The sequence below is a fragment of the Molothrus aeneus genome, chromosome 18 (assembly GCF_037042795.1).
Source record: "Molothrus aeneus isolate 106 chromosome 18, BPBGC_Maene_1.0, whole genome shotgun sequence".
NCBI lineage: Eukaryota > Metazoa > Chordata > Aves > Passeriformes > Icteridae > Molothrus > Molothrus aeneus.
In genome coordinates, this window is record NC_089663.1 from 10134985 (window position 1) to 10271922 (window position 136938).

At 51.5% G+C, this 136938-nt stretch overlaps 8 protein-coding genes across 10 annotated transcripts; 5 read left to right on the plus strand and 3 right to left on the minus strand.

Annotated features, from left to right (window-relative positions):
* Positions 1 to 1206: 1206 nt before the first annotated feature.
* Positions 1207 to 9885, minus strand: DAO (D-amino acid oxidase). 3 transcript variants are annotated; one of them, XM_066562079.1, is made up of 11 exons: positions 9775 to 9885; positions 8033 to 8266; positions 7789 to 7903; positions 7342 to 7418; positions 6868 to 6933; positions 6474 to 6528; positions 5943 to 6047; positions 5405 to 5487; positions 3838 to 3955; positions 3215 to 3313; positions 1207 to 2895 (listed from the first exon to the last, which is right to left on the minus strand). In XM_066562079.1, the coding sequence occupies exons 2-11, from the start codon at positions 8224 to 8226 to the stop codon at positions 2761 to 2763; spliced, it is 1047 nt and encodes a 348-aa protein (XP_066418176.1). In that variant the 5' UTR covers positions 8227 to 8266; positions 9775 to 9885; the 3' UTR covers positions 1207 to 2760. The 3 variants fall into 3 exon arrangements, 2 of the variants coding, with proteins under 2 accessions (XP_066418176.1, XP_066418177.1); XR_010784694.1 differs by having other exon boundaries at positions 2785 to 2895; positions 3215 to 3390; XM_066562080.1 differs by lacking the exons at positions 1207 to 2895; positions 3215 to 3313 and having other exon boundaries at positions 3846 to 4313.
* Positions 9886 to 10800: 915 nt separating this feature from the next.
* On the plus strand, positions 10801 to 44894 carry SSH1 (slingshot protein phosphatase 1). Its single transcript, XM_066562304.1, has 15 exons — positions 10801 to 10882; positions 15287 to 15327; positions 28119 to 28222; positions 29933 to 29997; positions 30707 to 30828; positions 32507 to 32575; positions 32957 to 33022; positions 34194 to 34388; positions 34690 to 34783; positions 35823 to 35951; positions 36547 to 36593; positions 37786 to 37932; positions 38548 to 38748; positions 39439 to 40033; positions 40465 to 44894. Exons 1-15 carry the CDS (start codon positions 10817 to 10819, stop codon positions 41734 to 41736), a joined length of 3213 nt encoding a protein of 1070 aa, XP_066418401.1. The 5' UTR covers positions 10801 to 10816; the 3' UTR covers positions 41737 to 44894.
* An 11695-nt stretch (positions 44895 to 56589) lies between these two features.
* Positions 56590 to 96551, plus strand: CORO1C (coronin 1C). The gene is made up of 11 exons (XM_066561907.1): positions 56590 to 56691; positions 73271 to 73470; positions 83298 to 83420; positions 88836 to 88965; positions 89708 to 89889; positions 90397 to 90516; positions 91342 to 91446; positions 92308 to 92453; positions 92935 to 92992; positions 93076 to 93321; positions 94022 to 96551. Exons 2-11 carry the CDS (start codon positions 73276 to 73278, stop codon positions 94139 to 94141), a joined length of 1425 nt encoding a protein of 474 aa, XP_066418004.1. The 5' UTR covers positions 56590 to 56691; positions 73271 to 73275; the 3' UTR covers positions 94142 to 96551.
* Positions 96552 to 97656: 1105 nt separating this feature from the next.
* On the plus strand, positions 97657 to 100039 carry SELPLG (selectin P ligand). The gene is made up of 2 exons (XM_066562365.1): positions 97657 to 97918; positions 98662 to 100039. The coding sequence occupies exon 2, from the start codon at positions 98667 to 98669 to the stop codon at positions 99867 to 99869; it is 1203 nt and encodes a 400-aa protein (XP_066418462.1). The 5' UTR covers positions 97657 to 97918; positions 98662 to 98666; the 3' UTR covers positions 99870 to 100039.
* Positions 100040 to 103929: 3890 nt separating this feature from the next.
* On the plus strand, positions 103930 to 106269 carry TMEM119 (transmembrane protein 119). Its single transcript, XM_066562045.1, is given in 3 exon segments — positions 103930 to 104116; positions 104119 to 104227; positions 105173 to 106269. Coding segments are annotated over 3 exon segments (1083 nt in total). The 3' UTR covers positions 105960 to 106269.
* A 1469-nt stretch (positions 106270 to 107738) lies between these two features.
* ISCU (iron-sulfur cluster assembly enzyme) lies at positions 107739 to 109889 on the minus strand. The gene is made up of 5 exons (XM_066562046.1): positions 109761 to 109889; positions 109576 to 109689; positions 109252 to 109362; positions 108563 to 108641; positions 107739 to 108151 (listed from the first exon to the last, which is right to left on the minus strand). Exons 1-5 carry the CDS (start codon positions 109842 to 109844, stop codon positions 108045 to 108047), a joined length of 495 nt encoding a protein of 164 aa, XP_066418143.1. The 5' UTR covers positions 109845 to 109889; the 3' UTR covers positions 107739 to 108044.
* A 496-nt stretch (positions 109890 to 110385) lies between these two features.
* SART3 (spliceosome associated factor 3, U4/U6 recycling protein) lies at positions 110386 to 125578 on the plus strand. The gene is made up of 19 exons (XM_066562306.1): positions 110386 to 110579; positions 111050 to 111176; positions 111828 to 111932; positions 112891 to 113075; positions 114080 to 114185; positions 114891 to 115015; positions 115431 to 115586; positions 116366 to 116504; positions 116857 to 116964; positions 117360 to 117437; positions 117641 to 117699; positions 118141 to 118250; positions 118463 to 118575; positions 119070 to 119146; positions 119529 to 119694; positions 120806 to 121248; positions 121901 to 122053; positions 123126 to 123310; positions 124170 to 125578. The coding sequence occupies exons 1-19, from the start codon at positions 110412 to 110414 to the stop codon at positions 124348 to 124350; spliced, it is 2784 nt and encodes a 927-aa protein (XP_066418403.1). The 5' UTR covers positions 110386 to 110411; the 3' UTR covers positions 124351 to 125578.
* Positions 125579 to 125725: 147 nt separating this feature from the next.
* FICD (FIC domain protein adenylyltransferase) lies at positions 125726 to 131149 on the minus strand. The gene is made up of 4 exons (XM_066562088.1): positions 131116 to 131149; positions 130245 to 130574; positions 128551 to 128998; positions 125726 to 127719 (listed from the first exon to the last, which is right to left on the minus strand). The coding sequence occupies exons 2-4, from the start codon at positions 130522 to 130524 to the stop codon at positions 127107 to 127109; spliced, it is 1341 nt and encodes a 446-aa protein (XP_066418185.1). The 5' UTR covers positions 130525 to 130574; positions 131116 to 131149; the 3' UTR covers positions 125726 to 127106.
* Positions 131150 to 136938: the final 5789 nt, after the last annotated feature.

A 136938-nucleotide genomic window follows, 5' to 3' on the forward strand; every position in this document is an offset into this window, starting at 1 on the left:
ATGTGTCTGGACTTTGGGGCAGGGAGGGTTCCTTCTACTCATTTCCATTTCAATATAAACCCTTCATTTCCCTATCACTTTTCTAAACCATAATTAAGTGCCCAAGCCTATTTTCCTCCACCCTGTCACTGATATTCTTATTTTGATGCCCGATTATTTACAGGCAGGAGGTGGTTGAAGGATGAGTCAAAATGACTCAGGAGCTGCAAATCCTTCTCATGCTAATGCAGGGTGTTCTCATCCCAGGGTGCTTCCATCTTCCTTCTCCCAGCCTGGGATCCCAGCAGAGCCTCCTTCCTGGGAATGGAAATAATTGGGAACTGGAAGGGTTTGTGTGGCTGAAGCAATGCTGGGGGGAATATTCTTTCATTCTGTGGTTACTTTTTGGCATCCTCGGGCATTTCTAAAGCTCATACTCAGGATTATGGAATATCCTGAGCTGGAAGGGACTCCAGGGATCATCCAGTCCAACTCCCCAACAGTCCCACCCTGTGCATCCCTGGGAGTGGTGTCCAAACACTCTTTGAGCTCTGGCAGGAGTTTTCCCAAATGCCAGAGCTGCTGTTTGCTGACTCTCCTGATACTTGATGTGCTTCCAGCTTTGTTCTGGGTCACGGGAGATCCTTGTGGAGTTTCTAAAATGTGCTGACACTGGGCATGGGAGGTATTGTTTTGTGTGTGTCAGAGGACATGCAGGAATTGTCCAGGTCCCATTCCTTGACCTTCCCTGGCCTCAAAATGAATTTTAATCCCTCTGATTAAAATCGATTTTGATAATTGATTAAAATTGATAAAACTGATAAAAAGTGGGGATTTGCCCAGGGAAGCTGTGGCTGCCCCATCCCTGGACATGTCCAAGGCCAGGTTGGAGGAGGCTTGGAGAAACCTGGGATAGTAGAAGGTGTCCCTGCCCTGGACTGGATGATCTTCAAGGTCCCTTCCCATCCAAATCCACGATTCTGTGATTTCTGTGACTTCTTAATGCCCTGGGGACTGTCAGCAACCACAGATCTTCATAGGATGATATTCCAGGTTCCCTGGTCTGCTTGGAATTTGGACTGATGACTCCTACTCCTCCAGGATGAAATGTTTAGGAAAGATGTGTGTGGAGACATGGAATGATGATATCCTGGGACATTTCTGTGGAATCGGCATTTGAGGCCTTTCCTGTGCCATCACTAAGAGGAAGAACCATCATGCACAAGAGATTTGAACATTCCCTTTATTGGTCACACAGATTAAATTGAGGCCTTTAGAAGACAAACAGAGTTAACCTGCAAATAAAATTACAGATCAGCTCATTCCTATTTGCCAAGAGGCCACGTGAGATCACAGGGCTCCTGCAGGCTCTGAGATCAAAGAATCAGCTGCTTCTTGTCAGGTGTACAATGATTTCCTACACCCCTCTTTGTCCAGTGGAATTTTCCCAAAATCACCAAAGTGGGGCTGGATTTACAGCAGAGGATGTGCTCCTGAATGTCTCATACTTGGAATAAGTGAAAGCAAGGGGATCCAGATCCCCTGAATGGCTTTTCCTGAGGTGGGATCACAGACCCTTGAGTTCAGCATTAATCAGCAGGGAATTTTCTCCAGCCTTTGTTTTCCTTTTCCTGACTTTACCTAGTGACTGCAACATTTCCAGGGAAGCTGGAAATGCTTTGGACAGTGGCTCCCAATTTCCCCAGCCCAGCTGTGTTTGCTAAGCCCAGCAGGGAGATGCCCACGCTGCTGAGCTATTCCTGGCACACAGAGTCAGCAGGAGAGAGGAGCTGCACCACGGATGAGTAAGGAACACTTGGCTTATCCACACAGGAGAGTGAGCCAGGCACTGTGCTGGGCTCACAACAGCCTTTGGATTTGAGGCTTCCTCACCATCCTGTCTGGGATTGGTTTGTAAAGCAGGAAAGACACGTGGCATGGGAAGATCAGCCAGGCTGTATCTTCAGAACAGTGTGTTGGGTCCCCAACAGCATCCCTTAACACCCCAAAAAGTCCTGCTCCTCCTCTGAGAAGCACAACCTTCCCCAGGCCAGGCCCTCTCTCTCTGAGAGGGAGAAATGGGAAGCTGAGGGGCCCGTGGGAGTTTTAGGGACAAGAAGAGCTATTTTCTTATGCTCTCTGCTATATATAGAGTCTGGCAAGCCAACAGGGCTGGAACAAGTTGCTTTTGTTGCTAAAACATCGTTTGGAAAGGCCATTTTAGGCAAGTGCTGCTGTCTGGTTCCAGCTACACTAAGCAGGTGCTGTGGCCCGAGCTTTGTCCTGGCAGGAATGTGAGGAAAACTGGAGTAAGCCAGGCACGTGCTCCCAGAGCTGCTGTTACTTCCCTGGGAGCCTCAGAGCTTCTTCCTACTAAGGAGCTTTTACCTCCTGGGGGGGAGCCTGTAAATCTAATTACACACTGGGTGTTGGAGCGGCCAGCAGAGACCTCAGGTGTCCCCAGCTCCGTTTCAGATCCTGTCCCCTGGTGCAGATGAACTGCAGGACTGCCCAGGGTTCAGCTGGACCCAGCCTGCCCTTTGCAGCCTGATCCCAGACAGCCCTTGGTGCACTTTGCCACGGATGATTAGTCCATATTTGAAAGCCCTTCTTCCAGGCAGGTTGTGGAGGGAGTGGAGCCACCTGGAAAATGGCAGCGACCTGGAAATGAGACACTGAGAGCCAGAGCTGGGTCAAGCCCTGTGTGGATCCCTGTGCTGTTCCCATCCTTCTGCTGCGATCCCTAAGCCACTGTTGTCACCCATTCCAGGGGAGCAGTGCTCACAGGCGGGGCCCTGGGGGGGTGGCCAGCTGCTTCTTCTCCTGCAGGATGGTCCCCAAGAGCCGAGCTGCTGCCATGGCACAGCCCCAGTGGATGGTGAGCCCAAAGCCGCCGTGGCCGTAGTTGTGAATCACCTGGGGGAGAAGCACAGAATCCCAGCATGTGCTGGGGGAATCTCAAAGCCCTTCTTGTCCCATCCCCTGCTGTGGGCAGGGACATCTCCTACAAGCCCGGGTTACTCCAACAGATCCCTGAGCCCTTCCAGGGATGGGGAAGCAACATCAATCATTTGTTTCAGTATCTCTGACATTTATCCCTGGACTCAAAGATTCCCTCGCTGTTGGTGGGGAGATGGAGAGAGGGATGATCACAGGAACAGGGCTTGTTTATCACTGCCCCAGGCACAATTAACACGGTGATTAATTACACTCAACCGCGGGGCTGGGCGGGTACCTCTGCCTGGAGATTGCCGAGCCGGATGCTCTCCCTCTCCAGGCGGACCGAGGGCCGTGCTGGTCTCAGGCCGCTCCACTCCCCGACGATCTTTGCCTTCTGGAAGCAAAAGCACGTAGCACTGCACAGCATTCCTTGGAATCCCACCAGCCAAACCTCACGGCACCAGCTGAGCCCTGAAATGAGCAGGGACAGGGGGCAGCCCATCTGCAGCAGCAGCTCCAGGCAGAACGGTTTGGGATGGCAGCGCCAGCTTGAAGCTGAAGAAAATCCCTGTGCCAAAGCCCCACGCCACCTTTCCTGCTAATCCAGGGAATAACAGCAGCACTGGGAGTGGACACAACCCAGCCTCACCCCACACAACCCTTCTCTAAAGGTGTGGGGACAATGGGCTGGAACCTCCCAAAGCTCTGGTTCTATACATGAGTAATTATTATCCCTACAAACCTTGTCTCAGTACCAGCCCCAGCCCTGCCTGTCCCTCAGCCAGGTGGAAGAGCCCTGGGTGGACACACAGAAACCCTGACTCATGGAAATAGCTCCTGTGGTTTGTCCCAGCACTCATTCCTGCATCCTGAGCCCCCCAGCTCCCTGTGCCCCATGCTGGCAGTCAGGTCACCCACCTGGAGAGCTGGCAGCAGCTGGCAGCAGCTGTCCCAGATGGATTTGTGGTCCTTGGCACTGTTCTCCTCGCTCCAGTTTCCGTGCTGGTAAATCCCTCCCAGCACTGTGAACTCGCTCCTGTACCAGGAGCCAAAGGAGACACACAGTGGTGGCTTGTCCCTAGCTGTCCCCTGTGGGGCCACCACGTGGAGGGACGCTGTGTGAGTGTGGTGATGGATCCTGCTACACCCTGAGCCTGCAAAACATTCCCGTGGGAGAAACTCCCACATGGAGCAGGCAGAGAGAGGAGCCTGCACATCTGCTCGTGAGCAAGTCACTCATTAAATCCTGTCAGCCATTCTTTGTCTAGGCAAAGCACACAGATAATTCCATCCTTATCAAACAGGTCTGCCCCTGCCTGGCTCAGGAAGAGCTGGAAGGAGCAGGATGGCTCTGGAGGGAGCACAGAGATTGGTGCTGCTGCTGCCCCAAACTCCTGTGGAATAACAGAGGACAAGAGGCAGGTTAAGGCTGAGGGGGTCCTGGAGGGGTTTGTGCTGGCTGGACCCTTCCAAAACCCTGCTTGATCATTGGGAAGCACAAAAGCAAAAGGAGGGACCCTCCAGGGCTGAGCTGCCCAGCAGGAAAGGGGTGCCCTCCACATGAGAACTGGATCCAGCTCTTCCTTTGGGATCAGCCTGGTGGCCAGCCCTGACAGCTCCAGCTAAAACAAGCACAGGCAGAGGAATTCATCTGGGGCTGTGATCAGGAATCACTCAGAATCTGCTGCATGGGGGCTGTGAGCCTGCAAAGCTCCTGTTTGCATCCTGGCTTACTGCCTAAGCCTGATATGTTAGAGGACAATAGGAAGTGTCAGAGATGCAGCATTCAAATTCCATCTTAAAGACCCCTCTCCACTGCCAGAGCAGAGTTGCTGCAGGCCCTTGGGAGGAAGCAGAGCTGGGATGAACAGCAGATGGATTTATTTATCCCACAGTGTAGCTCCCTGGGCAGAGCCAGGAGCTGGATTCCGTCCTTGTGGTCCCTTTTAGCTCAGGATATTCCATGATAAACCCAATGAGATGCCCCCAGGCTCACCAGCAGCTCAGGGGACAGTGAGGGGAAGGCTGAGCTTTCCCAGGGAGATTTTGTTGAAGTAGAAGAATTCCTGCCTTATTTTTATGGGAGCATGGATCAGCAGTGCCTTTCCCCACCCTGAGCTGCAGCACCAGTTTGGTCCACTGGTTGATGATAAAGATGGCTACAGTGAAAACAAAACATCTCCCCCAAAATATCCACTCCACTGTCAGTGTTTGGCTGGTTTGGGGACTTGGCCAGGGTGGAGTTTGCCTTGGTGGGGTTTGGTCCTTGGAAAAGGACAGGACATGGAAGCACTGTGGTGCTGGGTGCTCTCTGCTGACTGGGAGCTCCCTGGCTTTGCTGCCCAAGTCCTCCTCCCACACAGCCAAGAACAGCACCAGGGATGAAGCCAGGCCTGGCAGACACAGCAGGAGCCATGTCCCAGACCAGGCTTTGGGGACAGTGACAGAGGAATGTCACTGGTGCCAGCCAGGCCTGGTCACCTACCCCGGGATGACGTAGGGCGAGTTGTAGATCCCGGATTTCAGGTCGTGAGTGATGATGAAATGCTTCACCCACGGGGCCAGGACCTGCGACATGAAGGGAGGAAGTCAGAGCTGGAGAGTGGGTGCCAGGCTCAGGGGACAGCAGGAGGGACATGAGGATACAGATATGGGACCCTCCCTTAGCTCGGTGTTCCCTGCGCTGGCTTCCCTGGGAAGATGGGAAAACAGGAGTGCAGGTGTTTCTCCAAATAATCACCATCTTCCCCCAAAGATTTTATCTTTTTATTATCAGCATTGTGCCTCTGAGCTCCCCCAGCCCTCACCCTATGGAGAAACAGAAACAGCTGGAGGCTGAGGGCATTCCCACAGCTGAACCAGGAATGGGATCTGGTTGGTTCCACATGAGCAGTGTTCACTGAGAATCAGGACCTGATCCCAGTGTGGGCCCAGCCACAAGCCCATGGTTTTCCCCAGAGGGCACAGCCACTCCTCATGGTACAGATGGGTTTTTGGGAAGCCCCAGGCCTGCCCCAGCTCACCCTGATGATCTGGCCCCGGCCAGGCTGCAGCTCTGGGTCGGGCTGCAGGTCCCCTGAGCGCATCCCACTGCAGTTCAGCACCACATCCACACCCTGGGAGAACAGCTGAGGAGAGAGGGAGCAGCACACAGGGATGTTGCCACAGAGGCACAACATTCCTGCTTCCAAATGAGCTCTTTCCAACAGTCAGGAAATGGACAAACCATAAGGGGCAGATCCAGGGCACAGCTTCTTCCCCAGCCAGCTCCTGCTGACATCCCATGTGTGCCACCAAACCATTCCAGGGAAAGCTGCCAGTCCAGGCTGGATAAATGCTCTACCCCATCCTCGGTCAGCCATCCCTCAATACCCAAAACCTTTTATCTTTCCTGGTATAATTTATTTCCTGGACTTTGGAATAGTCTTGCTGCTGTTCCCTGTCCCATCACTCATGCCAAGGAATATCCCAGAGCAGCCCCTGCCTGCTGGATGCTGCTTCTACACTCTGGGATGGGGCTGTGCCCTCTGCCCTGGCTCCACATCCCCACTCACCTCCTGGAAAGACTCAACCTTCTTATGGAAAAACTTCACTCCCCTCTGCATCAGCCTGGGAAGCACAAGTTCATTTGTTACTGGCAAATTAAAAGGAAATGTTCAATACCAGGACACCTAATGCTCAGCATTAGAAATTACAGGAATAAAATCAAACCCCAAATTCTTCCAAAGCCAAAAGCACTTGGATGCAGCTCCAAGTGCCCCCATTACTTTCATTTTTGCCATGCAAAAAATACACTCCTGGGCTCACTGTCAATGTGTAACCCCACTGGGGCAATGAGCAGGAATTCCAGAGCCTCTTCCCAGGGATGCATCTCTGCCCACCCTATCCTGATGTGCAGGATGAAAATCCACACCTGCAGCCAGAGGAAGCAGGAGCAGCTGCACTCACCTGTTGGTGAGCCAGGGCAGGTAACTCCTGCCCTCCAGCATCAGCGCCGTGTTGAACCAGCCATGGCTGAAACAGGAGGAGAGGAGGCTGTGAGGACCTGCAGGAGCCTCCTGCCCCAACATTCCTGACAGCCACTGTGGATCTGGGACCCCAATTCCCCTTGGGACCCTCCTCACATGAGTGCGTGATTTTTCCTCCCTTTTTACAGCATAAAACACCTTCTGGTTTTCCTCCCCTGTTTTGACATTGAGGTAAGGTGAGGTAAAAGAGGAGCTGGAATGGTTTCTGTGCTGTGTTGCTGCTTTTTTGGCCATTTGAGCTGTTTCTTACTCATTTGAAGGGAAGCATTTTTAAAGAAGTGAGCACATTTCTACGCCTGCAGCTCCTTGTCCCACTGCCTCATGCCAGAGCTGTATTCAGGAGGTATCCAGGACTGTCCCACCTGAGTGTCCAAAAAAACTCACTGAAAAATACCTGTAACCAGGGAAGAGTTCGAGTTCTTTTGGAGTCAAGTTCCTGAATCCCAGGACAATGTTCTTCCAGGATGGATCCTGAAGAGAAAGAGTTGAGATCATTAATGAGTCGGGAAATAATGTCCTGAGATCATTAATGAGCCAGGAAATAATGTCCTGAGATCATTAATGAGCCGGGATCACCGTGGGACAGGAGCTATGGGGAGTTGATGGGACACACCCCATGGGACACAGCCCATCCCAGAGGGACACAGCTGGATGTGCAGCTGCCAGCACAGCTGGACAGGCTCTGTCACTCCCCTTTTGGATCCTCACACCAGTATTGCCTCGGGAGCACAGAAAACACCATGTCCCAAGGCAAATTTGGAAATATTGGGAAACGCTGGCTGAAAGAAGCAGAGCCCCTGAAACCCTTCCCAGCCCCAGCTGGGACCTGCTCCTTCCTTACCGGCGGCGGCTCCCTGAACAGGTTGTAGCCAGAAATGAGGAAAAGTCCCATTTCCTTGGCTGCTGGGGAGTGCAGCTGCCCGAGGAGGTGATCGAACGTCTCTTTATTCCAGAGCCTGGGATGAGAATGGGACAGTGGTGGCTCTGCCAGCCCCATGGAGCTGGGCCAGGGCAGCCCATGGCACACAGGGAGAGGGACAGGCACCATCCTCATCCTCCTCCTCCTCCTCCTGCTGCTGCCTTACGTCTCCTGCAGGTTGCCGTGGTCACTCAGGTAGGGCTGCCACAGCCCGGCTGCCCCGTCGCTGGTGGTGTGGGGGGTGAAGTGGTCGGCGTAGACCTCCAGCTGCAGGGAAGGCAGCAGGCTCTGGAACTGCTCCTGGATGCACAGGGCGCTGGAGAGCCCGATCACCCCGGCCCCGATGACGGCCACACGCATGGCTCCGGCTCCGAGGGCACGGCTGGGGCTGCTGGACAAGCTGGGGACAGCATGAGGGAGCATCAGCTCCTGCAGGAGCTCAGCTGCTCTGGCAGTGGAGCTGAGCTCCTTACGGTTCATTCTTGTAAAGCCTCCCAGCCCTCCTCAAGAAGCTCTGATCCAGGAATCATGGATGGGGTGTTTGTGGTTCCTCCCAGTGGCTGGGGAATGTGTCTCCACCCCTGGCTGTGCCAGCAGAAAAGCTGCAGCTCAGCTGGCAGGGCGGCACTGCTGGCACAAGGAGCTCCAGGTGTGGCCCGCCCCAGGGATCCTCCTCTGTGTCCCACCAGCCACAGGCTGAGCAGCCAGGGAGATGCTGGAGCACCCACCACAGCTCCATCTCCCCAGGGACACTGTGAACCCTCCATTCCCAGTGACCCAACCCTGCTCTGCGCGGGCATGGATGAAAAGGATGGGAAGCAGCAGTTGTTTCCCAGGGAGCAATGCCAGCTGTGATGAGTGCAAGGTTGGACCCTCACACCACTGTCACCCACAGGGCTGCACAGGAGGGTGGCTGCGCCACCACCTCAAACCCTTCCAGGCACAGCTGGGAGGATGGCTGCGGGTGAATTCTGGCTGCAAATCACAGAATCTCAGAATCCCAGAATTCACAGAATCACTGGGTTGGAAGTGACCTTCAAGACCATTGAGTACAACCCAGCCCCAACATCTCAACCCTGGCCCCCAGTGCCACATCCAGGCTTTGTTAAACACATCCAGGGATGGTGACTCCACCACCTCCCCGGGGCAGGCACTCCAGAACTTTATCACTCTTTCCATAAAAAAAACTGTTTTCTAATACCCAACTTATATTTCCCTTGGTGCAGCTTGAGACTGTGTCTTCTGGTTCTATCAGTTCCTGGAGAAAGAGCCCAACCCCACCATACCAAAAAACATCTTTCAGAGAGTTGTAGAGAGTGACAAGGTCACCCCTGAGTCTCCTTTTCTCCAGGCTAAACACCCCCAGCTCCCTCAGTCGCTCCTCACAGAGTTTGTGTTCCAGGCCCCTCACCAGCCCTGTTGCCTCCTCTGGACGTGCTCAAGAGTCTCAATGTCCTTCCCAAACTGAGGGGCCAGAACTGGACACAGCTTCAGCCCCTCTCCATCCTCTGGTTCCCTCCTGACAGAACTTTCCTGCCTTGGAAAAGCCCTGTGGTCACTGCCTGTGCATGGAATGGACAAAAACCAGTATGGGGAAGAGCTGGGAGTGCAGATCCTGGGCTGGTTCTGGGAGAAGGAATAAATTCCAGCCTACAGGGTTTTTTTGGGCAAGGTGAAGTCCAGCATCTCTGCTGTGACAACAGGAGGATGACATTTGCCAGGATGGAGGGATGACTCATTGGAACAGCACAGTGGGAGCTGTTTCCCATCTGCCATGGTTTTAAAACCCTCAGGAACCAGGGTCACCTCCTCCACCAGGGACAGGGACTCACCCCAGCTGTCCCTGCAGTGCCAGCTGAGGAGGATCTGCCAAAAAGTAATGTGAATACACATTTTCCACCAGTTTACCTGCAGAGTGTGGGGTCCCTGGAGCAGTCAGTGCCGTGTCCGGAGGCTTCAGAGTCAGAGTTGTTGCAGCTCAGCAGGGCAAAGTCTGAGTGTCCAGGGCAGCAGGGCCAAAGTCTGCTCTCGCTCTGGGAGGTGGAGTTCCCACGTGATGCCACTGGCAGGAGGCCCCAGAGTCATGGAAAACGGGGTCACCACCATTGGTGGCAAAGTGCCACCCCTGCCTCTTGTCTCCATGGTGACCACTGGCAGACCAGGACACAGGGATGTGTTTATGGGCATGGTCCTGGAGGTCTTTTCCAGCAGCAGTGATTCTGTGACTTCCTGGGGTGTGGATTTGCAGAGTCCCTTAGACCGGGAAAGACGACTGAGGTCAATCTTTGACTGATCACCATCTTGTCAACTAGACCACAGCACTAATGTCACATCCAGTTGCTTCTTGAACACAAGATTCCTGTGGGATCTGGAAAAATTGAGTGCTTCTGGCTCAGTTTTTGAGTAGGAAGAGAGGCTGAGGGCATCAGGATTGTTCAGTCTGGAAAACAAAAGGCATCAGAGGGACCTAATTGTGGCCCTCCAGTACCTGAAGGCAGCCTGATGGAAAAATAGAGAGTGACTATTTACAAGGGCCTGGAGTGACAGGACAAGGGGGAACAGCTTCCCACTGCCAGAGGCAGGGTTAGACGGGATACTGGGAAGAAATTCCTCCCTGTGAGGCTGGGGAGGCCCTGGCTCAGGCTACCCAGAGCAGCTGTGGCTGCCCCTGGATCCCTGGAAGTGTCCCAGGCCAGGTCGGACAGGGTTTGGAGCAACCTGGGCCAGTGGAAGGTGTCCCTGCCATGGACTGGGATATTGGGGGCGGGATTTGGGGGGGAGTGGGATGGGCCGGGCGGCCCCGCCCACCACATCAAGCCCCGCCTACCGCCGCAAACAAGCCACGCCCATAGAGAGGAGTTCCTCCCCTTTCGGGCCCCGCCCTTTCCCTCGCAGGGCCCGCCCCTTCCCGGCGTGAGGGGGAGGCGGCCGCAGCCCCGCAGCTGCAGCCATGGCGCTGGTTACCCTGCAGCGCTCGCCGACCCCCAGCGCCGCCTCCTCGGCCAGCACGAGCGAGGTGAGCGGGGACGGCATGGGCAGGGACGGGGAGGGAAGGGGAGGATGAGCCCCGGGGGCGGCGGCGGCGGCGAATGGGGAGCGGGGAGGGGCGGGGTGAGGCCCCGCTCGGGGCCAGGCCCCTGCAGCCCCCCCAGCATCCCGTAACCCAGAGCTTCTGGCTCCATCACCCTCATGGTCCCGGCCTCACAGCTCTGGCCCTTCACAGCTTTCCCCTTCTAGCCCCTGGTTCCACCCCCTCGCGGCCCCTTGGCCCTCCACAACCACTTGTCCCCTGTCTTCATCCCCCCGCTGTCCCCATGGCCTGACTTCCCACAGCCCCCTGCCACCAGCTCAGCCCCTCACAGGCTCCCCAGCCCCTGGTTTCATGCCCTTCACAGGCGCTGGTCCCTCATGGCTGCCAGCCCTACAGCCCCCTGGTCCCCCATAGCCCCTTCCCCTCAGCGTTCCTCCCCTTACAGCCCCCATGGCCCTGAGCCTCACAACCCCCATCAGTCCCCGGCCCAGCTCAGCCCCTCACAGCCCCCACCATCCCAGTCCCCTCTCATAGCCCCCGATGCTGCCCAGCCCCAGCCTTTTGATGCTGCCAGGCTGAGCCAAGCCTGGTTCTGTCCTGCCATCCCCCCACACACAGCTCCATTCCCCTGTGGATGTCCCCCATTCCAGCCCTCAGCTGGCAGGGAGCCTGAGCTCCCTAAACCCTGGGGCAGCCTGCTTCACCTCTCTCTTGGCAGGTAAATCTCTGGGCAGAGTGCTGGGCCTGTCTTCATGGAGCAGCTGTGCTGGCCCTTGTCCCTGCTTGGCAGCCCAGAGCTGCCACCACCTCCTGCCCCAGGGATGCCCTGCTTTGCCCTGTGTTACCGCTCTGTCCATGGCACGACCTTTCCCCACATCTGCTGCAGCTCCTGCCCCTCAGGGAGCTCATGCCAGCCCTTCCCCAGGGTGTCCATTGTCAATTCTCCAGGAGCAGCTCCCATCCTGCTGCACCCCATACCTTGCCACTCCTCACACCTCCACCGTGCTGCTGCCCTTTCTCTCCTTCCCCCAGCTCTGCTGCTCCAAGACCTGGACCTGCCACTTCACCTGCCCCGTGGTGCCATCTGTGTCCTGCTGGCCTGGCTCTCTGCATGTCCCAGCTCTGCTGCACACCCCCTCCACTCCTGTGCCCCAGGAATGCCCTCTCCTACCTCTGCCCAGCCTTGGGCTTCTGCTTTCCCCCTCACAGCTCCCACGTGCCATCCAAACACAGCTGCACCTCCAGTTTCTCTTTCTTCTCCCCTTTTTCCCTCCAAACCCATCTCCTTTGTCACCCTCAAAGACAGGCCTGCTGTTTCCCTGCACATCCTCCCCGTGCATCCCCCCAAGCTTCTTTCCTTTGATGTTCACTGCCCTTGGCTTCGCTCTGTCCCCACTCCTGCCAGGTAAACAATCCTATTTGTCACCTGTCAGGTCCCTGTGACTCCCCCGATTAGCTGGGCTGAGGGGGGAGCAGGAGGGGGGAGCCACAAAGCTCCCGGGTTCTGCCTGGCCCTAGGGGCTTTGGAGGGGGTCCCTGGCTGCAGGGACCCAGTTTGGGCCATGCTGTGCCAACTGTGGAACTTGGAGATGTGAGCTGCACTTTTTGAAGGAGTTTTCAGAAGGAATTTTGTAGGATCTCGTTTAGGCAGAGTCTTAAACAAGACCTAGTGGCCTCCCAGTCTAGAGAGATGAAAATGAGCTGTAACCCCAGAGCAGGCAGGGGAATTAGACTGGATTTAACTGGTGCAGGTGGGAGAGGAGTCAAAGCAGGCCTTGCCATGTACATCTGTCTTAGGCACTGCTTTGTGGCACAGCTGCTGCTAGTGATTGTATTTTCTGTGGGATGACCATACAATTCTCCTTTTTCCTCTCAAAAATGCTGCCCCAAATTTGCCACCAGGTGTTGTCCATGGCAGGGCACTTCTGCCACCAGCACCCACAGCTCAGCAGTGCTGTGGTGGCTCCCAAAGGAAGACACTGAGTCCTGATAGAATGATCTCTTCTAGCATGAAATAAAATTATGATTTCCAGATTCTTTTTCCAGGTTCAGCATGTTGTTTTTTGCAAAGTTAATTTAAAGAAAAATCCCCTCAAAAACTGCCAGCCTGCTCCTGTTCTTTTAGGATCTTTCTTGCAAGGAAAACCAGGGGTCATTTGGACTTTTAGCTGAATAATTACTAGAAGATATTTTAATGGGAAATGATGGCCACACATCCTTGCTAATTGTGACTGTGCTGTTGTGGCCTCTCCTAACTCAGGAGCCCAAAGGAATTTATAAAATGGATGCTGCTGCAAATTCTTAGGTAAGAGTGGTTCACACACACGTGCAAACTTGCACTGCTTGTGCATCTGCCTTGCACACACCTCCCGCTCCCCGTGGTCCTTCAGAGTGGCCACGCTCAGCACAGTCCCCAGGGAGGGACAGGCAGTGCCTGCTGGGGTCTGCCCATGGTGGGATGAGCAGCTGCAGCTCCAGAGCATCACCCCAGTGTGTGGTGCACCCCAAACCCTGCCAGCTCCCAGGGCTGCTCTCAGCAGGCCAGGACAGGACAGGCCAGGAGGGCTCGGCGTGGCAGCCTCGCTGCTGCCTTCCTTTGGTTTTCCTGCAGTTTTTAGTAGAAAATACAGGGAAAATCAGCTTTGGGAACAGCTCAGCTCCTGCAGGAGAGGAGCCCACAGCAGCTCCAGGCCCAGCCCTGCTGCCGAGCCCCAGCTGACGACATCCAAGAGTCGTCATCCTCACAGTCACGTTTGTTTAAAAAGGAAAAAAGTTTTTCTCCCCTTTGTTGCTATGTGACGGCCCCAAACAAACAGGAGGGTGACCCTGCAAAGGTCCCAAACCTGCCAGACCTCCAGAGCTTCCCAGGGCTGGGGGATCTGCCAGTGGGGGCACTGGGACTTGGGGTGCTCTGGGGCTCTGCCTGCAGCCCAGCTCTGCACTGTAAACAGACTAAAAATAGCCATGGTATGCTCCTCACCCTCTGCTGGGTCAGTCGGGACAGCCTTGTGCATCTCCCCTCCTCCAAATGGCCACAGTTCCAATATCCAGCCTCTGCTCTTGCATTTGCAGGATTTTTTTTTTCCCCCTGGCTTTACTTGGCTCTCACAGATTGTCAGCAGAGCAGCTCCTGTGCCCTCCACCATCCCAGATCCTAACTTGAGAGGATGGGGAGCGATCTGATCCAGGTCCACTCATCCCTCCAAAGCTCCAGTCTTGAACATTTAAAATGATGTAATTTGTTTATTTTTGACTTGTACAAAACCACCTGGAAACTTGTAATTCCTAGGGGGATCCTTATTTGATGTGGGTTCTGAGCAAGGCTGTAGGAAATACCAGGATGTTCTCCAAGAGTCAGCACTGATGGAGCCTGATTTCCTGCAAGGCTTGTGTCCCTCCAGCTTTGTCAGGATCAGGTGTGTTGTGAGTGTGAAGGATTTTCTGTAAGGCCCCTGCTTTGCTTATAGGGCCCAAATCTTCTCCCCAGCACAGCCCTGCTCTCCAAGGGGATGCTCCCAGCCCTTTCTCCTCTGCACTCACTCAGGACCAAAGCAGAACTATCTCAGAGCCTGTTGTTTTGGTTGGGTTTTTTTTGTCAGCTCTGGATGCAATTAGCCCCAACCCTGCTTTTCTCTAATAAGGAATTTTGTCTAAAAGCTACTAGGGAACTTGAAGGGGATGACTGCAAAGCATGACTCTGTGAAAATGCTTGGGTTTGGAAGCAGGCTGAGGTCACACTTCTCTTTTGAGGAGACTCAATAAAGTCTAGTGTCACCTGAGCAGCCAGATTTGCTTCCAGGGAGGCTTCCTACAAGTGCCTGGTGCAGAAGTGCCCATTTTAATCCACTCCTGCCACCAAAGCAGCGTGTTCCCCTGGAAGGCAGCAGGCATGGGACGTGCATTGTTCCATCCTGGGGACACGTGTGCCAGCACCGGGTGGAGGTGGCCTCCTTGACCTGGCAGTGTGATCATCCCTGGAGCTGCACATCAGGGACAGTCCCGGGGAGCACTTTTGGCTGTGTCCTGGTGCTTGGGACATCCCCAGTGCCAGTTATTTGTGGCTGCCAGCTGCTGCCCTCACGTGTGTGCGCGGCGGCAGCGAGGTGTGCGCCGGTGACGTCGGGGCTGGCGCTCTTCAAAGCGCTCTGCGCTCCAGGACCAGCTTGCAGGATTAGGACCTAATAGCTTTAAAATCCCCCTGAGCCCCTTTGTCACCCGGCGCCGGGTGCTGGTACCGTACAGGACTAGGGAGTCTCATTTATCCCTGGCTCCAGGAGGAAAAACCCTGCAGAAAACAGCCCCTCACTCCCTGTTGGTGCAGGGATTTTAGTTAAAGGTGTCATGTGCAAATAACCAACGTGTGACTCTTGTGTCCTTTCCTCCCCTCAGGCGGAGGCCGGCAGTGATGAAGAGCGTAGACTGAATGTGAGGTAAGCTGAGCTTTTGGGCTCTAAGTTTGCACTGTTGTTAATTGTCTGCCCAGCATCCGAGTCCTGACCCTGCAGAGATCCCCTTGCCTAAAGGATCCCCTCCAAGTGTTTTTTGCAGAGAGCTGAATGTGAGGATGCTCTCTCCCTCATCAGTTTTAAGATGAGCATTGAACCAGGTGAAAGAATAAAAGAGAGTTTGTGATCCTTTTTTCCACTCCTGAGAAGACACTGGAAAATTACTGGTCAGCTCTGGCCACAGCACTTTAGTGTTATCACAGCATCTCTGGCTCTGCTGCTGCTCCCTGAGGCTGGGGCTCCACTCAGGAAGGGGCTCTGCTCCCAGGGCGGACAGAGGAGAACTCTGCTCATTCCTGGCTATTATCTACCAGGAATTTGCCTCCTTGGGGTCATGCAGAGCCACTGTGTTCATGTGAGGGTAAGAAAAGGCTGAGCTGTCCTGCCAGAGAGGAGAGAGGCTCCTCTTGCTGACATTGTGCAGATCTAAAGTGGTGACACAAGCTCATGTGCCAGGGCCCTGGATAATGGGCTCTGAGTAATGCTGTGGATGGTTCACTCTAAGCTTGGCTCTTGCAGGCAGCTCTTACCCTCTAACCTGTAAACCACAGCCCAGGGAAGCAGTGTAAAGGCACAGCAGTGGTTCAGCACTCAGTCTCTTCTCCTTGTCCCTCCTTCCTGCTTTCCTTAGCCTGGCTGCTGGAAAAGCAAAGCTGCTCGTGCTGCTGCTTGGACTGTGTTTGCCCTGCAAGTGAAGTCAGAGCCCAGGAAGCAGGGCTGCTCTGTGGACAGAGGAGGAAATTGTTGCACTTTTCTGTTTCTGAGTTCTGGGATGGTGTCTCCTGGCTGCAGCCTGCCTGGGAGGCCTGGAATTCCATGGCTGTCCCGTGTGCACACACATGGATTGCAGACAGAAGTGCTGTGTGTCTGCTCTGTGTGCTGTCCTGTGTGTATGGGCATTTCATGGCTGGCTGTAATGCCCTTTGAGAGCTGACCCTGTGGGGAATGGATTTTGTATTGGTAAAATCAAAATTCCTTGTTCTGCTCCTTGTCCAATGCAAGGCCCCAGCAGGAACCTGCTGAAGCCATGAACAGCCACAGAGCCCTAATTCTTGTGCTTTTCCTCCTGTGGTATTAAACAGTTACATGTAACCAAGCAGGATGGCAGCCTCCTCTTTTGGTTCTACAGTTCTGTGCTAAAAGAGAAAATACAGCTTTATCCTCTTCACTGCAAATGTTGTCACTGTACAAACAAATCCTGGTGAGATCCTTGGATTTGTGGCCACCTTTGGTCTGTCTGGCCTCTTTGCAATCTGGGCACGTGCATCCACCACTGACCAGAGCCACCAGGAGTGGAGATGCACTTAAACCAGGCTTAAAGGCTGATGCTTTTCTCCTGGCTGTTGAAAAATGCTGCAGCACTGACGTTGGACACTGAGATCCCATGAGCTTCCTCTGTCCTGCAGTCTCCTGGGGCTGCTCTTCTGTATACGATTGTCAGGATAAGAATCTGGTAATTAAATAGCCAGACAGAGCTGGAGAATCAGATGGCTCTCACGAACAGCCTCTGCTGTCCTCAGGGGGAAACACTGCCAAGAGCTGCAGGAAATATGCAGACATAACTCAGATGATGAATGGAGCTCCTCTTGGTTTGGTGGGTTGATCCTGTCCCCTTCCCACTGGCTGCTGTCCCCTTCCCTGCTCTGCTTCGATCTGCTGAGACTCTGCCTGGTGCCCAGGGGGTGGCAGAGTTGTTCAACTTCATTGTGCTCTGAAAAATCCCTGCAGCATGGCCTGTGCTGGTGTTTGTGCCTCCTTCAATCCTGGTCTAGCCTTGGTGACAGCTGGGCTTTGTCCCACATGCCCTGAGCACAGGGGTCAGCAGTCCAGCCCTTGGCTCTGCAGACTTTGGAGATCTGAGGGTGAAGGGAAAGGAAGGATTGTTGGAAACACGTCCCCAGCGTGCTGCCAGCTCAAGCTGTGTCTCATCAATACAGGATGGCTGTGCTAGTACACATTTATGACATTATGTATTCATCTGCCTGCTGAACAATTATTTTTGTTCATTCCAAAACATTCCGGGCTTTTCTTTTGAGGTTGCATAGTTGGGTCTGGTTCCATGAGCTATCTGATTGTTTTCTTGGAAGAACAGGTCTCTATCATGGTTTTGCACCCAGCCATGCCTTGCTGCTCCCTGATCATCCTTCCTTGTGGTTTCTGTCAGTCCAAAATGCTTTTCTTTCTCCCTGGAACAGCTTCTACCCCAGAACAGACCAAGGGGACATGCGTTAGGTTCAAAGATATTGCTGCTATCTGCATTTTCTTAGACATTAATCTGCTTTTAGCTCTGTTACCAAAAATTTTGTGGAAGCTTTGACAATATAACCTCCACACTGCTCCAGGCAGCAGGCAGCCAGGGGTTTGTATTGCTCCCTGAGGGTAAAGAATCAGAGCAGAAGGAAAAATAAGAGATCTGAGAGCCCTGTTGGGCTCAGTGGAGCCAAAAGCTGCACGTCTGAGCTGTGTTATCAGTGTCTGCTCAAACCTTCCCTCCTGGATAAGCATCAGGGAGATGCTGTGGCTTGATCGCTTTTCCCCCTACTGGTGCAGTGCACCCACAGCACACCCAAATCTTTGTAAAATTGCTGTCAGGGCTAGGCCAAGCCCGTGGGAGGATGTGTTAGCCTAGGCTTAAGCACAGCCCTAAGTCCTCTGAGATCGAGTTCCGTGCGAGCCTCATGCCTGCGGTGCCTGTGGCCTTATCTCAGCCCCAGATCCTGCTGCTCCAGAGCAAACTCTGAGGAGATGCTATCAAGGAGGAGGCAGAGCAGAGCCCAGCTCTTTCCCAGCTGCCTGCTCTGGCACAGGGCTGGATGTGCAGTTTTTCCTTTTTGGTGTGACCCAGTTGATTCTCACTCCTGGCCGTGTGCTGGCTCTGTCACAGCGAGGCAGAGGAGATGTTGTACAACCCAGATCGCTCTGTGAGTGTTGGCTGGTTCTCAGATGTGGTTGGCAAACACAGCAAGATAATCACTGGTTTTAATTACAAATATAAATAGGTTTGTTTAGCCAGTCATTCTGTAATCTTTGCCATTATTGGCTTTCCAATCACAGCCTGAATGCAGGGCTGGGTGAATGTTTTCAGGCACCTTCTGCAGAGATAGAGGTTGAACCACTGCAGAAGGCCTGGAAGTTAGTTATCTCCAGGCTCTGATCAAGCCTGAAAATGGTTATGCAAAGAATTGTTCTTGTTTGGCTCCTCTAAACCAAATTTTAAGAGCTGGCAAGAGCAGCTGTGGGAGGTAGAGGTTTACAGGGTAGGGCTTGTGTATATTTGCAGATCAGTGATCAACAGGAGGAGTCATTGGTGCAGACAAACTCCTAACAGAGCAACTGCAGGTTTAGATTGGATATCAGGAAAATTCTTTCATGGAAAGAGTTGTCAAGCATTGGAACAGAGTTCCCAGGACAGTGATGGACTCCTCATCCCTGGAGGAATTGAAAAGCTGTGTGGATCTGGCACTTAGGAACATGGTTTAGTGGTGGCCTTGGCAGAGCTGCAAGAACAGCAGGACTTGATCTTGGAAGTCTTTTCCAACCTAAATAATTCCATGATCATCTCTCTGGCACACACCACAGGACACCATTGTATCTTATATCACATACGTATATATTTTACACACTTGATGGATATTTGATGTTTATTATATTTTAGTGCACCAAAATGATATTTTAACACCTTAATCCTTAATTTCTTTAGGGATTTAGGAGCGTGTTTTGCTGGAGCAGCACTGAGTGAACACCTTGTACCCACAGTTGTGTCCACAGTGCTGGGCAGGCACTCAGGGCAGGGGGGAACACGGGGGCAGCTGCCTTGAGGATTTATTTGTGGGGCCAGCAGCTCATTACAGCCTTGACAAGTCCTGCTGGCTGCAGACTGATTGTGTCCCGGGGAGCTGGTGGGAGATCTCGGGGCAGAAGTTGCTGACTTCATGAAGCGTTCAAAACAGGACGCTGAATCACATCCTGGCCGGCGGCAGCATCCTGCCTTAGCGTGCTCCGTACAATGGGGAGGCACCGGCCCAGCCCCCGGCCCTCGGGAGCTCTCAGCCCGGAGGTGTGGCCCTGGAAGCTCAGGAAGGTGTAATTAGACCTTTCCATTTTGTGGTGGGCTGTGTGTGGATGTTCAAAGGCCACAGAGCTGGGGAAACGTTCACTTATTTGACGCTTATTTAAGATCTGGCCTTTCCAGGAAATTGTTGCTGACTTGAAATTGAGCAATATGAGGAGTTTACTTGGACGTAGGTAGAGGAACAGCAGGGAGCTGCCAATTTAAAGATGTGATGATCAGACTCTTTTGGAATTGTATCTAAATCTTTTGGGGTTTTTTTTTTTCTTCCACGAAACCTCAGCAGTTTGGCAGAACCCAAATCATGAGGCCCTATTATCAGAGGTGCTGGCTGTGCACTGAGCACTTGTTCCTGTAAAAGGCCAGTGTGGTCACTGTTTATTTAGGTGTTAGAGCTGGGTCAGAACAATATTTTGGTTTCAAATGCCTCTAGATTTTAAATATCTTAATCTTTGATAATTGTCTGCCAAGATCTGTGAGTCAGGCATTTCTCATACAGATCAGAGCTGTGTTCTACCTGGCAAATACTCCTAAAATGTTTTTGGAATGGGGAATGGACATAACACCTTCCCAGGCCTGGTTTTAGTTCTAATGAAGAGTGTTGAGATTATTTCCTGAGAGCACTGATTTTTTTCCCAAACATTTACACATCCCTTTGCAGCATTTAAATCCCTGACACAGAATCACTTTACCACTGCACAAAAATAAGCCCAGATTTGAACAGATTTGGGTGCACATCACATCCACCAGTTGTTTAGGTTTATCTTGGATCAGGACTCTCCTCTGCAGGGCTTGTCTTCCCCCTCTGAAAATTTCAGTTTCTTGAAGAAATCCTTGCTGCAAGAACTGCTGGTGAAGGAAACCTTCATATCAGGGACCAAGTCAACCAGAAATGCAGAGAATGGGACAAAATGTCCCGTTCAGATTTCCCAAAAAGCTGCCAGGTTCCTTGTTTGTTCTGTCTGCCATCCAAATGGTCACATCCAACCGTGTCCAACACTTGCATCCCAGTGGAGACTGCTGCCCATGGCTTGGCATCTCCCTCCCAGCCCTGCAAAACATCCTGACCTCCAGCTGTCAGCTTCCCTCTGCAACACCACCCTGCTTGGAAAAGATGCCTTTGGAGTGGAGGGGGAAAAGAAGGATGATCCTGGGGTTTTTACCACCACTTTTCCATTGTCAGTGAGCTTTGCCCCTGCCTGGCACTCTCCTGATTTTGGGAATGCTGGCTGTGTACCCTCAGGGGGTGCAGTCCAGTCAAACACTCGAGGTGTCAGGGCTGAGCCAGAACTTTTCTCACTCTGCTCTCACCGCGCGTGATCCGCCTGGATTTATTTTGTTTTGTTTTTTCCACATTACCAATGTGTCAAGTACTCCCTGGTCTCTGCTGCCTTTTTTGGAGCCATTCTGAAACCTGGCAGCTCAGCTGGGTTTTTGGGTTGCTGTGCCACCAAGATTCCCAGCCATGCTTCCAATGCCATTGTCTGTGTCCTGGCTGACCTTCGCTCGCACCGCTCGGGAGCTGCTCCCTTAATCCTTCAAGCTGTTCCTCACCTGCCTTTTCTTTTCCAGCAGCGCCCTTGGAGAGTTTCCACTTGTTTCTCTGGGAGACACTGAGTGGGTGAAGTGGGGTGACTTAATAAAATAGTTTCAAGTATTAAAACAATGGGCTGACAGGAGGAATGCAGGAGGATGGGCCCATGTGCTGACAGCTTGGCTAGGGAGGAGGACAGGAGCAGGATCAGCTCCTGCCGGGAGCGTGGGGGGAGCTCTGCCTCTGGTGTGCCCTCCATGGTGGGCATCATCCCACCTCTCCTTCAGCTCAGACACTGCTCTGGGACAGCTCCAGGGCTTGTGGCCTGGCTCCCCCCTTACCTGTGGTCATGGAACAGCAATGGCAGGAACGTGGCAACACCCAGAACAGTGACTTGTAGGAAAATACAGGGAGCCAGTGTTTTGGGAATAGTCAGACCACCAGGGAAATCCATATTGTTGCTGATGCTGTGATCTCTGTGTGTTCCCCTCTGCCAGCTGCTGCTTTCCCAAGCCTTGTTCTCCAAGTCCATGACTCCAGGTGAGGGTGAGCTGCTGTGTGGAGCAGCTCTGGCCAGCCCCCATGGCAGGGTGGGTGGCCCTGGGGTTGGCACAGCAGGCTGGGGACAGTCCAGGGCATGCACTGGGGACACCAGTGCTGGGGCGCTTGTAGGGTTAATACTCCTCTTCCTAGCATCTCCTGCAGGCTGAGGTTAGAGAGGATCTGGCCTGGCCTCCTGAGACAGTGACTGTCACCAAAACGCCATCGTGTTCCAGTGGGAATCTCAGAAATGCTCCTGGGGATTCAGAGCGAGTTCCAAGCCCATGGCGTAGCTGGGTGATGGCTGGGATCAGCCTCGTGCCTTTTTGAACTCTGCAATTAATGGGATGAGCAGAAAGGATTTCTTTTTCCTTGTGAAACAATCTCTTATTTTATTTGGCTTTTCACCATCCAAGTACTAGGGATTCCTAGAATTTTCTCATTCCTGGCTGTTTGGGAGCAGTTCTGTCAATTTACTTTGTGCAAGTCTGCTGGAATGGGGAATGATCCATGATCCTGCTCATTTGTTTGTTTCCCTCTTCCTGCCCTTTCTCTTGGAGGGTTTATCCCAGCTGCTCCAGGCTTGTCTGCAGGCACAGCCTGGATCCTGGGGTTGCCCCCAGGGTGGGATACTCAGAGCTGAGCTGGTTCTGCTCTGTGCAGATCTGGATCTGTGCTGATCACCGCTCCAGCCCAGTGCATCCCAGGAGTGGCTGGAGGGACATCATCACCAGTCTATTTCTGTTGGGAAATTGGCTTTTGTGGGCTTCATGATTGATTTCATTTTTGTCTCTTTGCCCTTTGTGCCAGAGGAGCGTTTGTGTGTGAATGGCCTGCAGTGTCTGCAGCCCTGTCAGCATTCCTGCTGGGCTGTGGCCCACGATCCCCACGCCTCCGAGCCCAACAATGCACACTCACACTCCCCTTGCTCCCTGCTCTGCTGACAACAGCAAAGCCTGTTGAGGTTTTTGGTCTCCCCAACATCTCACTTCCTTCAAAATAGAGGGGAGAGATGTTTGCTCCTGCAGGGAGGCTTTACAACCAACACCCCCCAGCTGGAGCTGCTGCCTGACCCCTTCCAGCACAGAGATGCTCTGGCTGTGTCTGAGGAAGGGGAGATGTTCTCCTTGTGAACCTGCAGCCCACATTTTGCTTTTCTTCTGGGGGTGACTTGTCTTCAGCTCAGGAGGTCTGGGAATGATGACTTTGGGCGTGGAAGTCATGGGTATGGAAAGAGCTTTCCTGCCTTGCATTTCTGGTAATAAAAACACCTCAATCCAAGTGGTCCTGAGCAGATGTCTCTGACCTTGCCAGGTGTTTTGGGCCTCTGCAGTCCTGACCACAGGTCAGTCTGTCAGCATATCCCAAATCCTACACATGTGCAAGAGCTCTTTGTTCTAAACCATCTTTGCAGTGTTGGAACTGGGCTTTTCCAGGTGCTGCTCCCTGGGGAGCACACTGCTCCTGTGGCAGCCCTGCTCCACGTGGGGCTGAGCTGGGATGGCTGTGCTGATATTCCCACCTCTGTTTGTCCCTTTAATCCTTGTGTGACACGGAGCAAAGGCCACTTGGACACACTTCATTAAGAGCAGGAGAAGGGACTTGCTGCTGCTGCTGCTGGTGTCCCTGGGGCTGTGCAGTGCCATGGGAAGGAGCAGCTGTGAAGTCCCTTTTTCCCCCTCTGCTGTTTTGTGTTGCTCAGGGCCCTTCCAAAGGCCCCTCTGGTGATCAGGAAGTGTTATCAGATGTGCCTCTATCAGCCCAGAGCAAGCAGTGCCTCCACCTTAACCGTCGGCTTTTTTGGGGAGCAGGAGCCACACAGCTGCTCTCAACTCTTCCTGTTTCTTTCCTTTCTCTTTGATGTGCTCCTGCCCAGCTTGGGTTGTGCTGCTGTTGTGGTGTGGCTGTGGGACAATGCCAGTCTCCTCTGCTCGCTGCAGTGTCCTGCCTAAAATCCACCCTTGGAATATGGAGGGTCTGGCTGGGCTATGGGAGCATCCAGCAGGGCTGGCTCACCCCTCTCCAGGGTTGGTTTTTGTTCTTTCTCAGTTGCCTTGAGGTGGCCAAGCTTGTTCCAGACCAAGCAGCAAAGGAGGGAAGAAAAAGGGAGAAAAGAAAATCAGTTCTCTTCCTCCTTATCAACAGGGCTATAGAAAAGGGAAGTGTGTTCCATTCTGTGGTGCTCACAAGGCCTGTTTTTCCATCACCTTATCAGTTTGGAAATGTTTTGAGTAGAAGATGCCATGAAACCCAAAGAACTGGGAGGCATTACCATGTTTGCCTTTGTAAAATCATGACCAATTTTGAGAGAAGTGAATATTCCTTTTCTTGTGGGAGTTGGGGTTTCTTTTCTTCCTTAAACACAGACCTGGTTGCAGGAGGCTGCTCACTCACCTCAGGCTTGCCTGGGTCTTCCCAGGAAAAGTGGCTTTCTTTCTCCAGACTCTGTTTGTGGATCTTTATTTTGAGATGAGTTCTGTAGCTATAAGATATGTTAACAGAGTGTTTTCTTGTGTCCTGCAAGATGATTATGGCTTATGTGAGATTTCCCCATTAAAACATGAAACTCAGGCACATGAGGCATGCAAGGATTCCTCCTGGGACACCCCACAGCTGGAGCCACGATGGCAAAGCAAACTGCCTGGGGGAAGCTCTTGTGGGACTGGCATCTGCCTGCCCAGGAGCATGAGCAGCTCTGTCTCTTTTCCCAAAACGCGGTGTTTGTACGGGATTGCTTTCTGGCATTCCTGGCCCCGGGGGGGTGGCAGTTTGTACCGCCGGGAAGGCGCTGCCTATTGTGTTCCTCAGCCACTCCAAGTGGGGCTGATGTGTGTTGTAGCCACGCTCCTCTGGAGCTTTCCCAAAGGGGAAGAAATATTTCCTTTTCAAGTTGAGCAGCACGGAGCCAACGGATGGAGCAACAGCCTCTGGTGCCCTCTCAGGCAGGGCTGTGGCCAAGAGCACCCTGTCCTTGCCAGCCTCTGGGGGCAGCAGGGACTGTCACTGTCTGTACCCTCCTCCTGACACTCCTGGCATTTCCCAGGTGTTGGAAGTGTTGGTTTTTCCCTCTTTTGGGGTAATAATTTCCTGTGTTTGGTAAGCCGAGGTCAAGGAGTGGGAGGAGAGCTGGCCTGCAGCTGTATTGGAGCATCAGGGTCCTGGGGCTGTGAGTGGGCTCTGTGTTTATTCGAGAGCCTGAAGTGACTCCTTGTAAAGAAGTTGTGCTGGTCAGGATTCCTGGAAGGGCATCCAGGGATTGGGTGGTTTCTGTGGTGTGTGCCAGTCAAACTGGGTGAAAACTGGCTGAGAATGCACAGAGAGCTCCTCATTCCCCTGGTCAGGCTGGTGGAACCTGAGTGGCCTTATAGTGTGTAGGCCTGCAGAAAGAATTGGGGTTTGTAAGGAACAAATATTCAGGGAATTCAGTGCTCCCCATCCCCTAACACACAAACACCGAGCACCTGAGAGACTCCTTGTCCAGCAGGAGCTCAGGAATGGCTCTGAAAATCCAACGGGGGAGCTGTACACTGAGGGAAGGACCATTTAAATTTCCTGTATCTGTATTGAAGCATTGCTTTAACTGTAAAGGAACGATCAGGCACCAGTCCCTGGGATGCTTTTCCTCTCGTCTGTCCCTCCCAGGGAATGTGGACTTCCCGCAGGCAGGGGCTGTGTGGGTGCTGATAGGAGCCTCTGGAGCACGAGGGGGGAAGCAAACAAACAAACAAGTCTGGAGGAGGGAAACGATTAGCCGAGCCTCAGCTGCTTGTTTCCCCTCTTGAATGGCTCTTTCATCAGGATGTGTTGGGACAAGTGCTTTTTCAAGGCAGGATATCAGTGGAAGACACAGTGTTCCCTAAAAGCCATCCAGTTCCCGGGGAGCATCGGCAGCCGCGATTCCTCTGCTCCACACAGAAAATACGCTTGACCTTTTCTTTGCCATCTGCTGGTTTTGGTTTTTTTTTTGTTTTTTTTTTTTTTTTTTAATGGGTTTAGAAGCAAAAGTATGTGAGTTTTCCAGCTGGTTATGAATCTTTTCGATTTTGCTGACTTCTGTCTGACGCTGGGGCCACCACGATGCTGCCGCTGTGCAAAGAAAACCAGCCCGAATTAGTATGTATGGGTTGTGCTTCGGGGCATCTGTCACCCCTGCCGAGGGGCAGAGAGGATAGGGATGTTCTTTAATGCCAGGATTTGGGTGCTCTTTAGGAGTTTAAAAGAAAAAAAAAAAAAAAAAAGCTCGGAGTTTGTTGTTTACTGGGATTGCAGGATTTACAAGGGAGTTGTGCCTTGCCTTTCTCACTGAGCTGTGCCCAGAGCAGTTGTGAGAAGTGGCAGAGCGCAGACAGTTCCCGGAGCGGAGATAAGGGCTGGGCTTGGGTAACGTTGTTGTTACAATGTGGTGTAAACTGTGAGCAAAGAGGCGTTTGGGTGTGTTCCCTGTGCCTGGCACCGTGCTGGGCACATGGAAACCGGAGCTGGTGTGGAGATGGGCAGCGCTGGGGGTACGGGAGGGTTTGTGCAGGGTAGGAACGGGGATCTCAGTGGGAATGGAAACCTTGCTCTCAGCAGGCTCCTGGCTTGGCTTTCTGGTTCATTTCCACACACATGGATACACGGGAACAAATATTTTGCTCTGTGAATTGTCCTTTTCCTGGACCACTCTGCTCCAGCAGCACAGCTTTCCCTTTTGCCTGCAACTGGGAATATTCTGCTTTATTGTCACAGATTTCCTGACTGCAGGAGAGGAGAACATCTGTCAAGATGTATCATCAGAGCAGGAGATCCTGATAACTTTCGGAAGGAGCTCTGCTTTTTCCAAGGTTTTTCCTGCTGTAGAAATCCTAGGCAGTACTTTGAGATCAAAGATCCTTTGGGGTAAAACACTGGAGTAAAATATCCTATTTCAGGATATTTTTTTGCTTTCCCAAAGAAATTTTCCCCCAGATTCTCAGGGTGGGAATGCTGTGAATTATCTCCTGGTGCATGATCTAAGCATTCCCTGCCTCTTGGAAGTGCTGAATATCCCATACATTGTGTGGGGGTCGCTGCCTTTGTGTCACTTCTGGCCTTTTTTAACGCTTTCCTGTGAGGTCTGGGGTGAAAAGGAAACAAGGCTCTTCCTGGCTGGCTCTTGGAAGGAGCCACATTCCCATTTGTTCCCATTTGCAGCCGTGGGTGCCGTTATCCTGAGCCAGGCTGAGCTCGGATCCTGCTCACACCCAGCCAGTGAGGTGAGGGGGGAGTGCTGGAACCCTGTGGGAATGGAGGTGGAGAATTGTTGGAATTAGAGTGTTCTTCTCCTGCTGTGCTTTACTGATCTTGTGGAGCCTGAAGTTCAGGCAAAAATTTTAGTTCACTTTTTAAAAGCAACTGAAATCTCTAATTTAAACCTGATCCATATTTTTCTGGGGAATTCTTGAAATTCAGTGGAACAGGAGGAAGCTTTTCCTGGGAACTTGGACTGTGTTCTTAAGAAGTTAAAAAATCTGAAATGACGTGAATTTCATGTCTGTCCTCACAAAAATGCTGAGGTAGAACAGAGCACTGGGAGCATTACCACTCACTCCTGCCCCAAGGCAAAGACCATGGATAAAATATGGAATAGATGAGTGCTGGGAGCAGTGACTCCAGTGGGATCATTTGTTGGAGCATAAGGAGCTCCTGTGTAGCACAGTCTCATAATGGAGCATTTCTGTTTAGTGGATGCAGACAGTAATTGATGGTGATCTATGGCTGCAAGCGTGGGGTGGTGGAAAGTTGGGCTTTGGAGCAACAGCTGGCTCTTGTGCTGTTTGGGGAGCAGAGCAAACACATCCCAAGCAATTCCTGTGCAGCTGAAAGGTGTCTCAGGAGACAGGGATTTCCAGCTATGTGGGAAATACAACTTCACTGCTTCTGGCCAAAGCTGCTTCTGAAGGATTTCTGAGGTTCTCATGTGAAATCTGACTGTGACAGTGCTGTTCTACCTTCTCCTCCTTTATGCTCCTGGGTGTCATTTCCCTCTGGAAATGTCACTGTGTTTGCCCAGACTCTATCCCAGGATGCTGATCCAGCCACAGCACAGCCAAACCTCTGCTCTTGTGCTGCTTGTTTTTCCCTGAGGGTCCAGAGCTGTGTCCTTTCCCTTGGGATGTGCAGCTTCCATCTCCCTTCCCCTTTAAATCTACACAGTTGCAGGTTCTTGTTTTTGCATTCCAGAGAAATGTCAAGAACTGCAATCAGCAGGAAGTGATGGGCTCAGAACCTGCTCTCCAGTCCATTGCAGGTCTCAGCCTGTAAAAAGTCCAACCCTTTGCTTCTTTTGAGTTGCAGAATTCTAGAATCAAGTGATAAAGTCATTTCCAGCCCATGACAGCTCAGGCAAGTATCTCCTGCAGGGGCCAAGTAATAAAACAGTGCTGGAAAATGACAGATGAATAATCCATGAATAATCCCAGAGTCATGCTGTGCAAGTGGCTGTGGCAAAATCCTACTATTTTAGTGAGGAAAGCACTTCCTTTCCCAGATGTGCACATTTTGCTGCTCTTTCCTTTCAGCTGACTCCTGTGTGTTTTGTTTTTTATTTTCCAGCCTCAGTGAGAGCTTTTTCATGGTGAAAGGTGCAGCTCTTTTCTTACAGCAAGGAAACAGCTCCCAGGGCCAGAGAAGCCTCCAGCATCCCCACAAGCATGCAGGTAATGATTCAATCCCCTCTGGAGATCCTTTTTCCCTCTCATCCAAAGGGACAGGCTGATGGCACAGGTGGGTGACACCCCAGCTTGTCCTGGTGAGCCTTGTACAACCTGCTGAACAAACCCAGGGTTTCAAATTCCTGAGTTTTTTATTGGGATCATTGAGTTTTGGTTTAAACTTTTATCATTCTCTTGGAACTGTGACTGGAATAGAAACTTATTCTCTGTGAAAACCATGGCATTTTGCATGGCTTTCTTCAGGCAGGGAAGCCTGTGCAGCCAGAAGGGCTGTGTGGAATATCTCTCCATTTCCCTCAGCCACAGAGGAGGAAATGTCACTTGTGCTTCAGTGAGTTAATCTCTGCCTCCCCTTTGGCTTGTGGCAGGGCTGAGTCACAGAACTCAGCACCCCTTGGGCACTTGGGGATGTCCTGGACATTCCTCCAGGGGCTCTCCCAGCCTCCAGTCATCTGAAGCTTGGGACTTTTTGCTTTGGAACTTCCTGTTGCTGGTTTTGTCTGGATGTTGCTGGTCAGATTAAGGGATGTTTGATCAGGATTTGGGTATCTGGACAGATGTACATTTGATAGCTGCTCATATCCTGGTTTCAGGAAAACCCCCTTTCCTGTCAGCTCACCACAATCTGTTGGAGTTTATCGTGGTTTAAGAACAGACTGTCCTGCTTCCCCCAGGCCCTTCCAGTTGCCAGCTGGTGGGAAGAAATGGCAGGGAGTGGTGTGGTGAGTGTACACAGAGATTTGGATGCAGATAAGGGCATCCAGGGAAGTTGATTCTGCTTCCCCAGATTTACACCCTCTGCCTTTGGCACTTTGGGAATAGGTGGGTACTGGGCAAGAAGAACTGGGATTTTGGGGCATTTTGAGGGCAGGAGCCTGTGGGAAAGGCACAGTGTGGTACTGTGTGGTGCTGCTTAGCAAACACTCCAGCACAAAGGGGGTGTTTGAGTGCCAAGCTTGGCTTTGGGTTTCTTTAACTGTCAGCAATTCCACATACCCAGCAAACAGCCTACGGAAGGAATTTTATCTCCCATGGAAAGTTATGAGTGCATTACTGAGTTATTAGATGGGAACTTGGTTTGTTTTCCTGTAGATTCCTTGTTCCTTTCGTCTGCTTTCCCCAAACAAATGTACCCACAGGACTGGAGCTGAGGGGACTCAGTGCACGAGCAGAACTTGGAGACAGAAGGGCTCCATCACCCAAGCCAGGCCATTGCTGCAGCCCTTCCCTCTGGAGGTCACTCATGCTCAGTCACACCCTCTGTAGGGCTGGTGGGGCTGATCCCACCATGCTGGGAGTGATTCACTGCTCAAAGTTGTTCTTTTCTCCTTTGTTCCTGTTTCTTTAATCAGAGTTTTTCCTTCTCTTCTTCCTCACCTGTTCTCATGGCCAAACCTTTCTGTCCTCTCTAGGGTGCTGTGACAGGAAGAGAAATCCTCTCTTGTGCCAGGCACTGGTGGTTTCAATTGATTTGGTGGCTTCCAAATTCTGTAAGGTTGGGTTCTCACCCATCCAGGGAATGCCCATCCAAGAATCTCATTGCTCTTAGTGCTGTCTGGGACAGCAAAGCTAATTGACCTCCTTAATTAGTATTGTTTTGACTCAAAACCATCTAATTTCTTTAAAGGTCAAGACTCTGCTGATTCCTAGTGCAGCAGGAGCCCCTTTGTGATGATTGCTGTGCTTTCTGTGCAGGTGACTTGCCCCAGCACCTCCAGGTGATGATCAACCTCCTGCGCTGTGAGGACAGGATCAAACTGGTAAGGACAGGTGCATTTTCCTGCTCTCTTTTCTCTTGGAAGTGTTTGCAACAGACCTGTAGAGGAGCAGGAAAAGCATTGGCAAATCCTGGATTTCAGAGCTGCTTTAACTCTGTGCTGGTTTCCAGCCCTACCCCCTTTTCCTGACCACTCCTGTTGTCATGGTCCTTGTGTCCAGGTGTGAGTTGGCTCAGGGAGCTGCTCTGCCTGAAATGTGTTGTGTTAGATTTCATTTTCCATCCAGCTGACAAACAGTAATGCAGGAGGAGAGACAGGACCTTGCTGATTCTCTTGGACACTTTTAAGTCAGCCTTGAAATTGCTTGCATCAGTTGGGCTGGGCTTTCTTTTGAAGAAATCTGCAGATAAAAATCTGCTGTAAAAGTCACTTCTCTGCAGAGAAGTTGATGCCAGTTGTGCCTCCTGCAGGACTGAGCTATTTCAGTGAAGGTTTGGGTGTGGGAGAAGCCTGCCTGTTTTCAGTTCAGTGCATGACCAGTATTTTAGCACTTCTGCTTGAAACTTCAGAGCAAACCTTTGGGTTACATTTTGTAGCGTTTCCCCAACCTGTAATCTCAGCTCATCTTCCCCTCACCAAAACAGCAACAAGCCTTGCTGTATCTTCCATACTGCACTAAATAGAGCTTTTGGGGGTAGTCAGACCTTGCAAAGCCCTGTGGCAGCACTAATGAGGCAGAGGGGCTTTGCAGGCCGTGCGTTTGGAGAGCGTGTGGAGCGACCGCGTGCGCTACATGGTGGTGGTGTACAGCAACGGGCGGCAGGACACCGAGGAGAACATCCTGCTGGGAGTGGACTTCTCCAGCAAGGAGAGGTAGGTCTGAGCTGGCAGCCAGGCAGGATGGGCTCTCTGGCAGCACCAAACTGTCCCTGAGCAGGTGGGTTACCTGCATCTGCAGATTGCAGCGAGGGAAAGGACACAGGGATTGTCACAGACACATTTTATGGAAAATCCTTTCCTTAGGATTTTTTTCTCCTGAGAAGCTGAGAGGCCTCAGGAGCAAAATGTAAACAATGGTTATCTGCTGCTGTGGAATGCAGCAGGTGCATCTGGGATTGGTCTCATGTGGTTGTTTCTAATTAATGGCCAATCACAGCCCAGCTGTCCAGACTGTCTCGGTCAGTCACAAGCCTTTGTTATCATTCCTTTTCTATTCTTAGCCAGCCTTCTGATTAAATCCTTTCTTCTATTCTTTTAGTATAGTTTTAATATAATATAGATCATAAAATAATAAATCAAGCCTTCTGAAACATGGAGTCAGATCCTCATCTCTTCCCCCATCCTAAGACCCCTGCAAACACCATCACAGGGGATGAGTCTCTTTCAGCCTCTGTGGAATCAAAGGCTGTGGCATCCACCTCACCAGTGGGAGTTTGCTGCCTGTTCCCTACAAAATGCTCTTGCAGACACATTTGCAAAACTGGAACTCATTCTCTCCCCCAGACTCCAGTGTGTTGATGGAATGATGCAATGGAGCTGCTTTTGTAGTAGCTTTGTTGCCAAATAACGTCAAAAAACAATACTGCAGAAGTGGCTCCAAAACCAACAAACAACTGTGTCAGCAACGAGCTGTTCCTTTTGTCTGACTGATAAGAGCACACAGTATTTGGAAAAGCAAGTGAAATATTTTGTTATTGCAGCCTCTCTCAGATTATTCCAGTTCTGGTGAGTAAACCAAGGCAGAAAAGCTCTTGGCTCAGGGAGAAGGGGCTGGTTTGGCAGAACTGGAGTCAGAGGCTGGAGCTGCCAGGCTGTTGTGTGTGTTCTCCCAGGATTTAACAAGCTGCCCTGTCCTTGTGGTGCAGCCTCTGTGAGTTTTGTTTCATTCTGGAAAACCTTAGTGGTGGTTTCCCCTGGAAGGTGGGAAGGGGAAGCTCTGTACAGCAGAGGGATCTGTAGGGAAGCTCCCAGCCTTGTCAGATTATTGTCATTGGCTTTGATGCTGCCTCTGTTCTGCTCTGAAATTCCCATGTGGCATTCCCTTGGTGTGCCACAGCAGGGGAGGTTTGCCATGTCACCCTCCACTCTGAAACAGCCTTACATTAATTGGCTCCTGGTGATTATTGATGTGAGGCAAGAGGAAGGATGGAGTTCTGTTGCTGTCTGCATCCCAATTTCCTTTAAAACCTGAATATCTCAGTAGCTTAATTATTTATGGCTGGAAGTTCCTGGCCTTCATTATAGCAGGGTTTTCTTGCCAGATTGCCTGTCTGAACTGAAAGTGTTCTTTTGGGTCAGATAAACCCCTAAAATCCATTTTCATCTGTTCCACCTGTTAGAGTGATCCCATGGAGCAATCACCACGAGTTATCACCTTGTCAGACCTTCAGACTCCAGCTTCCAGTTTTATTTAATGGCCTGAAATATTACAAGAGATTACTAGAGCAAGGCTTGAGGATTTTAAAATTTAAAGAGTATTAATAATTTAGGCTATTGGCATGACCACATTGTGGCCTATATTTAACTTCCTGTCTCACCATCTCTCTTCCAGTAAAAGCTGCACTATAGGAATGGTTCTTCGCCTGTGGAGTGATACTAAAATCCATCTGGATGGGGATGGGTAAGAAACCACATTGAAAGGATAAATGTGAATGTCCTTCCCTACCTGGGGGCTGCTCTGGGAGAGATTCTCCATCACCTTGCAAATGAAGTGCCCATTTTGGATTCATGGCTGCAGAGTCCTCTTATTCAGACAGTGAGTTCTTGTCTTGCTGCCCTCACACTGCTCCTGTGGTTCCAGGGAATGCTCTGAAACCCCACTGAGGACTGGAGCTCCCCTTCCTGGCAGCCTCTTGCCATTCATACTTGGGAGGTTGGAAAATCAGTGAGAGAAATTCTCATCCTGATTCTTTTGGCCTTTGTGTGCAGTGGCTGTTTGTGGAGGGCAGGTTGGGGTGCAGAGAAAAGCAGTTTTTGACTCAATTTTCCCTCTCTCCATCAGTGGCTTCAGCGTGAGCACTGCAGGGAGGATGCACATCTTCAAACCTGTGTCAGTGCAAGCCATGTGGTACGTGAGGGGTGGGCTCAGGGAGACCCTCTCCTTTCTGTCAGTAAATATTTAAAAAAATCAGCTGCATTTTAGCCTTCTCCACAATGGGTATTTAGTGAGCTGCAGCAGAGATCTGCTTCCCTGTGTCAGCAGAGGGGCTGTGGGAATCCTGATCCCAAAGCAGGATCTGCTGCTTCAGTTCAGAGCAGCTCTGTGTCCTTCAGCATGGGGGAAGTGGCACCAGGGAGATGAATAAATATGAAAGATGAGCTCGAATTCCAAGAATTTCCTCTCTCTGCATGTTTTTCTCACTGGCTGACAGAGGAGGTTCAGGGCCCATTGCCAGCCTGTGGCATTCCCAGTGTCCTGCCCCATTCCTGGGGTTCCTGCAGCCCCAGGTGTCCATTCCCCTTCCAGCTCCTGCCACCCCTCCCCTGTGCAGGGATTCCAAACCCCTGAGCCAGCAAATTCCTCCCTGAAGAGGCTGCTCCACATGGAACTGCATCTCCCTCTGCCTGGGCAATGCTGTGTCCCCTTGGAGCCTGGAGAGATTCCTGTCCCTGCAGCATCTCCTAGGGAGGAGATACAGCTGTGCAGCAGGATGTTGTGCTGGGGATGGTTTGGTACAAAAACAAACAAATCTCCTGTTCCTGTCAGTTTTGAATTTGGCCCCTTCTGTTGCCAGCCTTGGATGTGGTTGATGTGTTCAGTGCAACAACTTCAGAGTAGAGCCTTAAAGAAAGGAAAAATTGAGGAGGGAAGAAAGGAAAAAGTAATGTTAGGATTTGCAAAAACAAATGACCCAATCTGGGCCCTGTCCCTGGAGCCTGTCAGGGGCCAGGAATGCTGGTAAATATGCATCAGGCTCCTTGCTGGAGGTGGTTGGAAAATTGTCCCTGTTCTTTATCTTCCTTTGGCTGTACAAGTTGGTTCATGATTAGATCCCAGAGCGACTTGTGCCTCCTTCTTCCCTATTAATTAGGAGAAGATTTCAGCCCCTGCCTCAGCCCTGCTGTGAGAAGCCCCCAAGGTGCAGTTTGTGCCTCTTTGAGCTCTGGCACCATAAATTTCCTGCTTTCAAAGAGCAAACTGCAACAACTAAAGCTGAAAATCACTTTTCTCTATGAAACTCTCTCAGCTCCTGCTTTGTCTGCTCACAGCTGCCCAAATCTCTTCTCCCACCGTGCAGGTCTGCTTTACAGATCCTCCACAAAGCCTGTGAAGTTGCCAGGAGGTACAACTACTTCCCAGGGGGGGTGGCCTTGGTGTGGGCCACCTACTACGAGAGCTGCATCAGCTCGGAGCAGAGCTGCATCAACGAGTGGAACGCCATGCAGGACCTGGAGTCCACCCGCCCCGACTCCCCCGCCCTCTTTGTTGACAAGTCAGTGCAGCATTTTATTTGGGAAAGTTTTCTTGGCTCATGAAGGAAATCTTCCCTTCTCCCTGTTCTTCCTGGCCTGGTTCTTTTCTGGGGCTACAAAAGAGAATTTGTGTGAAATAATCAGACCCGAAACTTTAGCTTGTGATATAATGTATAAGCACCAACAAACCGCTTTTTTTCTTTTTTTTTTCTATGATTCCCATAAAGATTCTCTTTAACCCAAGCCTTTCCCCTCAGTCCTCAGTGCTGTGCAGGTGCTGCCAGCCTGGATTCATCCTCTCCTCTTCCTGTTCCTCCCCAGGCCGACAGAAAGGGAACGAACGGAGCGGCTCATTAAAGCCAAGCTCCGGAGCATCATGACCAGCAAGGACCTGGAAAATGTGACTTCCAAGGAGGTAAATACAAAAAATTCTCACTCTTCTTCTTCCTGCCAGACTCCCTCTCTAGAGAGTGGTGAGCAGGCACCAGATGCCTGGGTGTCCCTGGCTTTGGAATGTGCATTTCAACCGTTCTGTAAAGGCTTTGCTCTGGCTTTGCTGCACCTCCCTCCTGAGAAATCAGGATAATCCCAGCATCACAACTGTCTGTCAGGACCTCAGTAACAGCTGTGTGACTTTCAAATTAGATTTGAAGGTTTTATTTCCTTTTTTTTTTTCCTGGACAAATGTCAGAGGACCTTGCAGACAGCATTTTGCTGGTGAGTTTATGGATGGAAAATCACAAATCAAGGCTAGAGCTCGTTGGGATCCATCCCCCAGGCTGGTGTAATCCATCCACCCACGGTGCAGACATGATCAGAATGGGAATGGTTCTTTTTGGGGTGGTTTTTGGTTTTTAAGGCAGGTTATTAACATGCAAGTGGTAGGAGGAAGCTGAGAACGTGTCTGTCTGTGGATGTGTTCACTCCTCCTGCAGACAAGCTCTTGTTCTTTATCTCTCAAATTACTATTTTTAAGGAGCAGGTACCCCAAAATACTTTTTTTCCCCTCAGGTGTTATCTGAAGCTTTATTTACAGCTCCTTAGTTTGGGGATTTAGGATACCAGGATGCCAGGGCAAAGGACAGTGGTTTTAAACTGTCAGAGGGGAGGGATAGATGGGATATTGGGAAGGAATCCTGCCTGGTGAGGGGCTGGGATGGAATTCCCAGAAAAGCTGGAATCCCTGGAAGTGTCCAAGGCCAGGTTGGACAGGGCTTGGAGCAACCTGGGATAGTGGAAGGTGTGGAATGAGATGAGCTTTAAGCTCCCTTCCCACACAAACCATTCTGGGATAATTGGAGAGATGCCACATGCTGAAATTCCTGGTCTCCAGAAGGCTGAGTCCCTGTTGCTGTTTTTAATGAAAAAGTGAAAAGTGTTCTGCAGGGAAGTGCCCACAAATATTTGTGTTGGACACCAAGATTCCAATGCCATCCTTTGTGTTTGCTCTGCAGATCCGAAATGAGCTGGAGAAACACATGAACTGCAACTTGAAGGAATTCAAGGAATTTATAGACAATGAGATGCTGCTGATCCTGGGTCAGATGGACAAACCATCCCTGATTTTTGATCATTTGTACCTGGTGAGTGGCAGGAGCTCCAGGAGAGCTCTGCTGTGCTGTGTCCAATCCTTTGCCACTAGATGGTACTCCAGGCAAAACCAGGCTCTGCCTCTGGAACAAAGACTTCCCAGAGATGAACACTTTGTGCCCATGGAGTCTTTTTGTTGTTGTTCTGGATAGAGTCAGAAGAACTGCTCGTTTCAGGGGAAAATCTGCTTTTTAAAAGTTTAAAGCTTTCTCTTGTGAAGGTCTGGGGAGAATCCAAGATGTAACTATCCCCAGCGTTTCAGGATTTGCCTCACTTCTCATGTGTGGCATGTCTGGGATCACAGGTGCATTCATTTCATTTCCCTGAATTATTTCTCCCCGTGTTTAAAACTGCAGAGTGGCCAGGGGCAGTGATTTGGGATGAGCTCAGTCTCACCCTGGCCTGGAACTGACTCTGTGGGCGAGTTGTGCCCTGGTCCCTCCTTCAGCAGGTCCCTGGACAGGACATCAATGCCCTATTTCTGTCTCAGGGGCTCAGGAGGATGGCTGGGGCTGGGGGATTGCAGAACCTGAGGGAAAAGGGGCTGTTTTGGGGTCCCTTGGGAACGTGTTTTTGTGGCTGTTGCAGGGCTCCGAGTGGAACGCTTCCAACCTGGAGGAGCTGCAGGGCTCGGGGTGAGTACTGCTCCTCCCAGCTCCAAACCCTCCACTGTGTGCCTGCAATTCCCCCAGGACTCTGCAGAGGACATTTGCAGGCTCTAAGGATGATTTTACCCCTCAGCCACATGGTAACTTCCCACCAGCAGCTGTGTGGAGAAATCTCTCCAACCTCAGAGAGTGAAAATAACAAAATTTGTCATTGCTGAGGTCCATCAGGATCTCCATCCCCCAGTGTTCCCAGTGCTGTGCCAGGTGTGAATTCCTGCAGGCTGCAGAGGAGCAAAGGTTGCAGCACTAAGGAAAAAAAAAAATCTCCATTCAGATGGAGCAGAGCTGCCTGTGGATGAGCAAACTCCTCCTCACCTGCCTGGACAGGCAGCTCCAGCTGTCTCTCCCATCCCCATGGTGTTGCTTGGCTCCATTCCCTGCCACACTTTTTGGATCAGGAAGAATTCTGCCCATAAATATTTGCTGGTCACTCAAGGCCTGCACCAACCTTGCTGTAAGGAACTGAAATTCTTCACAATTTCAGCACAGCTGAAAATGTTTCATTTGGAGTCCTTGGGAGCAGATGTCTACACATCTTGGGACAAGGAAATCAAGCAGGGTATTAATGATTATGTCTTGCATTGGGATATGCAGTGTCCAGAGGCAAAGCTGGACAAATTCTGAGACAAATATCCTGTGTCCTTGATTTTTCTCAGTGATAGGAGGTGATAAATCAATCTGGACATTCATTCTGGGGTACCTTGTTATCCCTGCTGTGATATTTGGCAGGAATCAAGAGATAACATGTGACTCTCATGGTTTTGGTCAGAAAGAAGGGGAAGGGATGGGATTGCAGCTAAAACCTGCAGCTGGAGATGGTGATTCCTGGGCTGTGGTCCCAGATGATTCACTTCTTTCTGCATCCCCAGAGCTGTGTAACACAGCAAGGAGTTCCTGGTTGGGTTACACAGACTCAGAGACAATAAATGGGATAAAATAAACTTCTCCCTCCTGTGCCCAGGGTGTTTGGACACTTGGGATGTGCTGGCAGTGAGAGGTGGCAGAACGGCCCCTGTGTGCCCTGTGTACCAGGAGTTTAGGATTAGGGCTTAGGCAAAACCTTACAGCTCGTGTTGGGTTGGATAGCATGGATTCACAGTGTCCCTCAGGGCCTGTTTGGTGACCATGGCAGCTCAGGGTGTCTCTCCTGGTCCCACAGCATTGACTACATCCTGAATGTCACCCGGGAGATCGACAACTTCTTCCCGGGCCTGTTCGCGTACCACAACATCCGCGTGTACGACGAGGAGACCACGGACCTGCTGGCACACTGGAACGAGGCTTATCACTTCATCAACAAGGCCAAGTGAGTGCTGGCACACCTGGCCCTGGGGGAGGGCACATCCCAGCTCTCTGTGCCTCATCTTGGGCCCTCACAAAGCCACAGGAACTGCAGGGCCTTGGCATCATCATTCCAGTTCCTGGAGCTCCCTCGTGCCCTGTCCCTTCCTGGACTGGCATTAACCTGTTCTAGCCCAGCATTTTTGTCACTACTTTGTTTTGCTTCCGAAAGGAAATGAGGATGTTTCCTCTTCTGGAGACGTTCTGGAGCTGCTCCAGCTGTGTCTGTGTTGGATCTGCCCCAGCTGTATCTGTGTTGGACCTGCCCCAGCTGTCTCTGCAGACATAGCCTGTCAAACCCTGTTGAGCCTCTACATTCAGTCTTTTCCCAGTGATCCCAGTATCCAAAGACTTGGATGGAGGCATGGTGGTCTCTGAAATAAATGAGGCTGCCCATCTCTAACTCCCACCTTTTCTGGACAGGGATTCTTCTCCTGGCCCTCCTCATCCCGAGCGTTCTCCCCTCCAGAGCCACGGTGCAGGGTGGGCAGAGCAGGGAGCGCTGTCCCTCCTTCAGTGAATCCATAACAGATCCATAACCAGTGACATGGGATTTATTCTCCTGTTTGTCCTGCTGCAGGAAGAACCACTCCAAGTGCCTGGTGCACTGCAAGATGGGCGTGAGCCGCTCGGCATCCACGGTCATCGCCTACGCCATGAAGGAGTTCGGCTGGTCCCTGGAGAAGGCCTACAACTACGTGAAGCAGAAGCGCAGCATCACGCGGCCCAACGCCGGCTTCATGCGGCAGCTGCTGGAGTACGAGGGCATTTTGGATGCCAGGTAAGGCTGGGCGTGACTGGGAAGGAAAGGAGCTAGTTGTGGATAACATCACAAAGGCTCTGTTGGTGTCATGGCCACAGATGTGTGAGGGGTGTAGCCTGAAGGGTCCCTTGAGAAGGGACCCTGGGCCAATCATGCTTTTCTTAAACCTTCCCTGTGCCAGGCTCCCTGTGTGGAAATTAGCTGGGAGAGCTGCTCTGGTGTAATTCAGGGAGGGTTTCTCCGTGCTTGGGAAGCACGTTTGGATTTCTCAGCAGTCAGGGCTGCTCAGCACAGCATTGTTCTTGTTTTATGAGGCAGAACTGAGCTCGGGCCATTCCGGAGGCAAAGTGTTCGTGCTTCTGTGCCAACCCCAGGGCTCTGTCACTGCAAGGGCCGTAGTATTTATCTTCTAAGGACAGAGGAGAGAATTCTGTCCCCTGGTTCAACAGGAACTGTGCCACGGGACGTGCAGAGGGGTCAGTTTGGGCTGTTGTGCTCTGAGGGGGCTTCTGTGCCCTGAGGGGTCTCCCAAGGTCTGATCCCACCCTGGCTGCACTCAGGGAGCTGCTCTGGAATGGGCAGGTGGGGGCAAAAATCCCAATGGTGAAGATATTTTGTGCCCTGGGTTCTGGGCTGTGGAGACAGAAGGAAGCTCCTGGCACTGGGCATCCTGCAGGGCAGTCACTCGTGTCCTTGTCCTCCCCCCAGCAAGCAGCGCCACAATAAGCTGTGGAAGCAGCAGGCAGAGAGCAACCTGCCCCAGAACACCGACGGCACCACGGGCTCGGGAGACTTCCTACTGGAGAGCTTGGACATTGACCTGGAAAACCGCCTGGCTGACCTGGACATGCCTTCCCAGTCTGCCTACCTGGACAACCGGGCCGGCTCCGAGGGCTTCGGGTACTGCTTCCGCCGCCTCTCGGACACGCTGCTGGAGAACAAAATTCCCGGGGACAGGGAGGGCTTCTTCCACATGGAGCAGCTGGAGCGGGATGCCCTGGTGGGACAGCCTCCATCTACACCTTCCCAGGGGAGGCTGCTGGAGATGGAAAAGGCCCCAGAGAGAGCGGAGCCACTGACAGAGCTGGGCGGCTTCTGTGAGAAAGAGGCAAAGAAGAAGCTGGACTTCAGCCCCAGGAAGGGAAGGATGGTCCTTGGGGAGCCAGGGGAGGACGGTGTGAGGGAGGAAAATCCCATGGAAAAGTGGAAGCGGCGTTTGTCCATGCACAAGGAGGAGAGCAGGCTTAATAGGGAGAACTTGAATAACAACAACAGCAAAAGGAGTTGCCCAGAGGATTTTGAGGTGCGTATGGAGGTGAGATGGAGGGGATTGGCATGGCTGACTCTGCTGCAAGTGAAACTGCTCTTCTCATCCTCATAGCCCAGTTTCATTTGACTTGGATAAAGCCTTTCATTCCATGATGAGCTTCTCCCTTTTCGAGGCGCTTCTCACCAGGGCTTTGCTTGCCCAAGCTGTGGATGTAGATGCCAGAGAGTGCCCAGTGAGTGCCCTGTAAAGTGCTGTGGGCAGCTCGCTTGCATGACCCTCGCTTGGCACGGTAGGTATTCCTTGGAGACACTGTCTGCTGGGAAAGCACGTGGCTTTAGTTCCTGCTGCAGGGCCTGAGGTGGAAATGGGCTTTGTTCCAGATCTCTTTGGCTGTCCCATCCCTTGTGGGCTGTGCTGGTGTCTGTTCCGTGCTCGTTGATCTGTCCCTGTTTTCTCTCCTGCAGCACGATGCCGTGTTTGGGATCCTCAGCAAGGTGAAGCCTTCCTACCAGTCCTGCACTGACTGCATGTACTCCTCAGCGGGGTTGGCCCCCGACCCCTTTGGGGAGCAGTGCGAGAGGCTCGGCGCCGGCGCCGCGCGGCGCAGCAGCACCATCTGCACCCAGCCCCCCCTGCTGTCCCACCTGCACTCCCACCTGATGGAACACCTGCCCAGCAGGGCACCCCCCGAGGAGCCAGGCAGGACTAAACATAACGAGGCTCCGCTCCCTCTGGCACCAGGAGCCGGGGCTGCGGAGGTTGGCACGTGCAGGTCCCTGGATCAGCACTGCGGCCTTTTGGAGAGAGGGAAAGATGCGCCAAAAACCCCCGAGAAAACTCTGCTGCCCAGGAGAAACTCCCACTGTGACAGGAGCCTCCTTCACGCAGAGGTGGTGAGGGAAGAGTCTCTGGCCAGAAAGGACCCCAGACCTACCAAGGACCTGAAGTACCTGTTGTTCAGCAAAGACTTGGAAAAGCCGAGCGCCAACAGTTACTTGATGCAGCACCAGGAGTCGCTGCTCCAGCTGCAGAAAGCAGGGTTGGTCAGGAAGCACACCAAAGAGCTGGAGCGCCTCAAGAGCCTGCCCTCGGACCCCTCAGCACTGCTCAGGGACAGCCCCCTGGGCAGGGTGGACTCCAGCATCGTGGAGGAAAGTGAGGACTTGATGGCCCATCCTGGCCTTGTGCCTCTCCTGGCACCGGCCTCACTGGTGCCCGGAGATGCCGAGAACGACGTGGAGAAGCTGGGGGTGAAGCGTGTCCTGGAGGGGATCTCCCAGAAAACCTCCACGCCGGCCGGCTGCCGCCTGGAGCACACGAGCAGCTTCACCAAGGACTTCCTGAAGACCATCTGCTACACCCCCTCCTCCTCCCGCAGCTCCAACCTGACCCGGAGCTCCAGCAGCGACAGCATCCACAGCGTGCGGGGCAAGCCCGGCCTGGTGAAGCAGCGCACGCAGGAGATCGAGACCAGGCTGCGCCTGGCCGGCCTCACCGTGTCCTCCCCCCTGAAAAGGTCCAACTCCCTCGCCAAGCTGGGGTGTCTGAACCTGTCCTCCGAGGATTTGTCGAGTGACGTGGACGTGGCCACCATCACAGACTCCAAGGAGGCCGTGTCCAGCGAGTGCTCTGTGCTCTGTGAGCCCCCGCCGAGGAGCGCGGACGGCACCTCCAAACCAGGGGTGAAGCCTCTGCCTGGGAACTTGAAGAACACGCTTTGGATGGGCAAAAGTTGATGCTTTGCAGGGGGAGGAGGGGGCTGATTTTGGGGGTTTGCAGCATTTATTCATTACACCAGTGCTGTTTTATCATCTGACTTGCAGCAGCTCATCTGGTGCCACCTCCTCGTCCCCTCTTTGTGCTCCAAGAGAGGAGGAAAGAACCATGATGGGTCACAATGAAGGGCACAAGGGAAATAAAATGTGTTGCATGGCTTAGAGGAGGATTTGGTGTGTGACTTGCCTGTTGTCCTGCAGGATACTCTTCCTAGTACTGTTTGCCAAGTGTAATAATGTGGATTTGTGTGTGGTTATGGATAGATATTTGTATCTCTATCTATATCTAAAATGCTGAAATACTCTGTTTCAAAGACTCAAAATAATTATTCATTACTTTTTTTTACAGAACAAACACAAGTCTCTGTTTAAACAGGGCACTTGTGGAAAATCCTTAAAATGGTGACACGCACACTACCTCTGTTCTCGCTGGCTTTTTGTCCTGGTTTATTGTTTGGGGCTTTTATCCAAAAGGCTTTTCCCAGAATTCTTGCTGTTGTTTGAAGGAATTCCTTTAGCTGTAAAGGCCTGGAGGAGTGTGGACACAGAGGCTTCCCCAGGCCTTGCTGGGAGGTGACAGAGTGCTGAGCTGTGGGGACACTGTGGCCTGATGTCACCCTGGCTGTTGCTGTCACAGGTGTTGTGTTCTTGGGGTGTTTTGCTGTCGTTGTGGTTGGTGTTGTCCCAGTGCTGACAGAGCCTGGCCAGTGGTTGCCTGTGGACCCTCGTGATGTGAAGCTGTGTCAGTGTCGTGGGTGCTCTGGGGACCCTCTGTCACTGGGCTGTGGGTGACGTGAGGTGGCCGAGCAGGGGTGGCTCTCCTGGACCCCGGCAGGTGACAGAGCGTCTTTTGTGGTTGTGCTGTTGGTTTTGTAGGATGGTCCCTGTGCCAGGCAGTTGCTGGAGGAGTCCTGGGTGTTGTTTATGGTGGGCATCAGGAGTTTGGGTGCCACAGCCAGGCTGGGCCTGTCCCAGAGCTCACAGGGCTGTGAGAGCCACACGAACCCTGCTGGGGGGAGCAGTTGGATGGAAACACGGACACGCTCTGAGAGAGGAATGTTGGAGGAAGGATGGGCAGCCAGGGGCTGTCCATGCTCTCAGTCCAGTGTTACCCCCTCCTGCCAGGGCTGATGCTTGGATTCCATAGGGAATTCACATTTTCTTTGAATCATTTTGGCAACCAGCGTGGTCGAGAGCTGCTCCATGTAAGCCCTCGCTGAGTCCAGAGGGAAGAGCTTGGGAAGTGAGCAGTGGAATTGCTCCAAACCTCTGATCCCATCTGAGGCCTTGTGCCTTTGGGTGATGTTTTGAAGTAGATTTGGGGGGTCAAAGAGGTGGATTTGCTCACCCTGGCTGTGAGTGTGAGTATTCCCACATTTTAAAATCTCCATGGAAAGGCTTTCTTGCAACTCCCCTCTGAGGTGGGGCAGAGCAAGGCTGCAGCAGCTGCTCTGAACTGTACTGATTGAAAATCCAGTGTCTTGAGGAAGGGAGCCGTGCATTTTCCTGCCCTAAATGCCTGGAGTTCCCTTTTCCCCTTAAGCATAAGATCCTGCATGTTTCATTTGTGTGAGGAATTGTAGGGACAGGCAATCAGTGAATAATTGTCCCTCCTGAAAGAGTCTGAATTTGATTTGCACTTGCTCCACCCGGGAGTGCTGGTGTGGAGCAAAAGCTGCTCTGGGAGGGAAGTTTTGGAGGAGCCTCTGCTTGTTTGGGCTGAGACTGCGCTGGGTCGTGCTCAGGGCAGGATGAGACCCCACAAGCCCAGGGCCGGATCCATTCCCTGTGTTTGGATCATCTTCATTCTCCTTTGCACCTAGATTCAGATTTGGGAAGGGGCAAACGGGAGGCCTGGGGCTGTTGGGTGCCGCAGGGTCGGAGCAGCACCTGGGGAACCTCCCTGTCCCCTCCCGGCACAATTCCACCGTCACCCCCGGCTCGCCAGGGTTGCCCACAGGTTATTGTTCTGTGTGTGCTGCCGACCCTTCCCATCACTGCCTGGCTGAGGCAGGAGGTGCTGGGAACGGTTTTGAATGAGTTTGGAAAATTCCGTGAACTGATACAAGCGAACATCTGATTTCCTTCCTGTTTCTCGAGTGCCTGCCGGGTTCTGCCGCGTCCATCCCGCCGCGTTCCGGGCTCAGCTCGGCACCCGCCGCCTTCCCCCGCTGCTGCTCCCGCCTGGCTCCGGCTGGATCAGCCCCAGGCTTCGCTCCGGGCCCGGGGCTCCCTCCCCGCGTGCCCGGGATGCGGACACGGCTTGGTGGGAGCTGCTCCGGGAGCTCCGCTGTGCCATTCCCGGGGGGTTGTAGCCAAACTCCCCCGTCCCGTCGGGTTTGTTGCATGACAAGGTTGATGTGCTTGTCCTCCCCACGTGTCGTACGTGTCCTTACGATGGAGTGCCTTACTCATAGTTTACAAACACTGTGTATCTGCTGAGCTGTTGGACTCTGCTGTTTGCTGTTCTCTAGGGAGTTTTTGGTGCTTTTGGTGTTTCCGATGGCAGTGAGGCCGTCCCTCCTCCTGTCCTGCCCTCCTGTCCCCGCCGAGCTCGGCACTGCTCACCTGCTGCCGCTTCCCTCTGCTCTGGGCATGGCAGAACCGAAGGGCTCCGTGACAGCCCCGGTGCCAGTGGCTGCTCCCGGTGTCCCCATTTATCCCATTTTTCCCATTTATCCCATTTTTCCCATTTATCTATGCATCGCTGCCGGAACGCGGGCGGGGTGTGCAGGGACACATCCCATCACCGACCACGCTTTGCTCGGCAGACCCAAACCCTGTCCCGTCCTGCCAGAAATCCTGAAATGCACAAACCGGCACCTTATTCCCGGTCCAGGTGGTGTCGCTCCGTGTGGCAGCAGTGCCCGACCTCCGGAGCCCTTCCCGTGCCGGCGGGGTTGGTCCCGGCCGTGTCACCGAGCGGTGGGGACAGTCCCGGTCAGGCCCTGAGGAGGGGGTGAGTGATGTGTAGCTGTTCTGTGCATTGCTGTACTCCATAACAACGTTCCTTTATTCCATGGTATTTCTTATCCCAATTTTATATGGAAATCTGCAGGATTTTTGTACTGTATGCCCGCGGGAGGGATGCATCATGCACTTTTTTTTTTTTTTTTTTTACTTTTGTTTGTAAAAATGTCCTGGATATTTTATGTTCATCTTGTGAGGAAAAACAAATAAACTTTTTTTTTTTTTTTCCTTTTACAAATGAGTCTTGTAGCTTTGTTTGGAGGTGGGGAAGGAACAGATGCTGAAGGGGTGGAAAGAAAAGGAGGGAATGGGATCTATCCCCGGAGCCACTGCCTGCCCTGAGTTATCATTGCCCATCTATCCTGGCTCTGCTTCCCTCATTTTTGGGTCCTGGCTGTTTTCTGGTGCTCCTGAAGGCTGGATCCAGAGGAGCAGGATGGAAATCAGTCATTCTCACCTGGTTTCTTCAGAGACCCCAGCCTGGGTTCAGGAGAAGCTGCTCACCTTCTGGAAAGGATGCCAGCTGTGGAGCAGTGGCACATGGAAAAGTGACACCTGCACCTTGCTGAGCCTGGAAAATCCCACCTGGGAGAGGCCTTGATGCTGCCACAGCAAGGTGGGCTGTGGGATTCCACAGGCCTGTGCTGCTCTCTTCAGCAGAGCCTCGTGCCAGGTGTGCAGGCCCAGGAGCTCCCACAGGGCCTCGCATGGACAGCAGCTCCCTGGCTGGGGAAATCACCTGCAAACGATCCAGGGCACTGCCCTGGGTCACCAGGGGTGGGTTTGGAGCATTTGGGCCTCCTTCACCCGAGGATATCCCCAGGGGAGGGATGGATCTGCAGGTGTGGGAGCAGCTCTGGCACGGCCTGGGCAGGTGAAGAGCAGCTTCCTGCTGTTGTTTGAGATCCTGGAGCACAGCCTGCCCCTCAGCCAGCACCGTTTTGGGGGCAGTGTTTGCCCCCAAACTCACACATCCCTTGGCTGGGTCGACAGAGGCATCACTCCCTGCTCAGCTCAGCTTCCTGAAGATGGAGCCTCCCCACGGAGCCATTCCTGGCTCCAGAGGTGGGTGTGAGTTGGGTATGGGGAACCACAAGCTGGGACTGTGGAATGGCTGGAACATGCCCAGGCTGCCGGTGAGTCCCTGGCTGTTTTTTTGTTCTTGTTAGGATTGGAAATTGGTCCTTTTCGGAGCGGTTCCTCACGGCTGAATGTTACATCCTGTTGTGATGTTGCCATGGCAAAACCAGGCAACATCTGGAGCAACACAAATTCTCTCTGGCGACCAGGGAGGGTTTATTTATAGCCTCGCTGACCAGAGGAGATGCCTGAGCCTGGAGCTGCCGTGGGCAGGGGCAGCCTGGGACTGGGTGCCCTCCTGGCTGGGATCTGGGGTGGTGCAGGGTCCAGCTGTGCCCCTGGTCTCTCCCCCATGGAGGAGCTGCAGGTGCTCCAAAGCTGATCTCAGGGACCCTCTGATGGGAGGACGGTTCCCTGGCAGCATTCCCAGTTCCATGTGGAGTTGGGGTGGTGAGCAGGTACTCTAGTGGTGGTTTTGGGTGAAAAGATGAGGTTTAGCAGGAGGGTGAGGCTGATTGCAGCACACAGAGAAGCTGCAGTAAGGACTCCAGGTGGCTGTGGCTGCATTTCCACTCTGGCACAGGAGAAGCTGCTCTCTGGCAGTGGTTCTCCAGCTGCCTGCAGCCCCAGGATGATGCCTCTGCATCCATTCCTGCTTGGCTGTGGCTGAGCAGCCACTCTGGCCCCTGGAAAGGTGGAAATGTAAATATTTTTCTAAGCAGAAGCTGCAAGTCCGTGCTGCCAAGGCCAGAGGAGCTGGTTCCTGCAGCGGTCACAGGCCAAGCTGTGCTGCCAGTCAGGTTTGCTCCCGCCTCAGTGTGTATTCCCTAAAAGTCTCTTCCTCCCTCTGTTTGAAGGACAGGACAGCAGCAATGCTGCAGCAGCTGCCATTTCCTTTTATGCAGAGGGTTCAGGAGCAGAACCACGTTGGTGCTGTGTCAGAGTTCTGAGCAGCTCCCTGGAACATGGGACACAGCACCCAGGGCAGGTCCCAGGACATGGTTGTGTCCCTTCCACACCAACCCTGGGCTCTGCAGTCCCCACACAGGACAAGCCCACACCACCACAATATCCCCAAATCGTGAGGGTTTGTGAGAAGTATAGAAGGAATTTGGTTTTGTCACGAGGGCTTGAGGGGAACACCCAGAATTACTGATCGGGTCACAGTGCAAATGTTGAGTGAGTTCATCCCATGGGAGAGGTGACTTGGCTGTGAATTTCCTCACTCCTGCACCTGCCAGCACACCTTGCTCAGCATTTCTCTACCTGTCAGGACTGCTGCTGCCAGGTGTTCCTGTTGCTGTTGGCAGGAGCAGCAGGAGCCCGGCCACCAGCCCTGATCCCACTGGGAGCTGGTTGTGTTTGCTCTGGGCAGCCTCGGCGGGGATTTAAGACTTCCAGTGGAAACAAACGGGGTTTTGTCTGAGCAGAGCAGCTCTGCAATGTGCACTGATAAAGAACAGTCCCAGCGAGTGGCCTGGCTGCCTCCAGGCCGATAAGGGCTGGAATAACCCTCATCCCTCGCTCCTTCCCCTCAACAGTGGCTGGGACTCACTCCTGGCATGGGACACAGGATGAGGCAGTGTCATCGTGACCGTGGTCCAGGTGTCACCCATGCAGCTGCTGTGTGTCTGTGGTGCTCAGAGTTGTCTCGGTCCTTGAGGTCTCTTGATGAGGCCCTGCAGGATTTTCCTCATGGAATAACAGGGGATGCCTTTGGGCTGGGACCAGGCTCTGTTTGCCAACTCTTTAGGTGACACTGGGGTAACTCAGCCCCAACAATGCAGAGGTGCCTGTGCAGGCACCTCTTTTGGGATGATCTAGGTGTTTTCCTGCATCCTGCCTCAGGATGCTTCCCAGCTCGGGGAACCATAAAAGGCAAAGCACAGGGCAGCGGCTGGGCTGGGAGCTGAGCTGGGAGCTGCGGCTCACTGCAATGCCAGGCATCCCAGCTGTGTACAAATGGATTAGAGCCCTCCAGCTCCCCGGCTCCACTGCCATCCGGAGGGGTGTCCAAAGGGAGCAACGTTCTGCTCAGAGGGTTATTTAGAGAAGTGCCCAATGCATTAGTAGGGATTTTTGATAAGTTGTGTTTTGGAGTTTCTACAGGGAAAGTTGTGTCTCAGGCTGCTGTCGGGCTCCCGTGTTTATCTCGGGCAGCCGGTCTCTGTCACAGCAATTCCCTTTTCCATAACGTATTCCCACAGATCATTCCAGCTCTCCGGCTCTGCCCCACGCGCTCTGTGCAGGCAGCATCTCTCCCTCAAGCTCTGGGACGCAGCCCAAGGCTGAGTGCTGCTTCCAAGGAAGGAGCACTGGGGGAGCCGCTCCGCGTCCCACGGCGCAGGGCAGGGAGGAGGGAACAGTGCCAGGGGAACGGATATGGGTTCCCTTCTCTCCGTGGAACCCACAAGGAGCTGGCAGAGGTGATTCTGCCCAGACAGCCTGGCAGAAAATCCCTCTGGAAGCTGCAAAATTGGAGGCAAGCCAGGATTGCTGCACAGGACTGTGGGGAGCTGTTGCTGGAGTAGGCTGGGGAAAGAGGAGAATCCCTGGAGAAGGATGCAGATGGGAAGCAAGTCCTGACTGTGAAGTGCCATGGACCAGCAAATTAGCAGCTGGAGGGGATTTTTCCAGTTATCCAGGTGGGATGTGTTTGGGTAGGGATCAGCTGTGCTGGGTGTGGTGTCAGGAGTGGCAGAGCACGGGATCCGTCGTGCCAATGGGATGTTCCTCTCCGCTGGCCATGAGGCCAAGGAACGCCGGTTCACATGACCCAGGCTCCGACGCTTCCAAGTGCCGCCGTCTCCCAGAGCAGAGCGAGGAGGAGGCGGTGCTGAAAGCCCGCCGAGACCCAAGGTGGGAAAAATCTTGGCTGGCCAGTCCCAAAGCATTTGGAACCAGGAATTATAGTGACAGATCTCCCGGCCATGGAAGCCTCCACCTGGCAGTACCGTGGATATTTACGGGATGACACAAGTAAGGCGAGGGGGAGAGACTGCCCAGCTTCCCGGGGAGACTCTGCAGGCACCTGTGAGGATTATCCACTGCTGCAGCTCAGCCAGGAGGGCCTGGGACACAGCCGGGAGCGGGGGGACCGCCCTGACCTCCGCAGTGACACCGCAGGCCTTGCCAAGAGGTCAGAGATGAGCAGCAGCGGGCAGAGAGGGCAGCGGGGGCCGGCAGGGGAGCTATGCCTGGAAGAACATCCCGTGTCCAAAGGGTGCCGGAGAGGGCGGGAGGGAGAAGCCCCTCCAAAGGTGTACGAGCTGGAGGTGGTGCCCAGGCGGGTGGGCACGGGCAGGACGGTGAGGCCAGTGGTCTACAGGCTGGAGGAGAGCGAGTACCGGCGCCTCATCCAGGAGGCAGAAACAGAACCTGAGGAGGAATGGGAAGAGGCAGAGGACACGCTACCCTTGATTCAGGAGGGGTATGCAGGGGATGGGAAGGTGGCGAGCCCAAGCCTCAGCAGGCTCAACTCCTTGGAAAGAGTCCTGAGGAGGCAGATGAGCCGCTCGGACTCGGAAAGCAGCGTGGAGGGCAGGCAAGCGACCAAACTGAGCCCCAAGGGCCCCTCGGAGGGGAACAAGCCGACCGTGCCCGTCAGGTCCGACAGCTTCGAGCTCATGGATTACATCCTGCAAAGCAAGCAGGACGCAGGCACACCTGTCTCCTACATCCCCAGGGACAGCAGCAGGGACAGCCTGAGGCAGGCACGGAGCTTCGCCCCCCAGCCCGATGGAACACTTGAGCTGTGTCAGAACGGCCAGGCCGGTGAGGAGGATCCAGCCAGGAAGCCCGAGCCAGAGCAGCAGGTAGTGAAGAGCCTCGAGAGAATGGTCCCTGCGGTCACAAATTATCATCCCTCGGTGGCCAGAGACACCGGGAAGCTTTCAAGACAGAGCAGCAGCCAGCTCCCGGACAGCAGGGAGCAGCTCGGAGGTGAAGCCGATGAACTCGATTCCTACATCCCGAAAAGAACCCCCCCGGCCCCCCCTGTCAGGACCCACAGCAAGGAGTGCCTGGCTCTGAGTATGAGCAAGGCTGTGGCGCTGACGGAGGCGCTGCTGGAGCCCCTCGGCGATGAGGCCAAGGCTGGCAGGGAGCAGCGGGCAGCGGCGGGCACGGAGCTGCTCCCTGGAGGCAGGACTGCGGGAGGAGGGGGCTCGGAGGAGCCGGAGCGGAAGGGGAGGCAGAGTCAGGAGGATGAGAATGTGCTTAAAGTTGCCGATGCCAAGAAAACCTTCGAAAAGCCCAAGGCGTCGGAGGGGACGGCAGCAGCACCAGCGCCCAAAAAAGGTGAGGAGTGAGGGGTCCCAGCTCTGCCGTGGGGCTGGGGGGTCCTGGAGGTGGCAGTTCCAGGGGAGGTGGGAGCATTGCCGTGGGTGGGAAATAGCTGCCGGGAACAGCCGGGTGACAGACGGGATGTGCTCAGGGCACACGGAGTCTCCTAAGGAGGCAGGATGGGAATCAGGTGTTGGTTCAAAGTCCTTTGTGCAGTGAAAGTGTTTTGGGGAAAGATTTGTTTTGTCAGACTCCTGTGCTGTGTAGGAATAAGTACAATTTACTGCTTCTCACAGCAGCTACAGTGCAGCAGTGTCCGTAGGGTGCATCCTCCCACTGCCATGTGGGATTATTTGCCTCTATCTCTCCAGGCACTGGGTGAGCCATTGTAATTTTATTTTAGCTATAAAAAAGCAGCATTATTTTCTCTAAGTTCTTTTTCACCTGCACCGTGACTTCACTGAATAAGCCATTCAGGAGAATGACATCAACTTGGAAACCCTTTCACTGAAAAAAAATATGGAGAAGTGAACTCTGTTGAAATTTTCCTGGTAAAACAGCAGTTCTGCAAAAATAGGAAGGATAGAAATGAGTGTTTGTGTGAGAGTTTGCATCCTGCAAGGAGCCACCCGACCCACGCTGCTTAACTCCCATCCTCTGTTCAGTGACAATCTGCAATTGTGCATTTCCTTATAAGGGAAAATAAGTGTTTTAAGGCACAGGAAATCTGTGGTGGCTTTGAACTGAGTTTGCTTAAAAAATAGGTGTGATGTGTTATGGTCACGACAGAGTCGGAGCGAGAACGTGGCACAGTTTGTGCGTGTCAGGGATGACAAAAGCCCTGCAGGGATGACAAACAGCTCCTGTGCCTCAGGAAGCAGCTGAGGACACACTGCAGGATGTAAGGAGATGGAGGTGGGAGATGTTTGTCAGTGCAAGCATCGCCAGGCTCAGAGCATGGAGCAGAGTGGTGGTGTCTGTGTGGATCTCCACACCCCTTGAGGTGGAGGCTCTCTGGTGTCACCGGCACAGCTGAGCTGGAGCTTCCCCGCAGCCACACCGGGCACTGGGGTGTTTGATCAGCTCATCCTCCCCGGGATGAAGGAGCAGGTGGATGGAATAGGTCTGGCAGAAGAAGGGGTGAGAAGGGATACAAGGAATCAGCTCCCTCCCCACGGCAATACCAGCTGCAGCCCAATCCCTCCTGACACATTTTTACCTCCTTGCTGTCCAGAAGAAACAGGGAGGAAGGGTTGAGACAATATTTCAGTGCTGAACTGTGGAAATGTTGCAATAAAAAACCACAGACTCACGGAATTGCTCTGGTTGGGAGGGACCTCAAAGCTCCTCTCGTTCCTCCCCCTGCATGGGCAGGGACACCTTCCACTGGAGCAGGAACAGCTCCCATTTTGCTCTATCCATGGCAGCCTGTTGGGGTTTTAAAAACTGGGTTAAACATTGATCTTCCCAAATCTCAAACACCTCACCTGGATTTACCCTTATGTGTTTCCTTTCTTATATCTCTGATTTTTCCAGCACCTTTGGTCCAACCTGATCCTAGACAGCAGAGAGAGAAACAGAAGGAGATGGCAAAAGAATTCCAAAGTGCTTGAATAGTGAGGCTCTGTGATCAGTGCTCAGGAACCCAACACCCAGCCCTGGCTTCTTCCCTGATTTTTTCCTGCTGTTCAGGATGATAGGAATTGTCAATCCTAACATATTCATGTTGTAAATAAAATACAGCTTGCTTTTTGCTTTTTTTCTTTTTTTTTCTTTTTTTTTTTTCCTCTCTTTTTTTTTTTTTTCAGTTCTGCTTTCTTGTCTCTCTCCTCCTCGTTAATCATCCGGAGACATCAACAAAGGAAATCCCATCTGTTGCAAGCAATTGCTTTGGGTTTATTGGTGGCCCAACATTTTAATTAGGTATTGGGACCTACCTCCTTTTCACTGCAGAAATAGAAAAGAAATGAAAATATATTTCACAATCCTCTCTAATGATACATGGGGAAATAGATTAGCTTGAAATTAGAGGTTTCTTTTTGCTGTAAAAGCTCATTTTTTGATGCCTTTCTTCCAGCTGAGTTGGGAGGGATGTGTCTGACACCGATATTGCTGCACAAAGGTGTGAGAGTGGGGAGATGCAGTAATAGATGTGCTGGATGAAATCTATTGTAAATCATTAATAACAATAGCATTAATTATTAATGCACATCCTGGCCTAATGTTCACTCATTCCTTATCCATCTCCAGCATCCTCCAGCCTTTCCCGTGGCTCAGGAGCGATGTCAGACAGGCCCTGATTCACCACAGTGGATTTTATTGCCCTTTGGGGAGGGGGTTGTGAATGACCCCAGTTCTGGGGTCTGGAAGTAGCACAGTGATGGTTCCACGTCACACAGAGCTGGCAATAAAGCTCAGGGGTGGTAGCTCCCAACCCTGTCCTTTAATCCGTGATTTCCTCTTTCCTTGTTGCCACACTCAGACACTTCTCCCTTCCTGGCTGTTGTTTCAAAGCATCTGATGGAACGTTTTGCTCTCCTTATCTTCATTCCCTAATTCTACAGCTCCCCTTTCTGGCCAAGGATTGAATAAGGCCGGTCCAAAGGGATTTTGCTCTCCCTGTCTCTCCAGCCAAACCCCTTGCAGGAGCTGGGGAACACTTCCCTGGGCACAGCACATCCTCCCAGCCAGACACAGAATCGATTTTCCATTATCCAGAGCCCTTTTGTGGTGCCTCTGAGGACAATTTCATCTTGGCAGCTGCTCAACAGTTGATGATCATGGAAATGTCTCCTAAAAACCAGGATTGGGAGTAGTTTCATAAAGCTGCCCCTGGCACTTGCTCTGTGCCCACACTCATGGAGGCATCAAGGCAGAGAAAGGAAATTAATGCTGAGAGTAAATCTAATTCCACTCAGAGAAAGTGAAGTGGGGAGGGTTTGTCACTACAATCAGTCCAGAGATTCTCAGAATGGTTTGGGTTGAATGGGACTTTAAAGACCATCTTATTCCAACCCCCTGCTATGGGCAGGGGACATTTCCCTGCACTAAATCCCAGTAATGTTCAGGGAAAGGTAAGATCACATTCCTGATTTCAGCAGGAGCAGCTCTTCCCAATGCTGCTGGGCCTGGCCTTGATGGGATCCCTAAATTATGGAAGCCATAGAAGAGGAAATATAAAAATATTCAAATTTCATGTGGAATAACCTAGTACTTCCTGGTAAATAAATATTATGATAGAGTAAATATAATAATAATAATAACAAATCAAAAAGCTTCAGGAAATAAATAGATACATAGGGACATAAAAGTCCTTGGAAAGCTGTATAACTTGGGTATGTGCAAAACCAGGGTTCAAGACTGTCCTGTCTGGCATATTTTGCTTGATTTAGAAGTTAAGCTGCAAAATAACAGGACTTTAAATTGCTGATCTCTCTAAGCCCTCCCTAAGCCATTTCCCTCCATTCAGAATATATTTAGCAATGAGGATTTCAGCAAAATGAAATGTTTGAGGCAAATTCATCCCTCCAGCGACCTCACTGGTTCCAAAAATGGGGTTTGTCACCCCTTTGGGATGGCTCAGAGACACCAAACGGGTGAAATTAATCAAAATTTCTCCTTTAAAAAAGGTGCTTCGGGTGTTTCTTTTCCTCTTCCAACTACAAACACGGCCTTGGTGGGGAAGGCTGTGGGACACACCTGACGGGGGCCTTGGGGAGCACATCAGGCTCATCCCAGGAGCAAAGCAGGGGGATTTATTGCAGGGATGGAATTGATGCATATTTGCAGGAGGCTAAATTTAGCAGCTGACATAAGTTTCAGAGGTGGAGTCTGTAGCCACGGTGCTGTTTCCCTATAAAGGCTGTGAGATAGTTTGCAGCAATCCTGCAGTGATGTAGCTGAGGGGAAAATATGTGGGATGGCTAAAAGTGGATTTTTTTTTTTAATAAATCCTGAATTTCTGCAATATGTGCTAACCAGGTGCTGGTAAAATGGGGTAAATTTTGGTGTGTTTCTCCTTGTAGCTGTAAGGGTTTGGCGTTTTTTCTGTAGAAAAATTAGGATTTGTGGCATATTTTGACAAATTGTTTCACTTGCAGCACTGTGGATAACATTTAAATTGTTTGTTAGGGTGGTTTTACTCATCTGAAGTGATGAAAATTAGTGGTTACAGCAGAACCAAAGAGCACATGTAAAACCTGAGCTGTTTCTTCTGTTTGTTGGAGAATTCAGCCTAAAATTCCTGTAATTTCTTCATCACTTTGTCATCTAAACAGCTCATTAATCCCAGACAGGATCTGGGTGTTCTTTGGAGTGTTTCCATCCAGCTGTTTTAGGAAGCTCAGGTAAAAATTCCACAGGTATTATTTCCGCCTGAGTCCATCTTTAGCTGCTCTTCCAGCACTGTGTCGAGCAAGGAATTTTCATCTCTGCAGGATCCACCCTTCCCAAGGCAGCTCTTGAGAGGATTAGGCTTCAATCAGATTTCTCAGGACAAATTTCACTTTTGTGTCCTCTGTGCGTCACTTTCTTTTCCGTTGGAGGCCAAAAATCTTCTTTGGTTCTCTTTCTGAGCTGGTGGGCAGTGCTGGGTGCTGCTGCCTTCGTTCCTGTTTTCCAGCCCAGGCTTGGTACATGATTAAAATGTCGGTTTTATAAAATTTAATTCCCACACACAGTTTTGAGACTTCTAATAAATTAAGGATGGGCAAGCAGGACTCTCAGCTCTATCACTGACTCATTCTGTGACCTTCAACACATCATGTACGTACGTGGAAAATGTGAATCACAACCTAAACTCCCTAAACTCTGGGTTACCTTCAGCTCTGGTCCAAAGCTGCTTTCGTTTTCTTCTCTTTTAGCTTTAAAGGGATTGTTTGAGGGAGCAGAGTGGTGTAATTGTGCTGGGCTGGTTTTCAGAAAGAAGCTATTGATTAATTTCAGGGCAATTGTTGTCATGGGCAAGGGTGCAGCCTTGCCACTCCAATCTCTGTTTGTGTAATTTTTTTATCAAGGTGTTGCTCAGTAGGTGAGAGAGGTTTTCTCCTTTGTTGGATCAGCAGTGACATTTAGTGTCAAAGGTTAATAAACGCAGGATAACATTTGTTTAATCTGTAGCTACTGATGTTTCCATCAGCTGTGACACTCAGACCAGGAGAAATGTATCTGGGGGTTTTAATACCTCACAGGGGGTAACTCATGGTCCTGTCGCTGCTCCATGGGGGAAGAGCAGGGCTCTCAGCTCAGCTCATCACGACACATATTCCTCCAAATTCTGAAGGATTAGAAGAGAAATTAGCGGGGTGATGCTCCCCTGAAACATCACCTCCCCCCTTAAGCATCAAACCACATGCAAATGAACGTGCAAACGTCGGCCCAAGCGGATGAGGAAGCTCGAGGAGTTTTGGTTTTGGCCATGTATGGTAACACTGAGGGCTGTGGGCTCTGCTCGGGTGTTGCTCACCCGCCCCTCAGGCTCCCTGAGGCCGCGATGGCCCCGAGTGTGGCGGCGTCACCTGTGTGCAGCCAGGTGTGTGTGCAAAGTGCTCGTCTGACCTGTCACAACAGATACAAACCTTACACCTTGAAGAGCAGCATCCCCAAATTGCCACAGTGCAATGGGGAGAACCTCTGGTCTCAGAGCTCTGCCATGGGTGTCTCGTTGGAGTGTGGTTCTTAGCTGGGATCAAGCTCTGCGATCTTTAGCAGGGGTTTTTGTCACTGTCCTTTTTTCACCACAGCCACTGTGATTTGATGTGACAGCGTGAGGTGACGCGGTTGCTTTCTTGTGGAGCTCCTGGTTCTCCTCAGCGTTTCCTCTGAGGACAGCAGGTTCATCTCACCCCTCAGGGCAGACACGGCCGATCCCTCAGGGAGGACACGATCGGTCCCTCAGGGAGAACAAGATTGGTCCCTCAGGGAGGACATGACCAATCCCACAGGGATGTCATGACCGGTCCCTTAGGGAGGACATAACCGTTCCTTCAGAGAGGACATGACCGTTTCCTCAGGGAGGACACAACCGGTCTCTCAGGGAGGACACAGTCGGTCCCTCAGGGATGAGGCGATCCGTGCCGCAGGGATGACATGATCGATCCCTCAGGGCAGACACGGCCAATCCCTCAGGCATGAGATGATTGATCCCCAGGGATGACATGACGGGTCCCTCGGAGCGGACAGGACTGGTTCACAGGGAGGGCATGACCGGTCCCCAGGGCAGACACGATCGACCCCTCAGGTCCCTCATGACCTCCCGCCCCCACTCGCCGCTGAGGGGCGGCGGGGCGGGGCCCGAGAGCGCGCGACCGCGCGTGGTGGAGAGAGCCGCACGGCCATTGGCTGACTGAGCCGTCACTCACACCTTCGACCCGCCCCCACAGAGCGCGGCTGGAGCGGGCGGGGCCAGACTGAAGGGGCGTGGTCGTTTGTGGGCGTGGTTATGGAGGGGGCGGGACCCGCGGCCGCTCTGCCCCGCCCCGCCCCGCGGCGCTCAGTCGGGCGGCGGCGGCGGGCGGAGGAGGAGGCGGAGGCGGCGGCTCCGCCGGGCTGAGGAGCGGACGCGGGAGGCGGCTCGGGATCGCGGTGCGGCTCGGGGGCGGTGAGGGCGAGCAGGGAGAACTGAGCAGCACCGGCCAGCGGCGCTGCGGCAGGGCGGGCGGCGCGGTGCCCGCGGGAGGGAGCCGGGCAGGGCGGGGGTCTGGCCGGGCGGGCCCTTCCCGCGCGGGGCCGCCGAGCCCTCCGTGAGGCGGCGGCCGCTGTCAGCGCGGGGCCCGCGGCGGCAGCGCCTTCCCCGCACCGCCTCGGCCCCGGCCGCTCCCCGCTCCCTCCTTATTAGGCAGCGGCGCGGGGTCGCCGCCGCATCCGCATCCGGCCGGGGCCGCCGAGCAGGGCAAGCCCGGGGCGGGGCGGCGGCGCCGGGCGCTCCCGCCGCGCACCTGATGCCGCGGCGAGGACAGCGCTGGGGGGGCTTTTGTTCGGCACGTTTTCCCTTTTTTTTTTTTTTTTTTCCTTCCTTCTTTTCCGCCCGGCGATGCAGCAGCCGCTCGGTGCCACCGGAGTGTGCCGCCCCCGGAGCGCCCGTCCCCGCCGTGCTCCATGGCAGAGGACAAAAGATGAGCGCCCTGATGGGGATTTAGTTTGGGGTTATTTTTTCGGAGGCTCCTGTAGAGCAGGTCCTTGTCACGCTGTTATTAGGGGCTCTTTGGAGGCTGTGCAGATGTGTGGACTCCTCCTGGGCTGTGTGACATGTCATTGAATCACCAGGGCATCCCAGAATGGTTTGGGTTGGAAAGGACCCTAAGGACCATCTCATCCTATCCCTTTGCTGTGGGCAGATGTCCCTGGGCTTTGTTTTCCTATGCAGGAAGCCACGTTGTTTAACAGAGATATGCCATAGGTTGGAATTTAAATGCTGCTCCATACCTGTGCTTTATCAAATTCCCATTGATTCCGTTCACAGCACGAGGGAAGATCTTGGACACATGGGCAGGTGTCTGACACCACCACACAGAGAGAGCTTCAGCTGTAGGACATTGTGATGCCTTAACTGACTGATTGCACAGGAGACAGGTCTGAAAAAAGCAGAAAATAAAAAAAGGCAGCGAAAGGTGCCAGGAAACAAAAGTGAACCCGATGGAAGCAGTTTTATTGTTGAAGATAAGTGAGATGCGTTAGGGTTGGGGTTTTTTTAGCAGCTGGAGTTGGTCTGAGCACGTCTGTTCGTGCAGATGTGCGTGGGGATTCCTGGAGCAAGACCAAGGACGGTGGCAAAATCAGAGGGGGATGTTCTGAGCACACCAGGCTGCAGTTGATTTTTCAGTCTGCTGCTGAATTTCCTGATTTTGTTTTAATTTTAGGCCAGGTTGTTCCTAAATTACCTGGTGCCATCCTCTCCCTCTGTGTGTGCCTCGGTGGCAGGCACGAGGGAAGCTCTGGAGTGTGGGAAAATGGTGTGAACTGGCACAGCACGTCCTGGGAGCAGCGTGTTTGGATGTGGGGAAAGCAGCGGGTGTCGTGTGCGGGAGGCAGGAGAGGGTTTATTCCATTTTCATTTGAATAACCAGCATTGAATCATCTTTTCTGCTCGAGGAGGGGAGGGAAAAATCCAGATGGCTGTGTGCTTGCAGGAAGGTTTTATTGCAGCTAATAGTGGTGTTTGCTAAGGACTGTGTACACAAAGGTAGAAGATCAAATACTTTTGTGGCAATGCGTGTTTATTTTGGGTCTATGTGTTTTTCTGTGTTTTCAGTAGCCCCAGTAAGACCTGACATACGTGGGGACACGTCAGGCAGCATTTGCTTGGTGTTTGTTTCAGTGCAGCACTTCATAATAGTAATTTTTCAATGGTCACTTGTAGCCTTTTATCCAGATTGCTTTAATCAGCATTTGTGCTCTCTGTTGGCATTGCTCTGTCTTCTCCTGAGCTGTCTTTTCAAACATCATTGGATTTTTTCAAGTGAAATCTTCATGCTTATTGCATCTGTCACTTCTGGGACTCACTCCAAGCGAAAGGCAGGGATTCAGTTTAATGGCAATGAGGAGGAATGTGCAGAAGGGGGAAATATCAGCTTTTCTCTGGGTGATGCAGCACAGGGTGCCGAGCTCTGCCCTCGGTGACACCGTGCTGGCCACGTCCAACATTTGACTTAAATGGCTCGTTAAACCAAAATGTTGTGTTGTGATGGGGAGGGAATTTCTGCTCCTGGTTTTCATTTGGTAATCATTTCCCAGGAATATCCCTGGGATGCCAGCTTCCTATTCTGAAGACACGAGCAAAACACTTCCTGGCCTGAGTCTGCAGCTCGGTGAGGTCATCAGTGCACCACTCCCAGGGCCAGGAATGTCCTCTTGGGCAAGCTCACAGGCACATTTTCACTTGACTTTTAAAGTCTGGGTTTGTTTGTTTTGATTTTGTTTTACTGAGGTTTTTGTGATAATCTCAGCCCTTCTCCGAGGATGTGTTGGAACAGAAACTCACTGAGGATTTGCAGTGCCCCAGTTTAAGCCTTTGCAGGGCATAGGAACAAGAATTAAATGTCTGTGTTCTCCTCTAGCTTGCTCCCTGTAGTCTCCCCCACTTAGTATTTTTGGGCTGGCATATTCTGGTGGGTAACTCTGAAATTGGTATGATTAGAAACTGCTTAGAGCTTCATTTTGGGCAGGTCCTGGAGCCATGTGTGAAGAGTCAGGCTGCTGGTGGCTCGTGGCTGACGAGATGGGAACTGCTGAGTTTTTGTCACATTCTGCACAGTTGCTGGTGGTCATGAACACCAAGTTAAAATGAAGCAGAAAAAGGTTTTGGGCTTAGCTGAGTGACTCAGGAAAGCAGCAGTGAAAGTTCATTTTTCTGGATGTGTTGGCTCCACCAGTATGGTTGGGAATTGTTTACTGGGCCCTTTCTTTTTATCTGTTAATGGGATTGCTTTGTTCTGCTTTTCCTCCTGTGAGTAACTGCAAAAAAAAAAAGGATTATTTGTTTCTTTTTGAGGTTATAATTGTTCAGTACATGACTTTTTGTGGCTTTTCTCATCTCAAACCACACATAGGCATGTGAAATACCAGCGTGACACAGAACTGCTCAGCTGCTCCCAGGTTCCTCTGGCAGCTTTGCAGGGCTTGTCCTTGGAGGAACAAATTGTCTGGAGAGGATCCTAATGGAATATACCAGCCATTAGTTGTGTTCATGGGGTTGTGTAGGGAATATAAATCCAATCAGGATTAATGGCTGGAGATAACGATGTAGCTGGGAAGTAGAAGGTGGCTGTTGGTGTGGCAAGTGGATAATTTAACTTTATTCCCCTCCCATGAAATTCCTGATGCCAGTAAGACAGGAGGAATCCCTTGGAGCAAACACCTTCCTAAGGAGTCACAAAGTGCTCCTCAAATGGAAGAGGATTTTGTGATGGAACATCCTGAAAGCTTCAAAATCCTGCTCTGTAGGTCAGGAAATTGGCAGAGAAATGTTGAAAATAGCAACTGCTGCTCCCTCCAGAGGGGAAAACCTGTGGGGTTTGAAGGTCTCTGATGTGCCCATGGTGGATAGAAGAGATCTCCTTGGTCTGAAAGTGACAAAATGTGGCCTTTTGGACAATTTATCCTCTGTGCTGATCGTTTGGAGAGAGAATCAAGGCAGAATCACTGCCCTAGGGAAAGGACAATTTCTTCAGCATGACCACTTTGCTTCTTCAACACCCCTGGCTTTGTTGGTGATAACAATAAGTGATCTCTAATCTGCTTTTTGCTGAGCCTGTGGTGATGTTTGAGGTCTGGCTCTTGGTGGGAGAAGTTGCAGTGACTCTGACGTTGAGCCGGGCCTCTCAGCCCAGCATAATTAGGTTTGTCTTGTTTTCCTTTTTTAATAATTGAATTTGAAAGAGCAATGGAAATAAACCAGTGGTGGGATCTGACTTAAAGTGATTAAAGCTCAGCCTGATGCTGAGATGAGCTCACAGCTCTCCTTGGGGTGTTGCTGAGCTGTGCTTGAGGCCAAATGTTCCCCTTAGGAAGGACCAGGCTTTCCCTGTGGTTTTCCAGATTTTGGCTGCCATCTATGTAGGAACAAGCACATAGGTAATAATTCTTCTGAGCTGAACATTAAGGCACATTTCTGCATTTTTAGCACATATGGGTGTCTGAGCAGGATTTCCTAAAACTCCGTGGGAATGTTGTGCCTGAAACCATTCCTTGTTTGCATCCCTGTATGAACCTGGGCAGTGCATTGCACCTGCAATTGCTGGTTTAAGTAATCCCTGGAAAATGGAGTTCAGTTCTGAGTATTTGGAAATATGGGAACTTCCCCTCCCTCCCCCCTGGTTCTGCATATAGTTGCCATGGAGACCGTGTTCCGGAGCCCTTGAAAATCCATTGTTTCTCCCAAATAAACATAAAATCTGCAGTATTAAAGCAGCACATTTTGCATCATCCTATTCCTAAGCATTCCTTCATCTGGAACTGTTGTGACAGAACAAGGAGCAATGGACTCCAACTGAAAAAGGGGAAATTTGACTTCAATTTAAGGAAGAAATTCTTGCCTGTGAGGGTGGCAAGGCCCTGGCACGGGGTGCCCAGACCAGCCCCATCCCTGGAAGTCTCCAGGGCCAGGTTGGATGGGGTTTGGAACAACCTAGGAGCGTGGAAGGTGTCCTTGCATGGCAGCAGCTGGAATGGGTTGGGCTTTAAGGTCCCTGCTAACCCAAACCAGTCTGTAAACCTGACGGGGACTTGACATTTTACAGTGTGCCAGAGCTGGATGCTGGACAAACTGATAATGGGTGTAATTAGCAGCTCCAGGGATTAGCAGGCAGTAACAAATTCAATCCTTGGGAAGCAGCGTGTCCCTTGGGAACTGGGCAAACTGGCCATGCTGGGCAGAGGATGGCTTGATAGGGAAGATTGTCATCAGGCACCTGCTCAGGCCTGGAATTACCTCCTGGAGTCACTTTTTTTCCTTCCCTTTTCACTTGAAATACTTAAAAATCCCTCATGCTTTGTTGCTTCCTGCTGGAATCTGGATCCCCCAGCTGACTCAGGGTGTCTGCTTGGCATTTCCCTGGCATTTTTCATCATACCTGTGTGAAACAGATTGGTATCCTTCCTTCCAAGCTGGGAATGGGAAGTGACACGTTTTACTCAGGGTCTGGCAGGTCCTAGGCTGGGAATACTTTTAGCATATACTACTTGTAGCATGTACTACTAAGTGGAGTTGTTGTTTTACACATGCTTCAGGTATTTGCCCCAGCACCCATAGTGGGATGGGTACATGTGGAAAAATGACCATTGTTACACTTTAAATTTCTTAATTCCCTTCTGCAGTACTTATATAATGATACCATATCTTGGAGGCTGGAGGCCCCAGAGCTGTCTCATTCACAACAGGAGGTGTATTGCGTTTTTTTTTTAAAGTTTTCAGTGATACTTTTTAAAGTTATTTGAATTTTTGGATCTGCTGAGATCAATTTGCAAGGCAGGAGAGAATCCTGAGCCAACTTAGGCAAACACAAGTTGCCAGACATTCCTCTGCAATATATTCTGCTTTAGCACAGCCTGAAGGGTGGGCACAAAACTCTTCTAGCTCAGTGTTGCTGTGCTTCCAGCATCTTTTTCCTGGCCACTGCCAGGAAAATTGCTCCTTTCTGGAACTATTTGTTCTGTGTGATGTTTTAAGGTGCTGCTGTTTAAGGTGGGTGCCCCTGGTTAGGGTCAGGCTACCCTGGGGTTATCTCTCTGTTTTTTCCCTTGGCTCCCTGATGTTTCTTTGGGGGTAAAGGTTATCTTTTTGTTCTTTGTATCCCTGCTTTGCCACATCCATCTTCTGCTCTACTCAAAGTATTCTTAAGTGCTCTGCAAGCTCCCATAAAAACCAGCTGGGCTTATCTGGGTGTAATTGTGTTGTTTTGGCTGGGCTCCTCTGGAGCTGCTGGAAATGCCACAGGGATTCCCAAAGGACTGGGAGTGTGGGCTGCACGTGCAGCAACGTGACTGTCAAACCAACAGGTAAGTAAAGCTTAAAGGTCATCAAGGCACAGGCTGTAATTCTTCTCTGGAAACCAGTTCTCCAGCTGAGAGCAGCCAGCTGAAGGACCAAGAATTCCCCAAGGAATCAGCCTTTGCCCAGTGCTGGGGTGGGTGTGATTCTCCTGTCAGGGAAGCTCAGAGGTGGATGCGGGGCCGTGGAGGTGTCAAGGACATGGGTAGGAATCTGAAATCTGTCTTGACGGCCTAGAATGTTTATTAAAGCTCCTTAATAGACTAAATCCACCTCTCTAAGTTAATTTTTGGTTTCTTGTCTGCCCAGAAAAGTGAGAAAGGTGCTTTGTGTCACCCTCATAGGGTTGTGCCCCCTCATTGTCATCCCATGACAGGTCAGTGAGAAAGAACATCTGTAGGACAGAGGAAATGTGTTTGAACTTGGAAGCCTCTGCTAAAGCAGATGTTTGGGGGGGCTGTAATTGGCACCATGAGACAGGGATTTAAAATCAAGTGAGCAGATTGAACTATCTGGATTTGAGTTTCAGCCTCCTCCAGCCCCGTCCTCCCTCCCCCGGCCCTGATTTCAAATTGCACGTTACGGAAACAGGACGGAATGACAATGGTGCTCTTGGAATTATAGGCTGCTTGGCCAGAAGAGCTGGCAGGACAGCAAATGGAAATGTGGAGAAACACACGCCAGTTCCAACTGGGAGCACTGAGATTCATTTTGCAGCTTGTTTGTACTGCATTAAAATCTGAGATGTTGGCATTGTCCAGCCCAAACCTCCCACGTCCTGGGGTGAGGATGTTGTCTTGTCTTTGACAATTCACTGTTGTTTGGGTTATTTTGAGAACATTAAAAGCAGCTCAGTGTGGGGCCTCACCTGTTGGGTGGGTGTTGTTGAGAAGTGTTACTCAGGATGTGCCAGCCAAGCCTCCCTGTCACTTTTTGGAGCAGACTGTGTCCCCTGGAGATTCCAGTGTGATGGACCACGCTGCTCTGTGCTGTACCTCCAGTCTTCCTGAGATGTTCTCCAGGACTCCAGCCCATCCTGTTTGCTGTTACAGCAGGAGATGTGGTGTTATCCATTGCACTTGGTCATCCTGCTGCTCCCAGCTCACATTCCCCAAGGCAGCTCTGGCTTCTCCCAGCAGGGCTGGAGCTGAGCTCGGTCCAGCAGAGCTCGGAGCCGCTGTGGTCAGGCCAGGTCATGTGGAGAACGCTGCTCCTCTCTTGGTCAGTCTGACTCACTCTTGGCCAGGCTCTTTGGGAGCCTTGGTTGTGCTGATCTGTTGTTTCTGCCTTATTCTGGAGTTGGGAGGAATTTTGTTAATTTGGTGTTTGGAGCAGCGGGTTCTGCAGGTCCTGGTTCCCTGATGGTGCAGTGCTCTAGGAGAACTGGGACCTGCAACCTTTTATCTGTGAGACTGTCTATCTCTTAAAACACCTTTAATGTTTAGAATTTTTTCCTATGGATGCCAAGGGATGTTGCAATTGAGGAATAAAAAACAGCTTATCTATTCCTTTGGGGATTGGGCTGGAGGCCCTCTGCCATGGAGCCAGGCTGGGAGAGCTGGGGTTGTTCATCTGGACAAGAAAAGGCTCCAGGGAGACCTTAGAGCCCCTTCCAGTGCCTAAAGGGGTTCCAGGAGAGCTGGAGAGGGACTTTGGACAAGGGACAACATCTTTTCTGTTAGAAAAAGGTGCTTGCTTGGTTGATTGGGAATGCTGGGATCTGGTGCTGATTTGGTGAGAATTTCATGAAGCTGCACTGGGGGACAGCTCTTTTTCTGTTCATAGCCACCAACCTTTGCCCAAAAGAAAGAAAAGCCTCCAATGTATCTCAGGAATATGGTCTGGAAAACGTTGGCATGTAACCTTTGAGTGAGAGAGGAATCCAGCGGGCTGGGGCAGCAGCTCTGACCAGATTGCTACTTCCCTGTTAGCTCTGATAACAGAACTAGGTCAGTGCTGGGGAGAAGCATTTTATCACTGGATTCCCTTTGCTGGAATCCTGGGAGAGCCTTGCACTCCTGCTTGTGTTTCCCTTGGGATCACAGCGTGGTCTGGAGCCCTGTTCTTCCCTGCTCCCCATGGGTGTCAGGAGCATCCCTGGGGCTGCTCTGTGTCTCTGGCTGCAGCTCCCAGAGCTGTTGTTCAGGATGTTGCTCTGTCTCTTGGCAGTGGATGAGATACAAGAAGCTTCTCTGGTGTTTATTCCAGTGGAAAAGAGAAGGAAGGATTTTTGCAGGGGATGATGCGAAAGGCCACGACCTTCTGTGGTCGGCTGCTGGAACGGCGGTGTCGGAGGTGGGAGTGTGTGGGAGGCTTCCCTTTCCTTGTCCAGCAAAAAGCTTCTGTGGTGTCCAACCACTGTGCAACTGTCTCTGCTGGCAGCACAAGTGGAAGCTGAAATGCAGAGATCACAGAATCCCAGAACGGTTTGGGTTGGAAGGGACCTTAAAGCTCATTCTCCTTCCCCCCCTGCCATGGGCAGGGACACCTTCCATGAATGCGCCGAGGCACCTGGAATGTTCAATCCCTGCTCTCTTAGCCCTGTACTTTGTATGCTACTTGCCTTGATGAGGTTTTGTCCTTAGTTTTATTCCTTTCTTTTTAGCTCCACTTTGCTCTCCTCTTTTCATTTTAACTCCCTTTTTTGTCCAGCCTGTGGTAACATCCCCCACCACCTCTGTGGTGCCAGCTCTAAAAGATGCTGGATGCTCTAAAAGATATAAACGCAAAAGAAGAGGTTGTTTGGAGTGCAGCAGAACTCCCATTCCTGCTGGTGTCTCCCTTTGCTGGTTCCCCATCACTCTATGGCTCCTGCTGAATTATTTTGTGTAATGATTTTTGTGTGCATTCATTGCTCTGCCTTTCTGGTAGATGACACAGATTAAATGAAGCCAGACAACGCTCTCAGTTCAGGGTAATGACTTTAACTGCAGCGTCCTTTTGTCACTGCAAATTATGGTCAATGATGTAATGCTGGATGTGGAGATACAGTGACAGAGTGTGGGAGTGGTAAGATCATCCCAGAAGGGTTTGGCTTACAAGGGAGCTTCAAGCTCATCTCATTCCACCTCCCTGCCACAGGCAGGGACACCTTCCACAAGCAGGTGATTCCCCAAGAAGATGAATTCTATATCCCTGGAAATCTTGAAGTGAAAATAGCCCCAGGGGGGAGATGTGAGATGAGCACACGCAGGTAAACCCTCAGGAAATAACGAGGCCTTGGTGATCCTGGGAGATTTGAGCTCTACAGGCACTTCTGACTCAAGAGTTCTTCATATTCTGAAGGTTTTCATATGATCATTTCAGGTTACAGCTCTGAAATCCAGAGTTGTATCAAGTGTTTCACAGGTTGCAGCCAACACCTTGCACTTCGTCCAGAACAGAAATTTCAGCATATCCAAAGTTTGGGTTGTGTTACATTTTTGAATGTGCTGGGCTTCCCAGTTGAGATATAATCAAATTCCCTGGTAGTTTGTGGTTTAGGTTCCCATCCCAAAATAGAATCTTGCCAGTGGTAGAACAGCTGGAAATTTCAGTATTAAGTTCATATTCCAGCTTTTTGTCTTTAAAATGAAGTGAAATCAGATGGCAGGGTCTTGCTCAACCTAGGCTCAAATAACCAAAGGCTGAAAATAATCTGCACACAAATATGATGTGTTTTGGAATTGTGACCATCTGTAGTAGTGTTCACCTTTGTTTTAAATAACTCTGAACAGCTGAAAACAACAGTTCTGTCAGCAATGGACTGGATATGGATTGATTGGAAAAGGGATACACAGAGGGAACAGAATTGTGTTTAAAAGCACAGAAACTGCATCAAGGCATTTGCTCTGTTCCCTTTTTCTGCTGAGCTTTCATGTGAAGTCGTGGGGTGAGCTGAACTTTTTGTGGCCATGTGACATTGCTTCCCCCCACTTCCTTCTTTGCCCAAGTCTTGCAAGACTTCGAATCACGAGACTGAGTTCTTGGGTTCCATGGATTCTTGTAGAGGGAGATGAAATTTTCCAAGAGCATGGGGTGACAGGACAACAGGGAATGGGTTCAAACTGAACCAAAGGAAGGTTTAGAGGAGACATTAGGAGAAATTGTTCCCTGTGAGGGTGGTGAGGCCCAGGCTGCCCAGAGAAGCTGTGGCTGCTCCATCCCTGGAAATGTCCAATGCCAGGTTGGACAGGGCTTGTGGAACCTGGCATTGGACATTTCCAGGGATGGTGGAAGGTGTCCCTGCCCATGCTAGGGGGTGGAACTGGGTGAGCTTCAGTGCCCCTTCCAACCCAAACCTTTCTGGGATTTTATTACACGGATTCCTCCTCCAGCCTTGCTGGCGACAGTGGTGGTAGGATTTCCCTGGAATAGGTGGGCAGCTGGACTGAGCCCAGGGCACTGTGTGTCCCTGTCCCTGTGGCTGGGCATGGCCCTGGGTCACTGAGAACCCCAGAGTTTGCACAACCAAGGCTCTGGAGTGAAAAAAATGCCAGAAAGGAGGGATTAGGAAATAACCTGGAGGTCTCTGTGCCTGTTCTCAGTGGGTGCAGCTCTTGGCTCAGTCCCTGCTTCCTTGGGCCCACAGTGGTGGAGCCATCCTTGCTGTGAGGAGCACGAGGGGATGGAGGTGTTTCCATGGCCTCAAACCCCCTGAATGCCTCTGCCCTCCCTTCCAGTGTGGCTCTGTACTTCATCTTCCATAGGATGTTCAAAGTACTCCGAGGAAGGAATTAGCAGATTCCTTGTGGGCTTCTCTCTGGTGCTTATCTCCATGATGGCCAACTGCTCTGCAGGTGTGGCTCAGCCCTACTCCCAGAGGGTGTTCTCTCCATGCCAGGGCCAGCTTGGGACATCCATGGCCTGGTTTGGGGTTAGGATATAACACACTTCCTAGATTTTTTTGTAAAACCAGCGCTGAGCACAGAGCTGGTTTGCTGGTGAGGTTTTGCTGATGAGGCCACTGAGGCCTCACAGTTGGTATTTGGGAATCCTTTGGGCTGTCCCATGTTGCAGGTTCACCAGTGGGGCCATGCCCTGTCCCTGCTGACCCCAGCACCCCATCCATCCCATAACATCATTCATAACTGCTGCTGGTGCACTGCCTGTAAAACCATGAAATTATTGGAAAACACCTTTAAGATCATCAAGGCCAACCATTGACCTCTTAATTTTTTAAATTTTCTTAATCTGCTTCTCATTTTTTAACAATTAAGACCGGACCTTTATTCCAAAGTTCCTCAGCAAGGCTCAGGCTGGGAGTTTGGGAATTCACCATCAACAGCTGCAACTTGACTTTTTCCACTTAAGGAAGAGCCTTTCTAGTCCCAAATACCAACCTTTTATAAATGCTGCTCTCCCTATCCACTGGATTTGTATCTCCTCACCCCCCTTAACAGTAGCCTCTGGCTGTCTGACTTCAACTGGCCTTTTATTCCAATGCCTCCCCATCCAGAAGGGATCACAATCACATGGGCTGAGCAGGATTTTGCCATTAGTGGGGGGTTTTCCTGTAAGTGTTCCCTAGCAGGATGCATTTCCTCTTGCATAAGCAGGCTGCAAACCCTCCGAAGCCACAGAAATCCATCTGTTGGATTCTTGAGACAGATAAATCCTTTATAAACAGGAAAATGGGCAAACTCATGGTAGCTCTTGTGACACATCGTGATGGGAGATCAGAAAGGAGTGGGATGAAAAGTGTCCCTGTGTGAGCATGGCCAGCAGCATCCAGGCTCCCAAAAGCTGCCACAAGGGCTGGGCTCTTCAGAGGGCACACACTTGGCAGATGAACCCCAAGTTTTGGTAAAATTCAGCTGGAATTCACTCAGGGAGGGAATAAATAAGAGGTTTGCTGTGTCCCCACCAAGATGCCGTGTGTGGCCGAGCGGGATCCAGGAGCTCAGCAGCTGTAGATCTGTCAGCACTTCTATTGTGGAGGCCTTTGCAGGGTGTCCAAAGCTTCTGTTTTAATTTTGCTGAGGGTTGTAACTCTGGCAAAATTTAAATGCCTTTCAGCTCCCAGTCAGGAGGTTTTAAATCCTCTAATTTTGCACTTTACCCCCCAAAAATATATTCTGTCTAGCAAGTGGGTGGGGAGTTCCTTAGCCAAGGTTTTAACAGCATAGATAATGATCTAATTAACTCCTTTTCTTAATGCTCATGTTCCAAGTCCACTTCCTAAGAGAAAATCCCCAGCACAGCCCCGTTAGCCATGGATACATTTCCTTACCCATTTGGGTATTTCCACAGTCACTTCCCAAGGTTCCCTGAACCACCCAGGTCATCCTTCTGCAAGTGTGATAGAGGCTGAATCAGCCTTTCCTTAGGGTGAATCATCTCAGGTGTTGGTGTCTCACTTGATAATCCTAAAAGTGGCACAAAAAAGACACGGACCTGTTAGAGCAGGTCCAGAGGAGGTCCCAGAGGTGCTCTGAGGGCTGGAGCCCCTGCGCTCTGGAGCCAGGCTGGGGGTGTTCACCTGGAGAAGAGAAGGTTCCAGGGACACCTTAGAGCCCCTTCCAGTGCCTAAAGGGGCTCCAGGAGAGCTGGAGAGGGACTTGGGATAAAGGATGGAATGACAGGACAAGGGGGAATGGCTTTAAAACAAGAGAGGGTAGATTTAGATGGGATACTGGGAAGAAATTGCTGACTGTGAAGGTGCTGAGGCCCTGGCTCAGGTTTCCTGGAGAAGCTGTGATCCCCCTGGAAGTGCCCAAGGCCAGGCTGGGATGTGTCCCTGCCCATGGCAGGGGTGGAATGGGATGACCTTTCAGGTTCCTTCCAAACCATCCCATGAATTGGCCAAGCCTGGAGCTCCTGCCCGTGACTCTGCTGAGAGAATTTGCAGGAACCAAACTGAGCTGTGGATTTTCTTGGAGATGGATGAGGAGGAAGAGGAGAAGGGAGGGCATCCTCTGCATGGCAGGATTGAGAAGCAAAAAGGAAACAAAACACTCTTCCCATTTCGGGACAGCCTGTGGCAGGGCTAGGACTTTTTTGGGGTGCTCAGCTCCCCTTCCCCCTGTTGGGTTTTTCACCTGCTCTCCCTGGTGAGCTGAAAGAGCCACAGTCGCTGCTCCTTCCCTACCACAAGCAGCACATTCCCCCCTCCTTCTCCTTGGAGAGCTGCCAGATCAAAATGGCTCTGATCCAACGCCAAGAATCGCTCCCTTTGCTATGGAAATGAGCACTTGGAGGCTGCTCACCATGTGTTGATCAGAGAGTTCCTGCTAAGGATGACGAGCTGTAGGTGGGGAAGAGGGCAGGGAAGGTGTGTTCCAACAGATCCCTTTGGAACAAATAAGGATATTTTTGGAGGCATCTGAACTCTCTGCATTTTTAAAAGGTAATTTATAGAAAATCAAATGATCACCCTTTGCATCAGAGGGTGAAAATGAGGGAAATCAAATACTAGGATTTCACCATGGGGTAAAGAGTTTCTCTGCTGGGAAATTGGAAGGGCTGACAGATCCCCAGCATCTGATATTTGAAATTTAATATTTTTTCCTGCTGTTCTGGTATTGATCAAGTGAAGAAGTGATACAATTATCCAAGTGATACAAATAATCCTTTGTAACCATCACACCTGAACTGCCAGCACTGGAGCAGGCCCATTCCCAGCCCCCTGGCTCTGTGGGATGTGATTCCAGGCAATTTGCTGTGCTGGCTCAGCACGACAAGTTCAAACCTTCACTTTACCTTCTTCCCAGCAATCTGATTTTAATCTGGATTCACAGCAGGGTGGGAATGCTGCCAGGGGGTGAACACTCCTGGAAATCCACCCTGCACAGAGCAGGAGCCTTTTCCCTGCTCCTGGATGAGTTGTGCAGGCAGATGATGAGAAGGATTTGCTGCAAGGGGTGGCAAAGGGCTGAGGTGTCACTCTGGGCTTGGGAGAACATTCCCAATGTCCTGGGGGTGGCCTGGGGTCACCTGCAATGCTGGGGAGATGGGGGAGATGCTGCTCTTGCATGGTGCTCACTGCCAGACCTGGCCATGGCCTCAGAGGTTCTGCTGAGCCTTCCCAGCTCTGGGAGGAGCCCTGGGGATGGAATTGTATGAGAGGGCTCGGAATGAGTCGACACAAATCAGTAACTGGGTGTGGAACTGCATTTTTTATCATGTGTCTTATCTGAACCTTGAGACTTCAGCATTTCTAGTCATTTGGGCATCTTGGAGTTGAAATTCAACTTTTCTTTGTGCGTGATTTGGTGAGGCTGGGGTTGTGCTGGAAGTGTCCAAGGCCAGGCTGGACAGGAGTAGTGCAAGGTGTCCCTGCCCATGGCAGGGGGTGGAACTGGATGGGTTTTAAGGTCCCTTCCAACCCAAACCATTCCATGGTTTTGTTTTGTGCTCTCACCTGCTGGCTGGGGCTGGAGAGCAGCTCCTGGATCATGACTTCCCATCACACTCTGGTGTTCCTGGGTGTGTCCAGCGTGGAACAGGCCTTAGATTTGTGCTCTGAGGGAAACAGTTGGCAGAAAGTTCATTACACAATTCCAGTAACTGATGGAAATAGGGAGGGAGCCCAAGTTCAGCTGCAATAGGACAGAAATCATTAACAATTTCCATATAGCTCTTTTCTGTTGACATCTTAAACACCTCAGTTCTTCCCAAAATTTTACATTTAAAACCTATTTTTTTCCTTAAATATTCTTAATTCTCTTTAAAATATCAGCATGGAAGAGGTACTGTGGGGAACCCCTACCTGTTCTCCATGGCTGGGAATGACCATGGAGCCCATGGAGCATGAAGGTGTTCAGTGGCCTCTACCCCACACCTGGGACAGGTGTTCCCACCACACAACTGACCCCAAATCTGCCTTTACTGGGCACACTGGTGACTCCAGTGGCACTGGTGCCTCCCTGTCCCAGCAGCTGAGCCACCATGGAAGTGACCAGTGCCAGTTCCCAAACGGGCTCTGGTGCAAAACAAATCCTCTGCTCCTTCTCCCTTACCTCTGCAGAAGTGGAGAGTTTCACTGCAGAGCTGTCTGTTTGGTTAATTGGAACATTTGCCTCCTCTTCAAACACATTCCGTGGCATTTCCCGGCTCTGATGAGCGCTTCCCTGCAGTTATCCTGCTTTTTGTCGTGGTTAATTTTTTATTTCACCTCCCAGACTACAAAACAGCCATCAGCACTCACTCAGCTCTTCCCTTGGAAGCCTTTGCAGTCACAGACAGCCCTGGGAGCTTTCATCACGTTTGCAGCAGACAGCCTGGGAGCAGGGATTTGGGATAGAACCACATTCCCGGTCTCTCACTCTGGAACATTGCACTGGAGTGAGGAGCTCCAGGGACTGGGCAGTTTTTCCCAGCCTTTCCATGTGCTTGGGGACCTTCTAGGAGGAGAGATAGGAGGTGGACTCTGCTTATTTTTATTTTTTTCCCTTTTTTTTTTTTTTTTTGCTATCCCTAGAGACTGGGGCAGAAATATTTTTCCCATATGTAAAAGCAAGATGCTGTATGGAGGCTCCTCTTCTGCTCCATCATCTCTGAGGGAAAAAGTTTGGGATGATGGGAAAAGCCCTTCCCAGATGTGAGGGCTCTGTAGGTCGTATCCCTATTCCAAGAGTTGTGCCTGTGTCTTCTCCCAGGTGCTGGAATTTTCCACACCAATTCCCTTTCCCTCTATTCCAACTCCAGCATTCTTGAAAATAATTTTTCTCAAGAAATGCTACAGACACACCAAGTTAATTGGAGTCATTAACTTGTTTCCATTACTCCTTTCTGCCTAGGAAACAATTTTTTTTAGGGTGATTTTGGAGTTAGAAGAAAGAACTGGAAGCTAGGGAACATGTGGAACCACTTCACAGGAACACCGGATTTTGAGAGCTTGCATTTTTATTTACATCTTCTGGACCCTGTCTGACTTGAAAGTAAACAAGTTCAATCCAAGACTAGATTTATCCCTGAAAATATGTGGAGACTTGTCTAAAAACTGCTTTTGGGATTAGGAACTTCCTTTACTGCAGTCAGGGAACACATTTACAGTGGGGAAATTAACGCTTAACTGGCAAATTCTGTAAAAGCCCCCTGGAAATACAGTTGGGTTGGGTTGGGTGCAAAACAACCTTCAATTTTAGTTAATAAAAGAAGGAAAAGGCAAAGCTGGCTGAGAATTTGGCAGGTCTTAAGGTGGAGGTGTCCAAGGCCAGGTTGGATGGGGCTTGGAACAACCTGGGATGGTGGAGAGTGTCCCTGCCCATGGCAGGGGGTGGAATGGGATAAATTTTAGGGTCTTTGGTGCCAAGAGGACAGTGCCAGACTCTTTCAAGCAGTGCCCAACAACAGAATGAGGAGCAATGGCCATAAACTAAACCATGTGGAATTCCACCTCAACATGAGGAAGAACCTCTTCCCATGGAGGGTGGCCGAGCACTGGAACTGCCCAGGGAGGGTGTGGAGTCTCCCTGTCTGGAGAAATCCCAAACCCACCTGGATGCATTCCTGTGTCACCTGCTCTGGGTGACCCTGCTGTGGCAGGGGGAATCTCCAGAGATCCCTTCCCACCCCAACCAATCTGGGATTCTCCCAACCCAAACCATCCCACGAACAGCGAGCGAATCTCTGTTTCCGCATCGCCAAAAGCGCGGCCGCGGAGCTGCTGAGAACATCTAGCGCTGATCCCTGTCCAGGAATCTCCTGGACAAGCAGGACATCCCTTTCCCTGGAACTGACCCTCTCCTTTTGCAGACACCATGAGGCGGGTGGTACGACAGAGCAAATTCCGGCACGTCTTTGGCCAGGCGGTGAAGAACGACCAGTGCTACGACGACATCCGCGTGTCCCGCGTCACCTGGGACAGCTCCTTCTGCGCCGTCAACCCCCGCTTCGTGGCCATCATCGTGGATGCCAGCGGCGGGGGAGCCTTCCTGGTGCTGCCTCTGCACAAGGTAAGAGCTGCTGGAATGTTTCTGGAGTTCCCTGCTTGGCTGTGCTGTCACCCCAGCGTTTCTTTGGGGATAATGAAGGCTGTGGTGACAGTGGGTGCTCAGTGGTGCCATGTATGAATGTGTTTAATGTCTGTAATCAGTCTGATGCTTTCTGTACGTTAAACACAACAAACAAGCTGTTTGCTTGACTCATCTGAGCTGATTCTGGCAGAACTTTCCACGTAGAATCGTGTTTTAGAAGCCTTTTTATGATCAAGTCTGGTTTTTCTACTGTCAGGGATTCAGCTTTTTTTTGAACCACCTGAATCAAATGGCTCCTTACAGATTTAAACCAGGAACCACCTGAGCCCACCTGCTCCTTGCAGAGTTGAAGCAGGAACCACCTGAGCCCAGCTTCTCCTTGAGACTTAAACCAGGAACTATCTGAATCCAGCTGCTCCTTGCTGAATTCATTCAGGAACTATCTGAGCCCAACTACTCCTTGCAGATTTAATTCAGGAATACACCTGAGCCAAATTGCTCCTTGCAGCCCCACATTGGAGGGATGCAAAGGAATGACCTGGTTCCAAGAAGGGCATTCCTGTTGCCCCTGGTCCTGCATGGAAAAGTCACATCCATCCTCTAGAGGAGATTCTTCTCATCTCTTTCTGTAATGCTTAACCAGCAAATTCTTGTGATCAAAAGACTTTTTTTGCAACATCCTTTTCTCTGTGACACTCAAACTCCTCTCTTAAGCCTGTGGTTAAGTTGTCCTCAGTCTGTCATCAGTTCCCAGCTCCACTTCCAGATCTGCCCTGTGGAACACAGAATTAGTGCCCAGGATCGAGCACAACTTCCCTCCCGGCCAGGGCAGAGCGGAGGCAGCGACGTCTCCATCGCGTTCAGCAAAGCCAAACCCCAACCTCCCAAAATAGCTCAGTTTGCTGCTCTGATGAGCAGCCCTTCCCTGCTTAGGGCTCATCCTCAGGCCACGTGTCCTCCTCCTGCCTGGACCACGCGTGGTGACACTTGGTGGCACTGCCCTGGATTAGGAATTCCTGGTTCGGCTGCATCACAGCACAGATGTTGACAGCTGGGGATGTGCATCCCTCTTTTCCTCTCTGAAATCCCAATGTTTGGAGCACAAATCTGATGAGGGAGACTGGGGGCTCAGCCTGGAAGAAAGGAGGCTCAGGGGGGACCCTCTGGTTCTCCACAACTCCCTGACAGGAGGGGGTCAGGCTCTGATCCCAGGGATCAGGGACAGATCCAGAGGGAACGGCCTCAAGCTGTGCAAAGGGAGGTTTAGATTGGATATTGTGGAAAATTTCTTCATGGAAAGGGTTGTCAGGCACTGGAACAGGCTGCCCTGAGCAGTGATGGAGTCCCCATCCCTGGAGAGATTTAAAAGCTGTGTGGATGTGGCACTTGGGGACACGATGGCCTTGGCAGTGCTGGGGGAACAGTTGGACTCAGTGGTCTCAGAGGGCTTTTCCAACATTAATGATTCCATGATTCTGTGTTTTCCCAGTCCCTGGCAGAAATTCCTGTTATTTCTGAGTGTCCTTTTGCATTTTTAAGTGCCATCTTTGGCGTTATGTTCTCATCCATTCTGTTCTTCCTCCCACCCTCTTATTTATCACTGCCTTGGTGCCCTCAGCTCCATTCCTGCCTTCCACAGGCATTAATATCCACATCTGAGGAGGTTCCATGGGAAGCTGGAGGAGCTGTGGCCCTCACCCCCAGCCTGACACGTTCTTTTGCAATGCAGTGCTTTGCTGGCTCTGCTCTAACCAGTTCCTGTGTTCCGCATTTATTTTTATAGCCTGGGCTGATGAAATTGTTCCTTTAGTTCCTTCAACACCCTAAATAACATTTGGATTTCTCTTTGAGCCTGTTTAGCACAGATACTTATTAAGCTCCCCGCAGCAAAATCTTTGTTGTTATAGTCAAAAAAAAAAAAAAGGCAATTTTAAACCATGGGATTGGGCCGATTTTAAAATTGAGCCATAAAAATACACTTGCTGCATTTCTGCAGGGGAAAAGTCCCATAACGACATCGTGGCTGCTCAAACCCAGCGCTTTGCGGCTCACTGGGAATTACCTGGGACGTGGCTGACCCTTGGTGCAGGGTGAGCACAGAAAAGGGGCGATTTTACTCCTTTTAATGTGCTTTCCTTGCCAATTCTCAGTGACATTACAGGGTGTTGTTACGGCCGGGGTTTGTCGCTGCCGGGCTGGTGGCTCCCAGCTCCCTGCCGGCGCTGAGCGGGAGCTCCGGGGATGTTTTTGGGGCGGGATGAGCCCCCCGGGACCCCGCTCCCCGCTCCATGTGCTCGGGAGGGGCGGGGGGGGCGGACACCGGCGGGAGGGAGGCCCCGCCCCTCGCCGCAAGCCCCGCCCCTCCGCGCGCGCGCACCCGCGCTCGCCGCAGCGGCACTGCAGCGGCCGCGGCTTTTTACCTTATATGGTCATGGCAGCGCTCGCGGCCGCCGCGCTGATTGGCGGGGGCGGGGGCGCGGCGCGGCAAGTGCGCGGGAATTAACCCGTGTGCGCGGGAATGGATTAACCCTTGTGTACGGGAGATTAACCCGTGTGTGCGCGGGAATTAACCCGTGTGTGTGTGCGCGGGAATTAACCCGTGTGCGCGGGAATGGATTAACCCTTGTGTGTGTGCGCGGGAATTAACCCGTGTGTGTGTGCGGGAATGGATTAACTCTTGTGTGTATGTGCGCGGGAATGGATTAACCCTTGTGTGTGCGCGGGAATTAACCCGTGTGTGCGCGGGAATGGATTAACCCGTGTGTGCGGGAGTGGATTAACCCGTGTGTGCGGGGATTCATTAACCCGTGTGCGCGGGAATGGATTAACCCTTGTGTGCGGGAGTGGATTAATCCGTGTGTCTGTGTGCGGGAATGGATTAACCCGTGTGTGTGCGGGAATGGATTAACCCGTGTGTGCGGGGATTCATTAACCCGTGTGCGCGGGAATGGATTAACCCGTGGGCGCGGGATTTAACCCGTGTGCGCGCGGGAATTCATTAACCCGAGTGCGCGGGAATTCATTAACCCGAGTGCGCGCGGGGATTCATTAACCCGTTTGCGGGAATTAACGCGTCTGTGTGCGCCAATTCACCCCTGTCACCCACGTCCCCGCCGCGTCCCCAGCTCCCCCGTGCTGCCGAGGGTCTCTCCGTCCCCCCGCGCCAATGGGGGACGCAGGGGCTGCATCCTCTTTCCTCCCTGCATCCTCTTTCCATCCCCGCAGCTCCCGGAGCAGCCGCAGCCGGCGTGGCCGAGCCGGCTTTGCTGCCTGTGGAAATGCTTTGTCTGAACTTCCTGTTTTCTTGCACGCACATGTGCAGGGGCTTTGCCAGGAACTCGCCATTCCCATGCTCCGGCAGGAGCTGCTGAGCATCAGACAATCTGATTCCCACAGGTTGCTCGGTCTGGGGGGGTTGGCCTCTGTTGGAATGAGCCACATAGTTTGGAAAAGCTGTAATTCCTCCCGGTCAGGGTTGTGGAGGTGATAAGAGCCAGAGTAATCAACGTTAATTCTGCTCACCAGGGAAGGAGCTGGAAACTTCACTGCTTGTTCTGGGCTCTGGTTGTAGAGTTAGTTTTCTCTGACGCTTATCCCAGGGAAAGCTCTGGGTACACAGGGAAGGTACCAGATAAAAATTCTCTGGGTTTCCTGGCATGTTGGGCAGGATGACTTGGAAACACCTGGGTTCAGGGGTTGGTTCTGATGCCGGCTGTGTGCTCCAGCAGAACTGGAGAAAAATTTCTTTTTTCCCCTCCTCAAAAACTCTTTGCAGTTTTTATCTGCACAGAAAAACCTGCTGCAAATGTTCCTTTTTGTTTGAGTTCATGCAGAAAGATCCATTCAGCCACGAGTTGTGTTACATAAGGCCTTTACCAGAGGTTTATTCAGTCCCTTTTGGATATAGCTTTTATTAGATTTTTCCATTTTCCTGATCCCTTCCTGCACCCCCTTCACAGCAGGATCTGGGATCAGATGGTGCCCTCAGAGGCAATTAGCATGTGGGTGGGGGCGTGCACACCTCGGGAATGATCTTCTCCAAGGAATATGTTGTTCTGCAAGTGACAGGCCTTGGTGTTCATCCATGGCATATGAGAGCTGTTAAGCAGCTCTTCCCAATTCCTTTTCCACCAGGAAGGATTTTGGGGAAAGAAAATCATCCTTTTCTGAACTGTGTGTAGAATAAAATCAGGAGGTTTTTGCTGTGATGGGTTTATTGAGCCTTTCCTGCCATTTTAGGGGGAGTGTGATGGATTTTGTCCTTTTATTTCACCTTGGATTTTTCTCTGTAAAAAGAAGTTTATATTTATCACTGTCAGCTTGATTCCAATGGATCATCAGGTTCTAATGCAGTAGGGAAGAGAGGGCAGCAGAGGGGCTAATGGATCTCATTCCTCCAGGGAAAAAAAGCAGCAAATTCCACCCCTGTCTTACAGCCAGAGGTTTGCACAAATATCTCTGCAATTTTAAGGTTTTGTCCAATAATAAAAATGGAAGTTTTACATGGTGGAGCTCTGGATTATCTGTTCCCAGCTCGTGGAGATGATCCCTGTGGATCCCTGTGGATCCTTGCCCAGCAACTCTGCTCTCTCTGGCTGGATGCTCATCCTCTAAACAGCAGCAGGATTTTTCCACTTTATCCAGAGCCCTCAGCTTCTGGGAATACCCATTGGCTTTCCTGCAGTTGGGAAGGAGCAGGAGGATGAACTGCTTTGGAAATCATATTTTAGAGAGGGGGAAAAAAGCACTGACTCTGTCTCTTTTTAATTGTAATGTCATTTGTGGGACAGATATCCATGGGAATGCTGGAGCTGTGCTGCACTCCCAGCTCCTAGAGATGGGATTTTGCAGGTTGGGTTGGTTGTGAGGGCTGTTTGTGTTGGGTTTTTTGGGTTTTTTTTTAACTATTTAAAGCCAGCATGTGTCCATTCTGTGTCAGCCTGGGATAGAATCACAGAATCATGGAATCCTTGAGGTTGGAAAAGCCCTCCAAGCTCATCAAGCCCCACCTTTGAGCAAGTGAACCACATCACAAAGTGCCCCAACTGCTTGTGTTTTAACATTTCCAGGGATGGTGGCTCTCCCACTTCCCTGGGGAGCCTCTTCCATGCTTGCCCACCCTTCCAGTGTGGAAATTTTCCCCAACATCCAATGTCACAGCCCTGCAGCTGCCAAAGTGACAACAGGAGCACTGCTGGGGGATTCTTGGAGAGCACAGTGGCCTCTTATTGCCTGACTTTCCAGTGGATCTCTAGGGAATAACACTTGCTAATCTTCCAGATTAGTTCAGGATGCCAGGACTGGGCTGGGAGGTGGCTGATGGCTGCTGGGCATGGGCAGGAATTTCCATTTTAGCCCAGTTCTCTCCCAGTTGCCTCCTCCAGGCCCAGCTGCTGCAGCCAGAGATGGAGGCTCAGTGCTCAGAAGTTCCCTGGATGAAATTCAGGAGTTTTTTTTTTGAGGAAAATCCACAATCTAAAGAAAAGAGGAGCATTTTCTCTAGCAGACAAAAGGTGCAGTTGGTTGGGGTTTCAAACTTTGCAGTTGTGACCTGATTTCCTTCCTCAAACTTGTGCAGGGTGAGGGGGGGGGAGCTGCTTTGGCTTGTGCAACTCGATGCCACTTCCCTAATTGAAATGGAGATTTCAAGGAGCACAGCCATGGGCTGGGGAAGCAGCTGTTCTCCCTGATATTTTTACCATAATCCATGAGCTGTTTCCTGCCACCAAATGCCCTTTTCTGGCAGAGAAACGATCACAAGACACTCAAATTAATTCAAAAAACTCCCACTTTTAGGAACAGTTTTCTTATGTTGCTTATCCATCCCTTTTGGATTTAATCATATTTTTTTCTTCTCATCTCTCACTTTTTTTCTGGTCTGGGTTTAATATTTCTGATGATTTAACTTCTTTTTTTTTTGATCTGGAATACATGAAATACATTAAAATTTAATTTTAATAACTAAAATTTATTTAATAAGGCAAAATTTTCCCCTTGCTGAAACACCTGCATATTGAGTGTGTATTCAGACAACACCAACTTTATAAAAAAATCCTCAAATTCCAGCATTTTATAAAATACAACTCCAGATTTCAAAAGTTATCAGGGATAACTTTTGTTGTCAAACCACAACCCCAGTGGATTATGAGAAGGATTGAATTTCTTGAAGTTAATTTTAATCTGTGTATCAGCACTTGAGATTTATTTTAAATCCTCTCCTAATTATAAGATTACATTTTCCAAATAAATAAATAAATAAATCCCCAAACCTGGGAGCATTAGGGTAGCATGGAAACACACCCAGCTGCCAAACCTCGTGGTGTCCTGCTTGCAGAGGAATTGTGTTGAAAACCATGGGATGGTGATTTTGCAGCCTGGTGGGTTTTTTATAACCCTACTGAGCTTTCCCTTTTGGCAAATCCCTTAAAACACTGATTTTTCTGAGCATGGTGCAATGCTGGGAATTGGGGCTCCCTCCTCCAGGGGGCTGAATCTGATGGAGGAATCTCCGGGAGGAGGAACCTGCTGGATGGAATTGGCCAAAGCGATGCTGAGAGGTGGTAAAACCACAGCCCTGAGTCCCAAGCTGCTCATGGCTCGCTCTGAGGGGTCAGTCCTGGGGGGTGCTGTCCTGTGCTGTCCTGTGCTGTCCCCTGAGGGGGTGGCAGGGTCCCTGCTGGAGGTGCTGGTGACGAGAGGCGGATGCGGCGCCGAGCTCTCGGGTGCTCAGGAAGACACCGTGGTTTCCTCTGCCCTGCAGAGACCGTTTGGTGCCTCTGACCACAAGGCAGGAGCTTCTCTCCAAGGGCTGGGGCTCGTGCTCGCCCTGCTGGGGCCTCCTGCAGCACTTTGATGTCCTTATTTAGTCTCGTTTTGATCTTTGCTGCTCATTTTTGTGCATCTCCAGAGGCGGCCAAGGAAGGGCCGGACGTGGCACTGTGGGTGACAAGGTGGGGATTGCTCACAGGTTGGATGATCTGGGGGGTCTTTCCAACCTGAATGATTCTGGGATTATTCCCAACCTGAATGATGCTGGGATTATTTCCAACCTGAATGATTCTGGGATTATTCCCAGCCTGAATGATGCTGGGATTATTCCCAACCTGAATGATTCTGGGATTATTCCCAGCCTGAATGATTCTGGGATTCCTGGTGAGCAGCAGAGTCTCTCCTTTCATGCCCAAGTGAAGATGTTGATGCCCCTGGGCTCTTTATCTCCCTGGGATTGTCTTCCTCTGCCAGATCCCAGGGAGCTGCTGTGTGGGACATCTCCTGCTCTGCTTTGTCCTCTCTTCCTTGGTTTGATAATTCTTTGTGCATAAACAAGCTTGAGGTTGCTGCCTCTCCCCCACTGCTGCTAAATAACATCTCCTTTCCCTGTTTTCCCTGTCTGTTCCCTGTTGGAAACAGCGTTTGGTGTCACTCTCCTGGTGCAGGCAGGGACAGAGGGTGTCTGTAGGTGATGCACAGGGAATTCTGTCCCTCTGCCCTGCTCAGGTGAGACCCCACCTGCAGCAGCTTTGGAGTCCCGGAACGGGAAGGATGTGAAACTCTTGGAAAGAGTCCAGAGGAGGCCATGGAGATGCTCTGAGCCAGGCTGGGGGAGCTGGGGGTGTTCACCTGGAGAAGAGAAGGCTCCAGGGACACCTCAGAGCCCTTTCCAGTGCCTAAAGGGGCTCCAGGAGAGCTGGAGGAGGACTTGGGATAAAGGATGGAGTGACAGGACATGGGGGAATGGCTTTAAGATAAAAGAGGGTAGATTTAGATGGGATTCTGGGAAGAAATTCCTGACTATGAAGGTGGTGAGGCCCTGGCTCAGATTCCCCAGAGAAACTGTGACTGCCCCTGGATCCCTGGCAGTGCCCAAGGCCAGGTTGGATGGGGCTTGGAGCAGCCTGGGATGGTGGAAGGTGTCCCATGCCAGGGACTGGATGATATTTGAGGTGCTTCCAGCCCAACCCCTTCCATGATTCTGGAAGCTCTGCTCCTTATGGAAGAGCAGGATCCTGGTTTAAGAGCCAAGCTCCATCACAGGTGGTGGGAAGCAGCTCCTGGGTGTCCCTGCTGTCACAGGCTCTTGGCTGCTCCTGCTCAGGCTGTGCAGGTTCATTGTGATCAAAACTGAAAGGTGAAGTTTGGGGTTTAAATTGCTGAATTTTTTTTTTTTTTTTTTGCCTCTCCTCAGTAATAAATGACTGTAAAAGCCCAAAACTGACCTGACAAGTGCTTGTGCAGCCTGGAAATAGTTACCAGGAGCTCCTCCTGGAGTATCCCACTGATTCCTGCCAGGGAGCCAGAACAGGCAGTCCCTGACATTTTGCATTATTATTCCTATTTTTCCTTTTTGGTTCAGGCCTGTATTTGTCTGTGGCCTGTCATGTTCCTTCTGCAGTTCATGTGCTCTGCATGGTTCTCCTTTTAATTGGGTAAATTAAAATGGATGAATTCTACATGGCAGTTGGGTGTATTAATTTTTTAAATCCTATTTCACATTATGGCATCCAAGAGGGATTACACAGGCTTTAATTTTTGAATGGCAGGTTTATGGCTTTTCATCTACAGCTCTTCCCCTTTTAATAATTCCAAAAGCAGCTGAATCACTGAGTCTTTTTTTACTTTTGAAGCCTAAATTTGGCCTTTTAGGAGCTAGTGGGATTTTTTGGGGTCAATATCTTGTTTTGCTGTTTGTGGAGGGCTCCAGGTCAGTCATCCTCTAAAGCCAATGTCCAGCATTATTCTGGTTATCAGCCTTGAATAGGAGCAGCCTCCCACATGAAGCAGGGTGGGAGGCATAAATTAAGGAATGTCACCTCCAAGGTTGGGGAATGTTCCCATCCAATGGCACAAGTGAAATTCCAACCATTTCTTCTGCATGTTTAAACACAAAAGAAGACGACCCCATCCCAGACCTCTCCCTGCTGTGTCTCTTCTCCCATCACTCATCATGAAAAGGTCATTCCCTGGAAACAAAACCCCATGGAGCAGGACCAGGGCTGTGGCTGTGGAAGTGGAGGAGTTTCCTCCTCACCCTGCCGTTGCTGCTGTGCATCTTCAGTATTGTAAATATTGCTTCCCTTGTGGCCAAGAGAGAGAAGGATGATGAGAGTGATTTTCCTTTTCCTTCTTTGTGGCATCAGGTGCTTCAGGGCTCCTCAGCAAAATGTAGGTCCAGGGGCAGAATTGGTGTTTCAGCATCACTGGATTTGTGCCAGTTCAGGTTTAAGTGGCTCATGAGCTCATTTTCTTGGGAATGTTATCCCTGTAGGGAGCTTGGCATTGGTGGCCTCGGTCCTCTGGCCATGGAGAGGCAGATGTGGCTGCCACAGTCCATTTTGGCAGCTTTTATTCTTCAAAACAATATTTTCCTCTGCTCAACTGCATCCTAAAATCATCCCATCCAAGCAAGATCCTTCTGTTTTAAGAAACCAAGCAGACCTGGTCAATTCAGTGACCAGCAATGCCCTCTGATGACATTTTTAGCTTGGTTGTCTTCAGCCATCTCCATTGGGAAGCAGATGAAACCAGAGCTTTGCTCTTCCCAGAAAGTTGGGGTGGAAAAAGGGATGGTGTGGCAGCAGGTGCTGAGATTTGGGATCACAGCCCTGCTGTGCTGGATCTCTGAACCCTTTCTTGTGCTCCGTGGGGAGTCTCCAGCTCATTGATGCTGGAGAGGAGCTGCTGGTCTGTTCCTCTGCTGGCCCGTGAGTTCAAATCTCATGGAACTGTGGATATGAAAAAGCAAACAGAGGGTTGGGGAGCACCTTCCTTCAGGATATCACAGCTCTCTTTCTTCTTCTTCCCTCCAGACAGGCAGGATTGACAAGTCCTACCCCACAGTGTGTGGCCACACGGGGCCGGTGCTGGACATCGATTGGTGTCCCCACAATGACCAGGTCATCGCCAGCGGCTCCGAGGACTGCACTGTCATGGTGAGTGTCCCTTCTGGGGTGGGCTTTGCTCCTGCTGCAGCTCCTGCTCCTAAGGACACTGGAATTCCTGGAGGTGTCTCCAGGAACCTTCTGTTCCAAGGTGAGGTGAGGGCAGAGTCGTCGTGGAAGGGTTTGGGTTGGAAGGACCTTAAAGCTCATCCCATTCCAACCCCTGCCATGGAGCAACCATCCATAGACCAGGTTGCTCCAAGCCCTGTCCAACCTGGCCTTGGACACATCCAACCTGTGCCAGGGCCTCACCACTCTCACAGGGAAGATTTTTTTTCCATTTTTCCTTCCCCTGGGCATTTGTTTGCTGTTTGGGAAGAGGAATGAGAGTGCCAGTCTGTGGTGAGGTGTTCTGATTTGCTGAGCTTTGAGAAGACCGGTGGTTCTTTACCTCAAATGTCCCAATGGATGTAGAGGTGTGTGCTGGGAGAAGGAAGGGATTGGAAGGGAATGAGCCCAGCTCATTGGTAGGAGCAGGGCATGGATGTGAGGAGCCCAGTGATCCAGGGTTGGAAGGTTCCAAGATTCCTTCAACCCTTGATTTAAGAAAGTGAAATTTTTCCTGTATCTCCAAGTTTTGAGCAGGTGTCAAAAGGTCTTTTTTTAATAAATAAATTTTAAAAAAATAATTTCACAAATTCTGCACCTGCCAACCTTGGATTGAGACCTGTTTTAAGTCCGGGATGGCCCAGCCGGGCTCGCTCCGTGACGGATGTGGAATCCCACGTATGCAAACACAGCAGAATAAGTGAAAGAAAATCCTTGGAAGATGAAATAATGCCAAATAACTCCAGGGATCTTTGGCCATATTTAGAAATGCTGTAGGCTGAATGTTATATTGAAATCTTATTATAGATCATGTCAGATAAATTCCTTTGCTTCTGTTCATCGTTAAAATGTTTGGGAGGGGATTCATCCCAAGAGGCTTTTCCTGGGACAGCTCTTGCCTGTGATCTCTCAGTCTTGGAAGCTGAAACATGTTAACAAAATGGGCTATATTTAATATTAAACAAAACAACAACTTCTATGTTAGCAACTCTCACTACTGGGCTGGAACTGAGCTTTGGAAGGATGCAGGAATGTTTCTCCAAGCAGAATGCAGAAGGGCTGCACATTGGGAATGTTTCTGAAATGTGAGCATCAGTGAAGGGCCAGAGCTGCCTCCTTGGAGGCAAAATAAGTCTGTAATCCAAGTGCAATGAGAAATATGTTGGGAGGCTCCAGAGGGACTGAACTGTGGAGAAAAACTGACAGAGTTCAGTTACAAGTTGTCCAAGTGGACAAGCTCTCTCCCTCACACCATCCTGATGGGGACACAAACTGCAGGAATCTGCACCTCCTGCTGGTCTCTGGGGCTTCTCCACACATCCCAAGGTGGGGATGAGCTTCCCATCAGTCCCTGGAGGCAGGAACCTGTGGGAAGGAGGGTGGAGCTCTCTGGGGATTTTGTGTTTGATGTGACCTGTCTGGAGTGGAAGGGGAAATAGGTGAGTCCTTGCTGCACTCCCAGGATCAGGGATGTGCAGGGCTTGGGAGATGCTGGAGGTTTGCAGTGGGGAGATGATGGATCCCAAGTCATTCAGGACAGCTGGGAACTGCACTGGTGTGTGAAGAGCACCCCTGGCTTGGACTCTTGGGAGTGAGCTAATGAACTTTCCCAATTTTAATCGCTTTTCTGGCCTGGCATGGACACTTCAGTGTCCTTTTTTCCTGGAGAAAGGGTTTGGGTTCTGATTCCTGAGCAGAATAAACCCAGGGAGCTTTACAGGACACGTGGCTGCTCACGGGCTCTGAGCTCTGCCGGGGGGAGACACAGAAAGTGACGTGGGGGATTCTGTGCAATTCCAGCTGCTGGAGAAAAGAATTTGTTCTTAAAGACCATCTGTGCCCTGGCACTCAGGGATTTGGGATCTCACCCTCTGCCATAAGAAATCTCAGCTACATCAGCCAGACGTGTGTTGAGGGAGAGAGTGTGGATTTGGGATGGTATTGAGGGGGAGAATGTGGATTTGGGATGGTGTGAGGGAGAGAGTGTGGATTTGGGATGGTATTGAGGGGAAGAATGTGGATTTGGGATGGTGTGAGGGAGAGAGTGTGGATTTGGGATGGTATTGAGGGGAAGAATGTGGATTTGGGATGGTGTGAGGGAGAGAGTGTGGATTTAGGATGGTATTGAGGGGGAGAATGTGGATTTGGGATGGTGTGAGGGAGAGAGTGTGGATTTAGGATGGTATTGAGGGGGAGAATGTGGATTTGGGATGGTATTGAGGGGGAGAATGTGGATTTGGGATGGTATTGAGGGGGAGAATGTGGAATTGGGAGGATTTGAGGGAAGGAACATAGATTTGGGGCTGTGTGAGGGAGACAGCATGGATTGGGATGGTGTTGAGGGATAGAATATGGATTTGGGATGGTGTTGAGGGATAGAACACAGATTTAGGATGGTATTAAGGGAGAGAACATGGATTTGAGGTGCAAACCACTGTCTCCAGGTGGACAGGGCTGGTTCCCTGCAGCCCTAACTCTGCAGCCCCCCTGTGGCACAAGGAAGCTTCACTTGGCCCTATCCAAAGCCAGAAACCTTTCCCTCTAAAGAAATTCCTAGATTTTTACAAAAGCTGTCCATAAACCTTGAACAGGTTTGGTGTTGGGAATACCAGACAGCATTGGAGAAGGGACTGGGAAAGAGAGGACCTGACATCCCTCTCCAAAGGCTTCCTTGCAAATACCTTCTGTGGCCTCTTCCCTTGGAGGAATTGTTTCCTTGTGCCAGCAAATGAGGAATTACTTAAATATTCCTGCTTGATGTTGTGCTGAATGGCTTTGATGTACTGCAGGCTTTTTGTTCAGCTGGAAAATGTTTTCGTGGATAAAGATTTCTAGATGGTATCGAGGCCCTTGCTCAGATATGGAAAATTTTCTTCATCAGAAGGTGGATTTTAAGGAATTTGTGTGGAAAGGCCAGAGCAGAGCTCATGTGATGGAGAAAATTCCTTTAAAAATCAAAGAGAGCCCTGGCAGTGACCTGAGCCACCAACCAGGACAGGGAGAATGAGAAGGTCTCACCCTGCAGAAATGATGCACCAAGAGCCTCTTCCTGCAGGGCCATGGATAAATCCAGGCCTCAAATTCAGTTCCTTCCTTATTTAAAGTGATAAAAATTGGTATGTGTGATGCAGGAAGCAATGTTTTTTATAGACATGGATTTAATCTTCTTTTCAACTTGTGCAGAGCCAGAGGAGGCTGGTTTTGCTTCTCTTTAAAGGGGGTGAAAGAAAAGTTTGCTTTGTTTTCTTTCTCACGTGCTGTTTGTGCAAAACCTCCCCCTCCTGCCCTTCCTGCAGCCCCAAACCTCTCCCTCAGCTGTGCCACCACTCCACTTCCTCCTGCACAAACAAACAGCCTTGATAACATCAAACCCCCCAAAAAACACTTAGACACCCACGGGAAGGAGAGCTGACAAACCCTTCCTAAAGCCCAGGCAACCCTGCAGCAATTTAAGGTTTCCTTGGAGTCATCCAGAGTCCTCCCCCTCGGCAGGGTAAGTTCTGCATCCAAAATTCTGTAATTTCCCTGTGAACCTGATTTGATCCCAGGCTGAGGCCAGACCCCCACCCTGTGCAGGAACGAGGGGCTGGGCCAGCTGGGACCATGCCCTGACCTTCCACATTTGTTTTTTTATTCTTTTTGGGAAGAGCAGGCAGGATTGTTGGGTCAGTAGTCTGAAATCTGCCCAGGATTGCAGCGCTCTGCAGCTGCTCCCAGCTACCAGGGCTTTACCTGACAGAAAATTCCATTTGTCCTCCAGAGGCTTTTTTAAAAAACCCTTTTTAAAAAAATAAAAACCCACTGGGATTTTGCCTCCCTTTCCATTCCCACCCCCTGCACTTGCTGTCTTATGTTTAAATTTGATCCTGGAGTTTTCTGGCTCCTTTGCACTTGCTCAGAGGGATCTCAGGATCCTTCCTGGCTGAGATGGTGCAGAACAGAACTGAGTCCTCCCCCTTGGCAGGGTAAGTCCTGCATCCAAAGTTCTGTAATTTCCCAGTGAACCTGGTTTGATCCTGGCCCTGCACAGACAATCCCAACAATCCCACCCTGTGCCTGAGAGCCTTGTCCAAAGGCTCTGGAGCTCTGGCAGCCTTGGGGCTGTGACCATTTTCACCCCTTGCAGTGGAATCCTCTCCTGGGGAAGTGTTCCCGTTGTGGTCATTCCTCCTGGGAGCCTGAGGGTGCTGGGAAGGATGGCACTGGGAGCTGTGTCCAAGAAAAACTAAATCAATTTTGGGTTATTTAGAGGTGAGCTGGTACCTACTGAGAATCTCAGCATCTTGCTGGGTTTTTTTTCCAGAGCCAGTCATTCCTTCGAGAAGGGAAAAAATGGGATTAGCACAGAAATCCACGTGTCCATCTCAGTCTGCCTCACTTCCTAAATCCACTCCCTCACATCCCACAGCTTGCTGGGCATCGTGGGCAGGGGCTGGCCAGCCCCATTCTCCCAGCTCCAGGAAAAGCAAACAATGGGAAGCAAAGCAAACATGCTCTAATGCTGCCACCTACCTACAGCAGCTCCAACTGCTCCCCGAGGAGCTCTCCCTGAATTCCATGGCATTTTTTAATACGCTCTATGTAGGTCAAATTCAACGCCAAGATGATTGTCCAGTGCTGAATTGCAGGAATAGTTTTGGTGGGGCTGATCCTGCCCTGGGGCTTTGGGGTGATGGGTTTGTCTGTCCCACCCCTGGTCGCTGCCAGCTGCAAAAGCCACCCCCCTCCTGCTGGAATTCCAGTGCTCTGGCATCCTTGGGGGGCTGTTCCTCCTCCTGGTGGCCCTTCCCTGAGGAAGTTTGCAACAGAAGGGTTGTGTAACCAGGCAAGAAGTGAACAGGCAGTGCTGATTTGGGCTGCTCTGGCTTCTTCTTTCCTGATTAAATGGGATCAGGAAGAATCTTGAATCTAACAGGAAAATGAATTACTGGTGTTCCTAAAGTAATCAAAAGTAGGCAGTGGGAGAGCTGCAGCATCATCCCTGTGAGGGACAGGCATAGTTTGGAAAGACAGCAGCTTGTTCCCATGGAATTGGAGCTGCAGGGGAGATTTTCCTGACTCCCTGGGGAGCAGGAGCAGAGTGGGTCTGTGCACGTGGAAATACAGGGCTTGCACCGTGAGGAGCTGTGGGTTTGTGCTGGTACATGAGTGAGGAAGGATGTTCCTCATGGATCAGCCAAGGGTTCATTGACAGCTGGGAGTGATTCCCTCCCTGATTCCCTCCCTGATTCCCTCCCTGTTTACACAAGAGGTGACAGCTCTGGCGGCTGCGGGACGCGGGAAGCAGCCAAGCCATGTGCTCTCCAGAGGGGCTGCCCTTGCCTGAGCAGCTTTCCTTTGCTTTCCTGTCCCTCCCAGGTGTGGCAGATACCCGAGAACGGGCTCACCCTGTCCCTGACAGAGCCCGTGGTGGTCCTAGAAGGGCATTCCAAGAGAGTTGGCATCGTGGCCTGGCACCCGACGGCGCGGAACGTGCTCCTCAGCGCAGGTAGGAGCACAGGAATGGGCAACAGCTCCTCTCCCTGCCTTCCTTCCTCTCCAGCTTTTCCTTCTTCCCTCTCCCAGCTGCTCAGATCCCTGGGAATCACAAGACCTGTGGCAGTAGCTGGGAACACTGGGACACGTGGCTCACAGCCCCCTCTGTATCTCAGCCTTTTTCATCCTCAGTTTACAGGGATAAGCACCAAGGAATTGTCTGGAATTGGAGTATGAAAGTTGTTCCAGACTTTATTTGATCTGCAAGAACAATTGACATCTGCATTCCCTACATACCTGTTCTCATATACTTTTAGAACAGGCCCAAGTGTTTCTCTTTTCTTTTGATTCCCTGCAAAGTATCCCAGAGTCCAGCTGTTCCTCCCACAAGCTCTCATGGTCAGCATTTTCCAAATTGTCTCCTTGGCTGGTACAGTCCATGGTATGAGATTCCTTTGACCACTAAAAATCAGTCACATAATTATGGAAATAAATTGGATAATTCATTATCCATTGGTACCATCTGAGACTTCCATCGGTTGGGTCCCAAGGAAAGAATTGAGTCCTTTCAGCTGGGATTCTTGGATCAGCTGGGTGTTTTCCATTGCTAAAAATCCCTCCTGAGCTCCCAGTCTGCATTTTGGTTTCCCCAAAAAAACCTTCGGAGCTGCAGGGGGTTTATCCCTTGTTCCACACCTCTGGCTTTGCCCCTGTGTCCCCCAGTTCTGTGACTGGAGCTGTTATTTCCATTTTAGGCTGTGACAATGCCATCATCATCTGGAATGTGGGAACAGGAGAAGCCCTCATCAACCTGGATGACATGCACGTGGATATGATCTACAACGTGAGCTGGAATCGCAACGGCAGCCTCATCTGCACAGCTTCCAAAGACAAAAAAGTCCGAGTTATTGACCCCAGGAAACAAGAAATTGTTGCTGTAAGTTTGCTTAATCATTAAAGAGACAACTGGATTCACTCCAGCAGGGAGTGAAGAAAATATGGCAGAAATATGTGGGTTTTACACACCACGTTCAGTCGCTTTCTTCAGAAATTACAGGAGGAATAGTAGGAGTTGGAGGATTTGTCTGGGTTTATTGGGATTAGTGTTTGAACTGGGATTTTAGGGCTCAGTTTTAAACCTGCAGGAGTGTAATTCCACATCTAATCCTTTTGTATAATTACAGTTCCAGAGTTGTGCATGCAAAGCAGAGCTTTAGTTGTAGCTTGCAAAGAGGTTTTCCTTCAGCCTTGCAAGAGGCCGATTGGCAAAGCTGGAATGAGCCAGGAATGTCCCCTTCTCCCGTGGCTCAGTGTTTGGGCTCTTCCCTCAGGCAGCAGGGGAGGAGGAGAGCTGGATGTTGGAGGAGCAGTGTGTCCAGAGAGGAGCCACCACTCCAAGGGTTTTTCTGTTCACTGCTGATCCTGACCTGCTCCTCTCTTCCAGGAGAAGGAGAAAACCCACGAGGGAGCCCGGCCCATGCGAGCCATTTTCCTGGCAGACGGGAACATCTTCACCACCGGCTTCAGCCGCATGAGCGAGCGGCAGCTGGCCCTGTGGAACCCGGTACGAGCCCAGCCCGGAGCCCTGGGCTCCTCACATCCCTGCCCTGCTCCTACCAACCCAGCCCTGCAGCCATGGAATCGTGGGATGGGTTGGGTTGGATGGGGCATTAAAGCAAACCCCGTTCCAATCCATGGGCAGGGACACCTTCCATGAGCCCAGCCCCATCCAAACTGGCCTTGGGATGGAGCAGCCACAGCTTCTCTGGGGCCTTCTTCTTCAGGGCTTCACCACCCTCAAAGGGAAGAATTCCTTCCTAAATTCATAGTTTATATACTTGAGGTTATTCCCACTCCATCTGCTGCCTGCTCCTGCTTCCATGATTTTGGCTGTGTGGTCACTCAGTGAAGGAACTGAGCAGGAGCTGCAGGTTGGAAGTGCCTGGGAAGATGCACAGGGAGCAGAGGGGCTGTGGGAAGGTCACTTCTCTCTGTGCATTGTGGAGAGCAGGCCAGCAGCAATCCCAGGAGGGTTCAGGGTGGAAGGGACCACCTGGATTGTGTCCAGGTGGCTTCTGAGTGTCCCCAGGGAAGGAGGCTCTGTCCCATCTCCCATCCTACTGACACTAACTCACTGTGTCACATATTTCCCTTGACTTGGTGAATTTTCCTGGCTCCTGTTTTTATTTAATTTAGTGATTAAAATGCCCTTGGGGAATGAATCAGTTCATGAACATTCCCAGCATTTGTTGTAACACACGGATCCTTCTGGGTGGTGCAGACACCGCTGGGAGCTCACTGCCTGCAGAGTGTTAATAATTTAGACCCTCCCTCTATGAACAGAAGCTTTTCCAGTCTTTATTAACATTCCTGGCATTTTTATTTCCAGAAAAACATGGAGGAGCCAATAGCCCTTCACGAGATGGACACCAGCAACGGGGTCCTGCTGCCCTTCTACGACCCAGACACCAACATCATTTACCTGTGTGGGAAGGTAAGGAGAGGCTTTGGAGGCACATGGAGGGAGTGGGGCCTGTGAAATGTTCCCCAAAATATCAGTGCTGCAGTGAATGTGGAGCTGCAGAGAGACCAGGCTGCTCTGGAATGGGTTTGATCCTCACTGCAGAACCTGGGAAGGACCTGGATGTTTCTTGGAGATGGATTAGGTAAAGCTGCTCCTAATGCAACAAGTCCCACACTGTTGCCTAAACATTTCTTGCTGCTGTTGAACTGGATGATTTTACACTGGTATGGGCGGAAGGTGCATTTTGGGTGTTGTCCTTGGAGATGCTGGAGCATGTGGTGACTCTTTGTAATTTTATGGGGTTAAAGAATAGAAAACTGGAATTAGGTGCTCCTTTCTAAAAGCAATTTGTAGGAATTTGGTGCCCACATGTGATGGACTCCTACAAATAAGAGCCCAAGCCAAGATGAGCAAGGAATTACAAAGGAAGATCCATACAAGTACGTTCATAAATCCCATCTTTGTAGCAGCTGATGAGGAACACTTGGTTTCCATCTGCCAACCCTCCTGCAGTTTCAGAGACAGCAGTGTGGTGGAGTTGCTTGGAATTAAGGATAAACTGGTTTCTAGCCTTTCTGCCTGATTGTGGCAGGAGGTTTTTCCACAAGAAGTGGGGAAGAGGCCACTCCCAGCCTGGAAGCAGAGCTCAATCCCTGTCCCACAGTGTTTGGAACAGGACTTGGAGGAATTGTTCAGTTGATGGACTCAGATCGTGGAGGGCTTCAAAAACAGCTGTGAGCCGTCCATGGCAGCATTCCTGGAAGGAAATGGGAGCAGCAGTGTGGGCACAGGGAACACAGGTGCTGCAGCTTCTCCTGGGGTTCCTTGCAGGGTGACAGCAGCATCCGCTACTTCGAGATCACGGATGAGTCCCCGTACGTTCACTACCTCAACACCTTCAGCAGCAAAGAGCCGCAGAGGGGCATGGGGTTCATGCCAAAGAGGGGCCTTGATGTCAACAAGTGTGAGATTGCCAGGTGAGGAGAGCTCATCCCAGGGCTGGGAGCTGGGGCTGGGGATTTCAGGAGTGGTTAAAGCAGCAGAGCAATGAGCAGAGGGGAGCCATGGTTCAGAAAACCTGGGAAGGGCAGGAGACATCTCAGGATGTCACTGTAGTGGCTCCAGGAGGGAACATCACTGCTGGCTGGGAACATGAGCCATTTCTTCTCCCAGGAAACAAGTGATAGGACAAAGGGAAATGTCCTCAAATATTAGGAACAATTTCTTCATGGAAAGCAGGGTCAGGCATTGGAAGAGGCGGCCCAGGGCAGGGGTGGGGTCCCCATCCAGGAGGGATTTAACAGCACTATGGGATGTGGGTTATGGTGGCCTTGGCAGTGCTGGGAGAATGGTTGGACTTGATGGTCCCAGGGATTTCTGTGGTTCCTTGGGGTTGCTCCTTTCCCATCTCCATCTCCCTGATCCTCACTCCCTGTCTCACCTCTCCTTTTCCACCAGGTTCTTCAAGCTCCACGAGAGGAAGTGTGAGCCCATCATCATGACGGTTCCCCGCAAGGTGAGCACTGCCCTGGGGCCAGGCTTTGGAGCGAGCTCCTGCCTCCCAGAGCTCCTGACTGATCCATGTCTCCTGCCTTGCAGTCTGACCTCTTCCAGGATGACCTGTACCCAGACACAGCCGGCCCAGAAGCAGCTCTGGAAGCAGAGGAGTGGTTTGAGGGGAAGAACGCTGATCCGCTCCTCATCTCCTTGAAGCACGGGTACATTCCAGGCAAAAACAGGGATCTCAAGGTGGTCAAGAAGAACATACTGGACAACAAACCTGCTGGGAACAAGAAGAGTGATCTCATAAACGCTCCAAAGAAAGCAGCGGATGCCTCAAACTCCGTGAGTAAACTCCAGGAATTGTGGGGGTGATGGCCTCAGGTGGGAATGCCAGGGTGGGACCAGTGACAGGACCTGAGGGCATGGCTGGAGCTCTGCCAGGGGAAGGTTAGGTTGGATATCAGAGGGTGCTGAGGCACTGACCAGGCTCCCCATGAGATGTCACAGCCCCAAGGCTGCCAGAGCTCCAGGAGCATTTGGAGGGGACAGCCTGGGATTGTTGGGGTGTCCTGGGCAGGGCCAGGAGTTGGACTCGTTGATCCCTGTGGGTCCTTGCCAACTTGGGATATTCCATGATTCTGTGACTCTAATGCTTCTGTAGATATGGAAGATTACTTGAAATTGCTTTTTCTAAATCACAGAACCACTAAATGTTTGAAAAGAATTTCAAGATGCCCCAGTCCAACCCTAACTCAAGATCCCCCAGTCCAATCCTAACTCAAGATCCCCAAGTCCAACCCTAACCCAGCACCAGCACCTTGTTCACCACTAATCCCTGTCCTTTGGGACAGAGAGGAAAGTATGGCTTGAAGAGCAGGTACTGCTCCTGGATGGGGGCTGCTGGAGATGCTGCTCCATGCCCTGAGCATCCCAACTGCTCCAGAGTCTGTCACACCCTCATCCCTCCAACAATCCCACTGGGAGGAGCCCTTTCCTTGGAGAACCCCAGAGCTCTCCCAACTCATCCCTTCTGATCTTCCAGCAAAACGACGCCAAATTGGACGAGATTTTGAAGGAGCTGAAATCCATCAAGGACACGATCTCCAGCCAGGACGAGCGCATCTCCAAGCTGGAGCAGCAGATGGCCAAGATCGCGGACTGACGGGGCCCCAGCCCAGGCACATCCCAGCTCCCAGTTCAGCCAGCAGCAGCCTGCAGCATTCCAGTACGAGCTTTCCTGTTCTCCTAAATCCACGTCAAGAGAGCCGATGATTTCAAGCCAAGCTTTTTAGTGAAAGATCTTTTTCGTTTCCCAATGTTCCGATGAATTTCTGTGACTGTGTCAAAAACAAGAAGTGCTACTTTTACAGGGTTTTTTTGGGGGTTTTTTTCCCAGATGTTATTATGAATCCTTGAAAAACGAAACCATTCTTGACTTCCAATGTTATGCCCAAATATCTTTTTCTAGATTTAGGGACCAACGCCACATTGTTCTTAAACTTTTTTTTTTTTAGAGTTGCCAAAAAATAGAAAAAAAAATCGCTTTTATTTTTCTTATTTGCCACTTTTGCAGTATTTGTGTTTCCATTCCAAGGGACAGGGGGTGTGGGGGGGTGTTTACACTGTGCAGAGAACAAAGCTGAAGCTATTTTGTATAAATCCTCCATTTGGAACAATCAGGTGGGTTCCCTTCCTTTCTCTTCCCTGTGGAATCCCCTTGGAGATGGGATCAGCTGCCTTTCCTGCTCCACAACATGTCCCCACCCCTGCTGGCTGACAGAAAAATACAAATATATCATTCTGAATGAGGGGATTTATTTCCTACTGAAGTTTTAAGCCAGCACCATGTTCCCATTTTCCTACAATCCCAAGGTTTGTTTCCATGACCAAACTCACCCGTTTTACTTGCTCATTTTTATTTCCATTTCAAGGTAGAAGTGACTTCCATGCAGGAATGTTTTTATCCATGGAGCATGGAGTTCCAGGTGAGCTGTGGGATGCCAGCACTCATTGCTGTAAATCCTTGTTCTTGCCCCCCAACACTCCTGAGCTCATGGATTTTAAGGAGCTTTTGGAATCCATCAGCCCTTCCCACCAGTGCTGATAATAGGAATTTTCTGTGCTTCCAAAGCAGCATTAGCAGCAGAAAAGTGATTTTTCCATGATAATTCTCCACAAACAAAATGCCTCTGTTGTTACTTTTTTATCATTTGTTTTCTCCTGTCCATCATTCCCATTCCTGCCTCCCACCCTTCCATGCAGGAAAGGATTTGTTCCCAGATCAGATCTAACCCCAAACCCCCCCTCTGCACTCCCAACCCTTCAGAGCAGAAGGGACTGGGAGGGTGGATTTGATCCCACTTTGGAGAGCTGGTTTCTCACACAGCTCCTTTGGGATCCTGCAGGGAGAGGCCCTGTGAGTGCTCTAGGCTGGCGAGCTCCTCCTGGAATCCCATGGAAGCTCAGCTCAGCAAAGCTGTGCTCAGGCAGGCTCTGCCCTGTGGAGGAGCTGTCAGGGATGATGGGGCAGGCTGGCTCCCTGCTCCCAGGCTGTGTCCTTGTGCTGGGAATGGGATCCAGGACACCCCACAGAGCTGTGCCAAGCAGGATTGGTGCTGCCATTCCTGGCACAGCCCATCCCTGCAGTGCCAGGGAGTGCTGATAACCCATCCTGAATCCAAAGGTGGGCAGAGACCATCAGGTGTCTGAGAGCTCTGGATCCTTATCCCAGCTGGACTCTGTCCCTGTGGCAGCTCCGTGTGCTCCCACCCGGAGCATCCCAGTGGACACGAGTCCCTCATCCAGGCTGAAGTGATTGATTTTTTTTTTATTTTCCATTAGTTTAGCTAGGAATTCTCTGATTTTCCATTTTTCCCAGTGTTTGCATGTTCAGAATTCCAGGTTAAGGATTCCCTGTTGTGGAGGGATGTGTGTGTGGAGGCAGAATCGGCCGTAGAGGGGACGTAGCTGGAGAGGCACGAGGACGGGATGGAGGAGACAGAGGATGTGGTGGGATTGCAGAGCAGGAAAGCTTCAGAAAAGTGGGATTTCTGTGTTTTAGGGACAAGTGGCATCCCCTGCCCTGTGCCCGTGGATCCACAATCCGGCTGCTCCAGGTTCTTTGGCTGTTTGGTGACGTTTCTGTATTGCAGTAAATGCCTGAGATGTGTATTTTTATGGATTTTTTTTTTTTTCTTTTGGATCCCAAACCCGAAGGTTGTTCTCCCCACAGTGGTGATTTCTGTGTTGATTTGTACGTGTGACTTCAGGGTTGTGTGCTCGGGGACCTCGGGTTTGTTCCTAACATTGGAGGGAAATCAGTTTTGGGAGCCGCTGGATTGAGGTGCCCGGGGGTGGGGGTGTGGGAGATTTTAGTTCCTAGCCTGTATTTTATTTAAATGAACTGATGCCTCGCCAGGCTCAACCGGAGTCAGTGCCTGAAGCTTTTTGTAGCCGTGATATCCCGGGAGAGAACCAGCCCAGTCCGGAAAGACGCGCTCTTATAGAGCGGCCAGAGTATCTGTCCAAATATTTGCTTCCATTTTCAAAAGATAAAAGTCATTGATTATAAACTGCCTCTGCTTGGCTTTTCCTTTGGCTCTCGGCATTCCAGGTGTGATTGATAACTGGGATATGGAATGATGGACGCTTCAGTGGGGGGCTGTGGATAAAGGGGTCCTTAAGGACCTTCTGCTCTTGTCCCAGGAGAGCCAGGGCCCATTCCTGGTGTCACACATGGAATCCTCCTGGTGATTCCTAGTGATGAGCCCAAGAGCTTGGCTGGATGTGGGATGTGATGGGATCTCGGGGTGGATGGGGGTGATGTGTTCCCGGGAAGGAACAGCCCTGCTTGGGAGCTACCCTGGATCTGGGGGGCTCATTCTGCTCTTCCCCAGGTGAAATTTGTTTCCAGGCTGCAGGAAGTCTGAAATTACACAGAGCACGGGCTGGAAACAGCATCTCTTACTCCACCCAGGTTTGAATTTTCTCAGGGCTGAGGCATTTCAGGGGATGTTGCACAACCGCCGCCCGAACACCCTGACCCCGGCGCCGCCCCAAAGCCGGGCAGGGATGCTCCCAGAGAATCAGTGCTCCCCGGGCACCATGGATCCATCCCAGGGATGCTCATCCCACATCCTGAACCCCTTTTCTTCCCTTTTCCAGCCCCCTGGCCAGGTGTTTCGGAGCGGGGACGGGCCGGGGTTTCCGAGGGCGGGGGCTTGTTGACACCCCGAGCCCGTTCCTGCGGATGTGCCTCTTGCAGCACCTTCCTGCGGCTGCGGCTGCGCCTCCCGCCCGAGCCTGCGGTTGGGGCGGGGGGTTTCCTGTCGTGCCAATGCCACGAGGCCGGGACAACACCCCGGACAATACCAGGCAGCCCCCCCCGAGAGCCCCTCCGAGCATCCTGGGGATGGTGCAGAGAGAAGGAGCCCTGCGCAAGGGCCGTGCAAAGCATCAAGTCAGGCCCTCACCCTCCTCCACCTCGTTCCCGATACCCTGAGGTATCTCAGGGCACCCTGGCCCCCTCCCTGGCCATGCCCACACCGTGCCCGCGGGGGTGGCAGCCCTGGCACCAGGTTTGCCGTCACTTCTGCTTTCGGAGCGACGCGAGCCCCGGCGCGCAGCTGCTCCGGTGAGGCCGAGCCCTCCGAGGAAGCCCCTTTGTGGCGTGCAGCCCAAACCCTGCCACCCTCCCCGGGGGTGCCCGCAGCCCCCAGCCCTCGCTGGCCCCGCTCTCGGCGTGACGTCCTTCCCTCCGCGGGCTCGAAACCGCAGCCGCTTTTCCGCGCTCCCTCCCTTCCCCGCCCGGCCGGAGGTGCAGGCGGGGGGTGGCCCACGACGCCCCGCGGGTGCCGGTGATAAGGCTGCCCCCGCCCCTCCGTGCCAGCCCTCGCCTCTGATTCCTGCAGTTGGGATCCCACCGCGCCCATCAGCACAGGTGAGCCCTGCTGGGAAGGGCCTGGATCGCGGCTCGGGCCCGGGGATGCTCCGGGTGCAAAGGGGATGCTCAGGGTCCCTGAGGGTGCCACGCTCCGTGCTGGTCCCTGGGGGTCTGGAGAGGGGGGTGGGTGCTTTGGGGCTGTGGGAGCCTCCCGGGGATGCTCGGAGCATTCAGCCGTGTCTGGATGCTGGTGGGTGCGGATCCTCGGGGACCTCGGTGGCCGCCACCCACCGGGGCTGCCGAGGGAGCTGGGGGAGGATTTGTGATGGAACAGGGGGATTTGGGGTGAGTTTGGGCTGGATTTGCCTCTCCTGCTCCAGCACAGAGACACAGGCCCATGGTGGCCTCAGCCCTGGAGCCCTGTGCCAGCCCGGAGGGTGGGAGGGGGGGACGGGCACCCTGGCAGGGGGTGTCTGTCAGAATGAGGGTGACATCCCTGTGCTTTCATTTCCACACGGAGACTCATCCCGCAACTGCCCCGTCCCGCAGCAGCCGCCTCCATCACGGCTGATTTCCCATTTCCAGACACTCAACTTCCTCATCAAAACTTGCTCCTGGAGCAGAGCCGGGCTGAGCTCCCGCAGGTGGGGGCTGTGGCAGGATACTGGGTGCCTCCTCCATCCCCCAAACCCGAAGGGAAAAGGAGGATCCTCGGGTGGAGTGTGATCCCTCATTGGGGTTCAGCATTGTCCCGCGGGGAGCGGGACCCCGATGTCACCTGTCCTCTCTGTCCCCTGCAGGTCCCATGGCGCTGGGCTGGGCCCTGCTGGTGCTGCTGGTGCTGAGCCCCCTGTGGGCGTGTGGGGCTGAGCTGCTGGAGCCAGGGCTGCCCTGGGGCGGGCAGTGGGTCTGGGGGGAGGCCAAGCCCCTGCCCCTCTTCCGTGGGAAGAGGGATGACAGTGGGCAGGAGCCCGGTGCCACCGCGATGATCAGCAGTGACAAGAGCAATGGTGTCTCTGTGCCAGCACCCGGCACCAAGGCCAGCCTGCTCCAGGTGCCAACCACAGCCGATCCCATGGATGATTCCCCCGAGCCTGAGCTGCTCCTGAGCTCTGCAGCACCAGTGCCCGGCACCAACACCAGCCTGCCCCAGGTGCTTGCAGTGTCCACCACAGCCGAGCCTATGGATGAGACAGATTCCCCTAAACCTGGCTTACTGGAGGACTCTGTGGCACCAGCAGTGCCCAGTGCCACCACCAGTCTGCTCCGGATGCCCACCACAGCCGAGCCTATGGATGAGACAGATCCCCCTGATCCTGATCTGCTCCCGAGCTCTGCCCCACCAGCAGCTCCCAGCACTGAGGCCAGCCGGGCACCCATGGTGCCAACCACAGCTGATCCCATGGATGAGACTGATTCCCCTGCTCCCGATCTGCTGCTGCCAGGCTCAGAACCTGGCACACCAGCAGCAGCCCAAAAGAGCATCCCCACCACCACCCCCAGCTGGCTCACGGCACTCATCGAGGAGGACACAGTGACCGATGGCCTGGACAGCGACTCCTCCACGGGGCCACGCTCAACAGCCCGCCCAGCCTTTGTCCTCACCAGCACGGGCTACAGGAAACCCAAGAAATCCGGAGCTCCGCCTGCATCGACCCTCCCGGCCACTTGGGACACGACGCCGGTAGGCACCGCGGTGCCCTGGGAGCCCAGCGGGGTGATGAGCAAGTGCCTGCTGGCCATCCTGCTGCTGGGGCTGGTGGCCGCCACCTTCCTGGTGAGCACGGGGGTGCTGGGGACGCTGCTGTGGCGGCGGGCGCGGACGGGGGAGCGCCGCTTCAGCCGCACCGAGATGGTTTGTATCTCCTCGCTGCTGCCCGACGCCGAGGCGGCCGCCGGCCCCCGTCCTGTCCCCGCCCGGCGGCACAAGCTGCTGCTGCCCGACGGCAGCTCCGAGGCCGATGGAGACAACCTGACTCTCAGCAGCTTCCTGCCGGAGCACTCCTGAGCCCCAGGGATGGCTCCTGCATCCCGCAGCGCTGCGGCGATCCCCGTTGGAGCCGCGGGCAGGGCGGGCGCCCCTGTCCCCCGGTGTTTTAGCTTGGACCAGTGTGACAGAGCTGCTCCCCCGCGGCCAGTTCAGCCCTCGAGTCCCATCCCATTAAAGAGTTACCCGGACATGGTGGTCTCTTCCTGGCAGGGACCCGCCAGCCCCCTCCCGGCCCCGCCGCCTGCCCACATCCTGCTGCCAAAATTTCGCTTCTCCATCCTCCCCCTCAAGCCCCTGGGGGAGCAGAAACGAAACCCGCGGCCAGGCAGGGACCAGAGCCCGGGACCTTGGGGATGGGACCGCAGCCCCCGGGACCTCCTGCTCGGCCTCGTGGGAGCTGGAAGGGCGGGGGGGACGGGGCGGAAACGGGGGGGACGGGGACAGGGACAGGACGGGTGCGCTCGTGGCACAACGTGTTCCTGCCTGCGGTCGCTGCAGCGAGGCGGGGACGCCTCCGGGGCCGCCGCTGCCTGTCAGGTGCTCGGCCCCGGGGGGAACGGTGGCCGCAGGGGCTCGGCATCGTCCAGCTGGGACTGGGAGGGATGGGGAGAGCAAATCCATGAGAGGCCAGCAAAGGTCCCAGCGTTTCACCCGCTCAGGCAGGTGTCAGTCACCCCTCAGGCCACCAACTGATCCCTTCCTTGGGGGAGTGAAAATAGCCCAGGACTCTCCTTGTCCTGCCAGGCTCAATGTCGCCATTTTTCCATTTTGCTTTGCCCAGGCTCCCCATCCCCACATCCCCACATCCCCATTCCTGCTGTGACCAGCTTCAATGTCCCCATCTCTCCATCCTCACCCCTGCCCCTCCAGATTCAGCATCCCCATTCCCACATCCCCACTCCCACATCCCCATATCCCCTTCCCCACATCCCCAACCTTGCAGCCTCCTCGAAGGCCACTCTGGGCTGGTTATCCAGGAGGAATTGCCAGCATGGTCATTCACCTGCATCCCAGCCCTGCTACCTGTTTACATTCACCCTGAGCTCGGGATAGTTTCCATCTGGATCCTGGCAGCTGCACAGCCCCGCTCCGGCTGTGAATGTAAATGTTTATGGGTAAGTCAGCCGGGCCAGGGGACCCGCAGCTCTGGTGGCCATGGCCGGTCCCCATGCAGGACACCCTGGCCGTGGACTCCTTGCTGATGCCACCCTGCTCTGTCCCACTGTGTCCCCCCACCAGCCAAAGCAGCCATGGGGGAAGAGGGATGCTCCCATCCTCTGGATTCACCCCACAGCAGCTCATCCAGCCTCTGCCCCCGCTGAGGATGAGGCGGGTGTGTCCTGAAGAATAGGATGGGGGCAGATCCGAGGGATTGCTCCCGTTCTCCCAGCCCTGTGCCGGCTGCTCTCCAGCAGGAGCCCAGCGAGGAGAAAATTTCCTCCACTGAGGGAGCCGGGAATCGCCCTATTTGGCGCAGTCAGCAGCTCCTGTCGGGCTGCCATCGCCTGCCTCACGGCACAGGAATTCACGGGAAGCCTGCGCGGTGTCACAGCAGGATCCTCAGGGCAGGGTGTGGTGGGGTGGCACCGGGCCGGCCGTGGTGGGTGACAGGAGGCCATGGGTGGCACCGGGCCGTGGTGGGTGACAGGAGGCCATGGGTGGCACCGGGCTGTGGTGGGTGACAGGGGGCCGGGGGTGGCACCGGGCTGTGGTGGGTGACAGGGGGCCGGGGGTGGCACCAGGCCATGGTGGGTGACAGGGGGTTGGGAGCGGCACCGGGCTGTGGTGGGTGACAGCGGACAGAGGGTGGCACCGGGCTGTGGAGGGTGACAGGAGGCCATGGGTGGCACCGGGCCATGGTGGGTGACAGTGGACAGAGGGTAGCACCGGGCTGTGGAGGGTGACAGGAGGCCATGGGTGGCACCGGGCTGTGGAGGGGGACAGCGGGCCGGGGGTGGCACAATCCCACGCCGCACATGGAGCTCCACGCGCCCCTTGCAGCTCTGCAGGACGGGCGCCCTCCGGGTATTTTGCTGGCACAGCAAAGCGCAGCCCGGAGAAGCAAATTAGAAGCAGAGCAAGGCTGCAATGCCTCAAATTGCCGGTTCCCCGGGCGGGCTGTGCCGCCGAGCCCAGCCCTGCGCGGCCGCGCGTTCCTGCTGCCCCAAATTACACGGCGGGACCGGGCGGTCCCGGCCCTGCCCAGCTCGGAGGGGCCGGGCCCGCGCCCGCTGCAGGCAAAAACGGCATCGTAATGGGATGGTGGGAGCTGGCACCGGGAACTGGGCCGGGGATCCCGGCTGCGAGGGTGGGGACACTGGGCAGGGAGGGATGAGGAGTGTGAGCAATGAAGGGTGGGAAGCGAGGGCACGGTGGGATGCAGATCCTGGACAAGGAGGGATGGAGACTCTGGGCGAAGCAGGATGGGGATCCTGGCTGGGGTGGGATGGGGCTCTTGGATCAGTGGCAATGGGGACTCTGGACAATGTGGGATGCAGCCCCTGGGCAGGGTGGAATGGAGACGCTGGACAAGGAAATTGAGCCCAACACCGGCATCACTGGGTGCGTGGGGGGAACTCAACCCCATCCCCACCTGGGCTGCAGAAGCAGGGCCGGATGCTGCTGGAACTCCTCGCCCCCGGCCTCCCCTCGCCTTTCCCCCTTCCCCTCTAAGATTTCATCACTGAGCACTTAAGGCCGGGAAAAGCCGCCCGAGCAGCTGCAGGGAGCCGCCGGGGCAGCCAGACGGACGGAGCCTTTATTTCGGGGAGCGGCGGCGACGCCGGAGAAACCCCAGCGGCGCCAGCCCCACTCCGGCCGAGGGGACAGAATCCCGGCCCCTCACCCCGCGGGGGTCACGGTCCCCAGGCGCTGGCCACGGCTTTTTGGGGGGTCTGGCAGGTCCCCAGAGAAAAATAGCAACGGGATGAGGTCACACAGCGGCTGCAGCCTCTTGAGCAACTTCAGGCCAGGCCGAGGGGACCAGGGCAGGGGGAGAGAGAGATTGGGGGGGCTCAAGAGATGCCCCCAGACCCCAAGACTAGAGACCAGGACCCAGGGAGCTGAGCAGCTGCTGTGTTTGTCTGGGGAATCAGGGGGACCCCTGCCTGTGTCCCTGCCTGCACCCCAAGGCAGAGGTGCCCAGGCCAGAGCATTTCTAGGCTGGGATTTTAGGAAATGTTCTTCTGAAATTACGGGGATGATCCCATGCCATGTTTGCCCCACTGCCTCAATAATGCCAGGGCACTGAGCCCACATCTCTCACTGTTCCCCTCAGGTGTGCATTACCCCCACCTTCGTGGATAAAAACAACATTAAAAACAACTCCCTGTGTGACTCTCATCCCACTTGCACCCCAAAATGTGGCCCGTTTTTGATGATGGGGTTTGATGATGGGGGGCACCGTGGCTCCTTTGCTGACGGGATAAGCCAGGAAACACCCCCAGCCCCAGCTGGATTTCATCTGGGAGGGGGCTGGGGGCTGCCTGCCTTTCCCTGGCCTCCCACACCCCCTCCCCATCCCGGCCGTAATGAGAACAAGCTGGTCCCGGGCTGCGACGCAGGAGGAGGAGGAGGAGAAGGAGGAGGAGAGGAGGGAGAAGGAGGAGGCTCCATCCCAGCAGGCTGCAGAAAGGGGCTCGAGGTGTGTGGGACAGATCCCGTCTTCCCGGCTGCCTCCCGCCGGCCGCGGGCAAGGTGAGGATCCCACTGGATGTGCCCAGCTGCTCCCCAATTTTCGGGGGGCTCTGGAGCAGGGCACAGGCTGTCCCACAGCCAGGGGTGCTGCAGTGAGGGCAGGGCATGGTCCCCACGGCGGGACACGGGATGGAGTCGGCCACATGGCTGCGTTCCCAGGCGGGAATCGGAGCGTGCTGCCTCTGGACAACACCAAAATCCTGAATTTCTGGAGCGGTCGGGAAGCGGAGCTGGGAAGGGTCTGGGGGTGGGCAAGGAAGGGGCTGGAAGGGGATTGGGATGGGGTGGAGGGTTGGCAATGCCCGCGGTGCCAGGCCCTGCTGTTGGCGCTGCTTTGGGCTTTGCTCAGCCCCTGCGTGGCCACGGCTGCTCCTCAGCTCTGATGGCTGCCGGGGAATCGGTGCTGTCCCCATCCCGGGACCCCTTTCCAGCTGAGGGGCCCCTGTCTGGGGAGGAGAGGAGGATGAAGGCCCTCATCTCAGCCCCTCAAACCCTTCAATCTCCTGGTGCTGGTCAGTGCTGTGACCCCAGAGCCACAGCAGTGCCTATGGGGAGCCGGGAGGGTTGGGGGTCGGGGCACCTCCCACCTCTGCTGCCGTTTTTTTGCACTGGATTAATGGAAACCAGATTGTGCAGCCAGGAGAGAGCCTGGAAGCCAAATCCTGCTGCTGGAGTCCCTCTTGTTCTGTAAAGCTGCTGGCTTGGGTTTGTTTGGGGGGAAAATGGGACGTGGGTTGGGATTTGGGGAGCCTGAGGTTGGGGAATTGTCATGGGGGGGTCCCTGCTGATGTACCTGGGGAGCTGTTTCCTGAGACCTCCCCATGGAGCTGTGTGGAGGGGAAGAGCCCTGGGAATGGCTCGATGGTGTTACGTGGCGTGGCACGCGTGGATCCCTCGGGAATGTCTCGCGGTGGAGACGGTCACGTCCCTGTCCCAAATCCCAAATCCCGTGGGGTGCAGAGCCCGGCCAGGGGCTCACCCCGGTCATCGCTCCGGGCTGGGAAGCGCGTGTCCCGTGTCCTGCAGCGCACTGTGAGCTGTGGAATGGGGCAGATCCAGCCCCATCTGGGCGAGGAGCACGGCACAGGGACAAAGCCAGGCTTCTCCTCTTCCCAGGGACGCTCAGGCAGCTCGGACCCCATTCCCTGCACCCCAGCTCTGGGGCTGCCCCTTTGTCCCACACCCCATCCCGGCTCCACTCAAGCACATGGTGGCACCAGGGTGAAATCCTGCCCCAAACTATTTTTAGCCATGTTCCAGCTGGGAATTAACGGTCTGGGACGGCGATTGGGAAATGCCTCTTGCACCAGGCCCAGCCCCTTTGTAGCGTCGCCTGTGTCAAAGTTTCCACTGCAAACCTCCATTTTTCAGGAATTCTCTAATCAACCAAATGACCGTTGTCTGGAGCCGGGTGCTGGCAGCAGCCCTGGTCCCCAGCCTTGAGCAATCCCACCCAGCTGGCTTCCAGCTGTGCCCTTGGAAAACCAACAGAGCCCCCTGCTCTGTCAGGGCGAGAAAACCGGAGCTGCCTTTCCACTTCCATAAGGAAATTCAGGCGGGTGAGGGCTGGCTTGGGGAGCTCGCTCTGTTGGGGTATTAACGTGTCCCTCACCTCTCTCATCCCACAGGTTTCCTGCAGGATTCCTGGGAATGGGCTCAGCCATGGGCACGTGGTTGCTGCTCTTGGTGCTGCTGGTGGCAGCCCCGGCTGAGGCGGCAGCGCCCCGGCACCGCCCGGTGCTGCCGGACACGGCGGGCAGCGGGGACGGGGACGAGGCGTCAGCCACGCTGCCCGCCCAGCCCGTGACCCCCCGGATCAGCCCCACTGTGGGGGAAGCACCGGGGACCACGGTGACCAACAGCTCGGCGCCGGGCGTGCTGGACGGGCTGGTGGACTTCTTCAAGGAGTACCTGCTGCTGGTGGTGGTGGTGGGCTCGCTGTCCTTCGTCCTCCTCTTCATCATCTGCGCCGCTGTCATCGTCCGGCAGAAGCACAAGGCCTCTGCCTACTATCCCTCCTCCTTTCCCAAGAAGAAATACGTGGATGAGCGGGACAAGTCGGGGGGAGCGCGGGACTTCAGCGAGGTGCCGGACAAAGCCCCTGAGGCCGGTGCGGAGGAGCCGCTGGACGGCGGCCGGCAGCTCCAGGCCGACATCCTGACTGCTGCCCAGAACCTCAAATCCCCCCACAAGGCGCCGCTGGCCAACGGGGCCCAGGGCGAGCAGAATTCCCCTCAGCAGGAGGAGGAGAAGGAGGAAGAGGAGGAAGGAAAGAAGAAGCTGGGGGATGAGCAACCCAATACCCCCGCCCAAAATCCGGGCGCGGAGGAAGCGGTGAGCGCAGGAAGCAAGGATGGAGGATGCACCCCTGATGTATCCCAGGATGGGTCCCAGGCTCCCTCTGGAATCTGAGGCAGGGACACGGTCCCGGGCAAGCCTGAGGAGCTGCTGCCTTGGGACACACGATGGACAGGGTGGATCAGGCTCCGTACGTACGTGGTGGCTCAAGGAAGCCCCGATGAAGATCCCGTTCCCTCCCAGCTCTCCCGACCCTGGTGCTGGTGGGATGCTCATGGGGGGGATTTGCCAGCTGGTGGCTTTCCCCAGCACTGGAATGCTGTCAGTCCCAGCTCCTGCTGCCCAAGGGGCTTCTCCCACCCCAGGCACTGGTGGGTGCTTCCCCCCAGCTGCAGCTCTGCCCCCCCTGTGCCAACAGCTTCCTCCCAAATGTTATTTTAATCAGCAGCAGCGGCCTGGTCCGTGCCAGGCTCCTGGCTGGGAGCTGTGTCCCTCTGGGAGAAGGGATGGGACCAGGGCTGGAGGTCTGTAGGACACGGGTCAGCTTTGCCCAAGACCACCCAAGGGAAAGAGAGATGAGGATTTAGGGACAAGGACCCTCCTTTCCTTCTTCCACCCCAGAGCCCAGCTGGATTTTTGCCTCACTTCCTGAACCCCTTCAGCTAGAAATAAACATTTCTTCCGCACAGCTCCTCTCCCGTGTGTGTCTCAGCCGTGGGGCGGCCAGGGGACAGTCCCTGTGTCCCTGTGCTCCTCCAGGGCCAGTGGAGCCCTGGGCAGGGTGTTATCAATCCCCACATCAGCACATCACGTGCCCTTCCAGGAAACCTTTATCTTGTACCCACAGCTGTGGGGCTGAGGAGGGGCTGTGGGGACTCAGCCACAGCCCAGGGGTGCAGCTGCTGCAGTGGGGACAGCAGGGAAACCTGGAAGGTGAGTGAGGCTGTTCTGCCTCAAAAGCAGCACATCCCTGTACCCCTGAACCTCCTGCAATCCCTGTGTTTTATCCCATTATGTCCTTGCCTCAGGACAACCTTCCCTCGGGAAGCGTGTGCCACCACAAAGAGCTGGTTTTGCCCCAGAGCAGATGTGAGTGGGTGAAACTTCCCTGTTTTTTTTTTTAAACTGGGAAATAGCAGGATGGTTCCATGAGGGAGAGGTACATTCCTCACTGCTGGAGGGTGCCAGGAGCTGAGGAACCACAAGAGGGACCTTGTGAGTGACAAACTCGCAGCAACGTGTGACCTCTGTGTTAAAAATTACAATTATTGTGCCCGGATGGAGCAGGATGAGACAATTTTTTTTAAAAATGTGGTTTTAAATGTTTAACAACACCCTCAGTATGAAAATTGGGAAGTGAGGTGTCTTGTGGGGGGGGTTAGAAGGTTAAAAAGTGAAGTCTGCCAAAGTGTTGTCTGCTTGGTTTGGAAATACTCCTCCAGAAAAGAGGAACTCTGGGAGCTCCCCCTCAGCTCTGCTATTCCCCACTGGGGCTCCAGTCTGAGGGTGTACTTTAGAGAATCTGGGAATGGTTGGGGTATGAAGGGATCTTAAAGGTCATCCAGTTGCAAACCCCTTCCTTGGGGTTTGTAAATCCCTTGGGGGATTTACAGCTCTAAGAGAGCACCTGGTGAGTGAAGGACTGAAATTCTGAGAGAAAACACCCTAAAATTCAGGCTGTTCCTCAAACAAGAGCTTCAAAAATTAAGTGGTGACAGGATGGGAGCAGAAACCACCAGTGTTTCCTGATCACTTTTCCCTTTGGCACCAGCAAAAGGTTCCCAGAATTCCAAGAGCAGGAATTTGCCCCCGGATTACGAAACCAACCCTGACACAGCCAGAGCCAGGGACGGCCACACATCTCTCACACACACATCCAAACCAGGGCAACACTTCCCACTAAATTCCATAAGATATTAGGCAAAACTAGACATCTTCCCAAAATAAAAATGAAAAGTGCAGCCCTTGCAGTACCGGACAGCGGGGTTTGGTCTCCGGAGCGGAGTCTTCCCGCGGCATTCCCGAGGGGACAGCAGCCCCTTCCAGGTGAGCACTAGGGGGTGCCTGGACACCACAGGGACACGTTGTGCGTAACTTGTGCGTATCTTACAGCTTGAGTAGTGCACAGGGTCCTACAACAGCTCGGGAATTGCACTGCAGAGTGAGGAGGGAGTGAGGAGGGGAAGCTGCGCAGGCAGTTCAGGCATTCTTGGCTTTTTTGTCGGTGTTTTTGTCGGATTCTCTGTTTGGATCCTGCTTCAGTTTGTAGTCGGCCAAGGCGGCCTTGATGGCGTCTTCAGCCAGCACTGCAAAGCAAAAAAAAAAAAAAAAGGATTTTAAGGACAATTCAAGGGCTTTCAGGGCAAAAGATGAAGTAAAAACAAAAGCAGGCAGCAGGGAGCAAACAAGACCAGCAGCGTAGACTGGTACTAGGAGTAGAATCTGAATGGAATTCCTAAAATATTGAATTCCTACAATGCTGATTTCATGTAATGTAACTTCAGATAATAACAGAATTCAGAATCTGATTGTTTATTATCAGTCTGCTGAGCTACAGGCTCCAAAATATTGAAGTGCTCTGAAAATTCTTGAATTAAGCCTGAAATCTGAACATGTTTTCTCTTAAGGACAATGTTGTACAGAAATTGTTTGGAAAACAGCATCCAGAAGCATCTGTGCTGTTTCCAGAGTATCTGAGATGCAGGGTTTTTACTTACTGGAGCAGTGCAGTTTGACAGGGGGAAGGCAGAGTTCCTTGGCAATATCTGTGTTCTTGATTTTCAGCGCTTCATCAACCTGAAACACAGGCAGAGGTGGTCAAGGGCCCTGCTGTTTGTGTTTGCTAAGGTTTAATGCTGCAGAGCCAGCAGAATCCACGGGGGAGATCCTCTCAGCTGCCCAGGGCAGTGAGGGATGTGGGAATTTAGGAATGTCTGACAGACACATCAGTGTCACACACTGTCCCCACTTGGCCTATTTCAAGTCTGTTCATCTTCTATCACAACACTGAGGTGCATTTGCTGCTGGCAGAAATGATCTAAAAGTTCTCTATAATTAAAATTTCTGCCATCAGCCTAGTTTTGCTCATTGCATAAGACACAAAGAAATTTCCTGCTGGAATTGTTCCATGTGGATGTGACACTTGGGGACATGGTGAGTGGTGGAGCTGCCAGTGCTAGGGGAACAGTCAGACTAGATGATCTTAGAGGGCTTTTCCAACCTTAATGATTCTCTGACGGTTGGTGAAAAAGACAATTATTGCCCTATAAGTGAAACCCTGACAGTGCTGGCAGTCACTCCTATAGCACAGAGCAGTGCAGGGACTCCCTGGAGAGCATTTCACCGTGATCCCAACAGAGAACACAGGCACATGGGAAGCCCTGCAGCCTTCCCGGAGCTCCCTCACCGTTTTCCCTTTGACCCACTCCGTGGCCAGCGAGCTGGAGGCGATGGCCGAGCCACAGCCGAACGTTTTGAAGCGAGCGTCCACAATCTTGCCGTTCTCGTCCACTTCCACCTGCGGGAGCATTTTGGGGACACTTCAGTGCCCGGTTCAGCTCAGCCAGGTCCCCCCCAGCCGGGCCCGCGGGGAGCGGGACTGGCCCTGCCCCAGGCACAGGACACGGGCAGGGCGGGCATGAGGGAAGCCCATGAGGGAACACGGGCAGCTTTAACCCTGGCAACAGCCCCATGTGACCCCACCCAGGTGCCAACGGGTCCCCAAGGTCACCTGCAGCTTCATGACGTCGCCGCAGGCCGGAGCGCCCACCAGGCCGGTGCCCACGTTCTTGGAATTGCGGTCGAGGGAGCCGACGTTGCGCGGGTTCTCGTAGTGATCCACCACCTGCCAAGACACGGCGTCAGCGAGGGACCCCGCGCTCCCCCGTCCCTCCCCGCGTCACGCTCGCCCCTCACCTTCTTGTGGTAGCCCAGCACGGCCGGGGCCGGCCCGGCCCGGGGCCGCAGCAGCGCCGCCCCCGCGGCCCTCAGCGCCGCCATCTTGACTGAGGGGAGGGCGGTGTCTGCCTGCCTTTTATAACCTCGGGTTTGGCCACGCCCCCAGCACGCCCAGACCACGCCCCTTCGTCTCCGGAGCTCGCGTCTCAGCCCGGTCATTCGTTGGCCTCGCAGACCGCGCGAGCGCTGGGGGCCGCGCTGCGGCTGAAACGATCAGTAAATAAATAAACGATGGGAACGGCCTTTCGGTCGCGCCAGGGTTTCCATCGCGATACACGGCGCGCGGGCGGCACGCGGCGCCACACTCAACATGGCGGTCGAACGGCGCCGCGCACGCCACGGACCCTCTCGGAGGCCCCCTGATGGCCACACAGCGGGGTGCCCGCGGCGCTGCCTGCGCCACGGACCAGAAGACAAAGGGTCGCGCCGCGGCCTCACTCGGCGCAGCGTGGCCCCGGTGCGCGGGCGAGCGCGGGGCGGGGCGGGCTGAGGATCCCGGTTCTTCCCGCCCGGTTCGGCCGGCGGTGGGGCGGAGCAGCGGGGCGGGCGGCGCGGGGGCAGCCGCGGCGGCCGGCGGAGCGCGGCAGGCGGCGAGCGGAGCTGCATAAGATGGCGGCGGCGGGAGCTGAGGCGGCGGCCGAGGAGGAGAAGCTGCTGCCGGAGGGAGACCCCGAGTCGGGCGGGGACTCCGACGATGAAGGCGACTCGGATTCGTCTGGGGACGGCGAGGATGAGGAGAAGGAGAACGAGGCGGAGATCCAGCGGCTGGAGGAGCAGGTGGGCCCGGCGGGGCAGCGGGTGTGGCGGGAACGGGGATAATCCGTGTCTGCCCCGGCAGTTCGGTGCTGGCACCGTCAGGGTGTGAATTTCCCTGCTCCTTGTGAGTTTCCTCCAGCTCGGGATATTCATTGATTTTATGCCGTGAGTGTTTGGTGTCTGAGATGGAAATTGATCAGCTTGGGATTGTTTTGAGAGGAGGGAAGCCCTCGTAAGCAGTTGGCGTTCATTGAGAAATCTGAGCCGCTGCCCGCGGGTTTTTATTGCTTTTAAAAAAATTAAAGCATAATTCTGTGGTGGGACCCGAGGGAGCGGCCGGGGCTGTGTCAGATTTTTTATTAAATCTGAGAAAACTCTGCGTTGTCTGGTTCTGTGATCACACCACGAGAATTGTATGATTTGTTTTCTGACTTCTTCGCGTCCATCACTCAACACGGCTTTTAAAATGGATTTATTTTTATTTTTTTAAGCTCTCCATCAATGCTTTTGATTACAACTGTCACTTGGATCTGATCAAGCTGCTCCGGCAGGAGGGAGAGCTGGTGAAGCTCCGCAGAGCTCGGCAGAAGATGAGCGAGCTCTTCCCCCTCACTGAAGGTACGGAGCATCCTCTCCTCTCCACAGGTGCAGGATGTTTCAGCAGTGAAATAAAATATTTAGGCCAATTTTCAACAGCCTCAATCAGGGAATGTGATCCAGACCTCAGCAAAGTCCTGCTAAAAATTTCATAGGCGGGCAGCAAAGAAAATTCCCTCTTGGTGGAAATTGTGGGTGCTTGAAGTGGGGATTTCTATTTTTGCTTATAACTCAGAGGTGATGGAAATATTGCAGAGGCTGTGGGATTTTATTTTTGGGAAGGGATGGGGAGGCCCTGGCACAGGGTGCCCAGAGGAGCTGTGGCTGCCCCTGGATCCCTGGAAATGTCCAAGGCCAGTCTGGACTGGGCTTGGATCAGCCTGGGATAGTGGAAGGTGTCCCTGCCTATGGCAGGAGGTGGAATGGGATGATTTTCAAGGTCCTGAGAAATTCCAACTTCTCCCTTTAATAAAAAGGTGCTCGTTTAGCACCAATTTAAGAGGTCTCTGTCCCACTTTTATTTGAAATTAATTAGGAAATGTGGAGGTTAAAATTCCTCCCTTTGCTTTGCTCCCCCTCCTTTGTTTTAAGTTTGGTGTAAAAACTCACCAAGTGGACATAAGTTATTATTTCTGAATATTAGTGATGTGTTGTAATTTTTTTTCCTTTTAGAAATTTGGCTGGACTGGTTGAAGGATGAGATAAAAATGGCTTCAGAGATTTCGGAGAGAGAGAAGGTTTATGAGCTGTTTGAAAGAGCTGTCAAAGATTACATCTGTAAGTCACCCAAGAACATTCTAAAATGGCTTTTGTTGCATCCAGATTTGGCTTTGTAGGGAAATCTTTTGCTTCTGTTATAGTGAAGAAGTTGGGGGGAAATTTCAAATTAATTTCCAAAGTCTGAATGTGAAGTGATGCTAGGAAAGGCTGTGGTGTCTGGTCTCTCCATTCCTCAGGAGATGCTGCAGCTGTAGCTTAAAATTTTGGAGATAAATCCCTGAGTTCTTTGGGGACTGGGGTAAAGAGCTGGAAAAACAAAGCCTGAGGAAGTGCAGGGAATATGGAGATAAATCCCCCTCAAAAGCTGTATACAAAATGTCACATCAGTGACATGGTGTTGGTGATCCCTCAGGGAGAAGGAATGGAGGTGAAGAAGTGAGGAATTATCCTCTGGATCTGCTGGATTGTATTTGGGGTTTGGAGGCACCTCTGGAACCCAGGGCAGTCCCAACCTGGGGGTCCCTGAATGGAATTTGGTGTTGGTGGGGATGGTGCCAGGCAGCCAGTGCTGTTCTCCCACCTCCCCTTCACCTGCAGGATTCAGGAGATGCTGAACAGGGAAGTTCAGGAGTTTGAAAGAGGAGGAGCAGCTGCTTTAATCTGAATTATTCCAGAGTGTGACAGCTCTGTGGTCCCAGCTCAGGAATCAGGAATCTGCTGTTCAGGCATCTTGGTGTGGTTTGTGTGGCAGAGGTGACAGGCAGGGCCAGTCCCTGTCAGCAAAACCACAGGAGTGACACCATTCAGAAGGAAACTGGGACTACTGCTGCTGCTGAATCGACAGCATAAATACAATTCCCAAATATTTTTTTTACTTTTTAGGATAAAAAAGAACATTGCTACTTGCTTTTCTATTTATACGCAGCACGTGAGGCATTTGGGGGAAGCAGAGCTACATTTCCTCGTTATTATTTTTGAAAAAATCAAATCACCTGGTTCTCCTGACCTCGTTTAGGTCCTGAAATCTGGCTGGAATATGCCCAGTATTCCATTGGGGGCATTGGGCAGGAGGGAGGCATCGAGAGGGTCCGGTCCATCTTCGAGCGGGCTCTGACGGCTGTGGGGCTGCACGTGACCAAGGGCACGGCCCTGTGGGAAGCCTACAGGGAATTTGAGAATGCCATCCTGGAAACAGCACAGGTGAGCCCATTCCCCTTTGCTCCCATCCGCAAAAAAAGCTGTGGTGCAGCTCCTGGAGTCACCTGGAGCTGTCTCCTCCCTGTCATGTCCCACTTGTTCCTTCCCAGCTGTAAAAACCAGCCTTGTTCTCCAGGAAAACCATTCTGTGGATTTGGCTGATAAAGTAATGGATTTGTGTTTCTGTAAAATCCTAAAATCATCTCGAATCCAGGAGCAAAGTTTGGCTCTGCTGCTGACTGAGGTGCCAAGAACAGCTTTAAATTGAAATGTTCCATTATTAAACAGTGTTCTGTGGCTGTTTCTGCACAGAGTCAACCAAGTTTTAATTCCTAGACTGTTCAGCTTTTGACTCATTCATTATTCCACAATTTGTGGATGAGGGTATTTTATCCACAGACTTTTGGCTGAGAGTACTTTATCCCTGGAAAGTACAGTTTGATATCTGTAAAAGTCACCTTTCCAAGATGGCCAGAATGGAAATATTTCCTTATTTTTTATAATTTGCTACATAAGAGATGGAAGTTTAAAGATGTCCCTGCTCATGGTGGCAGTGGGAACTATTTGGTCTTAAAAGGTCCTTTTCGACCCCAAACAAAGGAGTAACAGGAGGATGTTCTTTCATTCCCAAACACAATTAAAGCTGGAAGTTTTAGATCCTCTCCCCACACCCCAGGGATTTACTGAAACCCTCTTTGGCAGCACAGTGGGGTTGTGAAATGGCACAGTCACCTGCTGCTTCCGTGTTCTCAGGTGATCATTTCCCTGTGCTTGTGTCAGCTTTCACCCAGGAATGCTTTTCCCATTCATCCACCTTCCAAGGGCAGCAATTCCCAAGTTTTATCTTTCCTGACAATGACTGAGATGCAGCTTGGCCCTGTGTGCCCTTCAAGGATCACGTATTCACTCGGATCTCAGTTCCCTCAGCTCATAAACAATTCCCTCTCATGCCCATCAGCTGGGGCTGGAGGATGGATTGAATTTCCCTGTTTTTTTTTTGCTTGCAGCCAGCTCCTGGCAGCATTCCATCCCCGGAGCAGCAGCAGGTGCTGTGCAGCCAGCTCGAGAAGATCCACACGCTCTTCCGGCGCCAGCTGGGGATCCCACTGCTGGGTAAGGGCTGCACTGCTGGGACAGGAGCCTGGAGCAGCTGGGGGATGCTCCAGGCATCAGGATTCTCCTGGCACAGCCTCACCAAGTGCGGCTGGAGGTCTTGTGCTCCCTTGGATGAGGCACAGATCCCTCCGGGTCAGGAATGTTCTGAGTTGTTGGGACTTGGCTCACCGGGTTGGGAGTTTGAGGATGTTCAAAGTGCAAGCAAGGAGTACAAAATGTGACTGAAAAATGAGGGGTTCAGCTGTGATTGCTGCATAAAACTCCCTCGGTAGGGAGTATCTGGCAGCTGGATTGTTGGAATTCTGCCTTCTCTAGTTCCTGCTTTAAACTCCTTGAGTCCCTTTTCTTGCTCATGGCAGAAAGCTAAGCACAGTTCTTTTGACTTCATTTCCATCTGGAAAGAATTTGGGTTCTCTTTTCTCTAAAGCCTTGGGGAAAATTTTGCCATTTTGGTTTTCTAATTCCAGTTGAGCAGCTTTAATACAACTTGCCCTCTGAGTTTGTTGTAGGACACTGTGTGAGATGAAATGTCATATCCTTTAAGAATGCAGCAGTGTGACAGTAAGGACCAAAAGAGAAGAAAAATTTAAATATTTGTTCCAAATAAATGATAAATATCATTTATATAAAAATAGGAATTTGTCTTAAAATCTGAATTTTCTTTCATAAATGCATTATTGATGGGATTTCATGTTTTAATAGACATGGAGGCTTCATATGCTGAATATGAGGAGTGGTCAGAAGAGCCCATTCCAGAAACCACAATAAAGAACTACAAAAAAGCTCTACAGCAGCTGGAGAAGTGTAAACCCTACGAGGAGGCACTGGTAATGCTGGCACTTACACCTTCCTTCAAAACTAAGAGGGAATTGCTTTGGGGGATTTTTTTTTTTTTTCCAAATCTAGTATTTTTCTAGTCCCCAGCTGGGGGACTTGGTCAGCAATGGGAATACTGACAATTATATACTGGGAATACTGGAAATTATGGGGTGCATTGAGTGTGCCAGACCACTCTGAGGTGCACATGAGGACTCTGTGTGTGTTTTTGGGTTAAAGGGAATAAACCCAGGATCTGGTTGATTTCAGGCTCATTCAGAGGTGTATGAAAATCAACAGCTGCTGATACAGAGACAAATCTCTTATGTGAAATCTTGCACAAGAGCTGCTCTGAGGAACAGCTGAACTGTTGGAGTCTTGCTTTGTTGAAGAGTTTGATGTTGTGTCTCCCTGGTTGTTTTCCAGCTGGGTGCTGAAACCCCAAAGCTGGCAGAATACCAAGCTTACATTGATTTTGAAATGAAAGCAGGTGATCCAGCTCGGATTCAGTTGATCTATGAGAGAGCTTTGGCTGAGAACTGCCTTGTCCCAGACCTCTGGGCACGCTACAACCAGTATTTGGTAAGGAAATAAACCCAGAAATGTTTGCAGATTTGTTTTCCTGCCTTTACTTTTGTTTCTTTTTAATCTCAGTTGCTGATAAACAGGCATGAACTTTTACCTCAGTCTTGTCCTTTAATCTGTAAATCTTCCAGAAAACAGATTTTCACCTCACCTTTGGTTTCCTCCTGTTTTCAGGGATGTGTTTATTCGTCTTGTGAGCATTTCTCACTTTTCTCTGCCCTAGCTGTGTTTTCTCTGCAGAATAACAGGGTGTGGGCACTGAAGCAAACCCAGATGTTCAGCCCCTGTTTCCAGGGGGGTTTCTTAGTGCAGTTTGAGCTCCAGAGGCAGGACAGAAGGTGGCTGGATTAAGGGATCAGGGTTGACTCCCTGCAGGAGCTTATCCAGGCTCAGTTTTTCCATCATCTCTTTCTCTTCCCAGCTGGACACAGCAGGTTGCAGGTGGAACAACACCTGCACAAATAGGCTGGGTGTGCTCCTTTGTATCCTTGACATTCTACGAACAGTTGGGAATTCAGTCAATGCCTTTATTGTATTTATTTATTTGGCAGAAAACACCTCACTGTTCCTGGTAGTTCTTTCATGAGCATATTCTTCCTCATGGGAAGGTGTTCACTGGGTTTTTAGGAACACAGAATTTAAAATACCCATCTGAGCTTTTTAAATATAAAATGAAAACGCTGGGGTTTAGGTGTTGGCTCTTGATAAGCTGAGGTTTGTCTCAGGTGGTCTCTGTGGCTGACAGGAACTTCACTTTTCTTGTGTGATTCTTTCAGGACAGGCAGCTGAAGGTGAAGGAATTGGTTTTATCCGCTCACGACCGCGCTGTCAGGAACTGCCCCTGGACTGTTGGGCTGTGGATTCGGTACCTGCTGGCCATGGAGAGGCACAGGGTTGAGCACAGCATCATTTCAGGTGAGGAAAGAACCAGCAAATTGCAGTTCAGAGCTGCTCTCTGCCCCCAAACAGCCTGGGACAGAAATTGGGACTTGCAGGATCTGTTCTCAGCCTGCAGGTCCTGCGAGGGCAAAGCTGCTTTGGTTGAGCAGCTGCACCCTGAGCAAACAATGAACGGCTTGGAATGAAGATCCCTCAATTCAGCTGCCTTTAAATTCACTTCCCAAACCAATTTATTGTGTAGGATTTCTTTTCCTGTCTTCCTAGAAACCAGTGGTGTTTGTGTAGGTATTTCTTTGTGCTATCACTGCAGCTTGCTAATTTTGACTGTATATGGGAAGTAACTGTTTTTTCCCCATTTTTCTTTCAGAAATGTTTGAAAAAGCTCTGAATGCAGGTTTTATTCAAGCAACAGATTATGTAGAGATCTGGCAGGCCTACCTGGATTACCTGAGGAGAAGGGTGGATTTTACACAAGGTCTGTGTGATAAATACAGAATAAATATCTATACTATTTTCTTTGTACTTCTTGGATATTGCTTTTTTTAAAGAAAATTAACAGCATTTTCATCTTTCACAAAAATTATTTTCTGGCCAGTTAATGTCTATAAAAAAAGAGGAATTTGTTTGGTTTGCTATTGCAAAAATGCCCTGTCTTATATTTTTGATAATTTTAAAAATTATTCACGTAGTGAGTTTTACTCATTATAAAATCATAAATTTAAGCAAAAATAACAACGAGAAATAATAAATTTAATCTCCCCCTGCTACCCAATGAAATCATTGTGGGGTGTTAAGGAGATGGTTTTATTGGGTGGGAAATGAAAACTAAATTATTATTTTAAGGCTGTTCTTTCTTTTTTTTTCCTGCAGACTCCAGTAAGGAGCTGGAGGAGCTGCGCTCTGCGTTCGCACGAGCTGTGGAGTACTTGAAGCAAGAAGTAGAAGAAAGTAAGTGAAATAATCTCAACTGTTGTTTTCTCCTCTTCAGAATCATTTTTATAAGATCCGTTCTCCACACAATATTTGTCTTCAAGAATCTTGAACATTTCAGAAAGCTGCAGATAAAGATTTCATCTCTGTGTGGGACCTGTTTAATAAACACTTATTTCTGAGAGCCAAGTGCAGCAAACAACCCTTGTTTTTCTTCCTAGGGTTCAGTGAAAGTGGAGATCCATCCTGCACCATCATGCAGAACTGGGCAAGAGTTGAGGTGATGTTTCTCTCTGCTGTATTTAAATTGCTGAACCCGATAAAATGGATTTAAAATAAAATATTTTAACATTCCAACCGTGGAATGCATTCCTTTCCCAATCCATTTCCCCTCTTCCTAAACACAAGCCAAGTTCTCAGTCTGAGACGTTATTAGGTATATTAATCAAAAATAAAAGGAAGAAATTCAGAAACATCTCTCTAATTTATTTTATAATCACCAAAATCAAATGGATGTGGGAGCCAGAACCAAGACTAATGGGAGAGGTGGGCAGGGAAGGATTATTCAGTAGTAGGATTGTGTCAGGTGTTTATTTTGACCACTGTAAGGGTCAGATGTGTCTTGCTGGGTCTGTCTGCAGCATCTGTGGGGTGTTTTTGGTTTGAAATTAATGATGTTGAACAAATAATCCTGAAGGATATTTTGGATGCTCCGTTGCAGGCCCGCTTGTGTAACAACATGCAGAAAGCCAGGGAGCTCTGGGACAACATCATGACTAAAGGAAATGCCAAATATGCCAACATGTGGCTGGAATATTACAACCTGGAAAGGTAATAATTCATTTTTTAGTTTTCTCATCTGTGGGAGAAAACAGTTTAGAACAAATGTGTTTGGCTTGGGTTTACAAAACACCTTCGAGCTTCTTGGGGTGGCTCCGCTGTGGCTCCCAGGAGTGTCACAGCAGCTGGGGAAGGAGGGGGAATGTTTGCATGGCTGGAACTGTGTGTGGTTTGTCCCCTCAGTGCCCTGTCCCCTCCTGCAGGGCCCATGGGGACACCCAGCACTGCAGGAAGGCCCTGCACCGGGCAGTGCAGTGCACCAGTGACTACCCCGAGCACGTCTGCGAGGTGCTGCTCACCCTGGAGAGGATAGAAGGTACCTGGGCACTGCCAGGGGGTGACTCAGTCACAGAAGGTCACTGAGGGGCAGGCAGGGGGTAATTAATTAACAGAAGGTAACTCAGTGACTGGCAGAAGGTGATTAATTACTGCATCTCTTAGCCTGGTTAGGCAGAGGTGGCACGCAGGCTTTTGATCCTGTGTTTTGTGCTCCACTGAAGTCTCACTTTTCACTGCTGTCAAATCCACAGACAGCTCTTTTCTTCCTTGCTTTTCTGAAATCACTGGATTTTTCCATGCCTTTTTGGAGTCTTGCATTATTAATGAGAGGTTTTTGCTCTGCTTGGCTCTTGGTTTTTTTTTTTTTACCTTGCAGGCTAGTTGTTATAATTAGAATTTTCATGTGGAATGTTAAATATGAACAGCAAGTGCCATGAACTCAGTGACTCTTATTTTTCCAGAATTGTATCTTTGAATTATGAGGAAGCTAAATAAAAGGCTTTTAAAATTTATTTTAATTTTATCCTTTAGGAACGCTGGAAGACTGGGATGCAGCTGTTCAGAAAACTGAGAACAGATTGGCTCGAGTGAATGAACAAAGAGCAAAGGTCAGAACTTTCTGCGAGCTACCAAAGCATTTTATACCCCTAAATTAAGTCCATGCTTCTCTGAATGTCACATTTGTAATGTGGCTTCCCCCCAGATAAGCCTGACATGCCTTCAAGCCCTAGAACTATTGATTTCTACTTTAAAACAATGATTAACAACCTCTTGCTGCTTTTTATCTTTCTCCTTTTGCCACTTGGATGGCCACAAGAGTGATGTGCCGTCCAGGAAAGCTGTGAGAGCACAGAATTGGGATGGGCTTTAAATGATGTCCCCGTTAGTGCTGGGGTTAGGAGAAAACCCTCTGGGCTCAGTGCTCTGGAAAATGCTCTGCAATCTGCAGCCAGCGGGAGAAAAAAAAGAAATAAATCTTCTGTGTTTTAGGCTGCTGAGAAAGAAGCTGCTCTGGCAAAGCAGGAGGAGGAGAGAGCTGAGCAGAGAAAGCAAGCAAGGGCAGAGAAGAAAGCTTCCAAAAAAGCCAAAAAAACCAGGACTGGGGACAAGCGCAAAGCAGACGAGGATGATGAGGGTGAATGGGGACAAGAAGAAGGTAAAAATAAAATTAAATTGAAACTTAGGGCTCTGGCAACAGGGTTATTGGTTGTCTTGTGGTAGAGGGAGCTGAGGAATTGCCAGCATTGGTGTCTTTCCAGGGCTGCTTTCTCCTGGGAAGTGTTCAGTGTGGGAGTGAAATGCAAACAAGGCTAAATGGTTTTATACCAAGAGAAAAACAGGTTTATAGGAGCTTCCAGAGTTTTCTTGGGGTTTCTTATTTTGGATATTGTGATTTTTGGTTTTTTCCTCCTTAATTTTCCTTTAAAGTAATTTTTCTGACTCATCCTATGATACTGAGCCATGTGTCTAAATTGGGTTGTTCAGAATTGTAGCAGCTTCTTGGAGGTGGGAACAGAAGACTTTAATAGGTTGCTTCCCCTGGGATTTTTGTGAGCTTTTAGATTTCTTTTTTTTTTTTTTTTTTAAATAAAGAACCATTAGACAAAGAAAAGAACATGAATCAGCGACTGTCAGTTATGACTGGCTGAAAAAAGGAACAAATATTCCAGTTGCTTTCATCTAAAGCTGTCTTGGTGGAATAATCTGTTGTTATTTGTTCTTTAAAACCTGAGGGAGGTTTTTTTGTGGTGTCTTTAAGACCTGTCATTGTATTTGTGCTTCCATGTGCCATTTCCAAGCTCCACAGTGGGAATGGAGGGCAGAGGAGTTTCAATGAGGAAGGGAATGGGGGAGTGGGGGGGAAAAGGAGGATAGAGTGAGGTGTTCCTGTAGTTAAATTTTGTAACAATGGTTTCTCAGATCTCAGAGAGAGGCCGAGTAGGAATTTATGATAGAATTTGTTTTGTTTTTAGGGTTGTGTTTTGCTTTGGGGGGTTTGGCAGTTGCGTCTAACCCGTCTCCTTATTATGGGGTGTTAGGGTTGCTTGTAGTGGCTGTTGCAGGGTGTGGTCGATTGGTGAGTTTGGGGGTTTCTTTTGTGTCTTTGGTGCTTGTTATGGTTTATTTAGGGGGGATGTTGGTAGTGTTTGTTTATTCAGTGTCGTTGGCGGCGGATCCTTATCCTGAGGCTTGGGCTGCTTGGGGGCTTCTTGGTTACGGTCTTGGGATTTTCTAACAAGGGATTTTCTAACAATTCCATCAATCAGAGCTGCCCAGCAAGAGGCAGAGGGGAGAGGGTGATGGAGTGCTCCCTGAAGAGGACATGGAAGTGGAGACGGGGCTCTTTGGCAGGAGCGAGCAGCCCGATGGCCCCGCAGCCCCGAAGGAAAAGGCGTCCACCAGCCGCAAGGACATCCCCAAAGTGTTCCACGACAGCAGCAAGGATAAAGTCACCGTGTTTGTCAGCAACCTCTCCTACACCATGGCAGAGCCTGAAGCCAAGCTGAGGGAGCTCTTTGGGAGCTGTGGGGAGGTCGTGGAGGTCCGAGCAGTGTTCAACAACAAGGGCACCTTTCGGGGCTACTGCTACGTGCAGTTCAGGGAGGAGGAGGCTGCTCGGCAGGCCCTGGCCTTGGATCGCACGGCCGTGGAGGGCAGGCCCATGTTTGTGTCTCCTTGTGTTGACAAGAACAAGAATCCCGACTTTAAGGTAAAAGTTTTGGTGGTTCCTGTTGGACATTGGATGTGGGGAAGGGAGTTGGTGGAATCCGTTGTGTCCAATCAATTCGTGTTGTGCCTTTTTAAAATTTTTTTGGGACTTTTTGCATCTTGTTACTCTGCCAGACATCAGGATTGACATAATTTTTTTACTCAAGATTTGCAGAAATCTGCTGATCTGAGCAGTTTAGTGGTGGGACCTACCCAGGTTCAGCCTCTGAAGAGCTTTCTTGGTCAGCATTTGTTACCCAATCCCCTGGCTGGGGATGTCCTGTACCAGAACTCGGTTGTGTAATCGGGAGATTTCTGCATTCTGGAGTTTCTGCACAGAAAAATTCAATGTTTCCATAGTGATAGCTGAGTAAGAAGGCTATATTATAAACACATTATTATAGGAATTGGGCTCTGATCCTTCTGGATGCCTCCCAGCTCAGGATATTCTATGATTCTCAGTGTCTTTCCTCATTGGGAAGGGGTTTAGTAGCATTTAGTTGCAAGTCTTTGGTGTTTATATGCAAATATCTTCCAAAGCACTACTCATGGCTTTGAGGCAGTTTTGGATGCCACAAACAGGAATTACTTTTGGGGTGTGGAATTGAAATCCTTGGCATTTCTGTGAACCAACATTCTTTTTGTTCCTCCAGGTGTTCAGGTACAGCACTACCCTGGAGAAACATAAACTCTTTATATCTGGTTTGCCATTTTCCTGCACTAAGGAGGAGCTGGAGGAGGTGTGTAAAGCCCATGGGAATGTGAAGGACATTCGACTGGTCACCAACAGAGCTGGAAAACCCAAGGTAGGCATCCATAACACACTCCTGGATTTAAGGAATCCTTCAAAAAGAAGCTTGTCATGGAGTCTGGAGACAAAATTTGGGTTTGTTAAGTTGCCAGTGTGGTGGTGTATTAATACTTGTGGAAGAGCTTGGATTTATACAGCCCAGTGTACCTTTGTGCAGAAAACCAAAAGGAATTTTTCCAGAATGCTTCTTAAATTGCATAAGAAAAATGGGATGGAGGGGGAATTGTTTACAGCATTTTCAGTATTGTAAAAACAGGCAAGTCTGTAAAAGATTGGTTTTTAAATAACTGGCTAAATGGGGTTTACCTGGTGCAGCCAATTCCCATCCTCCTTTCCTCAATTTCCTGACGCTTTTGTTCCTAACATCTACTGCAGGAAAGGATTTGCCAGTGAGAAATGATCCCACTCTCTGGAAGGGCTCATTATTTCCATCCCTGAATAAATGACTCCTTGTTAAATAAGGGATTCTGAACCAGCTGCTGCTCTGCCAAAACTCTATCTGACACCTGAGCTGTGTCTGTGTGGTGGGTCCTGTCCACAGGGACATCGTGGGAATGGTGGACATGGATTTAAATTGAATTTTCTTACCCTCAGGTGAAGTTCCTGTTGTGTGCGCACCTTGTAATGAGTGCTCTTGGGAACCCCAGCTCTTGTTCTGAGCCTAGTTTGAGCTGGGATTGTGTATAAACCACAAATACATGTATTTTGGGAAAGTTATGTAAAACCTGATGCCTCTCCTGTGAAACTGGATAATCCAAAAAATGCAGCTTAAGGCTTTGAATGTCGTTTAAAAGAGTAACAGCAGGCAGAGGTGATGCCCTTCTCTCTGTGAGCCTGCCATGGTACTTCATTATATTTATTTTATAGCATTTTTAGAGTGGTTCTTCCCTTTTTAATACACTTTTTCTATACATGAGAGCATCAGGAGTGAGAGACAAGAAATACAGGTTGTAAGGAGAATGGTGATTGCAGTGAGCCATGTTGAGTTTCCCTCATTTACAAATTCCTCATCAGCTTTTACAGAAGCACTGAAACCCCAATGTTGGTTCTTTCTTTTCTCAATTTAGGGCCTGGCTTATGTGGAATATGAGAACGAAGCCCAGGCCTCTCAGGCTGTGCTGAAGATGGATGGGCTGACAGTGAAGGACCACGTCATCAAGGTGATGATCAGCAACCCCCCTGTCCGGAAGCTTCCGGAGCGGCCCGACCCCAGCAAGGCCTCCCTGGTACCACCACGGCAGATCTATGGAGCGTGAGTGAGGGACGGGTGCCTAAAACTGCTTGGAAGGGAAATACTTTTGTTTCTTTATATGCTGAAGTTGAGGAATCTTAGCTGGAATATGGGGGTTTAGGAAAAGGAGGAGAGGGGTTTTTTATATGGGCAAGGGGGAAGGGCTTCCCGCTGCCAGAGGGCAGGGTTAGATGGGATATTGGGAAGGAATCCCTGTGAGGGTGGGGAGGCCCTGGCACAGCATGCCCAGAGAAGCTGTGGCTGCCCCTGGATCCCTGGAAGTGTCCAAGGCTGGGTTGGATTGGACTGGAGCAGCTTGGATAGTGGAAGGTGCCCCTGTCCATGGCAGGGATGGGACTGGGTGATCTTCAAGGCTTCTTCCAACCCAAATCAATGCAGGATCCTGTGAATCTGAAAGAACATTTAAAAGGTACTGCACCATAAAAAAAAAAAAAAGGGTTGTTGGATTGATGAGGAAAAGCAAATCTTTTCTCTATACATCTCTGTAGCAGTGAGAGGATGAGGCACTGGCCATCCCCTTGGATCTGATGTTGGCACTGATCCCTAATAACCTCCACATCCTCTCCCTCTGGAGAAGTAGCCATTGTTCCCAGTGAGCATTAAAGCTGCTCCTTCATCTTTTTAGTGTTCCTGGATGGGATGAGCCCCTGTGGATAAACAGAGCTTCGGCCCTGGGGACTGTGGGGCAGCTGTTGTCTGCCAGAACTCAGGGGTGCTTCAAAGACACCCATGGAAAGCTTTATCCCTGAAACAAATGACAGGAATGATGTTAAAATGTGCATTCCTCATAGCAAACAAGTCCTTGTTGTTCCCTCAGGCTAAAAGAGTGTTTTTTAATGGGAATTTTTTTCCCTTCTAGGCGAGGGAAGGGAAGGACCCAGCTCTCCATGATGCCCCGGGCACTGCAGCGTCAGAGCAACCCCGTGGCCAAGGCTGAGAATGGGATGGTCCAGAACTCACCAGCAGCGTCCTCTGAGGCCCCTGCAGAGCCTAAAAAGATGTCCAATGCTGATTTTGCCAAGATGCTCCTGAAAAAGTGAGCAAGGAGTGTGTACTCAGCGGGTCTGGTCCAATGTGAAATGCCTTTCTGGAAGCCATGTTGTGTCCTTAAGCTTTGCAAGGAGAGAACGCCCGTCCCAATCCCGTGTAAATACTGGACTGCTGCATTCCTCGGGATCAGTGGAGGATGGCACAAATCCAGGTGGTGGTTTTTTGATTTCTTTTTGGTTTTTTTCTTTCCTCTAAGAGCAAAGAGTTACGCTTTTGTTCTGTTGAAACGGCGTTAATGTGATCCCTCATATTGAGGGTAATGAGGGGGGAAATATTTCCTGCACAGCTCGGATGCCACATGGAGTTTTTTGGAGTACTTTCCAACAATTTTCTCTTTCATTAACGAATGAGATGCCATGGGAGGACCTCAGCAAGCTCCACTGGTCAGCTCAGATTGGGATTGCAGACATTCTCTCTGCCAACAGCCCCATTCTTCACCCAAACCCACGCACGCAGGGACTGTCATCTCCTTCCATGCAGAATCCAACAGCAGATGCTCCAACTTCACCACAATGGCCTCTTTTAGTATTGGGAGAGTTTCTATACATATGTGTGTATATGTAGATACACAGATATACATATATATGTATCCAGTTCCTGTTCTGTTCCAGTTGACCTGTTTTTTATATGGTGTATTTGTAAAGGACATTGAGATGATTCTTTTTAAGTGTCAGGAGCTGATCCTTAGGTGGTAATTTTTGTTTCCCATGAAGCTGGACGTGCTGTTGCTGAGGACCAGGTTTTTTGGTTTGTTTTTTTTTTTGGTTGTTTTACCTAGCTAGCTCATGTCTTTTTGCAGGTGGTTTCTGTATGGTTTTGTACAACTGTGAAGTGCAAGCTGACGTTTCTCGGTTTATTAAACTCAAGTTCTCAAAGGTTTTCTATAAATACTGTTGCTTTTGTTTAAGTGTGGGTGTTGGAACTGCATTTCTCTGGCAGTTGGGTGATAGTGATGTACCTCACCTCTCAGGTGTGCTCAGTGTCCCTCAGGCCTTGAAGCAGCTCATTCCATCTGCTCTGAATATCCTGAAATCACTTCAGTCATCACCTCAGACTTTCCAACAGTGGTGTGACCCTGGCTAGAAACATCCCTGCTTGTCAAAATACCCTGGAAGTCACCCCCCAGAGGGGTGGGTGTGAGGGGGGACCCCAGTGCTGAGTTCACTTGGACCACACGAACACTGCTGCAAATAAACACTATTTTCTGTGCTGATTTCACTTGGCTTTGCTTTGCAATGATGACTCTGCTCGTGTTGTCACGTGGCTGAGGGAACCAGGATCTCTCCCATGGCTTCTCCTCCTCCACAACCACTTAGTTCACTGCAGCCAAGTGTGCTCTGACAACAGCCTCTTCCAAACAAAGACTTTCATATTAAAATAGTTTATTAATCTGTTACTAAAATAACATTTTTCCCCCCCCACAGAGCTCTAAAGTGCATTATTTATAGTCAGGTTGCACTACAAAAATAACATGCTTTGTAAGGACAGGACACCTTGCCTCCTGTATTGTCTGCTTTCCCTGGCATCAGTGCTCAGAGAACTCCCAGTCTCATCCTGGTTTCTGCTTCTCTAAAACAGGTTCTAAGCTCTCTGTCAGGTAAGAGAGAGTTAAAAGGGGAGAAAACTAAGCCTAGGGCAACCTGGCAGCTTTTGTCAAGGGGTTAAATGCTCTAAACTGGGATTTTAAATGGAAGTTTTGTGAGCTTGGAGGTGGTGGTGTCAGTGATGCTGTTACAGACCTGGCAGGTTTGGGGTAGGGAGATCTGTGGGTACTTTTACCTTAAAAACCAAGGAAAAAGGGATTCTTTGAACTGCTCAGCAGCTCCAGGCACTGCACTGCCCCTGCAGCACACAGAGGCTTTGAGTGATTCTTGACACATTTATCAGAGTAATGACACGACCAGCGATTAATTATGGAAGTTCCCTTACCTAGACTTGAGAAATGGAAGTTTTTGGCAAACTTCCTGTACACATTCTTCCCAAATTGGCACAACTGGTGTCTCCTGGCTCTGCCTGATGACCTTTTCTGCCCACAGTTCTGCAGACAAGCTCCTTCCAACCCCTCCACTGAAATGTCTAAGGACAGTTGTGCTTTCCCAGGGCTCCTCTTGGCTGAGATTTTCTGAGTCCTCCCTCAAGTAAGTCAGAGCTTTTCTCCTCTTGTTCCACGCCTATCACCTGTAATCCCAAACCAAACACTTCCCACTTGTACAAAACTCACCCCAGGAAAGGCAGCTGAAAGTAAACATGCAAAGTGCCACAGAAAAACAGAAACGGGAGGGGAGAGATGCCTTTGGGCTGGAGTTCAGCCTCCTTTGTGGTCAGTACCTGTGTGAGTGACACCAAAGTGTCTGGTGGACACAGCTGGGAGCGGGCTGTTCCTTCAGGGATGTGTTTTGGAGCTACAGGGAAGAGGCCACACAGAACCAACTCAGTTTAGGCTTTGCTGAGGTCAGACCGGAGAGTTGACTGCCTGGGTGAAGGGTTGTGATTGAAGCAGCTCCTCAAAGCTTAGTTCTAAGGGGAAATTCAGTTCATCTTTTTGAGCCCTCTGACATCTCTCCCCACCTCCTTCCAGTGCACGGCCACCATCCCCAGCTCCATTTGGCATCACGTATATAAATAAATAATATTAATTTAATCAAATTTAAATAAACAAAAAAGTGACGCCTCCCATCCAGTCACCTCCCAGCAGGAACAGCTTGGAGTTCCACTCTCCCACAGCTGCTGAATTTGCCCAAACCCCTCAAGTCTTGACGGGGATGGTTTGTTTGCAGCCAGCCTCGGGCAGGCCCACGGAGTACTCGGTGGTGGCGATGAGCAGCATGTCCAGCGTGGTCTCGGCGCACTTGGCGATGAAGCGGATGAAGGGCCGCACGTCGCCCTCGTTGGCCACCTCCAGCACGTGGTAATACTCAGCCCTCTGCTCCTTGCGGATGGTGATGGGCGGGTAGCCCGCCTGCATCAGGATCAGGTTCATCAGCAGCCGCGAGGTGCGGCCGTTGCCGTCCACGAAGGGGTGGATGTAAACCAGCTTGTAGTGCGCCAGCGCCGCGAACTCCACGGGGTGCAGGCTGCTGGCGTCCTCCGAGTTCATCCACTGCACGAACTCCTCCATCTGCTTCTCCACGTCCTGCGGGTGCGGCGGGATGTGGTGGCCCACGAAGACCTGCGTGGCTCGGAAGCGCCCGGCCTCCACAGGGTCGGCATAGCCCAGCACGCGCCGGTGGATGTCCAGGATGTCCCTGCTGGTGACGGAGCCGATGCGCGACACCAGCGTGGTGTTGACGAACTTGAGGGCAGCGTGCATGCCCAGCACCTCGTTCTGCTCTGCCAGGCTCTTCCCGGGAACGGCGTACCTGTGGCACACATGGGTTTTATGAAAAATCTTTTGGGTAAGATTTTTTTTTTTCTCCTGAGAAGCTGAGAGGCTGTGGGAATTCGCAGGCAGCCCCGACATGGGAAGAGACGAGAATCTTGACTCCATGTTTCAGAAGGCTGATTTATTATTTTATTTTATTATATTATTATAATACTATAATATTTATTTATATTATTGTATTACTTTATTATATTATTAATTTTATTATTTGTTTCTATTAGTTCATTATATTATTATATAATTTATATTATTTTTAAATTTTATTTTATTATTTGTTTATATTATTTTATATTATTTATTTTATTATTTATTTATATTATTTTATTATATTTTCATTATATTATATTATTTATTTTATTATTTATATATATATAAAATATATTAAAACTATACTAAAAGAATAGAAGAAAGGATTTCATCAAAAGGCTTAGCAAGGAAAAGGAAGGAATGGAATGATAACAAAAGCTCGTGACTCTCAGAGAGTCCGGGACAGCTGGACTGTGATTGGCCATTAATTAAAAACAACCACACGAGACCAATCACAGATGCACCTGTTGCATTCCACAGCAGCAGATAATTATTTTCTTTTCCTCTGAGGCTTCTCAGGAGAAAAATCCTGGCAAAGGGATTTTTCAGAAAATATCATGGCCACAAGAGACCTCAGAAACGAAATGTAAACAATGATTATCTGTTTAAATACATCATTTTCATATAATATAATATCACAAAATAACAAATCAGCCTCCTGGAACATGGAGTCAAGATTCTCTTCCCTCGTCCTGGGACCCCTGCGAACACCCCCCCGTACCTGGTCTCGATGATGTGCCGGATCTCAGACAGCGTCAGCGTGTTCCCCTCGATGGCCACCGTGTGGTAGATGTGGTGGTAGTAGGATTCCTCCATCACCCGGCGCAGGGCAGAATTCCCCTTGGGAATGGCCATCACCTTCTTGACCTTGCTGTCGATGATGCTGAAGTACCTCTGGTCGATCTCCTCCACCAAGGGCAGCGTCCGGCCGCGGTTGCTCAGAGCCTTCTCGTTGTGGGGGGAGATGGTCAGAGCTTTGGAGTACAGGTAGTCAGCCTGCAGGATGTCCTTCTCCTCCTCTGAAAAGATCCCAAACTCGTTCAGGGCATCCACGTAATCCGGGTCCATTTTGAGGGCGTACAGGAAGAGTTTGTGGGCCTTCTCCCGCTTCCCTTGGCGCTTCATCTCCAGGGCTTGATTCAGAGCTGCTCTGGCTTCCAGCTTCACCTCTGGAATGAAGTAGTAACAGAAAAAGAGTGGTGAGTTTTACTGGAAACCTCTGGAAATCTGGATTCCACCATCCTCCCTTCCCACTCAGGATATTCTATGACTGTTCACTGATATAAAAATTGAACAAGAACTGGAACAGAATTTGTGTTCCAGAGGTTTATGCCACGTTTCCAGGCTGAGCATGAGGCAGCAGAGCCATTCCTGGCAGCAAGTGTGGGGAGGGCAGGACCTGTGGGCAGCAGGCTCAAGGTGGCCACAGGTGGCCACCAAACTGCTTCATGTGGGAGGAAACAGTGTTTTAACAGTGTTCCCTTGGCTTTCTTTTAAGTGAAATTATAATGTTAACATTATTATCTGGGCTGCCAACAGCACTTCTGGTTTTCCACTGAACTATCCGACGTTTTCCCAGCAGTAAGAGCTTTAATGCAAACAAAGATACAGTGCTGGAATTGTAATAATTCCTTTAAGTGTTTTCCAAATTAATGTCCTGGCTGATACTGGCCATGGCTACAGCCTGCCATTGCCTGAAAGGCTGTTCTGTGCCAGGATTTTGGGATTAACGCTGTGTAGCCCAGATTTCTGTGCATTAAACCACCTCTCTGTGTTCCAGTCGCCTCCACTGAAGTTCCTAGTACTGAAAACACGAGGAAAAACTCTGGAGAGACGGACAATGCCAGCACAGGGTCCTGGAATGCAGTCAAGGAGCTGGTGAGGGCCTGCCTGACCACGGGGGCATTTACAGCCAGTGTTAATTGCAGTTAATTGCAGTTTGTTACCATCAGAGTACGCTGTCACTCCCATCAGGGGTACAGGACATGGTCAGGAAGGGGGTGAAGATCTCAGGGGTGGAAGGGCCCTCTGGAAATCACTCCAAGGCAGGGTCACCTGGAGCAGGAAGGTGTCCAGGTGGGTTTGGAATGTCTCCATGATGGAGGGAGATTCCAGCACTCCGTGGGCAGCTGTCCCTCGTGGAAAGAGGGACAGCTCCCATTGCTCCTCATGTTGAGGTGGAACTTGTGTTTTAATTTATTGCTCCTTGTCACCACTGAACAGAGCCTGGCACCATCCTCTGGAGATGTTTGTGTGGATTGCTGAGATTCCCCCCTCCAGACTGACCAGGCCCTGCAGTCTCCCCTAATCACAAAGATGCTCCAGACCCCAAATCACCCCTGTGACCTCTGCTGGACCCTCTCCAGCACCTCCTTAGCCCGAGGAGCTCAGCCATGCCCACCCAGCACCTCTCACCTGGGGATGCTTTTCCCTTCAGCACCAGCAGCTCCAGCCCCCGGGAGGTGACGCTCAGCTCGGTGCTCTGTCCCGTGAGCCTGCTGATTCCCGAGGAGGAGCCCAGCCTGTTCCTCAGCAAGGACAGGCCCTTGAGCACAGCCTGGCACTGGTTGTCCAGCGGCAGCAGCAGCATCACCAGGGAGCTCAGCAGCAGCACCAGCACAGCCGCCCAGCGCACACGGAGCCACAGGGACACCCACTGGAGCTCGGGATCGGTCGCCATCGCCACGAGATTCATCCTGAGTCCAGCACCGACACCTGGGGCATCTCCCCTGCCACTGCTCCCACCTGGGAATGCACAGCTTTAGCCACAGCCCTGTGCCGGGTAAGAGTGGGTCTGGGTGATGCGCTCTGTGTCTGGGTGATGTGCTGTAGGTCAGGGTGATGTGCTCGGGATCTGGGTGATGTAGTCGGGGTCTGGGTGATGTGCTCGGGGTTTGTCACAGCTGTCCCTGCCGTCCCCTTCCCTGCCACCCCCCAGCCCCGTATGGGATCCGCTCTCGCATCCACTCCCACGGATGCCCGGGAGCAGCGTGGGCACGGGGCTCTGCCAGTCGGTTCCGCGGGCATCACGGAGCTTCCCGTCCCTTCCCCACCCTCCTCTAGGTTTGTGCCCCCCGCCATGCCAAGGGTTCCTGGAACCCCTCCCCATGCTCCGCTTCTCCTGCAGCCACCGCTCCTTCCTCGAGCCCGAACCGGCCGGAATCCCCCCCAGCACCCCGGCTCCTCTCTGCCCGGTGCACCCCAGGCTTTCCCCCTGCTCCCCTCTGCCCAAGACCCTCCGGTGCTGTCCCGGCCCCCTGCCCGGTGACCCCCGATCCCCACTCACCTTTGCCGCCTCCCGGAGCCGCCCGCTGCCGGCTCCTGCAACCCCGCCCCCAGCCCCGCCCCCGCGCGCTCCCATTGGCTGAGCCGCCCCCCGGTTCCTCTCCCATTGGCTGCCGCAGCGGACGCGTCTCTCGCGCTCCTCCCCTCCGCTTCCTGCACCGGCTTCCGGGTAGCGCCGCGCCCCGGGCGCCAGAGAGGCTCGTGGAGGGTGAGGATTGGTGAGCATGCACGTCAACCACGCGGCGCGCAGCCAATGAGAATTGAGGATGGGGAGTGGGCGGGCGCGGTTGCCATATAGGGCATGGCGTGCTGTTGCTAGGCGATAGGAGCGCGGCGGGGCTCACAAAGGGTTAAATTCCATTGCCTTCAATTTCTGGCCATTTCCATGGAAAATCACCTCGTTCTGTTGATACAGAGTTCCCGTCGCCTCTCCGTGGCCCTTCTGGATGTTTCCCTTTTTATGTTTGGGCTTAAGCAGCAGCTGTTCCACACCTCTGCCTCTCCTGCTGGAGGCCAGAAATGGGGAGAGAGTGGAAAAAAGTTGAGGGAAAACAGAATGTTCTAAATAATTGCAGGTAAATCCCTCAGAATCACTGTCTAGCAAGGTGATGAGGTGGTTTTCTACCAGGTGGAGATCATCAGCAGGAGGGAAAAATAACCTGGTTTGTCAGAAATGGATACAGGGTATTTAAACTGTGTTCCAGAGGAAGCTGAGGGGAGACCTCCACAGATGCGCCAAACAGATCCCATTCCCTTTAGGGTAATTTGCATTTGGAGCGGCGTTCCAGAGGGATCCAGGGAGCTTTAGCATGGGGCTGGGGTTCAAGTCTTCCTTCTTCTGCCATTTTACATTGATTTCACTGACACGTGCCGGGTTTGAGTGCAGCAATAAATGCATAATGTCTCTTTTTCTTTAACCATCCAGCCTTTGTTCAGTCCTCCTGTTGCTGTCTCCTGTCACTTCAGACTGTTAAGTTTCTCTTTGTTCTGCCAGGAAGACTGAAGCAAGTAGTTCACAGACAGTTTCTTAGCAAGACTCTCCTCTGCACTATTTATCTGTGTTATTCCACACACATGGAAACAATTCTCTTTTTCTTCTCTACCCTGTTCTTTTGCTCTTCATAAGCCACTTCTGAAAGCGATACTTAAAAGAATCAGCCAAAAAATAGTGGTTAAGCAGCTCTGTAATAACAACAATCATTATTTATTAATTTATATATTATTATATTATATATTAATATACATTATTACATATTATTATATTATATATTATATATTATTATCTTAAATATTACAATACATATAATATTATATTAAATATTACAATACATATAATATAATATAATGTTAATTATATAAAAATATATAAATTATAATATATTGTATATATGATATTATTTTATATTATATATTACAATGAATCTAATAATATTATATTATATTATATTATATTATATTATATTATATTATATTATATTAATTGCATAAAATGATATATAATTTATATAATGTATAATAATATTATATATATTATTATATATTAATTTATAAATCAATTATTTCTTGATTTACAAAAGGGATATTTGAAAATTAATTCGAATCATCAAGCTGTGTCATTACTAACCTATGTAATGACCAGGAGCCCACTATTCCTGCGCACCCGGTGGGTTTGGGAGCGGCGGGGTGGCTGCAGCCGGCAGATGGCACTGACTCCTCTCGCTGCTCCACGGGAACATCCCAGCCTGCTGCATTCCCCCGCCAGGACCTGCCCAGCACCGATCCTGGAAAACATATTTGGAGCTTGAGTAAGGCCCTGGCTGCCTTCTGGAACTGTTTGTGCTGGGGTAAAATTCCCTTGTATGTGCGCTCAGAGATTCCTGGGTGTACCAGCAGCTTGGAGCTTCCCAAAGCTTGCCCATCCTTGGGAGGCTGATCCTTGGGATGATCTTCCCTGGCCTCCATGTGGAGGATGTGACCGGGCAGATACATCAGTGCTGTTGATTTCAGGGTGTGCTGGAGCATCCTGGGGTAGGGAAGGTGCCCTGGGATGATCTGGTCCTGGGATCTTTAGCTGCTCAGAGTGATCCTGAGATATGTTGGAAAGTCTCTTTTCCCAGCCTGGCGGTTGAAGAGGGAGTCAGGGCTCTTAATTTCTCGGTCTCAAGGTTGTTTCTTCTATCTTATCTATAAAATTTTTTCTCCTGTCCAGCCGAGGTCTGCTTAGCACAACAGTCAGAGGCACTCTGCCTGCTCCTGGGGCGGTGTTATCTTTTTATACTAAAAACGACATTATTTACATTAACTTCCCAATACCTATCACCTACGTTAGACAGTGAGCTTCTACTCTAAACCAATCTAAAAGTGCCACCATCACAGCAGAAGATGGAGGCCAAGAAGAAGGAGAAAGGCTGGGCACGCCCAGATCCCTTCATCTTGCCCTCTGAGCCCCTATTCAAAAACCCCCAAAATCTACTTTTTCACCCTGTGATAAATTCACTATCATTCTACTAAAACTGTCATGGCTTGTAATCCTTCACGTAAAGGCTGGTAATTGCTTTTTTTCCAAGGGCTAAATCAAAGGCACAGGGGGCTTGGGCTCTGTGCCAAGGTCTCTGAGCCCCCTGGGCAGGGGCTTGAGCCCTCCAGGGCAGCCAGAGGGATTTCCTGGGTTCCCACACCAGAGGAGCAGTGGGAGCAGGGTGGGCGCCTCTCCTGCCACAGCCACACGCAGAGGGGACATCACCCCGAGTGCTGCATCCTTGAACAGCCACAATTCCTCCCATCTCCCGCCCCCAGGGCTCCAATGTGGGACAGGGAGGGCTAAAACGGGCAGGGGGGTGGGAGTGCTGCGGCAGCAGGTTACAAAAGGAGCTATTTTTCCTTTCAGCTTCTCAGCTCGCCCCCTGCTTAGGTCCTGGCAGCTGTCAGAGCTCAGCAGGTGCCAGGGGAGATTTGGGGGGTGGCACAGAAGCAGCTTGGCACACTCGGGGGTGGCAGTGCTGGTGGCTTCCCTGGTGCTGCCAGTGCCACCAGCCATGAGGGCACTGCTGGCCCCAAGATTTTCTCTGCTGGTCTTGGATGGCCTCAAGCTCTTCCCTGCTTGGATTTCATTTCAAACTCCCCCGGTTTAGGTGTGGATTATCCTGGATTTTTTTTTTTTTTTCCTTGGGGATGGTCAGCTCCAGGCTGGAGCCAGCAGGGAATTCCTCATGGGCCGCAGTCCTTGTCCTGGGGGAAGTCCTGGGGGATGTCCTGGGTGCAGGAAGGGGCTGAGGCCACCTGGGAGTGCTCTGGGGACAGCCCTGTGCTGTAGAGGGACATTTTTTCCTTAAAGGTGGCAGGAGAGGGGACAATGCTTGGTCACCATGGCAACAGCAGTGCAGGGATGCTGGGGACACAGCTGAGTCCTGGCAGAGGTGTGGGGAGTTGCTGGAGCTCTCCTGTCCTGATCCTGGGCTGAATTCCAACATTTCAGGGGGTGTGAGCTACCTGGGAGGGGCTGTGCTCAGCCAAGATGCCCTGGGCAGGAGTTGCAAACAGGAATAATATTTTTATACATATATATATCAATATATATAATATTTATAATATTTATATAGTATATATAGTATATATATACTATATTTATATATACTTGTATATATATTTTATATATATGTATGTGTATATATACACTATATATATATATATATATATATATATATATATATATATATATATATATAGTAGTATAATAATAAAAATCCTGAGATTCAAGAGCTATTTAAATTTTTAAATAAAGAAAGAGAAACAGCAGCACTGGAGCAGAGGAGGCCTCAGGAGCCACCTGCCACTCACATTTTTTCTTCTCCATGGACACAAGTTTCCAAAGGCTCCCAGAGCCTGGGATTTGCAAATGACTCTTGATATGTGCTGATTGTGATAAATGGGAACCAAAGCAGGTGGGTGATCCTTTAGGAATCATAAATCCCCTCTGTGGTTGGTGCCATTGTCCTTGGAATTCTGCACCACTCTTTCCTCAGCACATTCACTCAGGAACAGGGCAGGAATTGGGAAAAAATGGGTTTGCAAGTGGAAGAAATGGATTTGCAAATGGAAGAAATGGATTTGCAAAGCTGTGCTGTCCAGCAGAGCTCAGAGAGCCCCTTTGGAAACAAGGAGACAGAACCTGTGTCATTCCCAGCTTTCCAGGGTGCTGTGTTCATTTTCCTGCTGGATAAAATGGATCCTCTGAAATTCCTCTAAATTGAAATCTCCCCTCTCCCCCTGTCAGCAGGGAGCAGCCCCTGCTTGTGGAACTCGGCTGTTATCAGGTGCCTCCAGCACTCTGCAAAAACTCAGAGCTGGGAAATATTTCCCTTTTAAAGGCTGGGTTTTGATTCCTCCAGAGCTGGAATGTTAAATTCCCCCAGCTGGGCTTTGCTTCCCACAGGAAGAGGCTGAGCTGGAGCAGGGGCTGGGTGTGATCCTCCCTGAGCACTGGGAGGGGGCAGTGCCAGGCTCCCTGTGCCTTCCCAAAAGGAATGCCACTGGTGCTGTTTGGCACTTGAATTTGGAAATAAACCCAGCAGATCTGGGGAGAAACCCCAGGATCTGAAGCAAGCAAGAGAAATCTCATTTTCTCCTGGAATTTCAGGGGTCTGAGCAGCAAACAAACAATGATTTCCCTGTGCCTTTGCTGGGTAGGTCCATAATTCCTGAGACAGGAGAGCAGTGCTCCAAACATGAGCTGCTGTCTGGCAGAAAACTGGGATAATGGCCCAGATAAATTGGGATAATGGCCCAGATAAATCAGGAGAGGCCTGCAGGGCCTCCAGAGGTGCCTCCAGCCCTGCTCTGGGAGCCTTGGGAGAGCTGGGCTGAGGTCTGGCAAGGCAGGAGGGAGCAAAGCTGGGAAGGGAAGGAGAAGAAATTCCACGTTGTGCTCCCTTGATGTGTAATATGGTATGCTGGGGTACAGGAACTGGAATTTTGGCTGGTATTTGGGCAGGGCAGTGCTGCTGAAGAGGAATCAAAAGGAATCGCTGTTTCTTTCCAGCACATCTTGGATTTCTCCCTATTCCCATGGCACACAGGAATTCAAATGTTCTCCTGTTGGGAAGGAAAATTCCCTCTCCTTCACCTCTCGCAGTCATTTCACAAATTGGAGATAAACCAAGTGATTCCAGGAGGCTGCTGGGGGTGGGAAGGGGCTCAGACCTCCCAGGGAATGGCTCCAGTTCCTGCCTCCAGCAGCCTGTGGCAATTTCAATTCCCATGGAAAACCAGCCCAAGCCTTCCCAGCTCAGCTGACATTTTTTCTGGTATCCCAGTGATGTTCAAATCAATTCTCTGCCTAATTAGCTGGTAAATATTATTCCAAGGGGTTTTTTTTTCCCTTCTTTTTTGTTGTGTTGGGCTGTGGAAGGAGAAATGCATTGGGAAAAGCACAAGGGAAAAGTGTCTGCATCTCCCTCTTGCATTTCCAGCACAACCTGCTGCTGAAATGGGATAAAGGCACAGCTCTGGAATTGCCTTTCCTTTGGGGAGGGCAGAGAGACTCTTGGGGGTGTTGAAATTGAGATTTTTCTGAAGGATTGGAGTTCCCAACACCAAAAGTGTTGGGAATCAGAGGCAGAGGGTGGGAATGGATCCCTTGTGGCAGCAGGGAGGCTGTGGATGCACAGGGCAGGAGTGGGAGATGCATCAGCCTTGGGAAAAGTGGGAAAAGTGTCTGAGGGTCTCATTCCAGCAGGAATCAGGGAAGTGTCCCAGCATCAGCTGAGTTCCCTGTGCCTGGCATTCCTGGAGAATGGATCCGGACCCAGAGCCAGAGCACAACTTT

Excerpts from the sequence above, each read along its gene's own strand:
- DAO (XM_066562079.1), bottom strand. The coding sequence starts at position 8,226 with ATGCGTGTGGCCGTCATCGGGGCCGGGGTGATCGGGCTCTCCAGCGCC. Across the intron at positions 7,904-8,032 it reads CACGGCAACCTGCAGGAGAC|GCTCTGGAATAAAGAGACGT; the intron begins GTAAGGCAGCAG and ends TTCTCATCCCAG. Across the intron at positions 3,314-3,837 it reads AGCTGCTGCCAGCTCTCCAG|AAGGCAAAGATCGTCGGGGA; the intron begins GTGGGTGACCTG and ends TTTTGCTTCCAG.
- SELPLG (XM_066562365.1), top strand. The coding sequence starts at position 98,667 with ATGGCGCTGGGCTGGGCCCTGCTGGTGCTGCTGGTGCTGAGCCCCCTG.
- ISCU (XM_066562046.1), bottom strand. The coding sequence starts at position 109,844 with ATGGCGGCGCTGAGGGCCGCGGGGGCGGCGCTGCTGCGGCCCCGGGCC. Across the intron at positions 109,690-109,760 it reads TGCTGGGCTACCACAAGAAG|GTGGTGGATCACTACGAGAA; the intron begins GTGAGGGGCGAG and ends GTGTCTTGGCAG. Across the intron at positions 108,152-108,562 it reads TGTCAAACTGCACTGCTCCA|TGCTGGCTGAAGACGCCATC; the intron begins GTAAGTAAAAAC and ends TTTGCTTTGCAG.
- FICD (XM_066562088.1), bottom strand. The coding sequence starts at position 130,524 with ATGAATCTCGTGGCGATGGCGACCGATCCCGAGCTCCAGTGGGTGTCC. Across the intron at positions 128,999-130,244 it reads GAAGGGAAAAGCATCCCCAG|AGGTGAAGCTGGAAGCCAGA; the intron begins GTGAGAGGTGCT and ends ACTTCATTCCAG. Across the intron at positions 127,720-128,550 it reads CGGCACATCATCGAGACCAG|GTACGCCGTTCCCGGGAAGA; the intron begins GTACGGGGGGGT and ends TGTGTGCCACAG.
- SART3 (XM_066562306.1), top strand. The coding sequence starts at position 110,412 with ATGGCGGCGGCGGGAGCTGAGGCGGCGGCCGAGGAGGAGAAGCTGCTG. Across the intron at positions 111,177-111,827 it reads GCTCTTCCCCCTCACTGAAG|AAATTTGGCTGGACTGGTTG; the intron begins GTACGGAGCATC and ends TTTTCCTTTTAG. Across the intron at positions 118,576-119,069 it reads CACCCTGGAGAGGATAGAAG|GAACGCTGGAAGACTGGGAT; the intron begins GTACCTGGGCAC and ends TTTATCCTTTAG.
- SSH1 (XM_066562304.1), top strand. The coding sequence starts at position 10,817 with ATGGCGCTGGTTACCCTGCAGCGCTCGCCGACCCCCAGCGCCGCCTCC. Across the intron at positions 28,223-29,932 it reads GCATCCCCACAAGCATGCAG|GTGACTTGCCCCAGCACCTC; the intron begins GTAATGATTCAA and ends CTTTCTGTGCAG. Across the intron at positions 32,576-32,956 it reads ATCCATCTGGATGGGGATGG|TGGCTTCAGCGTGAGCACTG; the intron begins GTAAGAAACCAC and ends TCTCTCCATCAG.
- CORO1C (XM_066561907.1), top strand. The coding sequence starts at position 73,276 with ATGAGGCGGGTGGTACGACAGAGCAAATTCCGGCACGTCTTTGGCCAG. Across the intron at positions 91,447-92,307 it reads TCATTTACCTGTGTGGGAAG|GGTGACAGCAGCATCCGCTA; the intron begins GTAAGGAGAGGC and ends GGTTCCTTGCAG. Across the intron at positions 92,454-92,934 it reads AACAAGTGTGAGATTGCCAG|GTTCTTCAAGCTCCACGAGA; the intron begins GTGAGGAGAGCT and ends CTTTTCCACCAG.